The 122949-nt window shown below is 38.8% G+C and overlaps 14 protein-coding genes across 18 annotated transcripts; 6 read left to right on the forward strand and 8 right to left on the reverse strand.

Moving 5' to 3' along the window:
• The first annotated feature begins 1126 nt into the window (after positions 1 to 1126).
• Positions 1127 to 5266, forward strand: tm4sf4 (transmembrane 4 L six family member 4). Its single transcript, XM_004068043.4, has 5 exons — positions 1127 to 1531; positions 2631 to 2720; positions 3710 to 3858; positions 4205 to 4391; positions 4770 to 5266. The coding sequence occupies exons 1-5, from the start codon at positions 1361 to 1363 to the stop codon at positions 4785 to 4787; spliced, it is 615 nt and encodes a 204-aa protein (XP_004068091.1). The 5' UTR covers positions 1127 to 1360; the 3' UTR covers positions 4788 to 5266.
• A 1803-nt stretch (positions 5267 to 7069) lies between these two features.
• On the forward strand, positions 7070 to 8842 carry LOC101160229 (transmembrane protein 69). The gene is made up of 3 exons (XM_004068044.4): positions 7070 to 7403; positions 7730 to 7774; positions 7868 to 8842. Exons 2-3 carry the CDS (start codon positions 7730 to 7732, stop codon positions 8642 to 8644), a joined length of 822 nt encoding a protein of 273 aa, XP_004068092.1. The 5' UTR covers positions 7070 to 7403; the 3' UTR covers positions 8645 to 8842.
• Positions 8843 to 9314: 472 nt separating this feature from the next.
• On the reverse strand, positions 9315 to 18002 carry LOC101160474 (calcium-binding mitochondrial carrier protein SCaMC-1). Its single transcript, XM_004068045.4, has 11 exons — positions 17890 to 18002; positions 17383 to 17606; positions 15693 to 15819; positions 15535 to 15622; positions 14123 to 14234; positions 12283 to 12441; positions 12043 to 12195; positions 11804 to 11911; positions 11265 to 11432; positions 10884 to 11034; positions 9315 to 10334 (listed from the first exon to the last, which is right to left on the reverse strand). Exons 1-11 carry the CDS (start codon positions 17900 to 17902, stop codon positions 10153 to 10155), a joined length of 1485 nt encoding a protein of 494 aa, XP_004068093.2. The 5' UTR covers positions 17903 to 18002; the 3' UTR covers positions 9315 to 10152.
• A 768-nt stretch (positions 18003 to 18770) lies between these two features.
• Positions 18771 to 33836, forward strand: fam102b (family with sequence similarity 102 member B). Its single transcript, XM_011474181.3, has 11 exons — positions 18771 to 19053; positions 22825 to 22945; positions 23215 to 23244; positions 23622 to 23738; positions 24044 to 24090; positions 24279 to 24373; positions 25748 to 25849; positions 26235 to 26463; positions 29773 to 29909; positions 30326 to 30395; positions 31662 to 33836. The coding sequence occupies exons 1-11, from the start codon at positions 18908 to 18910 to the stop codon at positions 31702 to 31704; spliced, it is 1137 nt and encodes a 378-aa protein (XP_011472483.1). The 5' UTR covers positions 18771 to 18907; the 3' UTR covers positions 31705 to 33836.
• A 57-nt stretch (positions 33837 to 33893) lies between these two features.
• henmt1 (HEN methyltransferase 1) lies at positions 33894 to 37276 on the reverse strand. 2 transcript variants are annotated; one of them, XM_020702518.2, is made up of 9 exons: positions 37147 to 37276; positions 36507 to 36619; positions 36205 to 36339; positions 35906 to 36088; positions 35656 to 35836; positions 34665 to 34866; positions 34531 to 34591; positions 34241 to 34398; positions 33894 to 34109 (listed from the first exon to the last, which is right to left on the reverse strand). In XM_020702518.2, the coding sequence occupies exons 1-9, from the start codon at positions 37228 to 37230 to the stop codon at positions 34003 to 34005; spliced, it is 1224 nt and encodes a 407-aa protein (XP_020558177.2). In that variant the 5' UTR covers positions 37231 to 37276; the 3' UTR covers positions 33894 to 34002. The 2 variants fall into 2 exon arrangements, with proteins under 2 accessions (XP_020558177.2, XP_004068095.2); XM_004068047.4 differs by having other exon boundaries at positions 34531 to 34597.
• A 2345-nt stretch (positions 37277 to 39621) lies between these two features.
• On the reverse strand, positions 39622 to 51081 carry LOC105353960 (fibronectin-like). 2 transcript variants are annotated; one of them, XM_023954355.1, is made up of 24 exons: positions 50832 to 51081; positions 49882 to 50142; positions 48815 to 49680; positions 48193 to 48453; positions 47678 to 47938; positions 47350 to 47610; positions 47177 to 47226; positions 46880 to 47090; positions 46297 to 46557; positions 45842 to 46102; positions 45473 to 45733; positions 44882 to 45142; positions 44498 to 44758; positions 44146 to 44403; positions 43749 to 44012; positions 43379 to 43639; positions 42767 to 43027; positions 42426 to 42686; positions 42076 to 42333; positions 41695 to 41955; positions 41302 to 41589; positions 40883 to 41119; positions 40455 to 40520; positions 39622 to 40379 (listed from the first exon to the last, which is right to left on the reverse strand). In XM_023954355.1, exons 4-24 carry the CDS (start codon positions 48419 to 48421, stop codon positions 40093 to 40095), a joined length of 5019 nt encoding a protein of 1672 aa, XP_023810123.1. In that variant the 5' UTR covers positions 48422 to 48453; positions 48815 to 49680; positions 49882 to 50142; positions 50832 to 51081; the 3' UTR covers positions 39622 to 40092. The 2 variants fall into 2 exon arrangements, with proteins under 2 accessions (XP_023810123.1, XP_023810124.1); XM_023954356.1 differs by lacking the exons at positions 48815 to 49680; positions 49882 to 50142; positions 50832 to 51081 and having other exon boundaries at positions 48193 to 48803.
• On the reverse strand, positions 48704 to 58638 carry LOC111947322 (fibronectin type III domain-containing protein 7-like). Its single transcript, XM_023953862.1, has 16 exons — positions 57883 to 58638; positions 56881 to 57141; positions 55449 to 55715; positions 54818 to 55081; positions 54468 to 54728; positions 53530 to 53790; positions 53184 to 53444; positions 52541 to 52810; positions 52169 to 52432; positions 51797 to 52057; positions 51234 to 51497; positions 50832 to 51092; positions 49882 to 50142; positions 49420 to 49680; positions 48815 to 49075; positions 48704 to 48741 (listed from the first exon to the last, which is right to left on the reverse strand). Exons 1-16 carry the CDS (start codon positions 58172 to 58174, stop codon positions 48704 to 48706), a joined length of 4008 nt encoding a protein of 1335 aa, XP_023809630.1. The 5' UTR covers positions 58175 to 58638.
• Positions 58639 to 59271: 633 nt separating this feature from the next.
• On the reverse strand, positions 59272 to 62133 carry LOC111947319 (fibronectin type III domain-containing protein 7-like). Its single transcript, XM_023953852.1, has 5 exons — positions 61546 to 62133; positions 61195 to 61455; positions 60825 to 61085; positions 60336 to 60602; positions 59272 to 59641 (listed from the first exon to the last, which is right to left on the reverse strand). The coding sequence occupies exons 1-5, from the start codon at positions 61712 to 61714 to the stop codon at positions 59292 to 59294; spliced, it is 1308 nt and encodes a 435-aa protein (XP_023809620.1). The 5' UTR covers positions 61715 to 62133; the 3' UTR covers positions 59272 to 59291.
• Positions 62134 to 62349: 216 nt separating this feature from the next.
• LOC111947323 (fibronectin type III domain-containing protein 7-like) lies at positions 62350 to 65667 on the reverse strand. The gene is made up of 5 exons (XM_023953863.1): positions 64995 to 65667; positions 64664 to 64924; positions 63862 to 64122; positions 63530 to 63790; positions 62350 to 62636 (listed from the first exon to the last, which is right to left on the reverse strand). The coding sequence occupies exons 2-5, from the start codon at positions 64761 to 64763 to the stop codon at positions 62350 to 62352; spliced, it is 909 nt and encodes a 302-aa protein (XP_023809631.1). The 5' UTR covers positions 64764 to 64924; positions 64995 to 65667.
• A 145-nt stretch (positions 65668 to 65812) lies between these two features.
• On the reverse strand, positions 65813 to 74014 carry LOC110015006 (fibronectin type III domain-containing protein 7-like). Its single transcript, XM_020702820.2, has 10 exons — positions 73911 to 74014; positions 73804 to 73825; positions 73453 to 73713; positions 73014 to 73274; positions 72291 to 72560; positions 71682 to 71945; positions 68083 to 68346; positions 67262 to 67522; positions 66839 to 67099; positions 65813 to 65823 (listed from the first exon to the last, which is right to left on the reverse strand). Exons 1-10 carry the CDS (start codon positions 73962 to 73964, stop codon positions 65813 to 65815), a joined length of 1929 nt encoding a protein of 642 aa, XP_020558479.2. The 5' UTR covers positions 73965 to 74014.
• Positions 74015 to 80653: 6639 nt separating this feature from the next.
• LOC101172066 (fibronectin type III domain-containing protein 7-like) lies at positions 80654 to 91074 on the reverse strand. Its single transcript, XM_004068087.3, has 14 exons — positions 90014 to 91074; positions 89912 to 89927; positions 89548 to 89808; positions 88794 to 89054; positions 87277 to 87537; positions 86314 to 86574; positions 85456 to 85710; positions 85113 to 85370; positions 84644 to 84895; positions 83346 to 83600; positions 82337 to 82597; positions 82184 to 82213; positions 82004 to 82041; positions 80654 to 81231 (listed from the first exon to the last, which is right to left on the reverse strand). Exons 1-13 carry the CDS (start codon positions 90065 to 90067, stop codon positions 82010 to 82012), a joined length of 2457 nt encoding a protein of 818 aa, XP_004068135.2. The 5' UTR covers positions 90068 to 91074; the 3' UTR covers positions 80654 to 81231; positions 82004 to 82009.
• Positions 91075 to 91165: 91 nt separating this feature from the next.
• stxbp3 (syntaxin binding protein 3) lies at positions 91166 to 99885 on the forward strand. The gene is made up of 19 exons (XM_004068048.4): positions 91166 to 91276; positions 92814 to 92863; positions 93014 to 93095; positions 93196 to 93272; positions 93359 to 93431; positions 93554 to 93654; positions 93927 to 94072; positions 94781 to 94874; positions 95016 to 95140; positions 95219 to 95317; positions 95414 to 95471; positions 95574 to 95639; positions 95843 to 95923; positions 96688 to 96823; positions 97571 to 97677; positions 97803 to 97901; positions 98525 to 98610; positions 98836 to 98984; positions 99204 to 99885. Exons 1-19 carry the CDS (start codon positions 91231 to 91233, stop codon positions 99305 to 99307), a joined length of 1779 nt encoding a protein of 592 aa, XP_004068096.1. The 5' UTR covers positions 91166 to 91230; the 3' UTR covers positions 99308 to 99885.
• Positions 99886 to 100449: 564 nt separating this feature from the next.
• Positions 100450 to 112055, forward strand: ankmy1 (ankyrin repeat and MYND domain containing 1). 3 transcript variants are annotated; one of them, XM_023954358.1, is made up of 20 exons: positions 100450 to 101060; positions 101176 to 101322; positions 101416 to 101613; positions 101954 to 101998; positions 102078 to 102319; positions 102399 to 102615; positions 102746 to 102904; positions 103064 to 103185; positions 105051 to 105552; positions 105632 to 105810; positions 105920 to 106091; positions 108225 to 108365; positions 108473 to 108580; positions 109368 to 109475; positions 109554 to 109610; positions 110109 to 110210; positions 110306 to 110471; positions 110572 to 110635; positions 110733 to 110887; positions 111071 to 112055. In XM_023954358.1, the coding sequence occupies exons 1-20, from the start codon at positions 100836 to 100838 to the stop codon at positions 111247 to 111249; spliced, it is 3288 nt and encodes a 1095-aa protein (XP_023810126.1). In that variant the 5' UTR covers positions 100450 to 100835; the 3' UTR covers positions 111250 to 112055. The 3 variants fall into 3 exon arrangements, with proteins under 3 accessions (XP_023810126.1, XP_023810125.1, XP_023810127.1); XM_023954357.1 differs by having other exon boundaries at positions 100451 to 101060; positions 109554 to 109670; XM_023954359.1 differs by lacking the exon at positions 101954 to 101998 and having other exon boundaries at positions 100451 to 101060; positions 102183 to 102319; positions 109554 to 109670.
• Positions 112056 to 112975: 920 nt separating this feature from the next.
• On the forward strand, positions 112976 to 118202 carry LOC101172569 (E3 ubiquitin-protein ligase RNF14). The gene is made up of 7 exons (XM_011474182.3): positions 112976 to 113614; positions 113792 to 113922; positions 114002 to 114949; positions 115193 to 115271; positions 115372 to 115575; positions 116149 to 116318; positions 116413 to 118202. Exons 1-7 carry the CDS (start codon positions 113458 to 113460, stop codon positions 116479 to 116481), a joined length of 1758 nt encoding a protein of 585 aa, XP_011472484.1. The 5' UTR covers positions 112976 to 113457; the 3' UTR covers positions 116482 to 118202.
• Positions 118203 to 122949: the final 4747 nt, after the last annotated feature.

Genomic DNA, 122949 nt, shown 5'->3' on the forward strand with positions numbered 1-122949 from the left:
TTATAGACTTGTATTACATCTGAACCTCACTGTAATGATTATAACCATCCAGCAACTTGTTGCTTTATGTTGCTTCATGCTTTTACCCCCCCTTCTATAATCACCCTCATATCCCCCCCTCTCTAACATCAATCTCTCTTCTTCCCTTCTTTCCCTTTACGTCCGGTCCAACACCAAAGGTTTTCAAATATGATCAAAATGAATTAAGTTTGGCCTTGATTACAAAAGGTTCAGACATACCTCTAGTTTGTCAGAAGATTCATAACCCCAGTTGTTAAAGTAAAATATGTCCAACACAAGAGGCCTTCAGCTTTCATCTGTACGCCCAGCTGTTGGAAAGGAAAAGTTAAAATAATAATAATAATAATAGTTACACCCCTACTAAATAGTTTGAAAGCTTTTTAAGATTTTGAGTTTAAAATTTTTAACTTTAAAATAACACAACGATAAACATATTCAGAAACGTGCAGTGAGTGTCACAAAGAAAAAACGTTTTTAGAATACTTTGTAAAACCAGATGTTTTTGATGGACTCTTTAATTATCAGTCAAATTTTGATAAGCTAACTATTTACTTGGCTGATTACTTTCAAATGGAGATTGTGATAATTGGTTTTTGACTGTACAATGTGCTCACTTTTGCCACATTTTTCAGCACATTTTTGTGTTTTGTACATACAGTACCTGTCCAATTGAGTTTTTTTATTTTTCATTTTTTAGAGCTTTTCATTTTATCGTGACCTGGCTGACTGAGAATCTACACTGACATACCTGTCCAATAGTCTTTCCTCTGACATACAACATCTTTGGTCGGGGTACCCCAGCTACAAAGACCCTGCTTATCGACCAGCTGCCTGTCTCTTCCTTGTCTGTTGCCATTTGCACTAAATCCATGGTAGAACATTAACCTTTGTGGCCACTGTCCCTTCACTGTTGTGTCTTTGTGAGCACACAGCAATATATTCCTTCATTAATGGCTCTTTGTGTGTTTTACATGTAGTCATAAGAGCATGTCTGTGTGTTTGCACTTTGTGTGGATGTGGGAGATCTTGCCATATACAGCTGGCTGATGTAACAGAGGAACTATTAGCTCACTTAGAGCAAGGCGGAGGAAGTATAAAAGCTTGAATTGGGCAGTGTCCATCCTCAGATACAGTACAGGTGAACCACACACCATCCTTCAGATATATGGAAGTCTTTTAAAGTGGCGGTCAGAGGTAAAATCATAGGACTCAACCAACTTCACCTGGAATAGAAAACCGTGGACGTGCTCATATCTGAAAGTCCAGACTGCAAAAAGACCAGTTTTTTTTGAAGATCAGCAGCTGTTACTTCAGAGGCAGTCAAAAAATTAAATTTAGGATGTGTTCTGGAGGATTTGCCAAATGTCTAGGCATCAGCCTGCTCCCTTTGGCAATTGTGTGCGTGTTGTGCAACATTCTGCTTTTCTTCCCGGATGGAAAGATCGTTGAGAGTGAGCACATCTCCAAACAGGTCTGGTACTTTGGAGGGATTCTGGGATCAGGAGTACTGGTAAGTGCTTTAATAGTATGCATTTATTTTGTAAATATTCTAAAAAACCTTTTTGAAATTCTCAGTATTTCTTTTAAAATCTCAAAATCCTGGAAGTTAAGTCAAAATATTAATTTATAATCTCAAATATCTAACACAGCTCCATGAAAGAGATTCAGCCATCCGAAGATGGATGGATGGAAATATCTGACATGTTTTTCCTCTTAATCTTTTATTTTACAATATGAATTTTATCCTAACTTCAATTTTTTATTTTCTTAAATTTTCCATTTTTTCCATTTAAATTTCTCATTTAATTTCCTAGTCACAATTTATTTATAAAAAAAGAACTATTCAGGAAAATAACCAAAAAGTTCAGATTTTTATTTCACACCTAATTGCATCTAAATGTTTTTTTTTTCATCGTCAAAGTCAAACTTTGACCTACCATCTCATTTTGTTTTACCAATAGCCCAAACAGTAATTCATGAACTTACAACTAAAATTGATAATAAATATTTAAAATAAATAAATTAAATAATAACAATATAAATAAAAGAAAGGATATAAAATAAAATAAATGCATGATTTAAGATCCCTGCAAACTATCATTACATCATAAAAGCATTTTCGCAGGTTTTGTATATTATTGATGTGAAAAAACCTTAAAATGTCAAATTACAAGGTTATTAGATTTTTTTTAAATGGTATTTAGAAAAGCATCCATTCATCCATTTTCTTTGCCCGCTGTACCCTTTTTGGGGTCACGGGGCTGGCGGACTCTTTCCTGGCTAATGTTGGGCGAAGGCAGGTCACACCCTGAACAGGTCATTTAGAAAAACACTTTTCTAAAAATAAAAAAACATGTAAAAAAAATCTATATCTCTAGAACTTTTTTTTTTTTTTTACATTTGCAGTTTAAATATAGACAGGTATAAGAATTTTTAAATTATTGTGCGCTTTGGTGGTTTTACAGTATCTTTATTACATGCTGGGGTATGTTTGCATCTTTTAGCTAAAATATTTCACCAGTTTAAAAGTGGTAATTCACTTTTCTTAGAGACACCAAAGAAAACATACACAGCCACCTACTGACTTTTTATGTATGTGTGAATGCCAGATGATATTCCCAGCTCTGGTTTTCCTGGGTCTGAAGAACAATGACTGCTGCGGTTGCTGTGGAAACGAAAGCTGTGGGAGAAGATTTGCTGTGAGTTAGTTTTATATATTTCTCATAACAAAATGACATTTACAGGAAAACGACATTTACAGCTGATTGAAAGTAGCTTAAACCAACATCAGTGCAACAATATCACCATCTTTCTGCCTTGTTGAAATCATACTTTTTTGCACTTCTAACAAAAAGCAGCTGTGAAAATGTGTATCTTGAGAAAAATACCTACTATTGTATCCTCTGAGTAGAGAAAGATCTGTCAATACGTCTTCCCCTACAATAGTTCAGCCAACAGAATTTAAATGTAATTAATGCTCTGCCTATGTGTAGTCCTAGCTCAGGAATCTGTGAAAAGGGGAACAAGGAACTAAATTTAGAGTCTAATCTCTGCAGAGACATTGTTAACCAGATAAGAAAACTACATCCAAAACATTTATCATGTTAAGTTTAGGAAGCAGAGAAAAAAGCCAGTGGGACGGCATTATTTTTTACTGACTCCAACGCGCCTGATGATTGTCAACCTTAGGGTTTTTGAAAACTCTTACATTTGACTCTTAAAATAATGAATAAACACAGTATAATCTGTGATGACCCTTCTCTCATTTATGGATCAACACTGATTATTGGTGTTTTACTGTGAGCCATCTGCTTTCAGAAAAGCAGAAACTCCCAGAGGATGTAATGGAAAACAAACACAGTGGCGCTGGACACACACCTTCCCTAATTTACACACCCATAAATTAGAAGAAAAACACAAGATAAGAATTTGATCGCTGTCATGAGACAGTATTGACTCCGACGGGAGTTTCCATACAGAGCTGCCATTGTGTTGAGAGAAAGATACAACAGATACACACAATGATCGATAAGGAATGTGGGAGTGGGAGTTTGGGAATGACTTAACAAGCAGAGGTCTGTTAGACTGCACTTTTGCACCACCTCCCACTTTGGTCAACTTTCAACCTTTAAGCCTTTGCATTGCATTTAATGTTAGTATAACTTTTTTCTCTATTTTCTCTGTGTAGATGCTGAGCTCCATCCTGTTTGCAGCTGTTGGTGTTTTAGGAGCCGGTTACTCAGTTATAGTCTCTGCTGTGGCCATCAATCAAGGACCTCTGTGTCTCTTTAATAGCACAAGTAATGGAACCATATGGGGATACCCATTTTCCGATGGGTGAGAATCACAGAATGAAATTATAAAACACATACACGTTAATCATCTGTGTGCTTGCACAACTTGTATAACAGGTTAACTGACTTAACTGACTAAACAAAATCTATCTGTTAGAAAGAATTCTATCAAAACAACAGACTAATGTCAAGATTTTATAGTGAATTACTTGCTGCACCAATAAAATTAAATCATATAAAGCTTAATATGTAATCTTTTGCAGGGAAATATCAAAAAGTACTTCAAATAAACAAGTCATTTCCCTAAAAAGAAGTACATTTCTTTTTATGTTTTTCACTTTTCTATCTGTTCAAATATTAACCTGCTTTTCTTTCTCACCCTTCACCAGAGACTACTTGTCGAACAAATCTCTCTGGAATAACTGCCAAGAGCCAAAGAACGTTGTGCACTGGAATCTAGCTCTGTTCGCCGTGCTTCTGGCGATGGGGTTGATCCAGATTGCGCTGTGTGCTGTGCAGGTGGTGAACGGCCTGCTGGGAGCTTTGTGTGGAGACTGCTGTGGCTGCTGTGGAGGGGTCAGTAAAGGGCACGATGTCTGTTCACCTTCAGTGCTTCTGTTTGGGAGTTAAATGTGATCAAATATGGAGGGAAAATGACATTAACTCCCATCACTTTTATTATTTTATTGTGGATATTAAAGTGTAATATTTATTTCTGTATATTAAAAAATTTAACAGAAAAAAGGATTGTTAGAACATCCATGTTACCCCCTTCCATTTGCCAAAAGGCTTTTATTTAAAAAATTTGATTTTATTCATCAAGAAAAGAAAGTCAGAAAACAAACTTAAGATAAAAAACACGTTAATAAACACAAAGCAAACAGTTTTCTTTTCACAGCTGCATTAAAATCATATTTATTGTTTTAATTTTAAATTGTTTGTTTTTGTTTTCAGGATGATGGAGCCATGTGAGCATTGGTTGTGGTTGAAGAAGGCTCTTCTTTCTTCACGTGTTCATTTTCAGAGATGACTCATTTGAATCGGTGTTCCAGCTGTATAGATACTTTTCTGTATAAGAGTTTATTGATTACACTGTACTGGTAATCCTGAAACACTGGCAAAATGAGATCTTGTAAATTCAAACTGATGTTCATCACATACTTTCCAGTCTGCCTGTCTTTGTATTTTTCTAAATCTTCATAATTGTCACCTGAAAAAAAAAACATCCAGAACTGAGAAGCCAATGATTTTCCACTGCCCTATGTATTTAAAAACTCTAGTCTTTTCTTTTTATTTTCAAGCCTGTATGTTTAGATGTGCACATTTCCTTAAGTGCAGCCAAGCCTCGTGACTGCCCCCTACTGGTTTAATACGACCATGTCATGGTTACACTATTAAATCAATCTCACTCCTAAACTCTTGAATAAAAGTAATATATGTTTTACATGTTATCATTGTGAATACTGTACCTTATGGACATTTTCCTGACAATCAGGTTCTGCCTTTTGGGGGGGATTACAAGTTTACCATTCATAATTCATTCATTTTGTCTGTCATTCCGTTTTTCATCATGTGAGGCCCAACATACTTTGTGAGGCAATAAATACTTTTAAATCTAATTTTCTATCAATTTAAAAAAGAAAGATTTAACAGTCTAACAGACTAACAATAAAATAACTAAACATAAAATAAAATAAAATCGATTAAAATAAGTAAACAACAAACAAGTCAGCAACTCATTCAAAACCATGCAGGTCATGTACACAGGACTCGATCTTCTCCATAAATAATAAATGATGTGATAAAGAATCTCACAGAAATTTTTTTGGTACTTAGTTCTTTATTTTCAATTTGTCACTGCTGGTGTTGTTCCCCAAAAGACTTTATGTCTTGAATTTAGAATGGACTTTTATCTTGAAACCTTTTATTTCAAGACTATAATAGTCAATATGTATGTATTATTGGATCAAAAACGATTTAATGCAGCTGCATGCAGCTATACTAACAGCAGGGTGTGTACACCTTGCTCTTAATGTTGTTTTTTGTTTGTTTTTCCCCCAGAATACATTTAATGCTCAGTTGATTGAACCCTTTTGTATTCTTATTTTTATGTCACAAATTCACAATGATATTTTTAAACATGGCAAGTTGACTGCTTGGTGGTGTACTGGTTGGCACTCTCCCCTCCCTCCAATGAGGTCCCTAGTTCAAATCCCAGCTAGGTTCTTTCTGTGTGGAGTTTGCCTGTTCACCTGGTGCATGCACTTGGATTGGTTTTCTACATGCCTTCTGGCATTCTCCCATAGAAAAAATTCATTCTTAGATATGAATGAGTGTGTGTAGTATCTGTCCCTGCAATCGACTAGCAAACTGTCCACAGTGTACCCTACCTCCACCACCCCCCAACTCCCCTAAGCAATTAGGCTCCAGGAACCCCACAACCTCAAAGAGGAATAACCCTTGTGCTATCTTAGATGACCTCACCCCAATGTAAGCATTGACGTGTTCTCCCTACCATGACAAAGGTGGATAAAGGTGGAAAGATTTCATGTAATCCATGGACACCAGTGAAGATAAAAAATTATTGAAGAAAAAAGGTTCAGAGCACTGTCAAGTGGGTCTAGATGACCCAACTCCCAATGTAAAAGTGCCCAGGATAGCACAAGGGTTAAACAGGTAAAGAATATAGATGAATATAACAGGGGGCAAGGGATTTAAGAAGGGATATGGGTACTGAGTGCTTTCAGGGGGTGTTGTTTCCTTCATCCAATTTTTCTTGGTTTTACAGAGCCATGTATTTTGTGGGTTCCTTCCTAAAAAAAAAGGTTTGTTTTTGTCCTGCAAGCAGTATTATAATTCTACCTCTTTTTCCGTCAGACAGAAACTTCCTCATCAACTGGCTGTCCCATCTTATGAAACTTTTTTTTTTGCATAACATAATTCTTAATCTATTACGTGTTTTTTGGTTTTTTTTCATTTTGGTATGAAATCCTTTCTCTTTTCTGGTTTTGAAGGGTTTCATTCTTAGGTGTTCTTCTCTGTGGAATGCAAGCATGCGTCTGATTAAGAAAATGGGGAACCTTTAGTCCTTCTGTCATCTGTGCATCAACTTTACTTTAACATTTTTATGACTTTATCTGGAGGTAATGTGGTGACACTGCAACCCCTGATTTATGTTAAAGAACAACTCCCTCTGGTGGTTCTGCCTTTCCAGTTAAACTCTGGAATATAGTCTGCCAATTAATGTCCCAAACTGGATGTTATGGAAAAGTTGACATTTGCATTTTCTTCTGGCAATGCAGCTCTTTTTAGTTACCAATCTGATTTAATTGTTCTTTTTTGATGGCTTATAAGCTTCTGCAGTGTTAAAGTTTAACTTGCTTCATTATCTTTATTTCTTTTATTTTTTTACCCTTTTGACATTGAACGTATGCATCGTATTTTGATTTACGTTACAAGAATTATGTAGCGGAACTATAGTTCTAGAAACGGGATAACACGGAGAGAAATAACAGCGGACCAACGTGTTTCCTGCTGCAACGGGCAGAGATTCCATCGTAAAGTCAGAATATTTCCAACTGTACAAAGGTAAAAATACATTTTGAATGTCAGAGACACGTGTTTATGTTGTCAGGATTCTTAAATCAGTTCATTGTAACCGTGGTGTTAAGCTTATATGCGTGCCGAACGTATTTGTCCTTATTGATAATGTACAGTAAACATAATTAATCAGCAGGACTTACTTATGTTGAGAAAAATGTTGAATACTAAAAAAAACGTCTTACAATAATTTTAAAAACTCTCATCTTTTATTTTTCTTGTTTTTTTCATTTATGATTTTTAAATATACCCATTTATTATAAATGGGTGAACATTTTTTTGTTTAGCATAATTTAACTTTGATTTTTCTGCAGATGCTCTCAGTCATATTTGGAAGAAACTCCTTCACAGCCCACCGGGTAACACAAACTTGATACTCGCAGCTCATTGGCTCATGTTTTGTGTATTTAATACGAAATACTGTTACCCTCATGTTGTAAATGTTCTTTCAGGTGCTGCAGTGTACAGCCTCCCTACAACGATGCTGGTTTCCAAGTCTGAATGTATCCTCTGACAGATCTGTTCCCTTCAGCTGCCATTCTTTAAGCACATGTCCGTTTACAGAAATTCAATCCGGACGTGTCCAGAAACGTCTTCCAGTCACTGGTTTAAGGATGTCTCAGCTCTTTCAGAAGAACAACACTTTTCATGATTTTTTGCTGGCGAGGATCCAGTGCTTCCATTCTTCCTCTCAGAGGCTGAAAAAGCGAGCAAAGCCTGAACCTCCACCTCGAGAATTGGACTTGCTGCGCTATGACATGAAGCAATTGTGGAATAGTCCCAAACCCGCCCTTTACCTGGGGTTCGCAGGGCTGATCCCATTTGTATCACCCACTCTGTTCATGGCTGTGACTGAGAGCTTTTGTCCCCAGCTGGCTTATGCACAGCTAGCCTATGCTGCATCCATAGTTTCCTTCTTGGGTGGTGCCCGTTGGGGATTTGCACTTCCTGAGAGCAGCCCAGCCAAACCTGACTGGATAAATCTATCCAACAGTGTGGTCCCTTCCCTGCTTGCCTGGGTGACTATGCTGATGAGTGACAACATTGTTTCTGCAGTTACCATGATCATCATGGGACTTGGAATCTCACTGCATTATGATCTCGCTCTACTTCCAACGTATCCCAGCTGGTTCAAAGCCCTGCGTGCCATCTTGACCATTGTGGCATTTTTTTCTCTTCTTGGCACTCTGATAATGAACAGTTTATACCCAGAGAAAAACCTTTTCTGACTTTTTTTTTCTCATAGTCTTGGATTCTCAGATTCTACATATATTATTTTTTTATTTCTGTGTGAAAAAAAGAACTGCAGTGAATAAAGGTATCGTATACATGAAGAATTATTTTAAATAAAGCCACTAGAGACACCGAAGCCAAATTCCTTGTACATGAACTGTACTTGGCCAATAAAGCTGATTCTGATGGAGGTTTCCAGTTTTCACAGCTCATTGCTTATTTCCTTAAACTTCCTCAATCTGACACCAAGCAAGATGTAAATAGTTCCATCACGATAACCTTTGAGAACTTGATATTTTTAAATAAATAAAAACGTGTCATGATAAATTTGGTTCAGAAAATAATTTAGCTGGCTGCTAAATGTTTTACCAAGACATTTTGTTTTTACTCAAAACTGTCTAAACCTTAACTGACTTTGTAATTGTTTTGGGGTTTTTTTGCGAGTAGCTCCAGACTTAATTTATCCTTTCAAACGACAGTAAACAGTTTGCTAAAATAGGAAACTGCTAGTCGTCCCTAATAAGATTATTACATAACATGTAAAGCAGCGTAATCTCTTCTTAGAGCAACCTTACGCCACCATGGAAGCCCTCCTAGAAATAAAAATAAAGTAAAACAGTACGTATGTAATGATTGATAACAAATAAATACAGCCTGACAAGTTAATCTCATTATAAGAGGCTTTATTTATGTAAACAATGGCTTCTATAATTCAAATATTGGAAAGAAAGGCAAGAGAAAAAGATGGATGGAGCAATTAAGATGTCAAAGAGGCACATAAGGCACGTTTGTTTTTTCCCTAAACAGCCTCAGTTTAGAGGTTTGCTAATAACTGATAGACAAGATCTTCATGAAAGACTCAGAGGTCTTTCTGCAACCAAAGTGTTTTTTTACACAATTTGAAAAATACAGTATTGCACTTCAACGATGTCTCAGGTTTCTCCGTTTTATGCTTCCCTGCGGGGGTATGACATGTTGCATAGACTTCAAGGTGCTACTATTACAAAAAAAGGAAAAATGAGACGCTAGAGTTTGTGATCTGCTGTGATAGTGATAGCTTCCAATTGGAAGGAAAACTGGTCCAACAAGGTGCTTTTTTTTTTTTTGCTTCAGATTAGAAGTAAATGTGACAGATGTCTGTCACTTGACTGGATTCTAATGAAAAGAAATAAAATATACAATTTCTGCCAAAAACAACTATTAAACCCCACAGAAACTTCCCACTTTAAAGGTTTCGGACACTGAAAAAGCAGTTAACACAAAGTGTGTCAGTGCACTTAAAGCTGTCATCATATTGTAAACACAAGCGGATTGAAAACATGCATTCTGAAGTGCTGTTGTGAAACGTTTGCAGATTTCTTTCCAATCTTCGCTGAAGAGACTTTAAAATCCCCCCAGTGGTTCCAACTGCACACTTGGATGAGCACCAGGTAAACTATTTCTAAACGCCAGGTGTAAGAGGGGAATTTGGCCATCAACGATTAGAAGAGGACAGATTTGCCGCCTACTTCTGGATTCCTAGGCCTGACCGCATGTACTCGTACACCACATAGCTGATGCTGACTGCAGGAATGACTTTCATGAAGTTGGGCAGGATGCCACGATAGAGTCCAAAGAAGCCGTCCTTGGCCAGGATCTGTTTCACCATGGAGCCCATGGACAGCTGCTCCGAGCCCTCCAAGGACGCTGAAGGGGAAAAAGGAAATAAAGTGTCACATTTATGAAAAGCTGTGAATGACATTTAGATTAATATGGGTGAAAAAAATAAAAGATCAATGAACAACGACTTCCAAAACAAGTGCAGGTTACATGAATCTGTGACAAATACTTTAATCCTTTATTTTTTATATTAAAAAAAAAACAATACCGTACAAATGTTGGGCAACACTATGTTTAATTGACATTTAACTTTTTCACTTGTTCTTTTTGCCTAAATTAACAAATGAGGGTAAGAGTAAATACCTCCAGTTCAGTGACAGAAAACAAAGAGCTTAACATCGGATTTTTTTTTTATAAGCCCACACCTTAGATTGCTCAGCAAACGTCTAAGGAAATGATGTTGCCATGCAAGTTGCAACATGCAGCTGCACATCTAAGCAATATGGAAACCAAGACAACAACAGTGCAAGTGCAAGACCTTCTGAAGTGACTTTTTTTCTGCCTCTATTTTATGGCAGGAAATGTGTGCAACTTTAAAGTAAAGTACTTTTTTGAAATGATTTCTCTGTGGCTTACCTGCTGCCTGCATGCGGGTTCGGATCAGAGCCAGGGGGTAGCTGGCCAGCTGGCCACAGGTGCTGGAGATGGTACCACAGCCCAACAGCACCAGAACACCTGGGTTTGCTGTGTCTTTGGCATGTTTGGACAACCAGAAATTCTTCAAGCTCTGATCAAAAAGAAGAGTTAGGATTCTTTTTTTTATTTTTTTAGCAGCATAACTGCACTTTTTGTTGACTTGTTAGGGTTGATTGAGAAGTGTGTTTTTATTTGAATTTATTCTATATATTTTATTGTTTGAAAAGCAATTTGAGCTAATTCTAGTGTTCTGTATATTTTTCTCCTTTTTTTTCATAGAATTCCTAGAAACGTAGAGCCCTGAAAAGCATCTGAACAAACCTCATACACCGCCAGATCTATCCCAGCGTAAGGGATGATGCCCAGAATATTGGGAATATAGCCTTTGTAGAACGCTTTCACTCCCTCCTTTTTCAGGATTTTCTTGGCACAGTCAAACATTCCTGAATATTGTCCAGTTTTCCTCAGCGTCAGCCGGGTTTTCATCACCTGTGAAGACAACGGTGGCCAGTGATGCTGTTCTATAAGAGGAAACTCTACAACATTTGGAAAGTAAATTTAAACTATACATGCACGCCTTTTTTTTTATATCCTTACCAAAAAAAGACCATGTGTTTATACATGATGAAGCAAACAGGAATCTTTTTCAGTTTTAATATCAGACTTTGTTCTAGCAGTATTGTATTTTTCCTCTGCAACTACAGTATGAGAGGTGACGTTTAAAAAAAAAAAAAAGTACAAAAAATATTTTTGAGCACAACAAAAATCAAATAATTACAAACCGGACTTGCATGTTGATTTTTTTGTGCCATAAAGGTAAATAAAATGAGTTTCCTTTGTTATTTGTCAGCATTGCTCACCTCCATAGGGTAGATGGCTGTTTGTGCCGTGGCTCCAGCCAGCGATCCTGCTATGAACCTCTCGTGTGTCTGGACCTTCCCGGAGTTGCTGGACAGCAGCTTCTTATACTGGTGAGATACAGCAGCAGCAGCAGCAGTGCATGGGCACTCATTGAGACGCATGTCACGAGGAAAACTGAACGTTTGAAACACTGTTGAGTTGCAGGTTGCAGTCCGTTCTGATGCCTGGAAGTCTTTACCTGCTCATAAGCCATGAATTTAATGGCCGTCTCTGGGGCGATCTTTAAGACGTTTACACCGTTTCCTCTCCACAAAGACGTCACGCCTCCTTCCTTTAACATTTGCTTAAAACCGTTCACCATGCTAATTTTATTACTCTTTGAAGCATGGACCTACAAATAAGAATTGGAAAAAAAAAATGTTAATCTTTGTTAGTATAACATTAAATCTGATGACAGAAACTAAGACAGTAGACCAACCTGCATGAAGACCTTCATTCTGTCCAGAGGGGCGGTCCCTGTGCGGGACACGGCGCCTGCTGCAGCACCCGCCATCAGCTGCTTCCACCACATGCCTGTGATTTTCTCCTCTTCTGTGAACTCATCTGGGATGGAGAGGCTGTCGCCGATATCCAGAACCTACATTTAAGATGGTGCAGTCACAACTTATTGATGCATCGAAATGAAATCTTCTCACAAGCCTGCAGACCATTTGCATTTAAAGAACCGCATCATCACAGCCTCATTCTGGAGTTAAAGCTGAGCAGGACCAAAACATCTCTTTATCCACAGTATTGCATAAGTGCAGCTTCATGCTGGGAGATAAGTTAAAGCACCGCACAGCAACTTTGTTTTGAACAGACTCGGGTTACTACTACAGTCAACAGACATGAAGATAAATCCTGTAAAATACGATTTACAACAACATAGTTCTGTGGACTGACAGCTGCAGCTAAATGCTCCAGACTTTCATAATAAAAGCACAAATAATTAACAACATCAGCAAGAATTTTGTTGGCAGCAATAGTGCGGGAAATCGAGCAAGAGGAGTAAAGAAGCAACTAGATGACTATTTTGTCATAAAGCATATTTCATGTTCATCTTTCAAACATCAGATTTTTAGAAAAACCCTTTACAGTTCTTTTATTATTGTTTTGTTGCTTAAACTGTTCAAAAATATGACATCAAACATTAAAAGTAAAAAAAAAACAGATTCCACTTACTATATTTTTAGAAAGTAATTTTTTTAACACCTGCATATGGTTAATCTACAATTTTCTATTTTATTTATGAACTTACTTTAGCTAAATTGAAGTAAAAATAGAAATATAATACCTAAATGCCATATTTTTATTTTGGGATCTGATGCAATCAGCAGCTCCAGCCTAAGAACCTACCATGTCCACCTCCACCTCATAGTATCCCCCATTGTCTTCAAAGTCAAGGATAAACCATTTTGCCTGTTGCAGAGTCTGCTGAGGCTGCAGCAGAGCCATGCTCACCCGAAGCTTTCAATTTAAAAAAAAACAAAAGGGTCCCAATGGAATGAACTCTAAGACCGAGAAAGATCCTTCACACAATTCGAAGGCAGATCCTCGTTACGTGCGGAGGGTCTGTGGAACCAAACGCTGTATCCAGAAGGGCCGGCGAAGCACGGACTGAGAACTGCAGACGAGGTGAAGCTCTAATTGCCATAGATCTTTCCAGCGATTGCCCCAGCTTCACCGATACCTCCTTTCTGCTCCCTAACTTCCTCTCGAGGGCATGAACCAAGTCTCCTAGACTCCTATTGAATCATCCTCTCCAAATCCTGCTGATGAGCAGCTAATCATAGCCCGGGTCTTCTGGAATGAGCTTATCTCTGCCGTGTTTAGACACCAGGAGTTATCACCCACAGAGGCAAACGTCAGAGATTAAACAAAGACTTTCTACTATTAAGAATTCATGAAAGAAGCAGATTTTGTCTAGAAATAGATTACGTCTGTTTTTCACATCTCATTAACACATGACTGAACATAATCCACTGACACCTGATATTTCCGCCACATCAGCAATCACCGACGCGAGTTTATTCATATTTTAAACTTAAATGTCCAATATTTTTTTTTAATTAACAGAGTTGGAGTTTACCTGTTTTCACTGTGGAGTGCATTAAATGGTAAAAACAGATAAATCAGTCACTCCGTTTTTTTACTTACCACTCTTCAGGGAGGGACCCACACCGTGGACAAATTAGCATCCGTGTTTTATCTCTTTGTTTGCTCACTTTGCAATGTAACTGACCTGAAGCGAGCAAAGCTGATCCGGAAGGACATCTTACCGTGGAGTGCTTCCAGTAGCGGATAATCTCCTGCAGGTTGTTGACCGGGTTGAACAGGAAGTGGTCCCTCCATTCATTCCAGTCCACAGACATGGTGCCGTCCGCATCGATGCTGCATCAACAAGAACTTTCATTAAAATAAAATAAAAAACGCACTCAGGACATTGAAGTGCTCAGAAGTGGGTTATGATTTGCAAAGTTAATTTCTTAACTTTTAACCAAAAGTACTCCAGGTTGGTAAAGCACTTGAAAGTCTAGAGATGCTTTTAAGCCATATTTAGCAATTGAGTGTAGACAAAAGTTAGAAAAAAGTGTTAATTTAGGAAAGAAAATGCAACTTTATCGACTAAAATCTCTGATAGATGAATTAAAGAAAAGTCTGAGAGTTTTTGGTAGTAACTCATCAGGTACCTTTATTCTTATGTCCTGCACTGTTGTACTTTCCTTTTTGTATATGGTAATATGGGTTTGTGATAAAGCCACATAAAAAGTCATCTGAAGCCTGATAAACAAATATTACCAGTCTGCAAAGACATACCAGCCAACAGTCATGTTAATAACTTTAGATAACCTGCAAGACATTAGCTTCTTTTCAACAAAACCAAAGAAAAGACTTTTATTTTCTGCTCTGTTTGCATAAACGAATAATCCTAAAATTACAAATATACACTGAAAAGATGCCAAATCACTTCAATTAAAACCCGATATGTTCATTTATGAAAGCTCAACAAATAATAAATACATTTTAAAAACACATGTTAAAAAGTCTAACCAAACTTTCCTCTAAATAAATTGAAACCTTTTTTTTTTTTTATAATTATGGACTTTTAAAGAAGACAGCTGAATTAAAAAGATATTTGCCACCTTAGATGTCCCAAAACAATACAGGAAACCTGTCATCATCATCATTTCCTCTTCCTTTATTTTAATGACTAGTATTTAGTTAATAGAAAACCAGACAACAAGAAAGTTGCTAAGCAAAAACACAACCCATGTCCAAAGCAGTGTGATCTTTTTCTTCACTACAAAGAAGTTCAGCTGATGAGTTCAACTCTTGTGAACTTTTCACTCTTTATTTTTGGCTTGAAATCCTATTTTCACAGGTGCCAGCTGTTTTGTTTTTTTTCCAATGTAAGGTTCTTACACTCTGTTCTAATTCATTTAGAAACAACTTTTTTGCTTTTGTTTCAGTCCGTATCTGACTTGTCAGCAGCTCTTTATCACGTGCCATCCCTCCCTCCACCCGGTTATCGGTCCGTCACACTTCTCCACGCCTTCAGCTTCTGCTCTTTCAGGCTCCTTCCTTCAGTCCCGGTCAGCACGGACAACATCAAACCTTATTATTCTATTGGCCCTGTGTGGAAGCAGCCTTTATCGTTCTGGCTTCAGAGTGGGGAAATACGGTGACGTACCTCTGAAGGATGGTCTTTGCTTCCTCCGTGCTGATGTTCAATCCAAGGTCTGCCAGTGATTGCTTAATCTCTGCTAAGTTTATTTCACCTGTTGGGGGAAACTCACATTAAAGTAATTCAGCCTGTTGACCATCACAGGCATTTATTCTGGACTGTACCATCTTTGTTTTTGTCCAAGCTTTTGAAGACCAGCTTTATCTTCTTCTCGTGGTCCTTGAGGTACCTTGAAAACTCGCTGAAGTCGAGGAAGTCGTCTTTGTTTTTGTCCCCCGCAGAGATGATTTTCTGGACAAAAGAGAAGAAGAGTGTTGCCCGGTATGTTAGCGGTGGATATTCCTTCACATCCTCTCACGTCTGTTGCTTACATCCTCAAAAGATGAAGTTAGAGCTTTGGGTTCAGCTCTGACTAGAGGCGAGTCTGCCATCTCCTCTCTGAAAAAGCTGCTCTGCTGCACCAGTTGGTGGCGGAAAAACACACAAGATGATGCTCCTTGATTGTCACTTCCTGTAAGCGGACATCATCACTCCCCTACAAACCTGACAAATGTCCCTATTGTTTTATTAATGAGGTAGAAATTTTAAATATTGACCCTTTTTTTTTAATCAATCATGCAAAATTGATTCTTACTATTTTTTAATGGTTGTTGGTTTGGAAATCTCAGATTTAGAACTAATCTAAAGTTTTAATACTTTTCATCAAACCACTGCAAGCATAGGAGAAGAATTTTGCTTGACAGCAACGTGGACAAACATATCCTCTCCTCTCCTCTCCTCTCCTCTCCTCTCCTCACATCACATCACTAAAGTTATTAGTAGCCTCCCTGAACCCTAGGATACTGCATCAGCAAAGGGAAAACTTCCTCTTCAGTGTCTCAACTTTTAAGCACATTTTATTTCCTTCAAATAAAAAAAAGTGTGAATTTAGGGACCAAAAGAAGAAGGAACTCTGATTAAAGTTGTGGAAAAAAGAACTTCTATTGTTGTCATTATCTGCTAAAAAGAAAGTCACTATACATTAAGATTTTTTTTTTTTATTCATCATATGTTCTAAGAGTCTGCCCCATTGCACTTGTTTAAAAGTGAGAAAAAAATAGAAAGTCAAAAAGCTTCATCCAGAAGGTTTAATGGTGTGGTCAAAAGTGGTGGATCAGTCTGACAGTTCCTGTTTTGTTAGGAAAAGGTAAGATCATCAGATTTAGGCGTTTTCTGAGACCCAAATATGGAAAACATCTGAAGCTCCGTGTCCACCGGATACTCTCCATCTGCTGATGACGCCGTACGACTGACCCGTATCTATCTGCACGCATGTGGGATGAGAACATTTGCCTAACTCTGCTCAAAATGAACAAAATAAAGAAAAACTATCATTACTAGATGACAGTTTAGTTCTGTGATTCATTTTCTTGTGGTTTGCTGCATTGATTTCATGATTTTTTTATTTTTTCAATAAGAAATCTGAAACTATGGCTGGAGATCTTAAGGGGAAAACATGGTTCTAATCCATCAATTTGCAGAATAATTTTTACAGATGTCAAATTAGTGACACAACAGTCTAACTTGGAATTTGACCCTCTGACCCAAATTATTTGCTCTGCCCAAATAGTTTCTGTCACTCCCCTCCTTTATGATTCTACTCTCATTCTTTACATTGGAATTCAAACTGGGAAATCTAGATGGCTGATCAGGAAAGTCCTGCCTGGTTTAAAATTCTTGAACAAAAAGTTCTGTCTTGTCATCCCTGCAATTTGTAATTCAGAAATCTTGGATGCACAAACGGTCAATTCTTAAGAAATGTGCAGCTTTTAGATGCGTTCTGGCTGTATGGGGGGGGGGGGGGTTCTGCTGTACCTGGGCTGCTTGGTTCTCCGTCTTGATGCCCATGGCAGCCAGGCCTGCCTTCAGCTCCGCCACATCCACCTTCCCGTCATTGTTGGTGTCCAGCCTGGCGAACAGCTCCTCGTACGTTTTCGTCGCATCTCCTGCGCAGCGACAGTCCGTGAACAGCAGCTTCTTCACGATTGTGTACATGGTTCCACCGGTAATAATAGACAACTCTCCAAGCCCCACGGAGTCTGCGCAGACGCGAAACAAAAAAATAGTAGTAGTTCAACTGCCGTGAAAACGGTGGTTTGTGCGTTCAATTGAGCCAATAGGTTGGTTGTAGAGGGTCTGTCTGTGTGCGTCGGTGGAAGGTTTCGGGGGGGAAAGTTTCAAGAGACTAAATTAATGTGGAAGGAGCAGGCAGCAGGAAATGCGGAGGAGAAGAAGGGTGGAGGCCGGGTTCAGTAGGAGAGGACCTCCTACTTTTTTACAATCATCACAGACACACCCTTCCACAAAACCAACAATCCATACCTGCTTGACTCATCAATGAAATATAGATTTTGCCCTAGTCGTTGACTCTCGAGTGCAGTGCTACAAAGAACTATGAGTCACACTGGAAGTAAGTAGCAGCTGCTGTTGGCAAAAGCCGGAGTGTAACTATAAATATCTATTAAAATAGTCCTGTTCAATGAGCTACGAACGCTATTCTGTGGAGAGATAAAAATATGAGGAAGTTATTAAAACAGATATTTAACGCCGTAATCACATTTATACCACCAGACGGCGACAAAACACTACTGCAGAAAGCACTGCTGTTTTCAGGATAACCACAAGGGGGCAATAGAGTAACAAGTCATTTTTATTTGTTGGCGGCTTCTTCACATAACCTCTCAACCAAAACGCTTCAAAATAAAAGATCTTGGTTTTTTGTTTGTTTGTTTTGGGCAGGACAAACAAAAACTACAAGTTACAAATCTTGTACTTTATAATGACACAAGTTTTATCATAATTTAACAGGCCCCAGATTTTTGTTTTTACTCTGGCCAAATTTGTTAGAAGAAATATTTCAGACAAACAACAATATTTTGGGAATTCTTAGTGCCATCGAAGTCCCCTCAATGTTGTTGAAGAAATAAAACCAATGTTAAGAGGAATAAACTACACATAAAATACTTAAAAAAATGTGAAACAGAAGTAAAATAATATTCATACAAATTAAATGAATTAAAGCATTAAAATTAGTTTAGTTACTTTTATATACAAGCTTTCTAATTTTGTATAGCAAAAAAAATCATACAGTTAAGCAATTAGTGAAACTGTATTTATACCTTTATTAATGAAAATAAATGTTGCTGAGCTCATGCTTTTATTTCGAAGGCCTGCCGCAGGAAGTATGTCAGTTTCCGTAAATGTAGTTTTTAGGCTCTGTTGTCATCCGTGGGGTAACCATCCTCTCACAACACTGTAACCGCTCCATCTGGAGTGCACACAATGGGGCTGTAATGTCGCTTGCCATCGGAGCATCTTCTGAAGAGCACCGAGGCTGTGTATGGATCTAATGATGATGAAAAAGAAGAAATTCAAGTTCCGGGTGGATTTCGAGCTTGATGAGCTTTCGTCGGTGCCTTTTGTCAACGGGGTTCTCTTCTGTAAAGTCAGGCTGCTAGACGGCGGCTTCTCCGAGGAGTCTTCCCGGTAACGAGTCGACGTTCTGCTCATATGATAACTGGTGTACTGTTAAGTCCTAAACATCTAATACTAGCTTTTAACTTTTTAGGGGATTCATTTAGCAACCCTACTGTAAAACAAACAAAAATATAGCTTATCAGTCATTGTAACATTTTTTGCAAGATGCTTGCTAACAACTGTTTTCACTTCACAATCCAGTCCAATTTTCTGTCATGTTTCCCCACTTGCTGGTGTTTTTGGTGGTTCTGGTTAAAAGTGATAGAATTAGACATAAACAGTGAAAGCGTTATTTATACTTTACCCGTATTTGCTCAGAAAACACGACCCGGGTGCATTTCGGATTTTGTTCCGTTTCACCTCACGTTACTACTAGAAGGCAGCTAGCTTGTTTGTCATTAACGATCACAATGCTAACATTAATTTGGTCGTTGGTGGAGTTTTTCTGTCGTAAACGGATTTTTGTCACTTTAGCATTAATTCTTTAGAAGACGGTTCATAACAAAAAGTTAAAAAGATATATTTCTGTAATTGATTCTAAAATGTGTTATAACATAGCTATATTCATACATTAAAAAATCATATTTTTTTATAAATTAATTGTGTCTAACAGTGGAGCTGCTTAGTTAAGTTAGTACTTTAAAAGGGGTCATTTGCAGTTATCCATAATTTATTGATTTCTGCTGAATAAAATAACACACATTTGTTTTGCTGAGGAGATTATATTATTTAAGCATTGCAAAGGAGTGAAAAGAGGCACGTCTATATCAAAAGGTTTATTTTATTTAATAAACGTGTGTATTAGGTTTTGAGCTTAACCCATTTTCCCTAAAACGGACATGATGTGGGCTCTACCGCAGAGCCAGAGGACCACAGGACACATTTCTCATGTTTTTCTGCTAGACTGATGTCAGCATGGGTTCTTAAGGGTTAAGACCTTCTTTATTTTCATGTCTAATTGTCCTAACAACAGTTTTTCTCTGTGATGTGGACAGCTTGTTCTTATCAAAATCACAAACAACTTCAGTGACAAGCAGAAAATTCTGCTGCAACAAACAATCTGTGTTGATGTGAGGTCACTCTGAACACTAAAAAACAAATTATGCAGATTTTACTGGAAAGAACTTCTAAAAGCTAAAAAAAACAACAACAACCTTTTAATGTGAAAAACGTTCTTGTCAGCCGAGGAGACGGCACGGATGTCAACCAGCTCACATACGTGGTTCCTTCTGCTGCCAACATCAGTTTTCAGGCTGTCACAGCAGCCAGAATGGCTTCAGCTGCTTTTTTAAGCCTTGCATGCACAGTTTCTTTGGTAGATGAGCAAAGTATAGTGATTTCATATTTAAAAAGTACACATTTTAATCGGTTTAGACTTTTCCAACACATTAAAGCGTCAACCCGTCATCTCAGCTCTAGTTCGTACTTCTCAAATCTAGGTTGACGCAAAAATATTTAACTACATGCATTGGAAGTTGGAGCAACATGAAAACTTTATTTATTCATGGACATGCTAGAACTGAATAGAAGAAACTTAGGAGGCTGAGTAAGCAGAGCAGATGAAATGCATGTTGGTGGGAACTTGGGAGAGGTCTGTTGTAGACATCATTGCTTTTGTCAGGCTGCTATTTACCGCCATTGCTTTGTGTTCTTGACGATAACAAAAAAAGCCTGAAATAATAGAAGCTTGGATTTATACAGTACCGATTCCATTACAAAATATAGCTCATGATAAAAAAAGAAAGAAAGAAAACATTTTCACTCACAGAAATCAGTTCAACTCTTTCTACAAATTAGCACCTTAAATGAGGTAAAATAAACAGAGCAAATTACTTTTATTGTTTAAATTGCAAGTTTAAAACAAAGGTAAAAACAATAGTCATTGCAATTTCTGCTATGTTAATGTCCTGTTTCCTTTAGTGTTGCACATTTCCTTTAATGTTTGCCATGACACTGTGACTTCTGCTCAAAGCAGGGCGGCAAATTGTTTGATGAAAAAGATGAAGAATGTTTATTATTACAGACTCAAGGTGCATTTTCTACAATGCACACAAAACAAGTAAAAGACAAGTTTTTCCCCATGAAAAGATACTTAAAACGTTTGTCCTCACCCTAAAAACTGAACAATCAATGCCACAAAAAAGCTTTCAGGACTTCATGTGAGGAATACTTTAGGTGAAATGCTTGCATTCCCAAAAAAAAAAAATAGTCCCCCAATTTGAAAAGGAAATCTGTGATACATGGAAGTGTGAGATGAAATTCCAGTTGTTCCACCAGAGGAAATGACCTCCACCTTTTCCTCAGAGTGACCCTGCAACATCTGAGTCACGTTTCTGCTGTTATCGCTGACAGCATGACGTAGAAGCCAAGGCTGTGGTCTCCTCTGGAGCCAGTTTTGGGCTTTCAGCCAGAAGTTAACTTGTTTGTAACGTTACATAAAAGCGGCAGCAGCATTATTGTGCAACAAGGCTGTTGGAATCAATTAGCTTCACGCAGAATAAAAAAACAAGCTTTTTCTCTCTACCTTTACTAATTTTTCAAAGTTTTTTAGTGACCCAGAAGTTAAGATCTGAGCTTTTAATCAGTAGAATCTGTTCAGATTAGATGGGGGTTTTAGTTATTCTTTTATAGTCATGATCCTTTAACCTAAATGCCTTACAACCCGGCTTGCCCTCGCTGGCCGAAGCGTTTTCTGCGCGCTGAGAGGGGCTGTGAGCCGAAGCGCAGACCGCAACTCCCCAAAGCACTCAGTGTCCAGCTGGCTAGGAGTTCCCTCACTATAACTCCGGGAATTCACTGTTGGAAACGTGAAAACCTCCAGCTGAAGTCACTGTTTGTGAGACATTAGTCATGCATCTGCTGTGGATGTTTTTTACGTTGTGATCCAGTTGAGTGATGGAGAAAAGGCTTTCATCAGGCTTAACATGAATCTGTGCACACTTTCATTTAATGTCATGTCTACAACAGTCCTGTTTTTGTCACACGTTTAGTTACATTATTTTTTATTTATATCCTAGGATTTTTTTCCCCTTTAAAAAAATGCCGAGCGCGGCGGCGTGTAGGCCGTGAGCACAAATTGGAGGTGGTTAGGTGAGTGGGAGAGTTGAGGATGCCAAGTGAAAGAGAGGCCATCTGTGCCATCATGAGTCTTCTCACGTACACACCTCCTTCACCTCGCTCCTCGCATCCTTTCTCTGAGAGGAAGACTACAAGTCACTTTCATCTTCATCCCAAGATGAACGAGGATGCTGCGTCCTCCAGCTTAGCGCGCTGTTTGTGAATCAATAGAAAGATTCATTATCTGGTTTATGGAAAAGCGGGAGCAAGTGGGGGATCATCAAGTAGGCTTTTTGTTTGGAGCTGAGGTTAAGCAGGGAAGAAATGCAGAAAATCGTGATCCAGTCATCTGCTTTTACTGTTACCTGATTATCTAGATGGACTACCGTAAATGTGGAGCTCCCCAACAACTAAAAGAAACTAAAGAAGGCTGAACAGCAGAAGGAAAAAAGAGTTTAGGTTCTTGGCTTACAGCAAACTTATTGTAAAATGTTGCCTATAACTTGATTTTCAGTGTTGTTGTTTTTTCTTTTCTCTCTGTATATAAAGACACTTATCGTTCCAGTTTCTGATTTTCTTTTTATATTTACTATAATTGACCAATATGTGCCATATAACACATTACAAATACAATAGTTACACTAGTTTTCTAAAGACTTCTGCATGTGCAAATCAAATGAAACCTCCAAAGATAGTTTCATTCTTGGAAATATCTCCTTACAGAGAGCCTGTGCAGGCCAACTGTGTTCGATGGAGGAAACAGTTTTCTTTCCCCTGCAAGATGAGCGCCAACGCGGGGACCGGAGTCCTGGACCCCTGTGTTTGCCGCGTGTCTGTCAGAAAGGTAGGAACAGAAAAAAAAGAGACAGTCTCATCCAAAATGAAAGAAGTCGTCTAGATTCATAACTAAATTGAAGATTGTGGCAAAGAATGCCTAACTCTTGATTATTTTATGTCATTATTTCTCAAATTAAGTCCTAAATAAAAATGCTTCATCAAATGTAAAAACAAACGCCTAATTTATTTCTGTCTATGACTGCATGCTTTTTTTTAACATCTCTGCCTTCAACGTTTTTTATTTCAATAATAATTGCAATACAATTTTCTCTTCAGGAGTTGAAAGGCGGAAAGACCTATGCAAAGGTATTTTCTAAAATCTTTGATCATATTCAGTATTTTATCCCATTCCAGTTCCCCTAAAACAGCCTGGAGTTCTGTCCTGACATACTGGCATAGGGAGGTTGCAGGCTTTGTGTGCATCCACACAGATGGCTTTCAGAGCCTGCAGGTTGTTGCATGAAGTAATTATTCTCCAAGCAGACCAAACCTCTTTTAGCATGTTCTAAACTAGTCATGTGTTATTCACATTTTAGACAACAAACCTATTGTGAAAGAAAAAGAATCTAGCACCTTTCAGACAAAGCACTCTAAGAGCTGAAATCAGTCTTTGAATTTCTTTGTGTCAAAGATCCTTAAATTGTCTATAGACATTCGTCGGTCGGTCTTTCTGCTTCTTTCAGCTCGGTTTTGCAGATTTGAATTTAGCAGAGTTTGCGGGCTCAGGGAATACAACCCGCAGATGTTTGCTGGAAGGCTATGACACCAAAAACACTCGCCAGGATAACTCCATTCTTAAGGTAGTGTTCAAATATCTAAACCAGCATGGTCACCTTTTTGCCCTTTTTGATATTTTCCCACCTTTAGAGAGTGGACATCAAAAGTGTTGATTGCATGTCAGGTCACTGTTGTTAACAGGAAGCGTTGCCACGGGTGTCTTTTGTTCAGTATGTTGGTTTCTAAAGTAATTATTGTCTTTAAATAGGATATGAAAGGCATTTGGGTCCTCTCAAAACCATCATCTGCCCACTAAATGGCAAAGTTCTTCATCATTTTGTCTTTAATGTTATTTTTGGTGTTAAAAACAATGGCTTTGATTTTACAGGTTATCATCGGTACACAGCTCATGTCAGGTGATCCCTGTTTTAAAACGTAAGTTTAAAGAAATATCTTTTATTTTGTAGTTAATTCCCTTAACCCAAGTATTTTAATCATACAAACTTTAAACATACACTGAGTGCTCATTGCTTTTTAAAGTTCTTACTTCTCTTTGTGAGTGATATTACAAACTGAGACTCAGCGGATGAAATGAAGCCAGGTTGTGTTTCTTTTGTGGTCAGGCCTCCCTCCACTGCCACGGTGATTGGGATTCAAAGTGATGGAGAGAGCCTGCTGGAGGAGAGGAGGGGAGGAGACTCGCAGAAAGGCTGCTCTGGTGAGAACGCTCACCTCCCACCAGCTCTGCTTACTCATCTTTCCCAGAAGTCATAGAGACACGGTTCCGGTTTTGAGGTTTTCATTCATTTCTATGGCCGTCGTTTGTGTAAACCTCATGCTCCCCTTTGCTGTTGCTGATCCACGCTGCAGAAGAAGCTGCTAAATCAGGTCAATCGTTTGGCCGCTGCCGTTTTTGAAGTGTTGATATCCAAACCATCATTAGCAGCAACGTGTTTTATTGCAAGAGCCAAATAGATCTGCAGGATATCCAGTTAGGAAAATTAAATATTCAGGCTACAGTTAAAAATAACTGTAAAAGTCCAACATCTGAGCTTGTTTTTATCATATCTTGGTTTGTTCATTTTAGGAACATGTGCCAGCTTTCTGGACCAAATAAAATATTTAAAAAAAAAACCTGCACTAGTTTCCATCCCTGCAGAATCTCCACCTCTGCTGTGATCGTTTCCCTTTTCTGTTTAGCGGACCAAGTTAGTCTAGAAGCAAAACTTCATCGTTGTCAAAGGAGTTACCATCTTCTTCCTAAATCCTCATTTTAAAAGTGAACCTACGTCATCTTTTTAAATTCTTGTGCACGTGGCCCTCTTGTGTTTATGATTTATTGAATCATAATGATGCAGTTTGCTGCAACATTATGCTCCACATCCCAGGTAATTGCGTTACATGCACCTGCCATCCCCATTTCCATGAACTCCTCTGTTCCAGCTGACCCTCCCCGTTTCGGCCTTTCCCTTCCCTTCTGGAGCTGAGCTCCTGTTTTTGTCATGTGTGAACTCATCGCCGCGTCGACGGCTTGTTCTTCCTTAAGGCTTTGGAGGCTAAAAAGCGCTTTCATGTATAATTTAAACTATCTTATTTATTTTTTTAGATTAACTCCAATCTGTTCTGACCCGTGGGCTTTCATGTGGTTAAAAATAGGACCGTGTGCAAGTTTATTGGGGGGTATCCAGCAGTGCTCTTTTTGTTCTGAGCATCACTCTTTTCCATCCATGCACTGCTGTATGTTATGTGTAGAAAATGATGTTATTTCCCTGCAAAAGGATTTTTTTCAAATATGTTCTTATACTTGTGAAACTGCAGTCCCCAATGACACTCATTGTTAACACAACGGTCAGGTTTTTTGGCTAAATAGTAAAAATAGATATTTACATTTACAAAGTAAATGCACAACTTGGCTCAGTTATTGGTAAAGCAGGTTTTTTCTGAGTCTTTTAGGCGACAGATCGGGCGAGGCCACAAAAAACAAAACAGCTGTTTGGGTCAGCTGGACGGATCTCCTCACACAATAACGAGCCTCGTCTGGACTTTAATGTTTAGGGTGTTAGCTGTCTGCCTTTGTTCTGCTTGTTTTCAGGGGAGAGTCGAGAAGGGAAATGTCCCGTTGTGTCAGAAGAGCTGGGGGGCTGCGGCCACTCCCGAACATCCAGCTACGCCAGCCAGCAGTCCAAACTCTCAGGTAGAATATGATAAGAGAAATGTACCGATCAAATGATGCTAATAGAGATCAGAGGAAGTGGAGGAGCCGCTCTGAGCTCAGCTCTAATGGCTCTTTCATGTAGAAAGTGTATTTCTTGCTACAGACAAGTCTTCATAAGATTCGGTTAAGCAGCGATTAGTTTGTAGGAAGCTTGCTTCCTTGTTGAAACCTTGTACTGTTTCCCTTTGACATGTTAAATCCATTTCCTGGAGGCACAATGGCTGCAAATATTTCATGTCTGCTGTAGTAGTCTGCTGGTAACTTCTGAGAGCTCATTTTTAAATATATATTTAGTGCACATGTTGCTTAAATGTGTCAAAAAACAACCTTGCTGTCTTCTTCTTACACCTTCCTTCTCTGTCAGGCTACAGCACAAGTCACTCCCGCTCCTCCAGCATGTCAGAGTTCACCCACAGGAGGAACCACTCAGTGGGCAGCGCCTCCACAGGTATCGGCAGCCTCCCAGAGCCCAGCGAGGACAGGGAGGCCAGACCGTGTCCAGCTCTGCCGGAACATCCAGACCCGACGGGAGTCGCTAGCGATCCTCCCGGCACGCCGGTGCGAAGCGCCTTATCCTCTGAACCTCTTAGCAGGTAAGTGTTTGGGTTGTTTGCACAAATCGATTAGGGGGGGGAAATAAGTTGGGCTTCTTAGAGAGAAAAGCAAAGATGCAACAAATGTTAGGAGAGAAAAACAATTCAAATAGCAGTATTGAAGAAAAAAAATCTCGTCTATCACTTGTCACAGCTCAGGAAATAGACATCAAACAGAGGAAGCATGGTTGTGGTTTTGTTGTGATGTGACACTTGTGATCCTTTTCAGTCGTATGCAAAGCTTAGAACCTTTGACTAGACATGATACCAACTCAAACATCTGTCACCACCTCCTCGGCTTGCTGAATCGCACCCGGCCAAATTTTACTCTGCTGTGTTGGTTTTTAGACTTTTTGATAGTGACATGTTTTAAGACACTAAATATGCAAATTTAAAAACAGCTCTTTGCAACCACATCAGCAACAGTTAGACTAAACAAGGAATTGCACTAAGACAGGAAGTTCTGCATCAGCAGAGACTTGTCACCCTCTTGCAGATCTGCAACACATCTTTTTTTCTTTTTTAGAATTGGTTCCTAAGCAGGTTAACAAGAAATATACTGTTTATTGTATTTATTAGAAATCTTTCAAGGCTCCAAAATAATTTATTGAAATGTGAATCTTTAAACACTTGCTTTGTGATTCTTTCTCTGTATTTTGATACACAAAAATCTGAAATAAAGCTTAGCAAGCTGGCAGAAGTGAAAGCAGCATTCTTCAGCTACTGCAAGAATGATTTTTACCATCCACTCAACCCCTAAAGCAGGAGTGTCAAACTCATTTTGGTTCGTGGGCCACATTCAACTCGTCTGTCCCAAGTGGGTCGGACCAGTAACAAAAAAACAAAAAACAGCTTTGTTTTTTGTTTTTTTTTACTCACTTGGAAAAAATGCCTCAACCAACATGATAGCCTAATCACTTCTTATTGCACATTCATTCACAGAGGCCAATGGATCTCAAATAAAATTCATTTCACTTTTTCAAAAATTGGTTTATTCAATTTTATTCAGACTGAACATTTTATATCCAACCCTGAAGAAATCCCAAGAGTAAACTCAAGAGGGGCTACGGAAAAAATGAAACACCTGCTTAAAATGTAAATGTGCAAATCAATGAAATATTTAACAAAATTATTTGCAAACATTTGTGGACATAAGAATTTGGAGTTAAACTCCCTTTCTCTCCTGAAACTTCACCGGCCATCAATATCATGATTCAGATCCTGTACAGAAACACATTTACTGTCCTTCAAGTGTACAAAACACAATGATGTCCAAGAGTCTTTTCCTGGTTTGCCGGCCAGATTTTGTGGCAGCACCTGCCTTCTGAACGCATGAAACGCAGCTGTGACGGTCTCTCTTCAACACCACAAGTCTCCTCAGAGATGTTGCATCTGCAGTTGTAATCCTTGACAGACTTATGTTGGCAAAGTTCGACTGTTATTTGGAAACAACAGTTCTGCAGCCTTCAGCATTTTTTCATGTTCATCATCTGAAAATGGTTTGGATGTTTGCACCAACTATTTTTCAATAAGGTATACTGTCACTGCTCCATCAGTGACGTCACAGCTGGAGTAAATGCAGACGGTAGTTTTTCCGTCCAGATAATAGTTGGTAAATCTTCTCTTTTTTTAACTCCCCCTGCGAATGGTAAAACCTTTCTTTATGGTGAGTCTCATAGTGGTACAGAATGTTATATTAATTGAGCACTGCGACCTGTTGATTACATACCAAGTATGCCGGTTTGCATTTAACTCCGTGAACAAATAAAACTCTTTCCATTTTTCCTGGAAAGCTCAGCACTCCACTTCAACCTTTTTTTCTTTTTGACAAAAAAGGGTGTCAATACTGATCATTCTCATAGCAACGTAACAGTGGTGACGTTTGCGCGGAACCAAACTGCGTCTTACTCAGACACAGAGTTGTTAGGTTTTGCTTTAGGCCCATGTAGAGATATGCTGTTTAACCTGTTTTGCTTTTCCTTTGCTTCCCCCTAGTGGCAGAATTGCGCATTTCAGTAATTTCTTTAAAAAATCATAACTTGCCACAGGAATGGACTAGAAACTGACTTTTTTAAAAAAAAAACATGCTTATAATTTTTACTCTTCATGCCTTGGCTGGATTGAACCACCTGGCGGGCCGGACACGGCCCGCGGGCTGTATTTTTGACACCTCTGCCCCAAAGGATTTTTTATAGAGACTGTTAGTTTTGGTTTGGTGTTTTTTTTAAAAAAAAGCATAAATAAAAAATCTGATTTATAATTTCTGACAGCTATGAACTGGGATCTGTTTCAGCCATCAGGGTTTACTACCCAGTGAGAGGCTCCTCCTTTAAAATCAGTCTCCTGTCTTCATTCCCTGATAATTTGGACGTCTTTTCTGTGTCCAGCTTTAATCTTCACCACACAGTTTGGTGACAGACAAATGATTCAGCTTGTTTCTCTATCGTACTCTAAAGCCGGTTAAAATAGTGCTGTGCAATACGAATCATAAAACCCTTTTTGTATTTTTTGCAGATATTTTGCAAAATATCTGAGTACCTCTAGACAATCCTAAAATCATTTCTTAAGTGCATTATGTAAGAGAGTTTGCTATTAAAATAAAAGCTGAATGCTTTGCAGAAAAACTAAGAGTTCCTCTGGACTAAATAGGTTAAGGTGGAGGCTGGAGAACAAGGTGATTTTATTCTGAACTGGGTCGTCACCATTAAATATCCTCCTCCTCCTCCTCCTCCTCAAAGGAGGTGCAACAGCAGCAGAGCAGCAGCTGCTGTGCTTGGTCCAAAAAGATTGGAGAACACGGAACTTCCATCTTTTTCCACTCAGCTATCTTTGCTCATATTTATTTAAAAAAAAAATCTCATTTGAATTGTTGGCCCAATTAGTTTTTAACTTAAGTTCTGTTTTGAATTTGCTGCTCATATTAGCACCACAGCCCAATGGAAAGAGCTTTTCTTTTACTGCTGGCTCCTAAATGTATTGAGTTAGAAAGTGACTCACATCTTCTTTTTTAATACCTTTGATCCTTGAGTTTGTGTTAAACTTCTAAATTGTGCAGCACTTTGGTCAGCATTTTCTTCAGTTTTATTAAAAAGAGTCAATGATGGTGATGCTACTCTGTGTTCAAATTTTTTTAATGCTCAAGAACCAAAGTACAGCTCCAGTTAAAAGTGATGACTTGAGAGACCTTATTTCATTTTTCCAGAGGGAAACAAGCTACTAAACAAACAAAATAGAGCAGATAAGTTGCTTTTTCTCAAAGACGAAAATAAAAGCTAGATTCTAATAGAATCCTTTAAATGTTTACCACAGACACCCTGTCAAGCAGGACTCCATGGAATCCCAGCTAAAGCGGATGGACGACACGCGGGTGGACGCTGACGACGTTGTGGAAAAGATCCTACAGAGTCAGGACTTTACGCCCAACCTGCTGGACTCCAGCACTGAAGGCAAGAACACCACTCCCTTCATGTTTGTAGAGCTCTCAGCAAGGACCTTTAAGTTGAAGAAGATTCTCTAATGAGGCTAAGGAGAAAAGTGACCTATTTTAAAATCTAGAAATACCAAAAAACACGATAAATATCAGCAGTGTTCTGGAGCAGTGCCATCTGGGAAGAGTGCATCAAGTTCGCAAAAGACGACAATTAAAGTCGACACTCTTCTGTTGTCCCGCGAGGCAGTGGGTGTTTTTTTTATTTTTTTTGAAGGGGACGTTGTTTCTGTTCCACCAGGCTCAAAGCTCAGAAGAAAGCTGCTGTCAATACATGATTATTTTTAGATTGCCTAGCAACTGGCTTCTCTTCATGACAAGAAAGCTGTGTGAGCTTCATGTTCTGACCGTGTGCCACAACTGTGTCTGCTGCAGAAGAAGGCCTGCGTCTGTTCGTCGGCCCCGGAGGAAGTACGGCTCTCGGAAGCCACCGTCTTCCGACGCGGTGAGTGTCCCGCTACAAAGGCACACGTGTCAACTACATTGACCATTTTACAGAAAAAAGAACTGCTCTGACCCGTGTCGTTCTTCAATGTTTAAGGAAGCTTTGATCATTGTCACGACTCAATCATTTTTAGTCAACTAAATCGCCGTGTTGTCTGGTATTTTGAGCGTTTCCACTATAAAATGGGCCCATTAAGCCGAACTGAATCATATCATTCTTGTCCATAGAAAACTGGTTAGGCTGGAGCTATTGTTGAAACCCGTTGATTAGCTGATGGTCATTACGACAAAAGAAAGCGGCTGTATTCGCTCACAATCTTCTCTCAAACAACAATAAATGCCTGTATGTGCAAAGCACCAAAACTCAAGCAGAAAAAAATGAGCTGCCATTGAAAACGCTCTCCTGAATCACCTGGACCATTCCAAAGTGGACCAGACTGTACCACTCACTAGAAACGAGGCTTAATTTACCTCTGCACAACAGGATCTCTCCAGAGTTACTGTAGGTGAATCTTAGAGTTTCATTTTTGTGCTTTTTTTTTTTTTTATACTTTAGTTTTATTGTGCATTTTTTAAAGTAAGTTTGCTCGTTCGGTATACAGCTAATGACAACCTGTGATCAATGGACTCACTTTATGCCTCATGGAGAGAAGAAGCTTTCGCTTCTGAGGAGACACAAAAATCATGACTCATCTGATTTGAAATCAGCCGTAAATTCAATCTCTAGTAAAGCTGCAAATTCAGATCAGCTTTGCAGTGCCAATATTTCCGCTGACGCTCAGCTGGGATGTGTTTTGTTGCATAAAGAGGTTATTTTAACTACATCGTAAATGATCATTTTTAATATGTAGAATATATTTTAATAGTTCAATAGCCTAGTTTTATGCTGGTTTTGTACTAAATTGCTTAAAGATTTTGGAGTGACTAGCTAAGCAGTTAGGATCTTTAAATCTGTGTTCCAAAACGTTTTTTAGGTTTGTTTTTTGTTTACTCCATTGAATAGCTGATTTATCTTACAATTGAATATGTTTATTATTATTTATGTGCATGAATAATCAAGCTTTCAAATAAATAAAAAATGTTTAGGAACAGAAATGGTGTTCTCTATACCAGGCATGCTGATTGTTTTTTGACAAGAATTCCTTTTATTTAGGTCACAAAATGTCACTGAACGTGTTTGGCAACATTTGGCGCAGTGCAAAAACCATCTCCTCTGCAACTTTTTTCTCCAACATTGTGTAAATAATCTCCTTTTGTGTGCTCTCAGGGTTGGTGCAGGAGCCTATGAGCAAGTGGTAATCAAGCGTTAGGCCTCACATGACTGACAGCAAATACAGTTTTTGGACAAGAATATTGGAAATGAGCCCGTTTCCACTTTTCTGTCTTCATTCCTGGCACAGTAGCAGCCATGATCGCTTCAAACTGGAAACGTTACAATAGCGCCCTCCTGTGTTCACACCTGGAGCATGTAGCTGATCAACTGAGATCTTGACACATCATGGGGGACTTGGATTATATTCTTTATGAACATCCAGAAAGGCTTTTATATCCTTTGGCCTTTTTGTAACTGTCTGCTGTGTTCAGTTGTAAAAAGCGTCTTCTTTCGAACAGAAGCTGAACGTTAGTGAAAAGCATTTCTTTGTGTAGCTGTGCGGTGAGAAGCTCTGTGTCTATCATCAGAATGAACTGGTCTGCTCAAAGCAGCAGCTTTTAAAACATTCCTTTGTCCCTGAATTTTGGACTTCCTTTGTAAAGATGTCTGCTTTAAAATTCAGCTAATAAGCTGTAGTGGTTTAAATTTTTGACAGCTGTTTTCAAGGCGACAATATTTTATTACAAAACTCAAAGACTTTGGTTATTTGATGTGGAAGGTTGACTTGTGTCCTTTTATTTGCTTTTGCCGATCATTTTCATCCTTGTATCTTCAGTTAAGCTCCTACATTGGTACTAGCAAAGAAAGAAGAAGACTAATCAAATATATTCCCTATAGATGTCCTATTCTTATACTTCTAAAGAATTTAGTGTACCCGGCATTTAGTGCACAAATGAATATTAGAATAATATTGCTAACACAATATTTATTGTCAAACAGTCACAAAAATGAGACCAAAAGCTAAAAAATAAAATAATCCAAGTCATGGAAACAATTTTTTTGGACCATTTCTGCCAACTAGAAATCTGCAGTCATGCATGACCCATTTTTTTATTCCTTTTTTTTAACAACACAGTTAATCACCTGATATATTAGGGCACATATCTATTTTATTTGGCATTCTGTGTCTGTGTTTTGCAGCTGTTAGATGTCCCAGTGATCAAGGAGAGTGAACAAACGAAAAGCCTTTAGGATCCATCCACAGTTGAACTTTTGTGAACTGCACAAAAAAACTTCAACTGTACTCTCACAAATACTTTATTACATATGTATCATTAATCTTCACATCAAGTGAACAAAAATTCACCTTTTGTCAAGCTATCGTGTAGTTTTACTGCTGCAAGATAAGCGATGTTCACTAGGCAGGTTGGAAACTGTAATGCACAGTTTGCATTTTCAGCTACTTGAGATACATTTAAATGATCCATCGCAAAACAGCAGTTTCATCTGGTTAATAGTTCAGGAAAATGCATAAAGAGAATTAGAGACGCATAACTAGTGACAAACTGAAGCGCCAATTGAAGTTTTCCGCCTCTCGTCTTTAGTTATTGTAGAGGAAGTTCACAGCCTCGGCTAAGGAAACATCTTAAAGTGTCTGTGACTGTCAGCGTGTGGCGGTTTTTGTTCACATCTTCTGCATGATCGTCTTCTCTGTTCAAGTTATGTTGTTTTTGTCCTTCATTTTAACAAAGCTGGACAGATTTGACTGCTTTTTTCCTAATTCAATGTTATGCCATCTCTAAACTCATACCTGTGATTGTTTTTTTTTGCTTATTTCATTGTGAAAAAGTTAAAAATTGTTCTCTTGAAAAGTCGATTTGAATCCACATTTTTAGAATTTGTGCTTTCGGGGTCATGTCAAAGGATTTTTACCGTCATTTTTTTTTTTTTTTTTATTACTGACGCTGTGCCATATTTTACTGAAAGATTCTTTTGTTTCTTTTCATTAAAATGTATAATTTTGTTTTTGCAAGTAAATGACCATTTGACTTATATTTTTTTTTAATTTTGAGTTTTTTGAAAAAGGAAAAAAACGATTGTTTTACCTGTGAGGCACAGGTATGTTCATCCTAGTACTTAACATGTTGTTCCAAACATGGTTGTGTTATCTCTTCTGTGAAGCTGTTGTCTGAATAAAACTGTATTTCTGTGTAAAGTGACGTTGTGTGCTGTTGTGACACTCCCGAATTGTCTCTGTTACATGCTGGTTGTTTTGACCAACATTTGCTTACAGTGTTACTGGATGCCTAAACTGTCTCTGGCACTTAAAATAAAAACAGTTTCAAATGACTTCTCTGGATTCTCTGAAAGCAGACCCATAATGTGCAACAATAACAACCGAAACCCTTTTTGTTCAAGTCAGATTTACTTTGATGACATTTAACTGAAACAAATTGAAAGAACAAACTGATACTGGTGTCAACTTCAACAGAAATCCTGTCAACAAAGCTCCAGATTAAACATTTGCCTCCCAATCCTCCTCTTGCTCAAAACTGTTAGAGCAACAACTGACTTCTGTGAACCCGTCGTCCTCCGAAGGAAAATCTAAATCTCCTTCCTGATCTGTAAAAATCAAAGACATGCAAAAAGAATCACTTACGTATTCAAATGATTCTTGCAGACAGGGAAAAAAGGCGACAGATTGACCACTTTGATAATCACGTTTGATGAAAACAGATTTGATGAGAGAGTACCTTCTTCCTGATACTTTACAAGCACGGTTCTGCCATCTTCACTCAGTCTGACTTCAGGCTCATCCATCAGAAGATGTCTCAGATTAACCAGACTTCCACTCAGTTTTTTGATTTTGGGACAGTTGAGCCACAGTGCAGACAAAGGTACAGTCACATATCTGCCAGGAGACACAAGAGCTGATAGAATCAGAAACTACAAGAAGGTAAAAACATGACAACTGATGGAATTCACAGTCCAACCTGACATCATGGTGTGTAGCAGCCTCCTCATCATCCTTGAGGAAACGTACCTGTTCAATGGATCCTGTTGGTTTGGCCTGCTTGTTTGTAGAACTTGGTCCTCCTCTGCCCCTGCTCCTAAAAACCACTCCACTTAAAAACTAATCATCAAACACAAGTTGGCCTGTGGTTGATTAAAGCAAACCTTCTTGCTTTTCTTCCACCTCTGTATGCGGTTCTATCTGCAATTCCTTCATTCTTCCACAGGTCAGACAAAGACATCTCCCCCCAGAGTTCTCCTCTATCCATCTAACCTTCAGCTGTTCTGCCTGGTACAGCACTTCACTCACAAGGACTCTCCGGAGGGTGTTGTTATCACGCAGGCTGGGGTAGTTAATGTGGTACAGCTGAAAGACGCAAAGCCAGGTGTCAAAATCTGGAACGGCAAAGTGACGAGAAAGATGCGATTCTCCCACTCCAACTTTATTTCTAAATCTAAAGTCAAATCGTTCCCAGTGGTCTTAACTAAGATTATGTCGTTTTTAGCCAAAATCAAAAAAACCTGTGTTGAATTAGAAATTCGCCTCTGGCACGTTAGCGACCCGCTGCTGATTTCCCATGATTACTTTGTTTACACTCACTCCCACTAGCTTACAGCCCCTCACATTCCCAAGCCAACATTACCGGTGCAACACAGACGGCGAGAAATATCAGAGCTATGCAGTTTTCAGCCTGATATCAGCTCGGATGGGGAAATTGAAGACCTACATGGATCTGAGTGGCTCTTTAAGGCTGTGTATTTTGGTGGGGGGTAGATTAAGCTTTACTCTGGTCCACCCGATTGATCATTTTTGAAAATTTTCCGTCCCACTTCAGAACCTCAAATCTCAGAGATCATGTCCAGTGCTTACATTTCTATGGACAGAATAGAACCAAAGATCTAACCTCCCACCACACCCCAAAAAAGAGAAACCAATAGGATGACACTTACAGTAAACTGTTCTCTTGTCACATCCTAAAAGACATGATTTTCAACAGATACTCTCTAAATGTAAGTGTTGAAAAATAGCCCACTAAGAATCTCTTGAACATTTTACATAAGATTACATCAAATAAAAGAGTGGAAAGAAATTGTGGCATTAAAGAGGCGAGGTCACTTTCTCACTCAAGAAGCAAAGATCTATAGGTACACTCACCAGTGTGTATGAAAAAACATCCTCGTCATCACCTAACGTGTTGGGGGGATAGCTAGCCGTGAGCCGGTAAAACACACCGATCTGAGAGCAGAAGCCAACGCTGTCATGGTGGCCGTGCAGAGCTTCACCAACACCAGTGAACTCCACTTCATATCCGTACTCTGAACACACCCTCAGAGCCCTGAGGAAGGATGCAGGATCACCAAGCAGTCCGCCGTTTTAGGATGTAAAGAACGTGACGATACTGTACCAGGATCTAAACTCTGCTCTGCTCCACTCAAACTTGTGATCTCTGTCCCTGAAGCCTGACAGTCCAGGCAGAAGGGGGTTGAAGTCTGAGTTTGGGGTGCTGATCACAACTGCCCCGGGCCTCATGTAACCAAAAACTACAGCAGAGAAGTGCTCCACATCCGCGGGAGTGAGGTGTTCAATGCTACATACAGTCAGGAAAAGGAATCACAATGACATATAATGGAATGGAATATTTATATGCTATATATTTATTTATATATATATGGATCAGTGCTCATGAGTTAAAAAGTCCCTTACATCTCTATAGCAGTTGCCAGATCAAACCCTTTGAAGCGGGCGTCTCTTTGAGTGACTGAACCCTTGTATACCTCTATGCTCAGCCAATCGAAGCTGGGCTGCAGGTAGTCAGTCGATATGGGAGCTAATCCATGCCTGAAGAAACGGAGAACGATATCCAACAGGTTATTGTAACAACAAAGCAGCATGGAAACCAAACAAAAAATGAAAAAGCAATATGTACTGTACTTCTTGACAATTTCACTTATAGATTGGACAAAAAGTGGACAATGATGGAACAATGCTTTTTTTTTTTTACATACATGTATCTCTTGATTTTGGCTTCGTTGATGTCCACTCCTACCAACATCTCGATTTCGTGGTGAAACCTGAGCTTCTTGAGCAGCTTGCATTCTCCACAACCCAGATCTACCACCTAAAGGACAATGGAAAAAGGTAATCAAATCAAATCAAATCCAGCTTTATTTGTGATAAAGCATTGTTCATGCCAAGCAGCTCAAAATGCTTTACAGTTAAAAAAAAAAGACCAACAAAGTAAAAAAAATAAAAACACTCATCCTTTTGCCCTCCCCTTCCACTCTATTTACACAAACACCTGATGACCCCACACACAATGTGAACAGGCATGAAAACGTGACTGTAACTATAAGAGACTTATGGCTTTACAGTGAGGAAATGAAGAAGCCAGCTCAATCACAGGAGCATTGCCCTGTTTAACTAGAAAGCTGTTCTCCTTTAAAAGTATTTATACTGTCTAATAATTTATATCTTTTTTTTTAAAGAAAAAAGGCAATGACTATTCTATGCTAACTTCTTGAACTTCACAGGTAGACTTTCGAGTAAAATTAGCTAAAGTGATTAGCCTCTGCGTTACTAAACAACATGAGCAGACATTGTCTTTGGAGTCTTATTGTTGAAAAAAAAAGTGCGTTAAATTCGTACCTTCTTGGGTTTTTTGCCCCTCACAAAATCAACAACAAATTGGTGTCTTTGAATGTGTAGCGCAGGGCTGAACAGCGGCTCCATCTTTCAGAGCTGTCCGTTGGCCCTCCGAACGCCAGAGGGCGCTACAGTTGTGGTGGTCACTTTAAATGCGTTGATTTAATGATTTAAAAACGGTGATGTCTGGTAAAATATTTTCTGAAATTTTCCCTTGTATTATATGATACGTATATCATGTTTCCAAAAATGTTTAGAGGTAGCTAGTTATTAATATTAGTCAATTTGATTAACCACTGCGTTGTGTTGGAAGCAGGACCATACCATTTTTCAGAGAAAAAGCATTTTGTAGACAATGAGCTATTTAAAGTATTTTGTCTGTTTTTGTGGGATACACAGCAAATGTGAAATGATTGGAATAGTATAAATCAGGCTTATTACATCACAGTGTATTCTTTATTTTTATTTTCTTTATATTTTCAGCATTTAAAACCAGGATGGGGTAACAACATCCAAGAAAATGTCTTCAGAAAGTCCTCATGAGGTTGCATCTGGTGGTTCAGGAACAGTGTCTTCTTTTTCCTGTGATGGAAGGATCTTGGAGAAGTCAGTCTGAGCACCATCATCTAGACTGGTTTTGGACTACAAAACTTTATTAGCAAAGTACACGTAGGCCTATGGAGGAAATGAACAGCTCTGACCAGGTAGGAACACAAGTCCCACCATAGCCTTTTAGTATCTGCTAAAACCTTGTTGTTGCAATGAACTCCTTCATCCACCAATCTTGTGGGGCCGGTCTGCTGAAAAAGTCAAAGATGTGTAAGTGTAGGCTGTGAATTTTTGACTTGTTGGGAGGAGCTAACTGCAGATTTTCTGACATCCTAGATCAGGGGTCGGCAACCTTTTTTACTCAAAGAGCCATTTGGGACCGCCCCTAATAAAAAAGAAAGCACCCGGAGCCACAACCCGTTTTGACATCATTATATATATTATGCATGTATATATTATATCAAAGGTGCTCATTACGTCGATCGACCGGTCGATCTTCAATGACATGAGTGTAGATCGCGGGCCAGAAAAGATTTAAAAAAATAAATAAAAGTACTTCTTTAAAATCCACCAGCCAATCAAAATCCTCACTGAGAAGTACGGGACTTGATTGACATGTAGATTGGCCAATCGGACATCGTCTGAAGCATACGTCGCTGCAAATGCACATTATGTTCTTTAAAGGATGATATCGCGGCCGCGTGTGGGAGGAGCTACTGGTCCTGGTCTGATCGCTGCATGGAGCGATGTGTTTATCAATGCATGGTAGACACTGAGAATGTGGAGAGATCAGGTTTATTATTTTGAAGAGTTCTACTTGGTAATCATGTTTCCATGTTTGAATTCATAAAATCATCCCAGAGAAAGTCTCTGCTTCAACTCCCGCAGGGAAAGCTGCATCTCAATCTGACGCCCGTGTTTCAATCTCTCTGACAGAGTTTGAAGCCAAAGCCCCTCCTCCGCCTCTTTACCTGCTTTTCCTCTCTACCTGTTCACCTGTTCACATCCTCTGCAGCTGAGAGTTGGTTTCCCGCGCGCTCCTCAGTGTGTCCTACACAGAGAGCGCAAAATACGATAGTTGGGGCCTCCAGCGAAGCACAAGGATAAAAGAGCCGGACGCAGGTTATAGCGGGGATAGAGCGGGTTAAGCAAATGAATGGAAGAAGGCGCTCCGCTGAAGAAATATTCAATAGTGTACACATTTTATTATTAGTCTGAACTATCTTTTATTTAGAAAAATCTTTTATTTTGTTAAATCAGTCCAGTGCGGAAAAAAAACATCAACAAAAGTTATGTTGGGCGGTTTTTGGCTGGGTCTTGCAGTTTTCAGATGACTTTTGGGCTGGAAAACTATGACTCTATCTGGCAACACTGGCGCAAACTCTCTGTCATCAGCGAGTTGCTCTCTGCCCCGCGGCACGTCAAATTCCCGGCAGATGATCACTCCGCCCCGCGTGTGTCGTCCTGCTATCAGCTCTGCAGTTCTTGTCCGATAAATACGAGCTCATTACGAAGCTGTTTTTTACGTGGCACGCGCTTCGTGCGGCGCCAGCAGTGACTTTGAAATGCCATGAAAAATGAAAAAACTAAAATAAAATTTAATTAATACAAAATACTCATTATTTTCCAAAGTCACAGGGAGCCACATCAGATGGATGAAAGAGCCACATGTGGCTCCGGAGCCATGGGTTGCCGACCCCTGTCCTAGATGGAGGATGGACTTAAGAAGGCCTCAGAAAATTATCAGCTCAAACGAACAAGATCTAGAAAACTTTAAGATTGGGAACTGCAATCTTTGCAATAGAAATCCCCTGAAATGTCAAGAATGAGATGTAGCCCTGTGTCTTTTACCCATTAGACATACATATATACACAGACACAAGTGAAGGATGGTCATCTCAGCACAAATTTAACTCAAAGCATTCGCGGCAACAGCATTTTTTTATTATTTTATTTTAATCTTTGAATGTTCACAAAAAGAGAAGTCATCATTGTAGGGAAAATATAATGCACATTGAAAACATTGCTTGATAAATTATAATTTCATTTGTTTATGCTACATTTCTTTTAACAATCATTCATTGAGTCTAAAATTCTCTTTCAGCACAAAGTTACTTTAGATAAATACCATTTTAGCAAGACTTTGTTGAACTGCTACAATTAGTTACACTATAAAAGCTTAAATTCATTAATATTCTAATCTAAATTTTAGGTTTGATTCTAGTTTCTTTGGGATATGCAGGAGTCATGCCAAAGAATTGCACGGCTGTGATTACCTTTTTTTTGTTTGTTTTACATTTAGCCTTACAAAGACCTTAGAGTGTTAAATGTATCAGAAATGACCCAAATTATGATGTTTTGCTTGTTCCAGTGTCGGTTTAAACCAATCCTGAGGATGATTTATAACGAGGATCCGGTGTTTCTGCACTTTGGGCTGGAGTAGCTGCTTTGGGTGACAGCGTTCCTGGCTGCCACCCTGACACAGTAGGTGGTTGATGCCTTGAGGCCAGTCTCTTCGTAATGGTCTCCTTCCACAGTTTCCACTCTTGGAGGCTGACCCCCCAGCTCCTCGCCTTGCTCTTCCTCAGTCACGACTGTGTACTCTGTTGCGTTCTTCACTTTCCTCCATTTCACGTGCAGGGAACCTTTGCTTCCTGTTACTGACAGTACTTCTGGCACCTCCAAGTCTTACACATTGGATAAAGATAGATTAGAAAAAATAAATGGAATTACACCTTATTTATACAATCAATAATACTTACTTTCCCCTAGATCTGAGGACACCTGATCGTCCTGCACGTCTCTTCTTTTTCGCCCTCCTACTAAACCTGAGAAAGATAATAAATTGTGACTTACCGGTAATTTCAGCTTTGACTGAAACAATTTGCCTTTACAGCTCCTTCCCACCAAATTAACAATTTAAATTTAGTTTTTGTTTACTTAGTATCTCTACGGTTAATAACAAAGACTAAGCAGGAGGAATGTTATGGGGAATACATGTGTTTAAATGGAGGTGTGTGCAGCATTTTCTCCTATTTTTTAGTTATCAAGTCACTGAAAAAAGAAGATGTGTCTGAATGTCTTCATGCACCGCTTTCCAAAATTCTTAGAATTGAATAGATGAGTAAAAAAATGACACAAGAAAGTCAAATTTTTATTTTTTGTCCAGATGATAGTTGCTGCATCTTACCTGTAATATTTTGGCTGGGAATGCTCTCCCCCACTTCATTGACGGCAGTCACTTCAGTGAAACTGGGATCAAAGTTGGTAATCTGGCAGGAGAGCTTGGTAGTGTTGCAGAGGACTGAACGGTTTCCACCAGATTTGTTGTAGACCATATAGTTTGTGGCAAACACTGATGCGTTCCAGGAAAGCACAACTGACTGCATGTTACCAGTATATTGCACCATCTGGGGAGCGCACGGAGCTGCACAAACAGAATTTTCTTTTAAAAAAAACTGTGGAGTTATGAGCATTTAAGTATGATAAATGTAACCGTTTCAATATATTACAACAAAAATCTAAGGCTCCAGGATTTGACTTTTGCTAGAAATATTTGCCAAGCATTACAATGACAACTAACAGAAAATAAAAATCTTCAATTTGTACCTGTTATTCCAGAATAAATACTGGACGGCCTTCCAACTCCAGCAGAGTTTTTGGACTGTACTGTTATACTTAAAGTTGTGCTGCAGGGCATTGGCAGCTCAAAGTACGGCCTTTCCCACCAGTAAGAAGCGACATTCATCAGAGTTTGTGGGCTGTTTCCAATTTTACTAGTTATTTTTGCCAAGTACTCCACATTTGAACAGTTGACTCTATCCCATGATATCATTGCCCAGTCCATTTTCTTTATCCTTTGCATACGGACTCTCAAATAAGGTGGCGGGCACGGAACTGAAAAAGAAAAACAATTCATTACACTCCTAATTGATCTTTTTAAACCTTACATTATCTTAAGTCGATAAGCATGTGTCATTTTTTTGACACTTTATTAATTACCTGCTCCTGCCTGCACGGTCGGGCTAGAGGAGCTGTTGCAGAAGCCATCAAAGGATTTGACGGTGAAGTTGTAAACATCACCACACTCCAGGTTTTTAAATGTGCAGGAAGTGGAACCGCTGCCACAGAACAGAGTTTTTCCATTCATGGAAGTGGCGTGGCTGATATACTCCACTGCTCGCTCTGTGCTGTTCCATGACAGTTTGCCAGAGTTTGTCTGGCAGTCAATGTCCACAGTGAGATTGACGGGAGGACAAGGCACTGGTTAGGAGAGAGAGTCAAAGATGCGTTGAAGAAAATGGGAACAATCTACCGGTCTTTCAAGGTGGAATACATCCACGTAAAGTGTAATAAACTCCAACCGGTTGTGGTTGCCTTTACCTGTTTTGAAGGAGGACAGGCTTGGGAGGCTTCTGCATGTGGCTCCCTTGGCAGTGATGCTCAAGCTGTACGTTTGACCACAGTGAAGACCATCCAGAGAGCAGTTGTTCACTGAGGTGTTGCATTTGGCAACATGTCCATCTAGTCCTGTGGCTATCAGCTGGTAGGATTCGGCCACCATGGATTTTTTCCATGACACAGCAGCTCCACTTGTCTCACACAATGGTACCACAGACACATTGCGAGGGGCACACGGTGCTAAAGAATAAGCACAAATCTTGAAAATCCTTAAAAATATTTGTGTTGTTGTTTACCCGAGAGTTCAATCGTTTTTTTTTTTTTTTTTTTACCTGTTTCAACCTTCTTTGGAGGACTCCTGAGGCTGCTGCACTTATCAGAGGAGGTTGATACAATAATTCTGTAATAAGTGCCACAGCGAACATCCTGAAGGACGCACGAAACTGATGAGGTGTTACAGGAAAGGAAGGTATTATCATCAGCTTCTGCTGTAACTACATAGACAGGAGTGCCTGGTGTTTTCTCCCATTCAACCAATATGGTGTCATTGTTGCATTCCGTTGTTGCTTTGACAGACTCCAGAGCACAAGGACCTGAAAATAGACATAAAAAGCTCCTTGAAATGATCTTACAGTAATTTTCTTCTCCATTTTATTTGCTTCAAACTGAATACCTGTCTCAATCTGGAAAGTAGTGCTGTGATTGCTCCTGCAGTGTTGGTTTAGAGCAATAACATTAAAGGTGTACTGGGTCCCACACTTCAGATCTTGGACACTGCAGGTTGAGGAGGTGGTTGTGCAGTTGGAGTTGTGCCCATCGGCCGCTTCTGCATGCACAAAGTAGCTGGCTGCACCTTGAGAAGGATTCCAGCTCACCCAGACAGAATTTGAAACACAGTCCAGCCGCCCTTCAGGTTTCATGGGCACACATGGAGCTTTTGAGGGAAAAAGACAAGAAAATGAGGTGGGAGTTTAAAGTCCCTTCAGTCTTTTAACTAAAAAGAAAAAAGGCGGGGAAATGCTTAAATGGAAGAAAACAAAACAATCTTTACTTGTTCAACAATTGAAATGTAAACTTGCAATTTTTAAACATTTTTTTCTAGATAATCTCAACTTTTAAACACCCAGGCTGCTAACTCGAGCTTAAAAATCAAACTGGCTCTACTTTATATTCAAGCTTGGGTTACTTCAATTTTACAAAAACAAGATCCATCATAAAGAAAAGATGAACCCATTCCATACTTCTCTAGTGAGTCATTTGAACATAGTGTTTTTCCATTGTTTACCTGAAGAAGTGTGCAACATGGGGCTTGATTTACTCTCACAGGTATCTCGAACTGACAGCATAGTGACGTTGTAGTGTTGTCCGCAAGGGAGATTGCTAAGGGTGCAGGTGGTGCCACTGGAGTTACAGTAAAGCCTTGCCCCTGTGTTGCTCACAGCAGCTACATGGAAGTATTGAGCGTCTGCATTGGGGGACCAGGACACAACCATTTCTCCTTTGGCACACTGTGCATCAACAACTACATTCTGGGGTGGACAGGGAGCTGAGGGGTAAAACAGAGATGAAGCTGTTCAGGGAATCCACTATTACAAATTAAAACCACACTAGACTTAATGGTGAGTTTGGTTTTGCCCCAGATATGTTTACAGTACCTGTTTGCACATAAGCCGTGTCACTGTCTGTGCTGGAGCAGGACTCATCCTGCCCAAACACGCTCACATTATAGGTTTGTCCACATTGCAAGTCTCTCAGATCGCAGTAAGTCTCAGTGTTGTTACACTCAGTCCAGTGACTTCCATCTGCTGTGACACCTATGGCTACATAGGCGAGAGCCCCGCTGGCTTTCTCCCATGTTACTGCAGCTGAATTTGAGTGGCAGTGTAGCAAAGCTTTGGTGTTGGTTGGTCTACAAGGCACTGTGAAGAAACATTGTAAATAAACAGTTGCATCATTTAATTTAATCATGCATGTTATGCTAGTTAAAGGTGAGCATATGATGATGGTCATAGTCTAAACCTGTAGTGGATTATGTGGATTGCTGACATTTACCTGACATGAGGTTCAGGAAAGCATTGCTGTTATCACAGCGTCCGTCCTGAGCTGTGACTGTCAGGTTGTAAAGCTGGCCACAGTGCATGTTCGGCAGCTCACAGCTGCTTTCACTGCTGTGGCACTCAGTTCTGTGCCCATCGGGTCCATAAGCCTGCACCTTGTAGGAGGTCACCCCTTCCCCTTCTTCCCACGACACCACGCCTGTGTCATTACTGCACACCATTTCTGCAGTTACATGCTGTGGGATACATGGTACTGCATGGAAAGATTTGTATAAAGATATTAGTAAATATGTTCTCAAGAGATGAATCATGTTTTCGCATCTTGCATAGAGGAGACTTAAATTTACCAGTGCCGATCTCCACCACCGAGCTTTCAGTGCTGTTACACACATCATCTGAAGCAATGACAGTTATTGTGTAGTTCAGGCCACACAACAAATCATCCAGTAGACAAGTTGTCTCAGTGTTGCTGCATGTGGAATTGTATCCAGCGCTTCCTTGGGCAACGGTTGTGTACGACAAAGCTCCTTTACTCGGCTCCCAAGAAACCATCACTCCACCAGACTTACAATCCACCCGAGCCTCCACCTGCTCTGGCATGCATGGCGCTACAAGAAAACACAGGAACAAACACACCAGGTCTAAGGTTAATATCAAGCAATCGTGTACACATTTTCAATAAAAGAAAATTGTTATTTGATGAGTTAGCTTAGAATGTTCCTGATTCTTACCTGCCTGCAGCTGTTCCACATCACTCTGGGACACATTGCACACACTGTTGATAGCAATCACGCTGATGTTGTAAGTGAACCCACACATGAGGTCTGCGAGAACGCAGAACTGTGAGCTGCTCTCACAGCCAGTTTGATGTTCTTCCACACCGAAGGCTTGAACAATGTAAGACTCAGCGCCAGTGCTGGCTCGCCACTCCACATAAGCCGTGTTGCTGGAACAGTCCAGCACTGGAACAACATCCTCAGGAGGACAGGGGACTAAAGAAAGACAACAACAGAAGGGGTCAGTGTAGAGCATTTGTCCGTTTCTCACCTGAACTAGATGAAGTAGGTACAGCTAAGGGAATTTCACTGAAATCAATCCAAAATTCAATGAAATCCTCGTGGATGTGGTAGAAACAAAGAATTTTGAAGAGATGCATTGTTGGTAAAATAGAGGAATAATAGAGCAGAACACTGAAGTTGAAACTTTTGCATTGTTTTCTGGCAATTAAATGTTTTTGCAGATTAAAAACATTATCCTCTACAGTGCAGTTTATAATTACTCCAAAGCTTCAACATTTCTGTTTTATTAATCTTTGTGTTTACCTGATTCAACCTGCAAAGACGTGCTGGGCGGACTGTTGCACTGATCATTGGAGGCTAGTGTGACCACGTTATATACTTGGCCACATTGCAGGTTCTGCAGCTCACAGTTGGTGAAGTTAGAGTAACAGGTGGAAACATGGTCGCTCGAAGACTGAGCCGTTGCGGTGTAGTACAAAGCACCTTCTGCATACACCCAGTCCAAGAGAGCAGAGTTGGTGTAGCAGTCCAGAATTACGGAGCCCATCTTGGGTGTACAAGGAACTTTGAGGTAAAAAAGAAAACATACATTGCTTACACTAAATCTGGCAACCGTTAAGAGCAGTAGTTCACCCAATTATTTCAAAACTGAAGTGTATCCTTTTGTTCTACCTGGACTAAACTCTACGTCTTGGCTGGGCAGACTTGAGCAGGTTTCACCCTCTGCCACAACCTGGACAGAGTATAGGTATCCGCAGGTGAGGTTGGTCAGAGTGCATGTTAGTTCTGCTGTCTCACAGAAGGTCCTATCGTTCTGGGTGTTTTCAGCGACCACTTTGTAGGACAAAGCGCCAGTGCTGGCACTCCAGGACACAACAGCCTGACTTGTGGAGCAGTTAACCTTTACTTCCACATCAGCAGGGACACAAGGAACTGGAAAAAACAAAGAAACAAGAAGTTTGAAAAGTGAATATTCACAAGTACATTCAGACATTTATTTTAATTAGTATAATATACTATTATTGAAAAATAATCTTTAAAGAAAAGGATATAGAATATGCAATCAAAATAGTCAAAAAACTTTTTCTCTGCATTTGTATAAGAGATAAATAAATCTTTATTATTACCCGACTGCAGTGTGTCAGCTACACTGGGATCAGAGTCACATATCTTGTTTGAGGCAATGACTGTCACGGTGTAGTTCTGCCCACAGGGCACGTGAGGCATACTGCACTTCTCGCTGTCAGACCAGCAGCTCTTTGACTCGCCGTCCTTTGTTTTTACAGTGGTGGTGTAGAACTCTGCACCGGCTGAGCCGCTCCATGACACCATAGCAATGTCAGAAATACAGTTCATGTGACTGGAGACACTGGTGGGCGGACAAGGCTCTGGGAGAAGGTAGAATACAAAAAGTAAGGGGGGGGGGACAATTGCATGGAGCAAGTATCCTTTTAGAAATGTTTACTTTGTCAAAAAAAAGAAAAAAATGTTTTTTATTTGTGCAATTCTCAGAGGTTTTAGACTTAGTATCCTTATGATTTAAAGTTGTTCAAATTGTGGACCAAATATCATTATATTTTGTAATATATATATATATCAAATCACCTTTTTTTTAAATTACAAAAACACCTGTTTCCACAAAATGCCTTTGTGCTATGAAGTATGGATATCTTGTAATCAAATATTTTGTGGTGTGAAATAAGCATCTACCTGACGTGAGCTTTGATGCTGGACTGGGACGACTTGTGCATTCTGAGTCTGCAGCCTGCACCGACAGGAAGTACTCATGACCACAGAGAAACTCTGAGATGAATGTCCAGGTTTCATTTGTGCTGAGCTGGATTTTGTGGTCACTGTTGGTCTCTGCTGTTGCGATGTAGAACTCAGCAGCTTTGCTTTCGTTCCATGTCAGCGAGCCAACCTTATAAAAACAATTACCTATCAGTCATTTGAGTTCTAAAATCAGTGAATACTCTTTAAAACCTTAAGAAATAAAAAAGTGGTCACCTTAGTGGTGCAGTTAAAAGAGTATTCCAAATTCTGGGGAATACATGGGGCTGGAAAGAGGTCAAAAGTTCATCATTACTATTAATCAATCTTTACTTTATTGTTTGTCATAAAAAGTGCTTGTACGTTTTTTTTTTTTTTTTTTTTTTTTTTATATCAATAAACTTGCTCACCCATCTTAATTGTGGTGCTGTTGCTCGGCAAGCTGGTGCACTTGTAGTCAAGAGCTATGATGTTTACAATGTACACTTCACCACAGTGAAGGTCAGTCCATGTGCACGTAGTGGTGTTTGTGGTGCAATGATGAGTGTGGCCATCCTCCCCCATTGCAATGGCCAAGTAGGAGTCTGCTTGAGCACCCATGACCCAGCTGACTGAGCCCAGGCTGTCCTCACAGTGTGTGAAGCTATGCACATACTCAGGGATGCAAGGACCTGAGGAGAACAAGGGAATACTAAGGCTCAACTCATCACAGAGAGCAAGGTGTGAGGCAAAACATACCCGTCTTGAATTGTTCAGGTGCGCTTACAGTCCCATCACATCCTGAGTTATCCAGAGCCGTTATGGTGAAAGTAAAGATTTGTCCACAGGCCAGATCGACATCTATGGTTGTATCGTTGGTTTTTAAAGACTCGACATAGCCCAAATTTCCAATGGCGGTCACCACGTAAGCTATTGCCCCTTCAGCTTCAGACCAGTTCAAGACAACCGTTTCATTGTTGCACGATCCACTGACTGTCAGGCCAGTTGGCTGGCAGGGTTCTGGAAAGAGATAAAAAGTCCAAATTTATTTCCTAGTTTTAGAAAAAAAATTAAACATTTTAACAACTTATTAAAATTAATATTTGACAGTAAGTAGCAGAAATGTATGATGTTGCTTATGTCAGTAAAGCTGGATTGCTCTAGACAGCTCAGCTATACAACACACGCTCACCTGTGCGTGCTCACACCAAAAAACAAAACAAATATTCTGATGTATATTTATTGAGTAGATCAGTCATTGGCAGCATGCCTACCTGTCTGAGTTTCCACTGTGCTGCTGTTTCCACTGAAGCACATGTTGCTGTAGGCAGTCACAGAGAACTCATATATTTCACCACATTTCAAGCCAGAGAAGTGGCAGGTGGGTTTGGTGGATTTGCAGTGCACCGTCGTCCCCGTTCTGCTGGTAGCTGTGGCCAAGTAGAGCTCCACTCCGTCACTTTCCTCCCAGGTAAGGTTGGCTGTTTTCGTGCCACACTGCATATTTGCTTCGACCCGCAAGGGTACACAGGGACCTTTACAATGTGTTAAAAAAAAAAAAACGGTACTACTTGAAAAAATACCATCTTGAAATGATGCACTACTTTCTCTTATAATTGAAAGTTCAGAAGATGAACTATACGTTATCTAAGCATGGACTGTCTTCTATCACAAGACTAGACTATTAAAACTTTATCCTCCCAAATTCTTAAGTATTTCTAATACTCTTATCTTTGCTCCCTTCTCATCCATTCACTCATTAGTTAATCAGTGTACTATCCTTGGTTATCCCTCATTTCTGTCCGTCTCACTTTCCTCATCCACTATCCGTATCATGTTCACGTCTCAAAACATTTTAACTCTAGGTATGGTGAAATAAAATACTGTTTGACTCACGTGAGTCGAAGGAAACATTGGCATATGACTCAATCTGACATTGCTCGCTGACGGTTGTGAGAGTTACGTTGTACACCTGACCACACTGCAGCTCTGTCAGGTTACAGTGGAACTCATTGGTCACACAGGAAGCCACAAAGCCATCTGTTGCCACTGCAGTCACAATGTAAGAGCTGGCCCCGATGGCAGGGCTCCAGGAGACCTCAGCTGTGTTGTTGTAGCAGTCGAGGCTAGCTGCCACGTTTCCAGCTGTGCATGGACCTACAAGACAAAAAGAGATTACTACCACCAAATCTTTATCTCATTCAAAGTGTTTTACACCTACAACAGTGAAAAAGAAACCCATAACTTTGTGATGTGTATACAAAACAACTGAGCAGCCGTGTCACAAATGATTATGCAAGAATTTTGTGGTAGACAGATGACTGAAAAAGATTGCGGAATGGGCTGTTTTTAGGATGCATAACTTCTTGATTGTCAACTGATTTGTTAAAGGGCATTAAAAAATACCAGATGTGTCAAGTGAGACTTGAATTTTTTCAAGAAAGGGCAAGAAAAAATTAGATCTTTCTAAATAAAAATGAACACGTGTTAGGGAACAGCACCTGAAATCAGCAAGACAGTGGTAGACATGCTGCTGTTGAGTGTCTCCCCGATGGCAATGACAGTAGTGTAATAGATGACTCCACAGTGGAGGTTTTCTACACTGCAGAAAGTGTCGTTGGTAAGGCAGGTCAGTGAGTGTCCGTCACGTCCAGAGAGCTGAGCCTCGTAGCCTATGGCACCAAAGCTGGTCTCCCATGACACGGTTCCCTGGTTTGTTCGACAGTCCACGCTTGTCTGCACATTATTGGGTGGACACGGTTCTGAAAGAAGAAACTTAAATGCAGATGGAGCACGTACAGGAAAAAGCCCTAAATCTATTTTTGAGTGTAGGATTCCAAAACAAAAATCAAGAAAAAGCAATGACCAGTTAAAACTGACCAGTTATGTTAATGCTTTTCTTTATTTTTGCTTTAAATGAACCCTGTGAGTCAGGGTTCACCTTCTCACAGCTGTTTACCCACCTGTCATAATGGTAGCTGCTACAGTAGAGACAGACACATCGCTGCACGCTTCATTGTGCGCTCCAACTGTGATGTTGTAGATTTGTCCACAGCCCATGTTGTACAATGCACAATAGGTGTCGCTGGTAGTGCAAGAGACTACAAGTCCTTGGTCTGTTTCACCAATGACTGTGTAGTTTACAGCTCCACTGGCCAAATCCCACTGCACCTGACCAATCGTCAGGCTGTACTGAGCGGTGATGTGATCAGGGATGCAAGGCTCTGAGGGAGAGGACAGACAAGTGTGTGAATAACATACTTTCAGCAGCTTTAAAGCACTGTTGTATTGACAAGATTAAGAGTATTTTTTTCTATGGAGTCATTTCAAAACTGCAAATGGTTTTTTTATTTTGGAAAAAAATATGAATCTTGTATCACAAACAAATTGTTACGTTATTGTTTCAATGTGATCTTTAGTTATTTTGTTGACTGCACACATTGCTGTGTACTTTGCTGGATTTATACAGAAATGTTTAAATAAAGTTGGTACTTGTATTATTTTGTCTTATCTATTTCAAAGAGACTGTGGACATTACTTTATTGACATTGGTGTATCAACATCAATCAGCACCATCAATATCAAATTAAAATTCACTTAAAAAAATCAATATTAATTAATTGAACCCATTAACAAATTTTCCTTTGAAGTAATTCTTGGTTTGATTTGGCAAAAAAAATGCTTTTGTTAGGTTTAAATGTAAACTGTTTTATTTAATTATTAAAATTTCCATCATTTTTCAGTTTCTGTCACCAGTTTAGTGAAAAATTGTTTTCACAACAAAATAAAATTCAGTTTGAATTGAAATTTAAAAATAAATTGATATTGAATAAAATAGAAATATACATTTGGGAATCAGAACTGAATTAATTTAACTTTTGTGCAGAGATATTCAGGTCTTTACTGGACTCACCTGTGACCAGTAGTCCACTCGTGTCAGCGATGCTGTTGCAGGAGTCTCCAATAGCTTTGACAGACACAGAGTAGCTGTGACCACAAAGCAGCCCTTCTAGTGTGCAGGTGGTCATGTTGGTCTCACAAACTGCACTGCTTCCAGACGCAGACATGGCCAAGACCTCGTATGACAAAGCTCCAATACTTGGATACCAAGAAACCTCAGCCGTCCTTGTGTAACAGTCCATCATTGCTTTGATGTATCTTGGTTTACAGGGTGCTAAAAGGCAATTAATTAAAAAATATTACATGACAACCACTGCATAGTATGCAGCTTTGCATACTCATACCAAGGGCATGTTTGGTTTCAAAGAAAACGAAAATGTTTAAAAAAGAAATGGGTCTTGGTGCCAAGCCCTACCTGAGGGTGTCTCAACCACAACAGAGGGGGGACTGCTGCAGTATCCATCAGAGGAGACCACAGAGGCTTGATAAATTTGACTACAGCCAAGTCCTGTGACATTACAAGAGCCTGTTGTTGTGCCCTGACAGGAAGTGATCTGATTGTTGCTGTCCCGCAATGAGGCGATGTAGGAATCAGCTCCAGGGCTCTCAGACCAGGAAACAATCAATGCATTGGCTTCACAGTCCATCACAGAGGAGATGTTTGCAGGAGTACATGGCACTATGAATAAGAGACAGAGAGAAGAGTTAAAACGATGCCTACATGTATGCCGTCAATGAAGAGAGAGGGTCTAGTGTAGCAAAATCCCAATTAAAAACACAAGAACATTTTGGAATGTGCTATATGCACATTTTTTTCTGAAGCTGTCTGACTAAGTTACAGCAGAATAAATATTGTTTGTTGACCAACTGTCTTTTAAACAATTAAAGTAAAACTTTGGAGTCAATATTTCACAATCATTTTAAATCATGGATCTTTAGATCTGTTTTTTATTCTGCTTTATTTGTTAAGGATCTTACCAGTCTTGATGGTCACTCTCTCACTTGGTTTGCTCTTGCACTCTATGTCCTCAGCAGTCACAGTGGCTGTATAATGCTCTCCACAGTGGAGATTCAACAGATCACACTTGCTGTCAGGAGATCTGCATTGGTCAACGTGGCCATCTGTGCCCACTGCTGTCACTGTGTAAAGCTGTCCCCCATTGCTGAAGCCCCAAGACATGGAGGCCACATTGTTGCTGCACCTCAGATTAGCTTCCAGCCTTTCAGGAACACATGGCACTAAAAGGAAGGGAACATGTTGGCTTTTCTTTTCTTTTTCAACTTAAAGTAGCATTTTTCTCTTTGAATACTTTTGTTCTGGTAGAAATATGGATGAAGAGGCATGTGTACCTGTTCTGGTGATGAGTCCTTGACTCTCTGAGCTGTTGCACATTCTCCCTTCAGCTGTGACATGCAGGATGTACATTTCTCCACAAGGCAGACCGGAAATTTCACAGCCACTTTTCGATGTGGTGCAGCAGCTGGGTTTGCCTCCATTTATCTCTTCTATCATGGCCGTGTATGTAACTGCACCAGGAACAGCTGACCAGGTGATGGTCATGGTTCCATTCTCGCAGTTTACTAACTCCTTTATATTATCAGGGGGACAGGGAGCTGAGTGATGAGAAACAAAGTTTGGGATTTAGATTTAAAGACATCTTTTTTTTCCATTTTGAAATCAAAGTTTTTTTAATGACACTTTTGCTGTTAAGTTTAATTTACCAGTCTCAGTGACTACAATGTTACTGGGTGAACTTGTGCACTGCTGGTCTTGTGCCATCAGGGTAAAAGTGAGATTTTGGCTGCACGGCAGTGGTGGGAGAGAACACGTCCCATCTGTCCTGGAGTTACAGTCAAATGTCTGGACGGCGCCCAAACTGTCCGTAGCCATGACGATATAGTCTTCAGCTCCATCAGAGCTGTTAAACATCACCCAGGCTGAGTTTGCAAGGCAGTCGATCTCAACATCCGACAGATAAGGAACGCAGGGAACTATGGGCAAAAAATAAAGGGGAAAAAAAAGAATTTGACCATTCCATTAGATTTTCTGGTTTTGACATGTTTTATGCTCATTTTATAGTTTTTAGTACCTAATCCATTTTTGGGATTTCTAGCTTCATCAATCTGTAATCTTACCTAACTTGGTGCATGCAGGAAATGTAACATTTAGACAGTACTGGATTAATGATGCACAAATAGAAATACAAATATTTAAAACAGTAAATAAAAATTGTTGTTAAACAGTTTTAGCTTGAATTGTAATGTAATGAGAAAAAAATAATATCTAAAATATATAGTAGTCAGACAAACAGACAGTCAAAAATAAATTTACTCTTTAACAAAAGATAAATATTAGTGTCTTTACCAGTTTTAATCATCTCTGTAGGACTGCTTTTGCCCACACATTCATTCCTGGATGGTGTTATGGTAACGTTGTACTCTGTCCCACACTTCAGTGAGCTGAGATTGCATCCTGTGTCTGTGCCACTGCAGTTATGCTTTTGACCTGCAGCATCAACTGCAGTCACAGAGTGCACCAATCCTGTGATGCTGGTGTTCCAGGTGATAGATGCAACTCCCGTGGCACAATTTATTACAGGAAGGAAGGAGGAGAGTGGGCAGGGAGCTAGGAGAAAAGATAGAAAATAAAAATTGAAATGAAAAGTAAAACATATCTCTTTCCTATTTTTGGTAAAATAAATGTCATTCACCTGCAATGACTGTTTTTACTGGGCTCAGGGAACTGTTGCAGGCCTTATCTTGGGCTCTTACTGTCACCTCATAGGTCATGTCACAATTCATGTTGTGCACTACACAGTAAGGTTTAGCTGTTGTGCAGCCAGTGATGTGACCTGTCTTGCTCCTTAAAGAGGCATGGAACTGCAAAAAGTGACCTGTTGACTGCCAGGTTAGGTTGAGAACACCAGACGGACAATCGAGATGGTCCTGGATGTTCTCTGGCACACATGGTGCTGGTGAGAACAAAGAAAGTAATTAGAAGAAGATAAGATAAGGTACATTGAAGATAAGATCCTAAATTGATACTTGACAGCTTAGTTTCAGTGTTTTTCTAGTCAAACACGATCAATACTGCAGAAAAAAGGTAGGAATGAGCCTGTTGTAAAAAAGAAAAAAAAACAACATACTATAAATTGTATTTGTTAAAACCTAGAAAAATTGACAGCTGTTTGAATTGTGTATTGCAGGAATAAAATATTTCAATAAGTACTGACTTTAGCTAGATTGAACCAGGTAATTGCAAATTTGAACTTACAGAAAAATGCCCCAAATTGCATTTTAAATTGCATATTTTTTAAAGTGCAAAGGAATGGACATCACATAATAATTAGAAGTAGAAAAGTCAAAACCATGTGCAAAAAATCTGCACGTGTATAAAATAGATTCTTTAAATCAGTGTGAGCATCTAAACTTCAACTGTAACTGATTAAAGCTTTGATTCATATGCATTGGTTGTGCAGTTTGTTCTTGCCATTGAATTCTTAATTTAAGCACGTCCAGGAGAGTATAGTAGCTTCTAAGAGAAATACAGTGTGCTAGACCAGAATTTTTTTATGGTTATTTGTAATTGAGCTTCTACTCAAACTAAACTTAATATGTAAGCAAATATGGCTCAAATTAATAAATGTACCTGTGTGAATAGTTTTCATGCCACTCCTGGCTCCGAAGCAGTTCTCATCTATACCAGCAACAAAGACCTTGTACTCCTGGCCACACAGCAGATCAGGTATTTGGCAGGTGGTACTGCTGGTGTTACAGGACCACTGGTCGCCTTTTGTGTTTTCTGCCACTGCCATGTAGGAGACTGATCCTTGCGAAGCCTCCCATGAAACGGTGATGTTGTTGGATTCACAGGAAGAGTCTATCCTCATGTTGGTGGGAGGACACGGAGCTGGAGAAGAGCAGGAGAAACGTTAGGCAGATCACTTACTAACATCATCAAACAATGTAAAACCAGACCAAAAATAAAAAGGAACATACCTGTTATAATTCTGCGCCAAAAGTTTGAAGGGCTGGGACAATTTTCTCCCTGTCCGGTGACACTAACGCTGTATGTTTCTCCACATTGCAAAGAGCTAATGTTACACGAAGAACCATTGTTTGAGCACCCCTGTGTTTGAACACTGTTAAATGGTTTAGCTTTGGCATCATAATAAAGGATCCCTCTGCCAGGAGTCCAAGAAACCTCAACCGTGTTTGTGTTACAGTCTAGTGTGGCCTTCAAACCACTATAAGGACAAGGACCTGGATAGTAAAGAGAAAAATGAATTAATTTTAGGTATAGCTTTCTTTAAAGTTCTAATTAAATGCTGTTTATGTCATAACTAATGAACATTTCCATAAAAGTGAGCATAAAGCTCAATGTCTAACATCAACAAAGATGTACTTTTTCTGTGACGCAAAAAAATACTGACAGATAATTTAATTTCAAGCATGAATACAAACGTTTTCCCAAAGTTAATGTTTAACATTTGTGGATTTGCTTTTATTTTTACATCAAACTCTTCCAAATGTTGCCCAGCAAGCATATGACTCTTTTTTAGGCCATTGTTTTAACCCTATGGTGATGTCATTGGTGCAGTGTTTATTTTTGTGTGGTTCTGTTTTTTACCTGTGGTCACAGTGATGGTCTCACTAACCAAACTGGAACAGGTGTCATGAAAGGCCACCACGGTTATGTTGTAATCCTGCCCACACCCCAGGTCAAAGAAGTTGCACTCAGTGCTACTGCTGGTGCTGTTGCATTTAGAAGTGTGGCCAAGGCTACCCCGGGCATAGACGGTGTATGATGTGGCCCCAAGCGCTGAATCCCACGTAACCATGGTAATATTGACATCACAGTTTACGATTGCTACGACGTGGGTGGGAACGCACGGGGCTGGTGAGTGACAAAAAAAGAATAATGATGGTTACTTTGAAAGATCTCCTGCACACACACACACACGTACATATATATATATTTTTTTTCTAACTGTTAGAAACTTTATAAAACAGGTGTAAAAGGCACACGCGCTAATGTGGTGCTGCTCCTTAGCACTGCAAGACAAAGAGGAATAATGTTGAATTGATACTAAAATATAGCTTTTGGTATATATTAGACCATACCAGCAAATATTTTTTCACAAGAAAGAAAGAAGAGAGTCCAGACTGTAAGAAGGCAAAGACGATTGATATAGCAGAAAAATGCATTGGGGTTACTGGATCCTGATTAAACTTCCAGACACTCTGCACATCATGATCCTGAATCAGCATTGTCCTCAGACAGACTTGTTAAGATCAGATGCTCAACAAATATCTGCAGGTTTTGTCTGACAGTTGTAATAACTGTATTTTATACTTTTTACAACAAATTAATAAGAGAGCCGCTAACTAGATTTGCTTTTCTAATACCGGTAGTTTGTTTTAGTTCCAGTAGTTCGTAATACTTTATTTGAGTTTTGGATTTGAAGTGTATATCTCAAAAATATTCTGTAGCTGAAAGCAAATGAGTAGTGATACATTTGTTTGTAAATAATTCTCCAGCAGAAACACAGAAGCTAGTTTTTTTTTTACTATTTTCCATAAAGACCTAAGACTGGAATGACTAGAATCTCCGTAAACTGCCTGCTAAAAACTTTGATGATCAATGCAGTGTTTTTTTTAATTTTGAAATTGACATTTTTAAATAAATCAGCCGAATACTGCAGACGATTCACAGCAAAAGTATTTTTAAGTTATTTTAGTTTTGTTTTTAAGACAAGTTAAGCGGAAACTGTTAGGATAGGGATATTTGACCCATTGCTTACATTGTATAGAAAAATTAGGATAAAAGAAATACCTAATGACACTTTTTTGCCAAATACATGTTGGTTTGTGTACATTTCTAGATACTGTATACTTCTTGAAGGTCTGTTACAAGTTTTTGATACTAATCTGCATGCCAGCTATTTACATTACATGGTGATATTCAGGACATTTTTTAACATAAACTCACCAACTGTAATTGGAAAGGGTATTTGTACTTTTAGATGCAAAGAGAAATTCAGCCTGCTAGGTGTGAGTACCTGTTTGGAGCACCTGGGCGACAGCCGGCTCACTGCTGCATGAGTTGGTGCGGCCTACCACACTGATGGCATACGTCTTTCCACAGCTCAGCTGGTTGAAGGTGCAGTTGGAGCCGCTGGAGTAGCAGGTAGCTGTGAGTCCTCTACTGTCTGTCGCTGTGACCTCCTGAGTCTGGTCAGGGCCTGAGTGCTCCCAGGTGATCAATGCCACGTTAGTGCTGCACTGCAAACTCACAGACACTTGGTCTGGTTTACAAGGAGCTGGAAATGCAAAAAAAGGGGATAAAACATAGGAAAAAGGAATAAGTGAAGGCCATGAGACAGTTTTGGTGGTTCTACTGTTTTATATTTTTAATATTTTCCTAACACAAAACAATAATCAATCCATTTTACTTTAAAGCAAATTCTATATATTTTCTTACACAAAAAACTGCTTTTCCAGCATTTTTTTTTAATCAAAGAATTATTAATATAATTTTTTTAAGTGTACATGACAGCAGATTTTAAATAGTTATGTAAAAAGTAAATTGAAAAAAGTGTCTTTATAATATTACCACATTGCCTCAAACAAAGTGGTAAATATCTAACAAAGTGAAACTCAGACGAGACTTTTCCTCTTCACTTTCTTATAGTTGAAAAACCAATAGTTTTAGTGTTTACCCAACAACAATTTAAAAGTAACTCCAAAGAAAAAAAAATCCTTTAAAATAGTATGGTCGTTTTTTTAAGAAAGGGAAATAATAATGTCAGCAAATATTTGTTACACCTCAAATATCTAATAACTGTGCTCAAATTACGAGACAATATTAGAAAAATAGTATTAAACTCCTATTGGCTCAAATCCCGACGTATTTGTCTATTTGGAGCAAAAGAAAACTTTTATCAACAGTATTTAGTAATGAATTACATTATCTCAGCAATACTTGTACAAATCTTTTTTTTCCATAAACAATATTTTCTCTCTTTTAAATAATGCTAAATCTTCACACTATGTTCTTTTACCTGAATAGATCTGGTAGTCTGAGCCCTGGATGACGGCACAGTCAACAGATGAAATGGTGACAACGATGCTGTACAGGAGGCCACACTTCAGGTTGTGAATGGTGCATTCAGGACTGGTGGAATTACAGCTCACACGGGAGCCGTCACTGCCAATGGCGATGGCAGTGTACAAACCAACATTCCCGACGCTTCCTCTCCAGTGCACAAAAAAGCTGTTGGTGCTGCAGTTCAGCTCGGCTTGCAGGTGGTCAGGCAGACAGGGAGCTGTTTTGGAGGAAGAAAACGTTTCCATTCCACGATCTGGTCGGTGATTTTTCTGATCAAAGCAAATACAAAAGTTGAACTCTTACCTGAGTTAAAAGTTAAAGGTGAAGAACTGCTGCTGCATGATGCGGTGGAAGCAACCACAACTGCTGAGTACTGGTGTCCACAGTCGACTTTTACTGAGCAGGTTGTTGAATTAGTAGAACAGGAAACAGTGTGGTTATGGGTTCCAGTAAAGGTAGCTCTGTAGGAGATGGCGTATAAACTGGGAGTCCAGTTGAGAATCGCCAAGTTAGCACCACATTCAGTTTTGACTACCAGGTTAGTTGGAGCACATGGAGCTAAAAAAAAAAGGAACAAACATGTTAATTTGATTTTCCTGCAAATCCCTTTGAAAGAAAGTTAGAAGAAGCTTAGAGTATACAGGTATATAAAAGCAATGATATCCATACTATATAGAAAAATCATAAGGAATTTCAGTGATTTATTCATAAATATAAATCATATCCTTCCTCTTACTGCAAAAAACTATATTATTAGATTAAAATTGTATTTTAGCAAATACTTTGCAACAGGTTGTAAATGACATAAGTTAAAATAAGTTACTTTTGGTTTGTGTCAAAGATTAAATTGACTAATTCTATTAAAGATTCATTTAAAAAAATGTAAGTATCTAATTATTTGTAAAGTAACTTAAAAATACAGCTTATTCAATATATTGGACAGATACTTTTCTGATTAATAGGTCAGTCATTTAGCTGGCTATAGTCAGGGGCAGAGCTATGAGGGGGCAGCTGCCCCCACCAGTAAAAAGCTTTGCCTCCCCAATTTTTAAGTCAATATTTGCATCATTATTGACAAAGGTTAAGAAATCACAATACAAGTTTCTTTAGGCATTGCAAAAATAACAAAAGCAGTAATTTTCATAGCACCTCAGCTAAAAGAAGTGCTGTTTTTATTATTAACAATAATAAAGCTGTGTGAAATTGATATGTTTGATCTAGTCCCTTGTTTTGGCCTTCCACTTTGCTTTTTTTCCTTTGCCCCCCTTCTAAAATATTTTATCCCCTTCCCGCCTGTCTATAAAACTTTTAATAGAAAAATGTTCCTGTGTGCACTGAATATTAGGAATCAATTAATTTTCTTTAAGTATAACTTTTTTGCTCAGTCATGACAGTAGCTCTGGTGGACCTCGAAGGGATCAGAGCATTGCTGTAAGAAGATCTTCTACCTGTTGCACTATGTGTCTCTCTGCTAAAGACACTGCTGCACGCAGAGTTCTTGGCAGCAACTGCAAATGTGTGCAGATCCCCACAATGCAGCCCGGTGACAGTGTAAAACGTCTGAAAGGTGTTGTAGTTAGCAGGAGTGTTCTTGTCGTCCTGCGAGTGGATGATGTATTCCACTCCGCTCTCTGCACTCAAGTCCCAGCTCACTGTAATTTCATTGTTGTTGCAGCTTGTCACAGAGGTCACACCAGTAGGGGGACAGATAACTGAAAGTAGGAAAAGGGAAGCATGGTCATTTCAAAATCTATTGATGTCAGAAATCATAATCAATCAGCAACATTAATAACAAATGTTCAAATCAAATATCAATCATCCAGGTCTTTATGATGCTGTAAAGGAAGGAAACTGGACTTTATGTTTTGTCTCTGGAGGCGGTACTTTTAAAGGGATAATTCCTGAAACTCATTTAACATTTTGTTGATCTTAAAGAGGGGAATTTTTCCACATAAAAACAAAAACATCTGAGATCTTCTAATCACAAGTCAGTGGTTGAACAACCAACAGGTTTTTTTAAGCAGAGGTAAATATACAAAATTAGCAATGAATGACCAAAAAATAAAAAAGAATGTCTTGAATCAAATATTTAACATTTTGATTACTTTGAGACTCTTGTCACTGGACAGATTAAATGTTTTTCAAAATTTAAGCGTACAGTAATTTTATTTCTTTAATGGCAACAAAAAAAAAAAGTGCAAAAAATGAAGTGCAACCTTTCTTTATAATTTTTGGAAAAATAAAAAGTAGTGGACACCAAGCTTTTTTACAATTAGCTGTATTGTCAAATATTTTTCTTTTTTTGGGTGGGGGATCAGATTTGGAACAGTTAATTACAAAAATATGTCATTTAAATTCTTAATTGTGTAATTTTCACAATTGAATGTAAACAATCATTGCTCTGACCTGTTTTCAAAAATAATGGTGTGCTGGGTTTGCTCCAGCAGCCTCGCTCCTTGGTGGCGACAGTGATGGCGACTGTCTCACCGCAGTGCAGGTCTGTGAGGGAGCAGCTTGTTCCATTGGAGGAACAGTTATGGGCATGTTCATCCATGACGGATGGTAAAGTCTTCACTACGTACAGTTCTGCCCGCAGGGCAGCGTCCCAGGTGACATGGCCCACGTTACCATCACACTGTAGAGATGCTTGGATGTTGGTGGGGGGACAGGGCCCTGTAGAAAAGATGGCAGACAATGAAAGAGGAGAACAGTGGAAATGTTAGGAGACTAGACTGGGAGATTGCAAAGGTTGATTTTTAGCAACTATAAGTTTATTGACTTCATTTATTTTGAATGATCTAAAATGCAATTAAAGAAAATGCACAGGAAGTAACACAACATAATCTAGAAGGAACTGCATCAAAGGTTCCTGAGATGCTTTTCCTGCCTGGTTACCTGCAATATAGGGGTAGGGGTTGCTGTCGAGGCCAATGCACTGATTAGAGGAGGGAGTGACAGTGATGATGTAGAGCTGAGCACAGTGCATGTTTGGTAGCAGACAACTTGAGGCATTTGTGGTGCACTCTTTCATGTCGCCGTCTCTGCCAGCTGCAGCCACATGGTACGACGTGGCACCAAGGCTTGGTTGCCAGCTTACCTCAGCTGTGTTGTTCTCACACAGCAAGGAAGCACTGACATTTGTGGGGGCACAGGGGGCTGACAGGAAAGGGAAAAAAGGAGAAGGGTTTGTATGCTGGCAAACATCCTGAGCAATGTATGTACAGACACATATAAAACATCAGGCTATGGATCATTCAGGTCTTACCAGTCTGTATGCGCGTCACTCCAGAATAGCTGCTGTTGCAGTTCCCAGCCACAGAAATGACCTCAACATTATACGTGTGGCTGCACCGCAGGGAAAGCAGGTAGCAGTCAGTTCCTTGGCTGCTGCTGCAGGATGCTGTGTGGTCTCCTGAGTGAGCTTTTACATAGAAACTTTCCCTGCCCAATGTCTCATCCCAGCTCACAAAGGCAATGCCGGTTTCACAGGAATATTCGTATCCCACGTTTACAGGGGTGCAGGGTGCTAAATAAATAAGAGAGGGCAGTCAATCTTGAGTTACTAAAGACTAGAAAAATGTAAATAAAAAAAACTCAGTTAGTAGCACTGTCATACCAGTGACAATCTGAAAACTAGAGCTGGGCTTGCTTGAACACTGGACTCCCTGGGCAACAGCGTGGACAGTGTAGGTGTTTCCACACCGCAGCTGATCCAGCAAACAACTGCTGTTGGTGGATGAGTTGCAGGACAGGGAGTCTCCCATGTTGGACACTGCGCTCACCATAACACTGACCGCAAACTTGTCTTTAGCCCAGCTCACCAAGGTCCGGTTGGTAACACAAAAGTTAGAGTAGTTTTGAAGTATTGGTGGACACGGAGCTAAACATAAAACACAAAAGAGTTACTTTGAGTGAGTAAAATATTGCATTATCACAATAAAAAACCGAAGCTATTTTCCAAGGTGTGCATTTCTTGAAACTACTGTATTATTTCAAATAAGACATTAAATTAGTTTGGTCTTTGCCACCATGAAGCCCTGAGCTAACTAAAGCTGATGCTGGATGGTAAATGTATACTTTACGCACTTTTAAATCTACCACAAGGGATATCAAAGTGAAGGTCAAAAATTACTTCTATCCATTTGACTTTTGTTTAAAGTTTTTGGTTGTGTTTAAATATTTAAAAAATAAATACCGGTATTTAAAAATGTTAGAATTTCTTCTTCTAATTTAAAAAAAATAAAAAATTTAACAATTCAGAAGGAATGATCTGGGGAATATTTTATTTTTGGATTCTATCTCACATAAACAAACAATTACATAAATCCCTACCAATGATAAATCTGTATGAGCTGTCAGAGTTGTTTGATTAGAAAAAGTATATAAATATTTAACACTCACTTCTCATATTTTTTTAATTTTACAACCAAAGATAAAAGAAAAGTCCACCTGTTGTTATGTTGGTCCTTGCTAGAATGGAGCTGTTGCACTTGGTGTCTCCTGCCAGCACAGTGATAGTGTAGTCCTCTCCGCAGTGCAGGGCAGAGAACATACAGGATGTACCAGAGGATTGACAGGAGTCCACATGTCCACTGGCCTCAGCTACAACTGTGTAAGAATTTGCTCCAGCACTGGCATTCCAAGTCACCGTCACATGATCAGTGAGGCAGTTCAGGGAAGCTTTCACATTTGTGGGATCACATGGAGCTGAAAGTGCACAAAAGACAAACAAAGCAAGGATGAGTTATTAAAGCTTGAAATTCTTCGTCTGATATAAAAACCCACTTCAATGAAAATTGTGTTTTGGGTATTTTAACATGCTCTTGTTGCATTTGTTGATGGAAGGTAAACATCAAGAAACTTAAGGTTAAAACTGCATTTCTGAGTATTTTTTCAAATTGAATCAGCAGCAGATGAAAAAATGCTGCTGGAAAAAGCTTGTAGCTGTGACGTTTTTGCTACAATTGGTGGGCCACAAGCTCCCTATTCTGCTTCATCCTGATGTATTCACTTCCAGATGGCAAGATCCATGTACGTCTTTGTTTTCCTCGCCTGAGCTGGCATCTGACTCCAAACTGTGCGGCTAGACAGCTCCAAGATTGTTCACCATTTTTGTTGCACCAGTAATGTTAGGAGTAGGAGGGGCTGTGAGCTCAGAGGTGAATTTCTAATGAACTACTGCCGCTCTGCTGAAACTATGTGGAAAAAGATACAAGTTGTTTTTTAATTTTGTCTAAAAATGGCATAATCATAGTTAAAGGATCACTGGGAATGCTTAGACTTTAAAGCTCTTATTTTATTTCATCGTAAAAGCAGCCCTTTAAAACAAGGCTGTCTATGTAATCTCTCCTCACAGTATTGGAGATAAAGAAAGAGATCAAAGCTAAATTTACATTTCACAATTTATAGCAAAAATCACATTCACATGTTTTACATGTAAGTTCATCAGTGTTCATAACGAAATGAATAAATATGCAAAAAAAATAGTTTATTTATATTTTCTAGTCAACATTTAGATTTTAAAACAGTTTTTTATGGGTCCTTGTGGAAAAAAGGGGTTAAACATTGACTTACTTTTTATACACATGTACTTTAATTACCTGTTGTTGCTGACACTGTGGTGCTCCTTGAGCTGTTACACCAGTTGTTTAGAGCAACCACACTCAGGGAATAAGTCTGTGCGCACTTCAGGTCAGGGAAGAGGCAGCTTGCATTAGTGGAGGAGCAGGAAGAAGAGAAGCCTCCTGCTTTAGTCACTGTGGAGATGTATGATGCAGCACCGGCAGATGGACTCCAAGATGCTTGCAGGGTGTTAGTGGAGCACTCCACCACACCTTGGACGTTCTTAGGTACACAGGGAGCTAAAAACAAAGAGGTGTTAGGAAGTGAACAAGAAGGGAGAAGTTTCTTTTTGTAGTTCATAATCTTTCACCTGAATTAACGATTGTGGGAACACTGCTGGAGCTCTCACACGCGCTGCTCACGGCTTTGACTGTCACTGTGTATTGCTGTCCACATTGTAAAGTGCTAACTGAGCAACTGGAAGCCTCCGTCATGCAGTTGAGAGCAGTGCCATTTGGTGACAAAACTGTGGCGCTGTAGTTGACAGGCATGGATCCAGGCGACCAGCTCACGCTCAGCTTATTGGTGCTGCAGTTGAGTGTATTTGACACGCTCTGTACAGGACACAGGGCTGGGAGAGGAAACCATATCAACTTTAGTTTGACAATAACAAAAAGAAATCTAAAGTTGTTATAGAAACTTAATAAGTGGACATTTTCTCTCTGAAAATGGCTGTCTATGTATTCTCTCCTTACAGTATGAAGGATAATCATTTAATCATTAAAAACATACCTTTGAAACCCTTTTTTTTAAGAAACGCTTTAAAAAGTGCAAGAAATATTGCATTACTTCTTAATTCTCTTATTTTTACTCATGTTTGCATTCTGTGTTGATATATCAGAGCATTTTAGAGCAGCTGTTTACCAGATAATTGATCTGGTAAACAGATTGATGTAAAAGATTTTTTACATTAAAACCATAAGAACTGGGAAAAGCTTGTTTGACACAACAGATTCTTAGATCTGCACCAAAGCAAGAAAACTTAGTTTTGTTCTTCTCATAACTTGTTGACAAAACTGACAAAAAGCAGCAGTAATGGTAAACAAGGAGAAAAAAATTGTTACAGTTTGATCAAAACAATAAAGGAACATTGCTGTTTTTCTGCATCTCACCTGTTGTTTGGACGACAGATTTGCTGTCTAAGCTTTGACAGCCACCGTCTGTTGCTGACACAGTGAAGGTGTACTTAGTCCCACAGCGTAGACCTGCCATCTGACAGCCAAGCTCTCTTGTACTACAGCTAACGTTGTGACCATCAGCGCTCACTGCTTTGCCAGTGTAAGACACTGCATTCAAGCTGCTGCTCCATGATAACTTGGCAGAGTTGCTGGTGCAGTTGACTGAGGAAGTCAGCTCAGAGGGAGAGCACGGTTCTGCAGAGGAGAATGGGACTTAAACAAAACATGTCAAATGCACCAAACTGCACTTTTTGTTTGTCTTTACCTGACAAAAGTTGCACTGCAGAGCTCCGCTTGCTGGTGCACACGTCATCTACAGCAGCAACAGTGACGCTATAATTGCGTCCGCACACCACTCCATTCAGCCGGCATGAAGTACCATTGGAGACACATTCTAAGCGATGGCCATTTCCGTCAATGGCGGCTGCAGAGTAGTTTTTGGCTCCAGGACTTGCCTGCCAGCTCACTTCCACAATGTTTTGCCCACAATTCTTTGTTGCCGTCACGTTAATGGGCAGGCAAGGTGCTGGAGGAATAAAAAAAAAAAACCCTTATAGCATAAACAAAAAAAGCAACACTGCCACCACAAAAACATCAGTGTGTTTCTTTGCTTTGAAATGATCTGTATGGCTTCCCCATCTCTGTTACACAATAAATGTATAGGCTGAGAAACAAAGGCTAAAACTTCTACCTCCTTTGAAGTTTACTCGTGAAGGAAAGCTGATGCAGCTCTTATTGAAGGACCTCACTTCCACTGTGTACTCTTGACCACAGTTCCTTGAGGGTATGATCAGCTGGGGCTCTGTGGTGTTATAGTTAGTCATCTGCTGGTTGCTGTCTGAGATCATTGTGATGTATCCATCTGCATTTCTTTGAGCGTTCCAGCTCATGTTGACACCACCAGAAGCACAGTCCACAGAGGCGCTCACATTTGCTGGCCCACATGGAACTGGACAAAAAGAAGAAGGGTCGGTAAAGGCTTACTGTGTCTGCGTCTCTTCTTATTAATATGTTTGGAAAGTACATGAACAGTTTTCAGAAAGATGTAGCCTTTTCCTGTGGTTCATTTTTGTTAAAATAGAATCATGTCACAACTACAAAGGAAAAAACTACAAAGAAGCAGATTTTAGTAACAACTTTCTCATAGCAAAACTTTGATTAGGCTTTTACAAACATTTAAAATAATTATTTTACTAACAAAGCTGTATCCTATACCGCAATGTCTCTAAAATGAACATAGCGTATGGCTCAAGTAATATCATAAATTAAAAAATAAAAGTAGAATTTTTGTTTTATTGTTGTTAATGCCATTTTATGGGTGTGTGTTATTTTCATTTGTAGCATTTATTAACCTTTAACCCTTGTGCTATCCTAGGCACTTTAACATTGGGATTTGGGTCATCTAGACCCACTAGACAGTGTGCTGAACCTTTTTTCTTCAATGATTTGTGATCTTCACTGGTGTCCATGGATTACATGAAATCTTTCCACCTTTATCCACCTTTGTCATGGTAGGGAGAACACATCAATGTAAGGATGGGGTCATCTAAGATAGCACAAGGGTTAAAAGACCCGCTCAGATGAAAACGCATTTTTGTCATGAAAGAGGACAAATATAAAGAAACTTAAGCCTAAAAATGAATTTCTGAGTGTTTCGTTATGCAGATTGTTGTGAATCCGAATCAGATGAAAAAAATTTCGGTGGAAAAAGCTTGTAGTTGTGTTGTAGGTGCTACAATCGGTGGGCCACAAGCTCCCTGCTTGGCTCCATTCTGATGCATCCCCTTGCAGACAAACAGATCCAGGTTCGTCTTTGTTTTCCTCGTCTGAGCTGGCAACTAGTTTAAAACTATATGACCCGATGGCTCCAATATTGCTCGCAAATTTATTTTGTCACCAGTAATGTCATCATTTTGGGTTTTGAGGGGCTGCAAACTAGCTGTAGAATGCGTAAACAGATAGATGAGGGAAATGGGAGTGGGCTTACTCTGTGTCTAGGCTAGGCTTATAAAATAGATCAACAGATGATTGAAGTGGGGACTTTAAGGACCTACAGTATTTCTTGTAAGGATTTATTTAGACAACATTTGAAGCAACATGACTTCTTACCAGAGTGCATGTAGATGGGTTTGGACATCAAGCCTGGGCATGTGCCATCATGGTAACTGACAGTGATAGTGTAGAGTTGGCCACATTTCAGGCTGGGCACTCTGCAGCTCTGCTTAGTGGAGCTGCAACTGAGAAGGCCATTGCCTGTGTCCGTCATGGTGGCAGTGTAGGAGTTCAATGAAGGAGCTCCCTGCCATGAAATCTGAGCCTCGTTGGCAGCACAGTCCAGGGAGGCGGTCAGGTTTTCTGGTGGGCAGTAAGCTGAAATCACAAAATTCAACACATTTCTGAACTTGCTTTTTGAGCTTTTGTACAATATGGATGTTATGCTCTTTTGGGGGATGTTTGCACTTGGTATTTAAGGCTATCATTGCCTTTAAAGCATGAATAAGCAGCTTTAGAAAAAACCTAATGCCACTGTACCTGTTTCTATGGTGACCACTTCACTTTCAGAGCTGTTGCACATGAAGTTGGAGGAAATGACAGAGACCTTGTATTTGGTGCTGCACTTCAGGCCACTGATCATACAGGACATGTCTAAGGAGTTGCAGCTGTGCGTTTCACCATCATCATCCTTTGCCTTGGCGATGTAGAAAAGTGAACCACTGCTTAAACTCCAGCTCACCATGACCAAGTTATTTCCACACTGTTTCACAGCATTTACATTCTGAGGGGTGCATGGGGCTAGAGAAGAAGAAACAAATTCAGAAAAACTGCCTTCATGCATTAACCAAGTTTTAACATAACAGTAAAATGATTGTTCTGTAAATGTATTGTATTTTCCTTGTGGTAGGGTGAGAAAATTGCTAATTGCTGCCCTCTTATAGTTATTTGCACATTTTATACTACAACATGGATTCTATAGTAAGCTTTTCTGATCATGACAGTTAACTAGAAAATTACTGGAGGAAGAATCTGTGTTTGCAGCTTCTTCTTTTGTTTTTTTTAATGATACTTTATTCTAACTCAGCCCAAATGGAGTGACAATTTACACGTCCAAAGACAGCTATTTTAACAGTTACAGCAACATTTGTGCGTACCCATAGATCGAACATATGTATTTGTTCTGTAAAAATGCATAGTGCTTTTTTTTTGGGGGGGGGGGGGGGGGGGGGGGGGGTTGCCAAAAACTATTCTTTTATAATATAAAAATATTCTTTGTGTAAATTATGTTTTGTGGATTTTTTTACTGTACATGGCATTTCTTTCTGTTACCGCACATCTATCACCCAGGTCTTTTTTACCTGTCTCAGCAGGAAGCCCAAGCGTGGGTGGACTGTCACATTCATCGTCAGAGGACTTGATTGAGATGGTTAGGCTTTCCCCGCACTGCAGGCCGGCCATAGCACAGCTGTTGGACTGTGAGCTGCAGGAGTAAATGCTGTTTTGGAAGTTGCCCTGTGCCGTCACGTTGTAGCGCAGGGCTCCTTCAGCATGGTCCCATGTGCTGAGCAGAGTACCTGTGCTGCAGTTGGCGTACGTTTGCAGATTTCTGGGCATACAGGGTGCTACATGCAAGTAGGAAAGATATGTACACTTACTATTTAAAACCTAAAAGGTGTTTAATCTGCTGAAACTAGAAAAGCATAGATGTTACATGAAAAATGAATTGCTGTCTGTTGTTTTAAAGCTGTATCTATTAGGCTACGTTCACACCTGCCTCTGCAACGCACGTTCAAGCAATCACTTTCAATTAAGCGTTTTTGAAAATGCGCATTTATGCGCGTTTTGGACTTCTGTGTTCAAAACACTCGTGTTCGTGTGTCGCTACGCAAGTTTTCAAGTCAATTTTCAGGCACTACGTACAAAACACATTGCCAATGAAAGTTAAACCAGTTGAACTTTGACCAATCAGGGACTCTGTAGTAATGTATGAATAGCATTCTTTTTAATTCACGGAAGTGCCAACTACTTAAAAATTGGTGGAGAAAGTTATCATAGCGCTTTGTACCCGGCAGGAATTGTATGACACCAAGTCTTTCATATTTTGGAATAGATCGTGATTTGCCCTGCCTTTTTATTTCGCACCAAGCCGCTTCCAGGTACATGCACTAGTATCTGGTAGCGACGGTCCAGTGTGATCACCATATGCCGAAAGCACATTCAAGAAAGTGTTCTTGAACATGTGTCAGATATCCATTGTGAACGTAGCATTACATATAGAGGAACTTAAACATGTTACATTCTGGTGCAGAAAAAGCCAATTTAGAGAAGTTACACACTGAGTTTTGATGCATGAAATACTTTGTCCTACCTGTACGGACACCAACAGCTGTGCTAAAGTCGCTTTGGCAAGACCCAGAGGTTGTAGAGACAGTGAAAACATAGCGCATTCCACATTGTGTATTTGTGAAATAGCAGGAGTTTTCCCTAGTCAGGCAGTTTTGGACATTTCCCTGAAGAAGAAATTTTAAAAGATAATAAAAGCCGAGTAAAGAATTTGCACTTTTGCATTCTTCCTAAACTAAAATTGAAATCCAACTTAGTAGCTGCCAGAAGCAATTTAGAGCTGAAACACTAATTTGTACATCACAGACAAAGTTGTCACACGAACAGAATTATAGCTTGAATAAAAGTGAAGAAGTGTTTTGGCAGATTCTTGTCATATTTGAGCTGGCATGTTATCTTATCATATAAATAGCATTTTTTAATACTTCACAGGTAAACTTTGCAGCAGAAGAAAATTTAGATTTTTTGGATAATCAGTTGCTGAGTACCTTTGAGTCAACTGCCTTGGCCAGGTTGTAGTCTGCACCGTTTGTAAGGTTCCAGGAGAAGATGATGGCATTGCTCCAACATTCCCGCAACAATGTCAAGTTGTTTGGAGGGCAGGGCACTTGAGGAGAAATTACGTGTAAAAATATATATGTGTTACATACAGGTCTCAAATGTATTTCAGTATTATTTTTCAAAGAACTTAAACTTCATACAAATGCAAGCCTTTGACAACATGAACACTATATGAGACTGTCTCTAAGGGAGGCCCAGTTTTCAAAGTAGGCAGGGCGATACGGTTCTGAGAAGTGAAAAATCCTAAAATGTAATACAAGAAAAACAAGTCTCCCCTGTGACTCAAAGCTAATGTGGTCTCAGCAGCACACAGGTAGACTTAAAAAGACAACTGATGTTCCCAAACGTTATCGGATTTATCCTTTTTTAAAGTTATTTGTTGGTTTACACGCAAATCACGAGTGGAGAGGACAGTAGTGCCAACACTGCAAGAAGTCACTAGACAATGGAGGTTGCTTTTAGTTCCAGCAGCAGAAAAAGTGCTTATTATCTACTTGTAACTAAATCTTATTGAGCACTGTTAAAGTCACAAAAAGATCAGAAAGCCCCATGCGACCTGTGTGGGTGGAACTCGAAAGCAATTTCTCACCAAGTCTCCAAAGGAGAATAAAGCAATACGTGACAAGAAAGAAAGAACAAAGCAGAATTGAGGGTGGACAGGTATTTAAAAGAACATTAGCCAGGCATCAGAACACATTGAATTACATATTTCTGCTAAAAAACTGGCATGTTTATTCAGGTTGTGAATGTGGTCCTACTGTTTTCTTTGTTAATGTATTATGTAGATAAAAGTTTTACATCTAATTAGTTTGGAGCACTGTTACAGAAAAATAAATAAAGATTTCTTTAATTCCTATGTTGATTACAATATTCAATGTATGTTTAATCCTAGATTTGGCATGCTTTGCTCCAACACGTATCTATTTAACCACAGAATATTTTTCTTAAAGAATAATAGTAAACACTTAAAACTGTAATTATTAGATTTATATGCTTCTGTTTTTAACTAAAGTAATAGAAAATCTTTGTTTTAGGTCTTGTCTGTATGTTTTTTTTCTGTGATTGGTTAACTCCTTGATGTCTATTGATGCAAATATGCAACAAACCATATCTGCTTCAAACTCATCTCGATTTACAATCTATTAGAAGGCAAAAGCACAAGTGATTTTTTTTTCTTAGCTGAAAATAGATACAGGCGTCAAGGGGTTAAACATTTAATTAGAGAAGAAATAGCTCATTTTTACTTTGAAATATGTCAAATGATTAGACTTTGCCACTATGCCAATCACAAAGAAGCTCAAGTGGCAACCAAAACACACTGAAAATAATAAGAAAAAAACAATTTAACAAATGCACGTTCTACAAATACAAACTTTTGCAGCTTTATGAAATAATGCCTGGTGTCTATGATGCTTAGCGAGCTATTCAACCTCATCTTTCTTGTAAGACGTTTTTTTTCTATTAATTCTATAGCTTTGAGTCACACTTTAAAGTCCTCTGGGGCTGTTGTCCTGCTTCTGTTCACTTTACCACTGTCCCTGCTGCGTTTTGGTCAGACACACCTGTTCCAGTTAAACAGCAGCAGGTGGGGCAGGGATCTCTGGAAAACAAGTGGGGCGCCAATCCCAGAGGACAGAGTTTGGACATCCATCCTTTCTTTTCAAGTTCATAAAAATGTTGCAGAATTAAAACCAGAAGGTTCACAGAAAAAGATCATTTAGATTTAGCGAAGATGTGACAGGAATGCTTGATGACTGTTTGAAATCTTCGTATGTTATCTTTGAACCAATAAAAGAAGAGAAATTTGTAACAAGGTTAAGCAAGTAGTTGTGAGAAAATTCCAACTTTGAGCTTCAGACGTGGTTTTAAAGGAAAGGATAGAGAAACGTCTTCTGTCTAGAGTCTCTGAAATATAAATCCTCTCATTTATAGACCTGCATTTCATACCAATGGGTCAATGTAGACCCAACTCTAAGCAACCACACATGAACTTTATTCCAGATGTTTGGTCATTAAGCATTTGAAAAAGAAAGGAATTGTTTTTCTTTCTTACCTGTCTGAAAGAAGACAGAGCTGGTGTTGACTAAGTTCTTGCAGTTCCCTGACAGGGGCGTGACGTGAACCTCATAGAGCTGACCACAATCTAGCGCGCTCAGCTGACAGCTGGTGCTCCGGCTAGTGCACTCAATCTTTGTACCGTTTTTAGGAGTAACTGTGGCCACGTATGAGTCGGCTCCAAGAACAGCCGTCCAAGACACTGTGGCAGACTTGGTGGAACAATCGTAGTCCACATTGACTGATGACACCGGTGTCAGTTCTGCAAGGAAAAAACCAGTGTTGGATTTTTGTCTTAAAAAATATTCATTTAAACAAAAGTTATTCACGATCAAGAGTGAATGCCTGAAATTTTAGGAGATTTTTTGGTTTCTAAAGAATAAAATATTAGTTTACTGATCTCCATGTCTGATAGCATAAACTCTTTATCATTATGTTTTGAGATTATGTGGGAATAATAACAATTCGACATGTGAGTCAGGACATCTGAGTCTTTTTAAACCTGAGGATTAATTTCTACATGCCTGAAAGGGACGCCTCAGAGAGAATAGCTGCCCTAGATCCTAATCACCAAGTTATAGATATTGGTTTGACTCTGCCAACTTACTGTTAGTGGTGTACGTGTAGTCTGTGGGCTCGCTTATGGCCAAAAATGTGTTATATGAGTACACTGATATCAAATAGTTGGTACAGGGGTGGATGTTTCCAATGTCCAGCTGGGTGTTTGTGACATTGTAGACTGAGGGCTGGCTGGTGGGTTCATCCAGGTTCTGGATGGCGACTTTGTACAAGAGGACGTTGTCCACGGGCTGCCACGTCACTCTTGCCGTTACTGGGTTTGTTTGTACTGCTTTAACGCCTACTGGAGGGGGCGTCACTAAAAACACAGTTAAAAATGAAAGACTTAAGAATGGGTTATTCAAGAGAAGAGGTTCTTCCTAGTGTGTTTGTCTCTCCATAAAACTTTAACCTTTGTCATTTGTGAGAAGAGTTTCTGCAACTTTTTTTTCCCAGAAAATTAAGTTTTAGTTTTATAAGTCAGCAGATATTTTTCAAACAAAGCTGCAGAATATAGATTAGACTACAAAACAAAGTGACAAACTCTTCTGGTTAAACCTAAAGCAGCATATTCAAAATATGAACAATAAAATGCCAAATTTATGAAAAATAAAACCCAAACAAATCTAAAACCATGTATGTAACACATATAAAGGTTATTAGATTAAAAAAACAGCAAAGTAAATATTTAAAGAGCAGATTTAAAGCAACTTTTAGATTCAATTCAGATTTCTGAACTATAGACATAAATAACTTAAAGGTTGTCACTTACAAGTGGTGATGGTCCTAACTCGGCTTCTGTTCCCAAAGCCGGCCTGGTTAACTGCATAGACATAGCAGTCGTAGTTGGTAGAAGGCTGAAGGTTTCTTACTACAGTTGAGGTGTTGTAGAGGGTGAAGTTGATCATTTTCCCTGTGGTCTGAGAATAAACCTGCAGTACATAATACTGCCCAGAAGTCACATTAGTCCATCTTACAGAGATGGAAGAGCTGGATAATGGCCTTCCCTCCGATATGTGAGGCGTGTCAGGGACTGGGGAGACACAGCAGAGAAAAAGGAAAAGGTGTAATTTGACTGAACAGGAAGTGGATTTGGGGCAACTTATACAATGTATGCATTCTCTGTCATATAACTACGGTACATGATTTATCTCATGAATTGTGTTATTTTCAGCAATAAACTTGTTACACAGAAAAACAAATGATTGTACCTGTACGTGCCAACGTTGTGGTCATACAGTCTATTAAGTAGAACCTAAAGACTTTTAGGGTCACATTGTACTCGGTTCCAGGTAACAGACCCTGCACAATCCTTTCTGTCCTTTGGTCAAGCCCTAATATAATAATCGGAATAAAATCTACGGAGCTTGTCCTTCGGATGTCTAACATGTAGCTGGTTCCTGTCGGATATTTTTCCCATGTCAACTGGAGAGAAGAGCTACTTGGAGAACTTGCTGACAGGAAGTTGCAGCCTGAAATAAATGAATAAACACAAAGCCTGGTTTGAAACGGTGTCCTCTGCAGATAAATGTTACCAACTCGAATTTTAATTATTTTCTTACCGTTTGTACTACACTGGTTTATCTGTAATTGAAAAACAAATTAATTATACATTCTCTCAAAATACTGAAATTCAAAGTACATTTGTTTTAGTATTTTGTTTTTTTACCTGTGTGAGAAAAACCAAAACTGAAGAAAAGATTGTGGCTCTCAGAAATCCCATGCTTGTCTTCTTGTCATGGAATCAAATTTGTTGTAGCATTCAAGAGAGTCTAATACAAAAGGTACACAGGATTCTTTTGAGCTAAATATGAATGCATTTCAACCAATCAATGATGCTCGTATGGGGAAGCACCGCCCCCACCTGGGGCTTCAGGTGGGCAGCAAGAGCTGCAGGTGGGAGAGCTGGAGGGCAGGGCAGATGAGTCAGATGAGTTTACCTAACAGGCCTCTTTACGTTTTACATAAGACATTTTCTTCTTTTAGTTGATTGGTCTTCTATTATAACATCTCGAGTTTGCATCTTTGTTGAATTTTGTTAAGACGATGAATGAATTTACACATTTTCTGACAAATAACACTGCATCCTTTTGTTGAAGTTACATCTAAATCATTAAATAAAATATTTTAAATCCTCATACTGCATATTTAAAATAAACACCACATTAATGTTTAACTTGGTTTTACTAACAATGTCTTTACTTTATTGTGGATGTTATCATTTTAGTTACTTTAGCTTGGTAAATAAAAAAGCATTATGTTTCAATGTAGGCTGTATAGTGTAAATTTAACCCTTGTGCTATCCTAGGCACTTTAACATTGGGAGTTGGGTCATCTAGACCCACTAGACAGTGCTTTGAACCTTTTTTCTTCAATGATTTGTGAACCTCACTGGTGTCCATGGATTACATAGAATCTTTCCACCTTTATCCACCTTTGTCATGGTAGGGAGAACACGTAAATGTGAGGGTGGGGTCATTTAAGATAGCACAAGGGTTAAAGATGAACTCTTCCAGAGTTTTTCATACCAAAAACAGATTTCATATCTATCTGAACAGCACGTGTGTTTTTATTGATAGTTGATCATTTTCATGGATGGGGGTGGTATGTGAGATGGAGGGGGGGGGGGTCTACTGGAAGGACTGAGTTTGGTGTGTTTGTCTGATGCTTACTGAGAGACACTCATGGGTGGCTCTGGATGGTCGAATGCCTCGGTCTCCGACCAGAGCTTTGATAAAGCTGCTCAGTGGTGGTAGCGTCCCTCTGTTCATGGGAGGAGGGGAATCCCTGAGATTCTTAAGCCTAGGGGTGTACCTGTGGTGCTGGTTCTGATTCTTGCGTCTTCGTGTGCTGAGAATCTTCACGTTTGCCTTTTAATCAACATGACAAAGGAGTCTGATCAGTCCTCTTCCTGGACGTGGGGATTGGCCCCCTGCCTTTTTCTCTCTGTTGAACCCTTGGGTAGGCTGGTGGGTGTCTTCAGTCCAATATTGCCATTTCCTGGGGTCCCTGGGCGGGTTACTCAGGATTCCTGGGAGGTGGTAGCCCTTCATCTGAGGCTGGAGGGACTTTCAGGTGGAAGGGGCCGTGCACTCAACCCAGGGCACTGCAGGGGATGTTCTCTGGCTGGGAATGGGCTTGACACTGAGGTTCCTGTGGTGGTTCTTTTGATTCTGTCCTGGGTGGTGGAAAGTTGCTCATTAGGCAAACTCCCTTGATCTGATTCTTTGCACAAGTGTTCTGGGGACCCCTGCTACCACGGCCGCTCTGCCCTCTGCTGGCGGCTTGGTGTGGGGACATTGGGCCCTTCCTCTTTTTTTTCTACATCATTCTTCAGTGAAAAAGCAGGGAGCCGGTTTAGCTCGTGCTGGTTTGCGGCGCCTTCTGTCCGTGAAACCCAGGTTCAACTCCAGGCTGCTCCCTGTTCCCTTCTCTACTTGCTTTGAGAGGGTTGTGTCAGGAAGGGCATCCGGCGTAAAACATTGCCAAGTTTACCATGCGACTCGTTCGCTGTGGCGACCCCTGATGGGAAAAGCCGAAAGAGAAACAATTCTTCAGTGAAAAAGCAGTGAACACAGACTCATTTAAGCACTGGTATCTCATCAGTTTTACACAAACAGGATATTTGTATATGAACAGGATAATAAATGCTTGACATATGTTTGCTTGTACACATATAGGTATGTATGTGAGAGTTGATCTGTATCTGTTTTGTATATGTGCCCTTGTGCATGGGAAGATTTTTGCAGGCAATGGCTATATTTATTATTAACTGAATGTGTGTGGGTGAGTGTGTCTGTGGACAGACACCAACCCTTTTGATAAACGTTTAAATGTCAAAGCTAAATGACAAACCATGACCAATTTATTTGCTCTTTTTGTTTGTGATCCAGTCTTCAGTGTGTTCCATTAATGTAAGCTCTTCACCCTCCTTTCTCTTTTGTACCCTTGTTCCTCACCTCTCTCTCCTCACACAAATATCAATAAAAATAAAATGTAGTCTCAAATACAAAAGGGGTTTGTACAAGTATACTCCTCATGTTTCCAAAGCCACATAACTCATGAGGCCTTCAGGGTCTTATCTGTTTGCTTAGCTGCTGGAATGATGATAGCACAAACTTTAAGTCCTGCAAAACAATTCTGTTTTGGTTTTTTGCCTCAAAATAGCATAATCTTAATTAAAAGACCACTGAGATTGCTTTCATATTAGATTAAATGATTATTGAAGTGGAAATTAAAAAAAGTTATTTTTAATTTTAAATCGTTCAAACGTAAAAAAAAATCTTGCCAATGCCTATGTTACAGGTACAGATGTCGAAGAACAACCTTTCACTACTCTTCTACAGTTACTGGAAAAATCAGGACTCAATGATGGTCAACATCCAAAACTTTATCAGTTTTTGTAATCATATGACAAAACATGAGAAAACAGTGAATGGTTGAACTACAAAGATAACGCAGATAAAGCCGTGGGAGGGGTCACCCAGGCAAAGGAGATCAGCGCTTCTGAAACTATAGTTAACAATGCATTCTTGGGAATTGGGACTTCACCACAATGGGATGTACTGACAAACAAGCCATGCTGGAACTGCTTCCAACTTTTCTAGTTCTTAAGCTTTTGAAATTGTTTCATAAATACGACATTTGTTTCCTCATAACCAGAATGGTCCCAAAGCTGGCTTTATGTAGGCCACACGTTTGGCTAAAAAATACATTTTATCAAAAGAATAAAAGCCTTCTCACTTCCCAGTTCATTAAGAATGAGAAAAGAAGGAAGTCAACATGAAACCTGTGAGGATATTTGCTGCCCAGGATGAACAAAAGAAGGATTTTGAGGCATGTTAAATCAGGACAAGTGATGTTAACGCCTTTCTACCCCTTTGTATGTTCATGCAACTGTTATAATCTCCTGGTGTTTACTCTGTTACAGGTCATGCAACATCCCACTGAATCTTTAATGTATTTAAATAAACTTATGTCATTTGTTTCTAGCAATAAAATACATGTTTTGTGTCTTTTTTTAGACTAAATTAAAAAAAAAATCTAAGTTCTTGACAAGATAGCATAAAAACTTATTTGTTTCTAATGAACATGTTTTTTGTGGATTAAGCATCAGAGTTTAGATAATAAAGTTAGGATTTTTTTTAAGTGGACTTGTCCAGTACAAATGGTACAATTTTGCTAAGACTTTCATCTAGTTTCTATCTCAATTATCTTCAGGATCTCTGTAAAAAAGGGTCTTTAAGAAGTCAGTTAAAGGCTAAGATGAAAAAAAAGACTGAAGTGGTGCAGACTGGAACCAGGCAGCGATTGATAGAGAAGCCACAGAAATTGAGTTTATTCTAAAGATTCTGTTCTTTGCGTACCGTAAGCAAAATCTAGATTTTTACACAAACTTTTCCACAACTTTTCCGACAGTATGAAACCCACATATCAAAAAGAAAGCACTGTAATTTTTCCACAATATTTATTTTCTGTTTATCTGGGTGCAATTTATGTCCACATAACAACAATGCTGGTTCAATTCAATTCAATTCAATTCAATTCAATTCAATTCAATTCAATTCAATTCAATTTTATTCGTATAGCCCAAAATCACAACAACAGTTGTCTCGATGGGCTTCGAAGTAAAACATGAACTCAAAAGGATCATGAATACAAAGAGTTCAATAGGAAAATACTAAAATGAACTAAAAAACTGACTGAGCTATACAGGCATCCCTGCCCTTAGACCCCCCTTCGCGGTAAGGAAAAACTCCTAAAAAAAAACGGATTCCGGAAAAGACGAAGAAACTTCAGGGGTGCCCACATGAAGGAGGGATCCTCCCCCAGGACGGACAGGCGATTTACCAGAACTCTTAGAGAAGAATTAACTTATGTAACACTACAACTACATATATAAAGTCCAGCAGACGAGCTTCATCCAGCCGTGGTTGGGGGGACAGTCAGGGGCGCGAGTCGAGCCGGAGACAGGAACCACAGCCAGGTGTAGGAGCAGGAGCAAAGGAGGGGAGAGGGAAAGAGGGACAATACATGAATCGCACTGTACCAAACAGAGGCATGGAGAACTAAATGATAAATGATGATCAAAAATAGAGAAGAGAGGAAGGGTAGAAGTAGATGAGAAAAGAGGACAGAACCCCAGTGCACCATAGTTACCCCAGCTTCAACTTCTAGCAGCCTTTAAAACAAATAGTTATTGTTATTAAGTTTAATTTAAACACATTAACATTAAGTTAAATAATCTCTGAATACTAAGTAGTCTGATAATAAGCCTGCCCAAAGAGGAATATCTTCAGTCTAACTTTGAATGTAGAAACTGAGTCGGCCTCTCTTACATGAGCTGGGAGTTTATTCCATAAAACAGGGGCTTGGTGGCTAAACGCTCTACTTCCAACCGTACTTTTACTAATTCTAGGAACCACAAGCAGTCCTGCATTTTGCGAGTGTTCTTATTGGATGGTAAGGGACTATGAGGTCCTCAACATAGGTCGGGGCCATTCCATGTAAGGCCTTATAAGTAACTGGTGTTACTGTAATGTTAAATATTTTCACTCTTTAGATGACATAAGCAGAACAGCACAGATGAGCAGATTGTTAGTTTTTACTTCTATATTTAAGGCTGTTCAAACTCCTTTTGAAGGTACTGTTTTCCCTTTGGCTCAATATTTTAGTTTGGATTAGCCTGAAATAGAAGCTGTACTCAACAGTGTGCAACAGTTTTAGTATCACTAGGTTATTCTTTCTGTGACACAAGGCACATGAAATTAAGAATAAACAAAATCTGAATTTAGGTTTCAGAAGTGCTGTGATTTGTTCTACATTTAAATTTTTTGTTTAATTTTGAATGTGATGAGATAAATATGAAAGGTGGTGATACTGCCCTGTTTGTGTTTTACTTTTAATCCCAAATAAATCCTCATCAAACAAATAGGCTGCAGACTATAAACTATCTATATTCTCTTAAGTGAAAGATTCCTCTGGAAATTATTGCAATTTCTCCACTTTATAAAACCAAAACAGACCCTGGTGAGAGTATTCAGTAAAAAGTGATTCTGCTATTGTTTCCCATACAGACACTTCACCACTATTTGATTTGGTCTCAGTGATGTTTTGTGAAATTTTTAATGTTTTTATTTACATTTAAAAGTTTGAGCAAAGTTCGAGTTGATATTGTGAGATTTTTAAATAACTGTGTTTAAAAATATCAAAAGAAATCGCGTGATAACTGTGCCCCTCTGAAATTAGCACCCCCTACCCCCATCCCCACCAGCTAAACTCCTCTGGAGCTGGATCTGACCTTTACTCTTGAGTTGACTGAGAGAAGCTCCAACAACCTAAAAGACCCTGCAAAGGTCTAAGCGGCAATAGAAGATGGATGGATGGATGGATGGTTGGATGGATGGATGGATGGATGGATGTATGGATGGATGGATGGATGGGTGGGAAGGTGTATGCGTAATGAAAGTCAGTCATCCAAATTAATGTGAAAGGCTTCTGTCCAAACAATCGCTGTAACACCAAACAGATGCGTTCGTAAGTGAACAGGTTGTTGTTTCCCTTTCGGCTTTTCCCATCAGGGGTCGCCACAGCGAATGAGTTGCATGGTGAACTTGGCAATGTTTTTACGCCGGATGCCCTTCCTGACGCAACCCTCTCAAGGTAACCGGGCTTGGGACCGGCATAGAGGTAGAGGGAAATTCCTAAATAAATATTGACAGATAAAAAACAGATTTCTGAAAAAGCCAGTTCTGATTGAGCTGAGAAAACCTTTTTTCTTTTTAACATTTGACTGTTACCTTGAGGGCTTGCCACAGCAAATCATCCACCTCCATCTACTGGTAATTGTATCTTCAGTATCCTCCTCCTTAAGGCCAACCACCCCCATACACTTTACTGCATCCATGAACTTCCTGGTCTTCCTCTAGGTATCTTACCAGTAAGCTCCAAGCTTCAAATCCTTACAGTTCTTTTTCTAAAAAGCTTTTTAATACAAAGTTTAAAATTACGTTATTGTCCAGGTCTAAATAGCTGCATACGACATGCATTGAATAACACAGATACAAAATAAAAAATATCAATCTAGAAGAAATTATAATTGTTACAACTATCAAAATTCATTACAACAAAATCACAATATATTTACTGAATTTGGTCGTTTTTGGTCTTTTTATTTATTTTTATGCATATTTTCGCTTCAGGAGTTCAGATAGATTTCGTAAGTCTTATCAGGAACAAAGAAAAGGCTAGATGTGATGTAAAAATGTTGTAATTGACAACAACAAAAGAATAAAAAGATCAGTTCATATTGGACTCCAGATGGATTTTGCACTTATCAATTTTCACTTGAGTTCTGGTACATCCTTTTACAAGGAAAATTCAGACGAACAATAAAGACAGAAAGTACAGAAATGATGCTGAAATTCTTTAATAAATGACATATGGTACATATTGAAAAACTCATTTGAATACATCCTGAAAATGATAAACAGAAAACCAATACAATGAAGGCAAAATCTTCTTTGTTTTTGCTGCTTTATCACAGGAGGCTTTCAACTTGGGGCTGAATATAAAGACATTCTGTATTGGTTCTTTACAGTACAAGCATGTCCTCTGATTGCTGAAACACTTGCTTTTTAAAGAGTATTTTTGAAAATTGAAGTTTTAAATACATTTGTCTTAGTAAAATGCTTAAATATAAATTATCACAGTCATCATTAAGAAAACTTGAGCACTGGCAGTGCTGTTATGTTTTGGTGTTGTCTTCATGTTAAAATCATTTAATTCAATTCAGTAAATGTCACTAAAGGCATTTCAAGTATAATGACTGTTAATCCTTCATCATCAATTTCTTTTTGTTCTAAATGCTTATTATTTATATTGTTAATGTTTTCTTGGTCAATGTTTCACTATGACGTTTGTTCTAGTAGAGAAGAGTTGCTGGAGAAAGAAGATGAGGATGAAAATGTGTTGCATCTGGGAAAAGGAAGCTGTGGAAGCCAAACACAAAAACTGCTTTATTGAAGTAAGAGCATTTACCTTAGAGAAAAATATAATAATGTATTGCTCATTATATCCCAAGCAATATGCTTAGCCAAAACAGTTGTGAAAATCAAACATTTAAATATTTTAAGGCCTTCATATTTTAGAACTCTAGGCTCTTTTTTGAAAAAAATAAAAATAAAAATGAGATCTTCACAAAAACAAAAGAACTTAGAAATAATTAGAATGACTATCATTATGAAAATAATCGGCAATAGTGAAGAACTTTTTTATAACTATATATTTTCAAGTACTTGTGAAACAGGGAATATGCCGTACCATAAAACGTTGTACCATTCTTTTGGTGTAAGAAAAAGCGCACCATCTGGTGGACAAAGGTTAAACTGCAACTTGAACATAATCATTTCTCACAAAAATAAAAATATGGGAGTACATTATTTCAATGTGCAGCCAATAATAATTTCAATTAAATGAAAAATTCTTTAAGCAATTAATTAATTTACATGAAAAGGTCTCTATAAATCATGTTTGATGGTTCTAAGTCCTAAATTTACATTAAAATAAGTGTTGAAATTCTTGTTCTCTTGGAAAAATGAAAGAAAATAAAAAAAAAACTCCCTAATTTTAAACAGATAATAAAGATTTTAAGTTTATTCATCTCTTAAACCATACAAATATTTTTAGAACATTCACATTTGTTTGTTTGTAAAGAATTCTTTTAGGCCTAATTGGTATTCAAACATTAAATATTGAACTTACCATCTTTCAAGCCAGACTTCTTTTTCCTCTGTAAATCACTGAAGCACAATTAATATGATATTAGAAATATTATTCAGAATGTATTGGTATGTTGATTTAGATTGCAAGAACACTAACGTGGTTAAAAAAATATTTAAGTAAAGTTTATTTTTTTCTTAAGTTGAAAGGTTGAGCACCTACCTGTGCCAATGCTGGTCCCTAGACAAGTAACTAAACAAAAAAAGAAAAATCATGAGAGACAAAATCTCACACAAGACAAAAAGTTTGTTTGAAATAGCCTTTTTATAAAAAAATAAATATATTAATGATAATCTCATGATTGCTCCGCATTACCTGAATAAAGTCGTTGAGGGCAGAACAAGATTTTTTCGCCCTCCACTGTGAGCGGGGCTACAATTACATGAAAGACATCCCCACACTGGATGTTGTCAATGCTGCAACTGTTCTGCCCGGGCAAAGCAGTGCAGTTGTAACTGTTGTTGCTCCCCAGCAGCTCTGCTATGATGCTGTGTTGGCTGCCTGTGGAGCGCCAGTAAACCTGAAAGGAATTATCAGTTGTTCTGTACAGCTTGACGCCCGACGGGCAGCAAGGGCCTGCGTAAAAAAAACACACACAAATGAAATATAATGCTGAAAGGATCATCAACAGGTTGTGTTTCAGCATGCTGAGGCCTATGCTCCTACAAATAAATCCGAATTTCTTAGAGAAAGAAAAATGAAAAGGTTTCATTGACTACAACAGCAACTTTTAGCTTTTTTGAAAATTTTACCATTAAAATGATCCCAATAGAACATGCTAATAAAATGATTTCCCTTTTTTTTAAAGTCACAGCCATCTTTAGGCCATTTTAAGGTAAGGTATAAAAGAAAGGAACTTAAATTTCTCAAAAAATAATGAATAAATAAGATAAACAACAACATAAAAAAACATGAGGAAAAAAAACAAATAACACATTGGACCAAAGACTGGACTTTAAACTGTATTTTTCATTAGATAAAATGAAAATCATCTCTTAAGTTGTTTCTGTTTTGCATCTAAACAAATAAGATATGTTCACCCAAATTTTGATGAACTTTTTTTAAAATCTGTTTAAAAAGCATTGAACTCTACAGGTCTAAATGTATTTAAAACACTAAAAAATGTCATGTTTTTCAATAAATTAGTAAATAAAAATACAAATAATATGAAGATGTAAACTAATCTGTGCCAAAATAAATTAATCGTTAACCTAGTAATATTAGAAAATAAAATTGTATTTAAAATTATGCTAAAAATAGATTTGTTGCATAATACTGTTTGCGAATGACATTTTTTTGTTATATATAGAACATCACTACTCACTGGAAGAGAAGCCCTGGTATGTGCAGGTGGACATGTGCCCACTGGGGCTGTAGGTCTCCATGGTAACAGAGTAGTTGGTGCCACAGGTGATGCAGCCCATCAGGCAGTGTGAGTCCTGCGTGTGGCAGCGAGCGTGACCGCGGGGGGAGGTCAGAGAGGTGATGAAAGAGTGGGCTCCTTTAGCCTGGGACCATGTGACGTTTGTCATTGCCTCAGTGACCTGATCTACTGTGATGTTCATCGGGCAGCAGGGCTCTGTGGAACAAAAAAACATGATGGTTCTTCAGGCTGGTATTTATGACATTTAATTTCCACAAATATGAAAAACCCAGAATGTAAGATCGCTTTTGTTTTTCTTTTTTTTAAATACAGGGCAACATTAGTGATTTGGTTTAAGTACATCTGTTTGGGTGCTAAAGTTTTTTACAAGAAAAAATCATAGACATTAAGGTTCACAAGCTTTGTATTCTGTTGATAAATATTTTATCATAAAATAATATATTCAATTTTTAAAAAAGCATGATGCTAGGAAAATAGATTTGTGCTGAAATCAAAGGATAAAAAAACACAAAAAACCCAAAGCTGCAAAATTTAAAGAACGTATCTGTGAAAATGTACAAATCTCTACACTCAGGAGCTAATTCTGCCACATTGGCAGGACTTCTACATTATTTCAACTTTTAACAAAGATCATAAAATAACTGGAGGAAGTTTCAATGCATAAACAGACAGCAACACTGCAGCTCAAAAGCAAAAAACAAACTTGAAACAACATAGAAACAATGAGATCAAGACCCAATAAAAGTCAGTGGTACACAAAAAAACCCCACAAAGGCATTAATCTTCAAATTTGGCATATTTTTACACAACACCCTTACTTACCCCTCACTAATACAACAGTATTTATACCAAAAAGGGAAGCAACTACTGACACACCAAGATAGATCAGTTTTCTTTAATAATAAATTTAAAAAATGTTTTAATTTTGGAATGATGCCACACTGCCAATGAAATGGAAATCAACCCAGCATTTCCGAGTGAACCCATTTTAAATTAAACCAAGACCCACCTAAACTCAACAGAGATGAAAAACAACAAAATCAAATATTTTTCTTTTTGTTTTTGACCAGAAAATGAAATGAAAAGCGATCAGTTTAAAGAACTAAATCAGTTTAAATATGTCATAATTGTAAACATATCCTTATTTTCATGACTGGGAAAAACACAAAATGCTAAATTATATTTCTCGTTATGATCATCATGATTCGATTGATTGATCCAACCTTTTCGCATCCTACCTGTTTCATGTGATTTGGTGTAGCTGGATAGACTCGGGCCGGCAGCGCTGGCTGCTGACACACTGAATTCATAGATGGAGCCACAGGAAAGGTCAGTGACGTTGCAGCTGTTTCCACTGGTGGTGCAGATGTGCCTACCACCATCTCCGTCTGCTGTGACTGTGTAGTTAGCTTTTCTGTTGTTTGCTGTCCAGCTGACACTGACAGTGGAGTTCTGTAGAGTGAGCTGCAGATTGGATGGCGCACAGGGGGCTGGTGGAAGAGAGGTAGGACGTTTACAGAGAAGATAAGAAAAATAAATGAGACATCAATTTTTCTAAGTAGATAGCAGCCTTTATTTCCAAGCAGCCATATGCTCCTCATGAAACATGCAGAAAAAATTAGATTTAAATGTTTGTTAGATCAATCTTTGCCTGACATGGATGTTTTCCCACTGCAAATTCTAACTGTAATTTAAAAGAGACCTCACCTGTGTCTTTGGTGTGGGCTTTACAAGCACGGTTACACCCACTGATGTCATTACAGGGCGTCACCACCACGCTGTAGGCTCTGTCACAGCTAAGGTCAGAGAGAGCGCACACTGGAGCCGTGTCGTTGCAGAGGATGACCTCCAGGGCGTCTGCGGCTGTGGTCTCATACAGCTCTGCTCCCAGCGAGGCCGTCCACGTGATCTCCAATGTGTCAGTGCTCACTGCAGAGACGGCTACGTTTTCTGGACAGCAGGGCACTGAAACACAAAGGTCAATTAGGTGTGAACGGATGGACCATCATGAAATCTTTTGTTTTGAACCTTCTCCTGTGCCTGCACTCACCTGTGGTATAGTTGATAACCTTTCCATGAGGGCTGCTCCCAGCTTCATTGAACGCCAACACAGACATCAGGTACGTGTGGCCACACAGGCATTGGTAGGTGCAGTTGTTGCTGGTGGTGTTGCAGTTTTCCTCGCTACCATCACCTGTCTTAATGAAGGCTTCATATTTGTCTGCATAAGGTACTCTGTTCCACGTCAGAGTGCAGTTTCCATCTGAGGATGGTGCATGAGCCAAAAAGTCTGGAGGGCAGGGGACTGAAGGAACACAGAAGCACTTAACACTCAGGAACCAACATCACACAGGGAATTACTTAAAGGCAAATCAACAACTAAAAAAACAGTTATCTAAATCTATATTCTTAATAAGTAAGATTTTAAGTTTTAACCAATTGGAATCAGAATCAGGATTTTTATTTAGTTTCCTTTTGTGCAATTGTGTTTAAGTGGCTCTGTAAACACGCACATTTGTACAGTGACCTGTAGTCAACAACGTGAGGTCTTACAGCATCCATATTATACATTATAGTAAACATTTACTCGACTTCTTATGACTTTTTGGGCTTCCTAAAAATAAATCTTTCCAGCAAGAGATAAAAAGTAACCCTGGTTATGTTTTAAAATGCTGTTTTTATGAGCATTAGCTTAATTTCTATGACCAGGGCTCTTTGGAAGAGCCAAATAAGATGCATGACCTTTGTTAGTTTAGCTTTTTGTTTAATTAACTATTAATGAGCCATGTTAGGTTAAAAATATGTCTATTTTCCAATAGTGACCTTGTACGATCATCTTTAATTATGGTACAATTATGATGTCCCTAATTTAGAAAGAAAACATTTTTGATTGAGGCAGTCTCCTTACATGTGATGAAGACTACTGGGATGGATGGGTAGCTGGGCCCAGCCTCATTTGATGCAATGACTTGAAAGGTGTGCAGCTCTCCACACCCCACAGGCAGGGTGCAGGAGGTGGAGGTGGTGTTACAGGTGACGTTCTGTTCACTGATCACATGATACTCAACATATCCATAAACCTGTTTCTCAAGCTCCCAGGACACAGCAAGTCCAGCAAATGTATTATTCATCACCACTGACACGTTGACAGAAGATGGCGCTGGAGGTCCTGGTGAAAGACAAATCATAATTTAAATGATTAGTTCAACAAAACATAAAAGTGGAGGAAACAGATAGAAATTTGTTTGTAATTACTTATTATAAATACAATTCATAAATGTGAGTATTGATCGTATGGATTGTTAATAACTTACATGTCACATCTAAAATGTTTAACTTGTTTAACACCTGTTTTAACTCATGCTGCTTTTTACGTATTTATTAGTAGTATTCCAGTTTACTTTGGGGATTTCCTGCTACTATGGTGCGTTTGATTTGCGGTTTAAGAAATATTTAAGTTGTTCAAAATCAATCAGAATTCCTTTTTCGCTTTTCTACCCTTGTGAATCAGGATTTAAACGTTAAAACTGCTACGAACACTTTAGTCATGTTTTAGTGAACACACAGTTGGTCTTTCAACATCTAACAACAATCTTTATTATGCAATAATGTAAAAATGAATCTCTACCCAACTTTGCTCATAAATGAACAAAAGATTTTTTTGGATTTTTGACAGTGAATTTTACTGAAGACGCTGTCCTTTTGTCTAGATGGTATTATGTTAGTTTGGCAGTGAAGGTAAAACTGATATTGGTAAGCTTGACAAAGACATGATGTCTTACTAAATTAAAAAGGAATGCATACATATAATATTAAAGTTATGTCATTGAGCTGACAGAGTATCATATCAAAAATAAAAATGTGAACTCACGTGTTGTTTGGTTCTTATATAAGCTGTCCTCTCCGTTTCGACCAATGGGGTCCCAAGCAGAGCTCTTGATCATGTAGAGCAAACCGGCCTCCAAGCCTGAGACGGTCAGGTTGGTGTCACTTGTGTTATACTTTATTTCGGTATTGAAGCCAAACTTATGTATAGATACTGTGTACTGGACAGCATTATCCACAGGAGCCCAGGAGACAACAATGCTGTCATTGGTGGGAGAGGAAGTGAAGAACTGGGGAGGAGGCAAAACTGTGGAGAAGAACATTTCACAACATAGCATTACAGATTCTGCAGCCAGGAGTAAAAATCTATAGCACATACACTACATCATCAAAAGTATTGGCTCACCCATCCAAATGATCAGAATCGGTTGTTCTAATCACTCGGCCTGGTGGACTGACATCATATTGAACTCTATGGGTTCAGTTTATATGCCAGTCAAGGCAGGTGATTGAATACTTTTGCTAATATATCGTTTAGAAGTCTTTGTTATCCAAAGTATCAACTAAAGTTATATGTTAATTAAAAGCCTTGATAGGACATTCAAAAAAAGTAAAAAATTTTCCCTCAAATTAATCAGATTGTGGCCATAAATTATCTTTTTTTTTTTTTAGTATTTTGGGTGCATAAATTAGTATTTTGTGGGTAAAAATTTGCATTTTGTGCACACAAATTAGTGTTTTAGTTACATTGATTTCTACTACTAATTTGTGGCCATAAAATTCTAATTAGTGGCTAAAAAAAATTTAATTTGTGCCCACAACTGCTAGTTTGTGTCCACAAATGGCTAATGTGTGTTACGAAATGCTAATATGTACACCCAATTACTTAATTAGAGGGAATAATTTATTTATTTATTTTTTAAATGTCATGTCTAGGGCTCCATACCTCTACCAGGTGTTAGGAGAAAAACAAGTTTACCAATAAATAGATTAAAAAGAGGAAATTGTTTTCAATATTAAAATTAATTTTATTTGAGAATGAAAACTTGCATTGGCGTTTCTTAAAAGAAAATTAGGGTGATAGAGGCAGACTCTAAGTTAAGCCTTATGTCCTAAATGTGTCAAGTTAACACCGCAGGCCAGCAGTGAACAATGGAGTACCGGTAAAGGTCAAATAGTGAAATTAATATTATTGTTCTATGTTTTTTTTGTCTCTCTAGGATCAAATATTTGCCTGAGGTGAAGAAGCCATGGTTTATAAGAGCTGTGTTCTAAATATCAATATCAGCTTTGTGCGTGTTAAAGAGAGTCTGGTACACTCACTAATGATACAAGAGAAAACATTCAGGGGTGCTGATACATTACGTTTTATAAAACACCCTATATGGGCGTTGGTGATGCGTCCTCACAGAAAGGTGTATGGAGTTTCAATTATGGCAGATTAAGTTACTTCTTCAGGGTGATTAAGACTGATGAGAAAGTACTGGGTTTCTCACTGAATAAAGATACTTACCCATATGTGTTTTTTTAAGTAATAAAAAGACAAAAGTTTGACAGCATTACCTGTTTTTCCTGTTACAGTGGTTGATGGCTGACTGCGGCCGGCGCTGCTCACGGCCATGATGCTGAGCGTATACTCAGTGTATGGGCTGAGGTTAGTGATCTCTGCTGGGGAGGAAGACACTCTGTCTTCTCTGAAGAAGCCCTGCTTGTCCTCCACTCTTATGATATATTGAGAGACTCCGTTTTTCAAGTTGAACTCGGCAATCAAAGTCTTGCTGTTCTTGGGCTTGATGGTTTGGATGGGATCCATCCTATCGGGGGCTGAAAGAGTCACAAAAAATCCCATTTTCTTTAATTGTTGACTTTTTTTTCTTATTATTTAACAATGAAGACAAAGGCCAAACATGGTGACCCTTAGAAACTACACTATGGTAAATGGTGTATACTTATATAGCTACTTTCTTCCTACAAGGACAAAGCGCTTTACAGTCACAGACCCATTCACCCAGTCACACACTGGTGGCGGCACTGCTGCCAAACACAGGCGCCCGCCACCAGAGGCAAGGTGGGGTTCAGTGTCTTGCCCAAGGACACTTCGACTCATGGACATGCAAGGCGGGAATCGAACCTGCAATCTTACGATCATGGGTTGACCGCCCTACCGCTGCACCACGGCCGCCCCACTATAAACTTAAATGTTTAAAGAAACACTTTACCATTCAAAGAAATCAAATAAAAACAAGGAAACTACAATTTTCATGGACAGAACTAAGATGGCTGATGTTATCATGTATGGTTTGAAGATTATAGTCACCTGTTGACGCATTGATAGATGCCGAACTTAGTACCCTCTGTGATCCATCCAAAGCCTCAACTGTGAAGATGTAATCAACTCCTTGTGACAAGTAGCTGATGGAGCCCAACAGTGTGTTTGGACCAAACAAAACAAAACCAATGGTGTCGTTTGGTGAGCTTTTAAGGGCAGTGCTTATCCTGTATGATTCTGCTCCCATATATCTGGTCCATTTGAGAAAAACAGTCTTGGATGTTGCAGAGAACTGGGATAATTCGAAACCTAATAATAGTAAAGGAAAAAGAAAAATGCCCATCAGTTAAGCTTTCATACAGAGAAATCTGTAACACTTGAAAATCTGTGGAGAGTTGTGTTCATACAGTACCTGATTGAGCTGCAACCTGAAATTTAAATCATAAATTATTTTAAAATATGTATTCTTTACTTATGTGGTTTGAGAATAAATGTAGCATAAATGTTAATATACCTGTGAGGAAATGCAGAGAAAGACAGAAGTTACCAGCCACTTCATGACACCCATTCTACCTGTTTGCCTTTGTAAAACAATCCTGTATAACTCCAGACTCTTGAGATCTCCACTTAATCAAAACCCCTTCTCTCTGATGATTTGATCTTATCTTTACCCTTATGGGATCTCAGCTTTGTAAAGTACCCATATGTAGCTCCTCCTACTGTGAGATAAATCCTAACCAATCCTAACAACACTTACCTTTAGACAAATGGAGGTTGAAAAGACAGAGAATGAAACACTTTTATAGCTAAAAGGCATGAAATTTTAGAATAGAAAATGTGCCTGTTGTGAAATGTACAGTGGTCTGGCAAATGAGTTGGGCTTTCCCTAGCTAGAGGGTTATGGATCAGTTTCTTTTATAATAAAAAGCAAAAATTGAGCAATGGAGGTTATTTAAGAAGTTCAGAAGAAAAGGCCAACAGAGGCTTCTATTAAACTCTAATTCATACAGAATGCAAAATGGTAGAATATTTAAAAACGGAAAAAAGATTTTCATCGTTCCTTACTTCAATGTGGAACATAACTTAAGAAATGATCACTTTTGTAAAAAAAACAAACAAACATGTTTTTATGGTAAAGTTACAGACATAAGTTTATAAAATCTGCATAAAATTAGAAAACTTGCTACTGAAATGTAGACAACATATTTTTAAAACTATATTTATGGAAGTCAAACAAAGTGTTTTTCGTTAAGGCACCTACTGAAATTCTTAGAAATGCAATCTTGTGTAATACTACTATAAAAACTTTTTGTTAATTGGAACCATGGTCATTACTTCATGAGGGGCAAAAATTGTGTCACTTTTCAGTACTGTCAGAGTAAAAGTTTCAGACGTCCGTTTTAGGGATCACAAAAGCCACCTGATTTTTAGCCCCTACATGGATTTTATTAAAAATATATAAATAATTTGGCCCCTTTTTTCTTTGCTTCTTTCTTTGTTTCTTTCTTCTTTATTTTTACTGTCTCAAGCACAGGGAATTCTGAAATAGTTCAAAAAAATACTCCTGTGTAGGTGTAGGTCAAATATATTTTGATTAAGTTAGTTTACTTTGTTTTCATTAGTGCCTTTATTGAACTACAGCAACGCCACGGCGCACACTTGTTGACGCAGACGACGTCAGACCCACGTGACCAGCAGGAAGGAAGAGGTCGAAAGAAAACAGAAAACAAAATGGCAGCGGGATCGGATCACGGGCTGAAAAAAATTGTTTGGAAAAGTAAGTTTATGGCTTAGGTCCGCAAATATTAGTCGTTTTTAAAAACTGCAATGCTAATAGTTTAATCTTTATTTATTAATATAAGTTGTGACTTTGAACCTTGGAATGAGTGTAAAAAGTTGAACTTTCCCTATTAGACAACTAAACAAGTTAACCAATTTTGGACCGCTAATCGATGGAGCAGACAGAAAAAATGAGCAAAGTTTGATCCATAGAGACCATAGAAACCAAATTCTTGCCAGAACATGGAGTGAGGTCATTTTGTGTCGCAGCCCCACCTCATGAATGCTTTCTGTCAGAATAAGAGCACAGACCTGCTCAACTCTTTGGAAGTGTGAGGTTAACGTGTTGTTCTTCTGGGAAAAAATAAATAAATGTCGCATATCAACAATATTTTCTAAATTATACTCAAAAGCACTAACAATCATTTAAATATACACTATTAGAGCTTAAAGGGTTACAACAACGCGTATTATTCTTGAAAGAAACCAAGGATCAAAGTTTTTCTATTAACAAATGAATATAAATATAACATAATCTGATGTTTTTCTCTTTTTTTAAAGAATATTTGCTGGATTGGAATACAATTTTGTTTTAATAATTTTACAAATACAAGTGTGCAGTAAAATTAAAGGGGAGTATGTATTTAAACAGAGTTGTAAAAAAGATGTGGTGAGGTGGGTGAAGCAGGTTGGAACAGCTGGAGGAAGGTTTCAGGTGTGATGTGTAGTAAAAGAATGAAAGCAAAGGTGTAGACGACGGTGGGGAGATCAGCCATGTTGGTTTAGAAACAGTAATGGCTCTTAGACAGAGCTGAAGAGGGATAGGATCGTGACTGAAAACATCAGAAAAGAACAGCTCATGTTAGATGTTTTGGAAAAAATGCAGGGGAGCAGATTGAGACGGTTTGGACATGTTGAAAAGATATGTTGATAAAAGGATACTGAGGTTGGTGCCACCAGGAACGAGGACTAATATGAAAACAAGAAAGGGCACTTTATCTTGAAAGGCAAATCATAATAACGGAATAGATAACAATAATAGACTGAATAAATGCATGCTTCACTACTAGAACACTGATACTTATTAAGCTTCATAAAATGTTGGAGGAATCTAGTATATGAACGCAACATATGAACCACTATTTAGATAAAGCATAAAGAAAATGCAAACAAGTAAAAAACTCATATCGCTTCAAATCAGTAAATTCCTTGAATTCTTCATCCTCATCCTGCTTTGAAGCAATTCTGGCGGGGCCGCTGTTCAGTGAGCGGCACTTCTTCTATGTCGCCTTCAGTAGCAAACACTGATAAATGCACCTACAGTGCCCCCTAGTGCTTGTTGCTATTTATATTTTATATAGTATAAATCACACCCCAAGCAAAACTTTGCAAAAACAACAAAAAAGCCTTACATATAAGCAAAGAGGAAGAACTTTTCACCACAATGGACTTGAACACTGCTGTTTTTTTTTTTAATATTTTGGAAACCAAGCCCGGTTTTATTTGTAGCTCATTTTCTGTGTTTGTTCTCAAAGGAATAAAAGATACAATAATCACAGACTGCCGGAAATCGGAAGTATGGAAGGTAAGGCTGATTCAGTTTTACTAAAGAAATCTTACTTTGCTTGATTTACTTCTAAAAACCTCCAATCAAAACTTGCACAGTTTCACCCACTTTGAGTCTCTTTTGGTAAAATATGTTTCTCTAACCACCATTTTTTTTATTTTTTTTAAGATTTTGATTTTGGATCCTTTCACCACAAAGCTTCTCTCATCATGTTGCAAAATGTCTGATCTGATGGCAGAGAAAATAACAAGTAGGTTACAAAATCATTACAAGGTCTTAACCTCTGCCAACCAAGTATAATTTTTTTATCACATTCATGTCATTTTAATAATAATCTCCAATGTCTTCAGTTGTGGAGGACCTGTTTAAAAAGAGAGAGCCTGTTCTTGAAATGAAAGCCATCTATTTTATGACCCCAACTGCCAAGGTTTGGTTTCATAACCTTGTATTAGATGACGACGTCTTTCAACTTCATCAACCTTTTTGATGAATTTTTTTGTCTTCCTTTTGCAGTGTGTGGAAGCCTTTTTAGGTGACTTTGAAAAGAAGCCAAAGTACAAAGCTGCATATGTTTATTTTACCGACTGTAAGTAAATAATACATCGGTGATCCAATCTATCCTAACAGCAAAACATCTCACACAATATTTTTGAAGCTTGGCATTAGGAAGACAAACTAAAAATCCTTTTTTTGTTTTTGCTCCTGTAGACTGCCCCGATGACCTATTCAACAAGATGAAGTCCCGCTGTGGAAAGTTCATTCGTGTCTTCAAGGAAATTAATATGTCATTCCTGCCACAAGAGGCACAAGTGAGTAGCTCCTGTTCAAATGATATGTAAACGCAGAAAACAGACTAATTTTTTCACGAGTCAATCGGTCAAAACGTCGGAAACTTCAAGCCTCAATGAGTAACTGACGAGTGATTTAAAAGGGTTAGCTTGAGAACTAGTTCTTCTTCTATATGAAAATAAAGAAATAATGGACATTCCTGTTCTTTTTTTTTAAACTTAGTTTTATTTCTTAAAGTGTATCATTTAGGATGAAGCTAATTTATTTTTGTTACATTTCCACCATTTTTAAGGTGTTCACATGTAACAATCCTGAAGCTTTCCGGAGCATCTACAGTCCTCACAGTCAGGACAAGATGAGCACTCTGGAAACACTCGCAGACCAAATCGTTACTCTCTGTGCAACTCTGGACGAGTACCCAGGAGTCCGATACAAGAAGTAAGCCTGTGAAGATTCACATCAGCCTCCCAAACATCACGTGGAAAGCTACCACAACTAGAATACAATATTTCACTATTGCAGGAGATGATGAGTGGAAATAAGGTTGTTGTCTCCAGTTACATGACCATGGTGAAAATGAGAAATTAACTTATTAGCTACTAAATGTTCCAAAGACTGAAAGATGGAGAACATCTGAATACAAGTCAATCATTTCTGACATTGTTTAGAGCAAAGCTATTAAAAACAAAAACACAAAAAAAGCTGAAACAAGAGCAATAGAAAACAGAAATTATTTCTTCTCTGGACAGCGGAAATAAAAGGAGGACAAGAAAACTGAGCTGAATTTTGACAATTTTTAAGACTTTTCAACCCTTTAATACTGAGATGTCACTAGGGACACCTAAATAGCACACACTCTTTAACCTGTTGACCTACTCTTCTCCTATTTACTATTTTCCTATTTTCTCGATACAGAATCCCTTGATTATGTTTATTGCAGAAGCACTTCACTACAGTAAAGGGTTGCATATCAGGGCATGGCTGCTTTTCTCTGTTTAAGAATCCACTGGAAATACATTAACTCCATTGATTGAAGAGCTTCGGTAGTAGAAAAAGAAAATCAAACGCCGGAGCTAAAGTTCTGGTGTTTACGTGTTATGTTCATTGTTTCACTCCAAGTAATCAAACAATCCCTGTCAATGTCAGAGAGAGCAACATGGAGAACGCCAAAACTCTTGCCGAGCTGGTGGACAACAAATTGGCCAAGCACTATGAGCTGGATGACAGCGACAAGAAGAAGGTGAGACATGTACTGAGCAGAGACAATGGACAGAAGAAACAAACTGGAATGGAGGCCTAATGCTACAGTGTTGCTTCTTTACTGAGTAAATGTGAATGCGGGGCTGTTCTCTTTAATTTCTTTATTTTCTTCCTCTTACAGGGAAAAACCCAGGCCCAGCTGTTGATAGTGGAGAGAGGTTTTGATCCTGTCAGCCCAATTCTGCATGAACTCTCCTACCAAGCTATGGCCTATGATCTCATTGATATTCAGGATGACACCTTCAGGTAAACTCATACTGAAGTGCAGAAAGAATCTATTTGACTTTCCCTGTGACCCAAACCTCCAAATAACAACACGACCAGGTACAAGTTGAAAGATGGCTCAGAGAAGCAGGCCCTGCTGACTGAGGATGACATGCTGTGGGTGAAGCTCAGGCACAAACACATTGCTGAGGTCTCTGCGTAAGTATGCAATATTCAGATGAGGAATGGCAGTGTGCTGCTGCTGCTGTCGTTGTTTCCTCACTTACAAACACATTTCATCCCACCTTCCAACAGAGAAATCCCCAAGATGGTGAAAGAGATATCGGCAAGCAAACAGCAGCCAGATGAAAAGGTACAGCGCTTGTGTGCATCACCAGTACCGTTAAATGTCCACTTCATGTTTTGTTGGTGGTTCTAAGGTTTAGATGAATTGTTTCCTCTTTTTTTCCGTCAGATAACGATAAGTAAGTTGGCCCAAATGATGAAGAAGATGCCGTCATTCCGCAAACAGCTGAATGAGGTATGAAGCAGCGTAATGATGGTTTTAAACTAGTTATTAGAGATGGAAATGATGGGATAAACACAGAGTGGAAAAGAATGACTGTCATGGAAATAAACATTTTAGGTGAAACGTTGTTAAACTAACAACATGTTGCATCAGTTTGTCACAAAGATGAATACATTTTATTAATTTTTGGTCTGGTCCTTTGGTTTTATTCTCAGAAAACTACTCACCTCCAGCTGGCTGAGGAATGCATGCAACATTTCTCAAACAATGTTGAGAAACTCTGCAAAGCAGAACAGGTTTGCCAGAGCTCCTTTTTTTCGTTTTTTATTCAGCCTTGTGTGTTCGTCGTTCTAGTTGTACTGTATGTGACCACCCTGAAATTCTTTCTAGACGGTACACAAACAAACAGTAAGTGTTCCATCACTAAATCGCCGTACGCCCTTAGCAGTCTCGCAGTTACACACATTTTCTTCAGTGCAATTTTGCATGCTTTTTAAAATTATTTTTAGTCTTGATTTTTCTAACAGTGCACTGTGTTCTGCTTCCTGATTGGCTGTAAAGCATTGTTGCTAAATGTCCTCCGTGCTGTATCTGCTGGACAGAAGTGACAAACATTTACATAAACCTTTAATTGCGAGCAGAGATTTGGTTTGATTCTGTAAAACTAGACTTATTTTTCTATGAAGAATTTAACTTTGAGAGTTTAACCATTAGAGAAAAATGTGAAAAACGATTATGTCTGTCTGAGGAACGTGTTTTAAGTGTGTAGAGAGGGGTTTTAAAACCTTAAAACATCCGTTTTTGAAGATTTCACCTTTTGCAAGTTATTTCTAGAACTTAAGTCCTACGATAAACGAGGGAACGCTGTACATTCTTCTGTATGCTTGATAAATGCATCTTGATTCAACATGTGTAAGCTCCTCCCATTTACGGCTTCTACTTAGTTTTGTTTTCTTTTTTACATTTTCAAACCTTTAAACAAAAATGATAACCTTGCATTAGGAAGAGCTTCATTGACCAGAGGATCAGAGTGTGAATTCTGCTGTAATGTTTTGAGTAGGACCTCGCTGTTGGTTCAGATGCGGATGGAGCGAAAGTGAAGGACTCAATGAGGACTCTGCTGCCGGTGCTGCTCCATCCGTACAGCACCTACGACAAGATCCGAGCTGTGCTGCTCTACATCTTCAGTGTCAATGGTAAAAATACAAAGAATAAACTGTTCCTGTCCCACCTGGAGCTTTGCGTGAGCTGCACATGAGGTAGTTTTTGGTCGAATCTGAATTCTCCCCCTACGGTTTGTTCCTATCCGTCCAATTGCCCCTACATTTTAAAGAATTGGGGTGTCCGAAATAGTTTTTTGAATGGGGAAACCCTTGTGGAAGAACGCTCTTACCCCTTCGCTGTGAGCGTGATCCGCGCCGTGCTGTGCCATGGCGGAGAAGCTCTTTTCTTCACGTGGGTGTGCTCTGAAGCACAGCACACGTGAAAGTGCGTAATGACTTTTTGTTTTAGCAGCACTTTTTAAAGTTATAAAACTGATGTGCATTTCCGATTGTGGCAGCTCCGCACTAACGTGGATGACTGGCGACAATGGATAATGTCATCGAGTGAGAGTGACCTCCCAAATGGAAGACATTTTTAGACAGACTATTTTTCCATAACTCTTCGTTTATCAACTACGTTAGCGTTCTGAAATGTATAAAAGCATTGGTTTTAACTTTAAAAAGGTCATCGAAAAACAAAAAGCACCCCAGCACGACACAGAACACCCTCGTAAAGGGTTAGCCCTTAAAGGACTATTTTGGACCACCCTACCCCTCCAAATGCCCCTACTGCTAAAATTGGAGCAATTATAGTGCTTCATATTTTGACACATTGTTTAACTGAAAGTTTGCCGCTAAAATAAAGTCTTGAACTATTACAATAATTTATTGACTCAACAGGAACAACAGACGAGAACTTGAACAAACTTATCCAGCATGTAAAGATTGAAGACGAACGAGAGTTTATACTAAACTGGAAAGAACTGGGTGTCCCCATCATCACGTCGGTAAGAAAACTATTTTGACTCTGTGCTTTTTCTGCTGAAGCTACTTATAGTGAGAGTGTTGTTGTTCCAAACCACGCCCCCTTTTTTGATTCTCTGTATGATCTTTTTTTATATTTCCGACTCAGTCGAGTTTCTTCTCCCGCAAACCAACACGACGTGATCGGTCCCAAGAGGAGAAGTACAACCTTTCGAGATGGACTCCAGTCATAAAGGATGTGATGGAGGTGAAGCCATTTCCTCTGTGGACACTGGTTCCTGTCTAAATGTTTCTTTCCTTTTTTATGTAACTTATAGTGAAATTTCATCAATGTTTTGGTCTTTAAAAGAAAAGCACAGTTTAAAATTGCAGTTGTCTCATTATTTCTTTTAACTCCTATTACTGCTTATTTAAGCACTGATAAGGTTTTTATTTGTATTTATTGTCCATAAAATGAGTCCCACAATAAATTAGTCTGAACTTTTCAAAGGGAAAGGAAGAAGAACTTAAAAAAAAATGCCAATAAAACATATTAGCAGTAAACTTTTGTGCTAAATCTCTGCTCTCTAACTTTTTAAGTTTACAAGATAAACTGACTTTTGGAAAGTTTAACTGAAAATCCTCTTGAATGGATCTTGATTGTTGTTTTATTTCACCTAACTGCAATCACCTCTAAATCAATGTTTACCTCCCAAGCGCCTTGAATTCTGTTAAAATGCTTTTGTCACATCCCAATAATATTACTCTTGATGTTTTTCAAAGTTGGATACCCTAGACAAAACACAGAAAATAATCTATCATGTGGTCTCATCGGATCTTTTAGTTTTTGTTATTTTACTGAGTGATGAATTGAAAACCTTTCTCCTTTAGGATGCGGTAGAAAACAAATTGGACACCAAAGAATGGCCGCACCTTTCTGAGTCTCCTGCTGCCTGGAACGGTTCCGGGGCTGTCAGGTTGGTTTGTCTGACCTCTTCATTTTATTTGTGTCACTTAACCTCAACACAGTTATAAAGGAAACTCCACCCTCTACTGGTAATTTGTGGTACTGTCACAACCCTAACCCTCCCAGGATGTTCATTTAGATTTATTTATATTAAGGATGTTTTAGCAATAGAAATCCCTTGTAAAATTTAAATTTCCTTTAATTGCATTTCTTGTTTCTCACCTGTGGCCCACAGCGCCCGTCAGAAACACAAGCCCAGTGCTCAAGACGAACGCCGGACTGGCTCTCGCCTCATCATCTTTGTTATCGGTGGAATAACTTACTCTGAGATGCGGTGTGCTTATGAGGTCACCCAAGCAGTGAAATCCTGTGAGGTTATTGTAGGCAAGTATCAGTCCAGTATGTCATTTCAAGCTGCTTTTTTTATACTTAAGCATGAGCTAACCACAGTTAATAACCTTTTTTTTTTAATTGCCTTTGAACTAAATGTTAAAATCACACAAAACAATGTTTCAAATTCTGGTTGTCATGAATGCTGTTCTATTTTCTGAAGCAATCCTTCGATCACATGAAGGTTTTATTCAACACTTTGCCCGTTTACAGGGTCTTCTCACATTCTGACCCCCACCAGTCTTCTGGACGACATCAAGGCTCTGAGTAAAACCTCGATGGAAAGCTTTACAATAGAAGAAAGGAGCACTGCCTGAGGAATCTGTCCCCAACTTTCCAACTCATCCTCACATATTTAATCACTTAACACAGTGCTCAAAGACCTGAGTGAAATACTGAAGGGAATTTACTTTTTTCTCATCTTTGCCTTTTCCTACTCCGTGCCCATTTATGTTTGTGGACATTGGCAGCACTTTCCTTTTTGATTTAGTCATTTCACTAAACAGATTTTCTTATAAGAAGACAAACTTTAAGGAACTTGTTTATGAGGTCCACTGCTTCCCAATGAGATTTACTGGTAAATTAAAACCTATTTGACTTAATTACCTGAAGTGCATTTTGAGTTTAAAAAAAGACTAACCTTTTTAAGTACATTTGCCTTAATCCTTTAATAATGATGCTTTTGAGGTTTTAGGCTGAATAACCTCTGAGAAATACTAATACGAAAATGTTGAAGGAAAATGAGCCCAACGTTGATGTATATACTGTACCTATGTTCTTTCTTCACTCTTTCACTTTCTGTTGAACAAAACTGTTTAGTTTGAGTTTTGTAACTAAGTATTTGCTATTTTCTGAAACTGAACAACTGACTAATAAATGGATGAAGTGGTTCTAATCCTTTTCTTTTTAATGAAGAGGTATAAGGGGATCAGTACAAACTTGGATACTTCATGAAACAAACTATCAAGTTGATTTGAACAAAAGCTAGGAGCATGTTCAAGCTTTAAAAGACACATGCGTTCATTTTTACGGTGATTGGCTGAAAATTTAGTAAAACGACAAGTTTGTGTTGTTTTTATATAATCTGGAGTCAAGTGTAGATATAACCAAACAAGAGAGCAGAATAAAACGTTTGATTTCAAATCTTTATAATGAACGATTGATAAGAGAAATGGTTGGTTTTCCCCTCATCTTGATTAATATACTCCACAGATTGAAACTCAGTGCTGCAGTGTCCATTGCAAAGTGTGTTAAAATATTAACAAACACACAAAGGTGGTTTTACTTCCCTGATCCTTTTATAAAGACAATGATGAATAATGAGAACCCTGACCTGTAGCATTGACCTACTCTCACTTTCCACCACACGTGATCACCTTGTTTGTTAAAATGTGGGCCCTTTGTAGCCTCTGGCCTGACACACGATACAAATGTTCTTATTTTTTTTTTTTAGCAGATATTAAAGTGAGCGTTGTACACTTGAATTACTACAAGGAGTGATTCGACTTTAAAAAGATAAATTTGAAACGTTCCTATTAATTACCGGGAAATTTCAATCAAATGGGTGCGTAAAAGTGAAACGCAAATGCATTGTGGGTAAAAAAAATGTTTTGAAGTACATTTTTACCTTTTTCTTTGCGCATGCGTACGTGAACCCCTCGCACCAGCGACGAGACCTCGCATTGTGTTTTCCATGGCAACCGGGTCCTGACAGTTCCGACCTAAATCTTACAGCTAACATTTAAGGTTTCCTGCTATATTAGATATATAGGCGACAGTTGTTTCCGCGTGTAAAATTCCAAAATCTGTATATCTCACACAGAGAAGTACATTTTTAGTCTTTTTATGAAGGATACGCTGGTTAACATCATGCTGTCGACCACCTGTAAAGGTGGAGCGGAAAGCGAGGCATTATTTCACATGATTGGGGACAAAGGAGGCGCTCAGGTGGATGAAGAAAGACGTCCAGAGGTCGATGTCCAGGAGTGGTCCGACGAATCTAAATACGAGGGCCAATTTGTGAACGCCTTAAAGCACGGCAAGGGAAAGTACATTTGGGGAAATGGAGAGGTAATTTGATTCACCTGAGTCACGAATTTACCCCCCAAATACCGTGTATTTGCAGTTTTATCATTACGTTTTGTAATGTAATTCCATGTATTTGCCTTTTTTTTCTCATTTGGAGTGTTATGAAGGATTTTTCTACAAAGACTGCAGGCATGGCAGTGGGGAGTACTTTTGGCCCTCAGGTCACAAGTTCACAGGCAAATTCTACCTTAACAGAAAAGAAGGCTATGCTGTCCAGGCGTTTCCTGATGGGGCCACTTTTCAGGTCTGAAGGATACCTGAATGTAATTGTATGGGCACATGACTATGCAGGGGAAAAGACAGCTCATGGCACTGAACTCCCCTCCCATCCACTCAGGGTTTGTACCACACCGATCAGAGGTTTGGTCCTGGTGTCCTCACCTATCCAGATGGACGGCAGGATGTGGGTCTGTGGCTCGGAAAGCACCTGTTCAGATTCTGCACCAGTGTGGGGAAAGTATTTAGTCTGAGCGACTTCCCTGAATATGTTGCTTATATGGAACCATCCATCATCCACACAGGTCATCAAACCCAAGTATGTTTTGATCACATTTTTAATCTGTCAAAGTCACCGATCATCTTTTGTACCTGTTGATTTTTTTCGTCTACTCCTGATCTACAACAATTTGAAAAAAGAAATACTCAGAAATGCAATTTCATCTACTTTTCTCTCCATATATGTCCATCATGAGAAAAACACCACAAGAAAATGTTAAAAACTCCAAAAATACCATTTTCATTGGAGTGGTTTTTAAATATATAAAGAGTCTTTGTATTTTTCACCGAGTATTAAAACCATCTCATTTGTTAAATCTATTGTCACTAAGGACATCATCTTTGCACTGTTTGAATAACTAGTCTGTTTCTTATTCCAGCCTCCCTTTTGTGGTAATCAAACTAAAGCTAAGACAGATTTAAAGGTAACTGCTCTTTTAACAGTGTTTTAACATAATTTGGACTAAACCTAATACCATTCTTTTGAATTGTTTCCTATGTCAGGCGGTTTTCCATGAGGATATTTTTTCCAATGAATGCTTCGTTTTTCCCCCTGGCATTGAGTGTTACTTTGCTGATGATGACCACTTGCCCCTCCCTCCAAACCAGAGAAGAGAATTGAACCAACACTTCTTTGGAGAGCTCTGGGACCCTAAAGCTCATCCATGTCAGAGCGATTACAACAGGGATTTGCTGGCTTCTCTGTCTTTACAGGCTAACATGCAGGCTCACACACACAAACATAGGTAAAAAAAAATGTTGGTTTTACAAACATTAATTAAAAAATAAAATCTTCTCGATTGAATGTTTGTGTTTACCTGTCAGGCTGCAGGCTGAAACAGTGGGCTGGGACGTGGCAGCTGTTCTCTCTTCCAATAGAAAATGCTTTGGCCTTCGAGGGCCTTTGGAAGTCAGTTCAGAACTCATGATCCAGCACAGCTTCCGAGGAGAGCTCCAGGCTGTGCTACAGATCCTGCAGACGGGTTCGGTCCATCCAGATGTGGCAGATTCACAGGGACAGACGGCACTGATCGCTGCCACAGTAACATTTAAGCAATTGGATTTATTTTAAAGATCACTGATTTTAATGTAGCAATGAGATTTTCCTGTATGAACAAATCCATAAATCTCTGTTTTCATGTTTTTTCTGTTTTTTAACTTTGACTTGGCAGGTAAATTGTCACGATGATGTGATCCATTTGTTGCTGGATCAAGGCGCTGATATTGATAAACTGAATGATGAGGGAATGTCTGCTCTGGCTGTGTGCCTCCTTCTCTACTACCCCTATCGATGTTTGCACACAGCTTTGGTTGAACGCACCAAAACTCCAGTAAGAAACCAAAGAATAGAGTTTATTATTTCATGTAGAATGAAAACATCTGAAACCAGAAGTATTTTACATAGCAGAGTCAAAGACTGTCAAGAGTTCCTTTGTGGATTTTAAAGGAAAATATCATGTTTGTTTACACCCTTTTCTCTGTGTTATTAGGTTTTAATGCCATCATCTTCATGCGGAAGCGATAACCCTGCCACACCTGCTGTTCACAGCAAACCCCTGACCCCTGGGACACCTGAGGGAGATATTTCCAATTTAATCCACCTGGCTGACCAGTAAGAACGCATAAGACATCACACCACACTATGCAAGCTGAGAGCCTCGGACATTGGACTGATTTTACTTTTACAAAAGAGGCTGAAAAGTCCACTCCTCAAGGGCTGTAACGGTTCAGTTACATAAATTCCGCTCTAATATTTAAGACAAACTTTATTTTATTTTGTGCTCCACTAGATGGAAAAAAAAGAGATGTATATAGATAGGGATATAGACAGTTGAGAGCATGAGGAAAGCATATGAAAAAATGGATGACAGAAAGAAAATAAAAAATAAAAAAAAAGAAGCAACAAAATAAATAACTAAAGAACGACGGAGTTCTAGGGTACTAAAGTTAAGATGTGACATCTGGGTGTGGGGGGGTTCATATTACACCTGAGCCGGGGGTGTTCGTGTCCCTGGGGGGTGGCTCCTGGTCCTTGCCCCTGAGCGCTGGGCCCCGCCAAACTTCCAACATGGCCGAGCCTGGTCGGGCCATATTTATAACACCCCTTGTGGGCCACCCTTTTTTCCCCGGGGTTCCCCCCTCCTGGGCGGGGGCGGCGGGCCCCTGCCTTGCTCCTCCCTGGACCAACCGTGGGCCGGGTGGGTGGCTGCCTGGAGTGCGGAGCGGGTCTCCCTTGGGGGGTCCTGGCTCGTACCTGGGGTTGGGGCGGGGGGATGCCCGGAACCCCTGGGTGGTGGTGGGGTGCTCGTCTGGGGCTGTGGGCGTCCTTCTCCGGTGGGGCCCTGCGTTGGGCTCTTCCGGCGCGGCGGGGGGGCTGCTTTCCTGGCTTGGCTGGAGCGGCGCTCTCTTTCCCTCCGCGCCTCCCTGCTCTCTGGCTCTGGGGGCCTCGAGGCGGTCCTGCTGGCCCTGGCCTGGGTGGCGGGCTTGGTCGCCCGGGGGGCGGTTGTTCCCTGCCTGTTCCCGTGTGGCGTTGGGGGAATTCCGGCTGCCGCTGCTGCTGCGGCGGGGGTCTGGGTGTGGGGGTGGCTGGGCGCTCCTCCTCCTTCTTTTCACATTCCACCATCCATTTTAGAAGAACATAAACACTCACCTGAGCACAGGTGTTAGCTCACCTTTGCACTAATAGTTTGCATGATTGAATGAATGAAAGATTTCACACTAGTTGGTTTAAAAGCATAGGTATGCGTTCGTGAACAGTATCTGTTTTGTGTACATGTTGACATGTACACAAACCAGTAAACCTGTCTGCTCTATGCTGCTTCAAGGTCTTACCCCCCCCTCTTACTATCACCCCCCCCCCCCCCGACATCCCTCCCTCTTCTTCCCTTCTTTCCTTTTCCGTCCGGTCCAACACCAAAGATTTTCAAACATGATTGAAATGAATAAAGTTTGGCCTCAATTACAAAAGGGGTTTATTCAGTCATACCTTTGGTTTGTCTGAAGATTAATAACCCCTCTTGTTAAAGTAAAATATGTCCAACACAAGAGGCCCTCAGCTCTCATCTGCCTGCCTAGCTGTTGGACAGGACAAGTAAAAAAAAAAAAAAAAAAGATGTGACAACAAAGAAATGGTGGTCTGCTTGTATCCATACATTCCCATCCACTGATCCCAAATATCTACAAAAATACAAATAAGCACATACACAGCGGAACAACCGTACTCCCCCTAATAATGAAAGACTAATTCACAGTGATTCCTGATAGATCTTGAAACGGTGAATAGAGGGTGTAGATATAAAAATGTAAAGAATTTTAGCCAATAAATGTTACAGACTTTGCTTTTGAATTTTAAGCAAACACACACACCCTCCTTAGGCGGGAGTGTGTATATTCCGTGACAGTGGTGGGTGTTTAAGGAATAACTACTTAACTTTATGATGATATGATTGTCACATTGATTTAAGATGTATCTTTCAGGACATCTGACAGGCATACGGAGCATCTGTCATGTACCCGTCCAATCAGCAGTGAGAGCTTGATTCCCCTTCATGAGACTGAGAACTTTGAAACCCCTGAACACCCACAGGAAAGAAAAGAGAGCAATAGATGGGATGAGTACTGTAAAGATTCAGAAAGACTGGAAAAAGAAGAACATGACATAATCAAAGAGGAGAAAGAGAACAAAGCAGAAAAAAGACAAATAGAGACCAATTGTCATCCACCAAGGGAAAATCCAGACATTGATTTAACAGGTGTGGAGGAAGACAAAGAGACGGAATATTCAGATGATGATGTCCAGCTTGAAGATGAAACGACTAAAGAAACTTCCAACGAAGAGATTAAGATTGAAGAAGATATAGATTGCTTCAAGAAAATAAAAAATAGTGGAGGTGTGGAAGTGGAAATCGTGAAAAAACCTATTGAAGTCATGGATGGTCACATATTACTGGGAAAAATGTGGTGGAAGACTCCAGTTAAGGTAGCACGACTGACACACTCATTGCCTTAGGCATACTTGTTTGGAACCCTGGCTTGATCCGTTCATCTCTCTTTTATAGAAAATAGAGGAAGAGTTGACCTCAGTCGAGACCTTTGACTCCAACTCTTCAGTCAGCAGCTATGAAATTGAGGTGACAGAAGAAATGATGCAACTCTCAGCAGAAGCACTGAGTCGCTCAGGAGTTCTTCAGCACAACCCAGAGGAGACTGTACGGAAAATGGCAGCCATGAAAGTAGAGTCAGTTCTTTTTTTTTTTTTTCTGTATCGTCTGCCCTCTCCATAGGTGTTTGATACAATTCATGCGTCCTTCCACTATGAGTGATTAATGGATGTTGTGTTTGACCAGACATCGCAGACGTTTGAAAACCGTCAACCTGTTGCTGCAAAGAGGAGCTGACCCCAACATGGCCAGGGTCCCCATGCCTGTCATCTTTTTAGCCGTGATGGCAGCTGACCCAGAAGTTGTCAGGACATTGATTTTGTCAGGAGCGCGTTGTGACACTCCCCTTCCAAAAGCAGTAAGAATCTGCATTTGACTCTTTAATCCTTATCAGGATTCTTTATTTTTTAGGGCAACTGGTCCATAAAAGGTTGATCTAAGATAACTTGCACCTCATCCAAGTAGTTATTTCAATTCTAAAGAATTAAAACACCTACTTTTAAATTTCAACTGCTCTGAGAAACAGGATAATACAGGATGACTGAGAATCTTCCCAGACCTTTTATAAAATTGTGTTTGCTATTTAAGGCTGTACAGTCAGTAAAAAGAAAATATTACAGGTTTTCTAACCTTGACCCCTCCATGCCGTAGGGAGATAATTTGCAACGTGCCATTAAATCAATGACTTCACTTAATTTAGCATCCCCTTGAACAGAGGTCGTTAGTCGTTTAGATTATTGTAATGCCCTGCTCTCTGGTTTACCGAAAAAGTCAATCTCAAATCTGCAACTATTACAGAACTCTGCTGCACGAGTTCTGACGAGGACCAGAGGGCGGGAACACATTACACCTATTTTAAAATCGCTGCATTGGCTCCCTGTGCGTTTCAGGATTGATTTTAAAGTTCTTTTAATGGTTTATAAATGTTTTAATGGTCTTGGGCCTTCTTATTTAAATGATGTTATTTTAAAATACGAACCCTCGCGGACATTGAGGTCCTCTGGCACTGGCCTCTTGGTTGTCCCTAAAGTGAGGACCAAGACACACGGTGGGGCTTCGTTCTGCCATTACGGCCCTCGCCTGTGGAACGGCCTGCCAGAGAGCCTCAGGGCCGCAGAGACTGTAGAGGTTTTTAAGAAGAGGCTCAAGACCCACCTTTTTAGTCTGGCTTTTACATGACTTTGATCATTTCCTATGTCTTTTTTATTTTTTATCTATCTATTTATTAATTTATTTATTTATTTACGTATTTATTCATTGATTTATTTGTAAGGACTATTATTATCTCTGTTTTTAATATACTATTCTTTTTATTGTTATTTTACCAATGATACGTAGGTTATGTTTTAATCAGTTTTACGTATTTCATTTTTTAAAATACTAAAATATTTAAATCTTATTTTGTTTTTTATCTTTTTTTCTATTTTTAGTGTTGTTATTTTATGATAATTTTTATTCTGATGTTTTTAACTCCAGTGTTTCCTCTTGGGGATCCATTTTTCTGGGGCACCACCGGCTTGACCTGTAGGGGGTGCTATTGCTGCGGTGCCCATTCTGGTTGGGCGGGCTGGGGTCCCGCTCTGTGGTCTAAGAGCCATGGAGTGGGCCCTGGGCTGCTCTGTGCTGGGCGGGCGCTGTGGTGGTGACCCCTGTGGTCGGGCTGGGCCTTGGAATAAATGGATCCCCATCATATCACATCGTTTCCTCACAGCAGTACCAAGCCAGACCTTCTTTTAGCTGCAGTTCTTTGTTTCTGTTCAGGGTTCTACTGGGGGAACTGGGTGGGTGGGTGGGGTGTGGGTGTGGGTGGCGTGGCGGGTGGTGAGGGAGGGGTCCCATCTTTGTGTGATTGTCCTTTGTTTGCTGTTTTTAACAATTTTCGGGTTTTTTGACTGTTTTATCTGCTTTTATGTTAAGCGCTTTGTGTTTTTAACTAAAATGAAAGGCGCTATATAAATAAATAAAGTTTGAGTTTGAGTTTGAGAAAAAGCATTAACAACATTTTTTATACAATTGGAAACAAAGCCTGGGATGAAGGGGTTAAACTGTCTTTAAATTACCTTTCTCTCTCTCTCTCTCTTTCTCTTTCTACCGACTGACCGACCGACCGTATATATGGAATTAACACTCCAATTTCTGTCAGCTTTTAGCACTTCAAAATTCTTTAGTTACATTGAGCATCCCACCTGCCATTATGTTATATTATGCTAATTTGAATCTCTCGCAGAAGTAATGTTCAGTCCCCATCCTTGAGGAATGCTGTTTTACTTTTTTTCACCACTATCCTTCTGTTGATCACATAGATTAGGTTTTTGCCAGAAATTTTGCAATCATTAAAATGGGACCTTTTCAATTTTTAAAGAATTCTATATATTAAAAAAAAAAACTTCAGTTTTTTTCTTCTTGACCAAATCCTCTTTTTTTCTTTCCCAAAACTTACTTTTTTAATCTTATGTCATAAAAATACTTTTAAAAACTGTATTTTTTGCAGAAGAAAGGCCTTTATCCACTACATATTGCTGCAGCACTTCCAGGACCTGCAGGTCCCAGAATCACAGAGATGCTCCTGCACGCCATCGTTGACCCAGATGCTCAAGCATGTGACCAGGATGATGTCTATGAACCAGATGAGGTGTTTATTTTTTAATATTTTTAATTTGCTTCATTTTTTTTGTTAGTGTGGCTCTGGCATCCTGTTTAGAGGAAATGGTATTTAAAAAGTGCTGGTCTTTTCCATAGATGTCCAGGAAAACTAACTTAGCTTTGAGAACCACTGAGGGTCCATGTCTAAAAGAGGGCGGGCAAACTGCCTTGCATGTCGCCTGTCAGAGGGAAAGTGACCATGCGGTTCGTAAAACTATCTTTGATCAAACAACACATGGCGATTCTTACGACAAACTGTTTTATGTCACACACACATCACAGATAGTCAGCCAGCAAATTCTCTCATAACTACTCTGTAGTTGTGAGAATATGAGATAAAGAAATTCTGGTCATTGAAAAAAATTGCATAGTTGCATAAAAATTGCATAATTTGAAATTATCTATTTTTTGGAGTTTTTAACATTTTCTTGTGGTATTTTTCTCGTGATGGACATATATAGAGAGAAAAGTAGATGGAAATTGCATTTCTGAGTATTTCTTTATTCAAATTGTTGTAGATTAGGAGTTAGTTAATTATCTAAAAAAGGTGAGTCTGCCTGATTTTATCAAAGCATGCATTTCTGCTTTGGCACACTAGGTGGCAGTCATTCTGTCGGTCCAGACTTTCACAGCGGGTTTTATGTGGTTTCTAAATGTAATCTACAAATAGTAAAAAATAAAAGAATACTAATAAATAAAAAGATTTATGTCATGTTTGCTTAATTTGTAAAGTTGAGGAGATGTGTTAGTAGTGTTAGTGTTATTTTTCCTAAAACATAAAAAAAAGTTTTAAAAAAAACATGCAAATAATAAAGGATATTTAAAAAAAACACTGCATTTTTTTGTTTCGTAAGGGAGATAATATTCATTGAGGTGATACTAAATATAGCATCTTATTGCAGTTTACACAGACACAAATGCTAATTTTCTGTAATTCATATTCTTTTTAACCTTTGAAAGTGTAAACAAACTTTATTCTTTCTTTTTCCAGAATGCCAGTGAGGTGGTGGCCCTCCTGCTCTCCCACAGAGCAAGCACAGACATGCTCTGGAGGGGACACTCGCCACTCTCCCTGGCTATAGCAAGTGGAAATGACCTGGTACAGCTCTTCCTTCCACACGCAACTGTTTCAAATGACCTCTACCTTCTTCTCAGAACTCTCCTCTTTTCTTCCCAGGCTGTGGAGGAGTTGTTGAAGGGAGGCGCAGATCCAAACTTACCCCTGGGCTGTGGGGTGGGCAGTGCCCTCTGCGCAAACATTACCTACCCTATAGATGGCAACAGAGTTCAAATTGTACAAACATCCCTTCATATGTTGATACTGAGTTAAAAAAAACAACGTTTTTCTGCTTTGTAACAGCTGCTTTCATCCAGGACCTTTAAAACATATCCATCTATTATATTAAATGGTGGTAATGTGAAGCCAATATTGAGCAGAGATCCCTTCCTTTGGGGTATATTATTTGGAATATTTCCCAACAATTAAAATGTTCATAGGCAAAAAAGAAAAAATATATATATTTTATTTTTCAATTTGGCTTAATTTTTATTGTTTGGTTATTTACAAGCCTTCCAGCTGTTGCACAGATTTTTTTTAATTTACTAAATCCCCTTAAAAGAGGTTTCTATAGCTCATTATTGCAAATAAAAGATGATATTAATTACTTTTATTAAAATAATAATAATTCTTTCATTCAAATGCATGAGCTTCATGTGTGCTTCTTTGATTCAGTTGGAGATGCTCATTCAGGCAGGAGCCGACATGTTGATGCCGGTCGCAGTGGACGGTGCAGTGGGAACTGTCGTTGACTACGCATACTCCTCCTTCAGTCGGGTACTGCACTTTGCTGCTGAGAGGTGTTTCCTATTTAACTCCATCTACGTTTTTACACCTCCTTGTAAATTTTTGCCGCCATTTCCCCCCCCCAGGACGTTCATATTTCCAGGACCCCATTCCATGCTCTGAACACTGAGGAGAGGAAAATCCTTAAAGCACGGCAGCAGCTACTGGGAATGATGGTGGATTTGCTGAGGACAGCATTTTACCAGAAAGAAACAGAACATGTAGAGAGACATCAGGATTTAGATTTAAGAAGTAAACAATTGTTTTATTGTTTTTGAAAATAAAAATGATGTCTAAAAAAAACAACCACAGCACATAATTTAAATTCACTAACCCAGGTTTGGTCATACAGGTGCAAAGGCTGTTCCTTCAAATGTGTTACATTCCAACAGTGAGGAAAGAACAAGAAAGACCAGGTATTTATGATCTTTTCTGTCATTAAAACTATTGTATTTTGTCTAAACAGGAAGTCAAATTCAAATTTCCACTGCCTATACTTTGTTATTTCTTTAGCGAACCCGTGTTGAAGTTCTGCTATCAGTGTGGCCGCTCCTTGTCTGTGAAGCTAATGGCATGTAGCCACTGTCACAGAGTTTCCTTCTGCTCCCGGACCTGCAAACTCAAAGCGTGGGACGAAAGACACAAACTTGAGTGCACATCTGGATGGGGTAAGGACTAGGTCTTATTACAACCCAATAAATCCAAACAACTCCAGATGAACCAAGACACCAGTAAATGCCTTTTAATAATTGTATCATTACTTTGTCAAGAATACCTTAAAACTTAAAGGTGAACATTTGTGAGCAGAAATATATGATTTATGAATTGGTTTTTCTTTTTTATCAACGCAGAAGCTGCAAAGTCCTCCCACAAGGCAACAACACTTCATAAAACTCAGAGACCTCTGAAATCTTTCGCTAAAACCATCTCACCAAAAGTGAATATCACAGCCAAAGCTCAAAGGGGACCCGAGCCGTTTCTCATGGCAGAGAATCCAGTCACCCTAAAGGAAAACTACAGCAGCAATTAATGAAACCTTAACCTTTTAGTGCTTACATATAAGCACTTACCTGAGATTTGCACTGTATATTATTGATTATTTGAAATATTCTGTTGTGCCATAGATGTTTTTATGTTTTCATTCACTCTAACTTTTACAATGATAAATTAGTGACGTGGTCCTTTACAGAATGACAGAAATGCTGTGAGTAAAGTCTCACAGATAGTATCAGAACTTTTCCCATACAGTTTACTGCTTAGATTTGTCAAACTGTTACTGCAGAAAGTAAAACAAAACCCTGCTGTACCTACATTTCTAAAATACACCTGAGAAAATGCCTTTTTTCTTTTGAGCAATGTCAGGATTTGTGCTTTTCATGTTTTCCTTTTCTTGGTTTTAATATACTTTATGTTCTAGTTTTGTGTTTTCCCTTCAGTCCCAGTCAAACTAGGTTCCCACACACCGAGAGCCAATATTCACAACTGGTTTCTAGTTCAAATAATCCATTTAGTTCTTTTATAGAATCCAGTCAATCCAGTATTCCAGGAATGAGCTGCTCCTCCTACAGCAGACATTCATAACCTTGTACAAGAATGCCCCGAATAAACATAGATTTCATCCTAGCACACCTAAAAGCAAAGATTTCTCTTTTTTTAAATTCGGTATTGTTTGTTTTTTCGGAGATCATTTTTAATTTTGTTTTTATTACAGAAAACACAACTTTTGTAAACACGATTAGATGCCAACAGCTGGTGTTCAGCTTGAAAACTTTTATTTAGTTTGAAAATTGTAGCCGATGTATACCTTTTGAAAAAATAAAGATGAAATAAATTGAACGAACCCTTTTTTGACCGTATAAAAATGACGGAAACTGTGTACCAGCCACATCAAAATTTAAGTTGTGGATAATAAAATAAATCATTGACTTTGAAAAGGAGGTTTAGATTTTTATGAAGAGTGTAACAAGGTCTTTGTGCATCTCTTCTGCAATATGATCTCTTAATGCCAACTAATATATTGAGATACCTAAAAAGTAATGTTTCTGTTTTGATGCTGATACTCTAAACGTCTACCACAATGTCTTCACAATTCATTTAATTTTTTTTCTGTTTCTAATGAAAAGAAAATAGTATCATACATCAGCGATTTTTAAATATTTGTATGTCATTAATTATAAAAGAAATAAAACAGTAGAAAGGCATGATTTTATATGCACAGTTGTACTATATCTTGAGAAGTGAGAATGAATGAAACGCAAAAAATATGATTATGCAATAACACATCTTCCTGTCTCACAACACTTTATTACATTTTTAGCATTCTATCTAATTTTTATTCTTTTTGGATTCATCAATCCATAATGTTAGATTTACTTAATGTTTTAATAAAAGAGAAACTCTAATTAACTGTAAATTATTTCGACATGGTGAAAACCTGGTGCATCCCAGGAGAGTCAAACGTGGGATGGCCATACACAAACCAGGAAGTCAAAAGCAAAGATTTAACACACCTTTTTAGTTTTTTAATATATGTCCCAATTATTCAAAGTGTTAAATAGCCAATATTCTGTTTATTAAACAGTTCACATATTGATCTGCTGATTGGTAGAGGGTTATGGCTGTTATAACTGAAACTGAAACAGTGATTTGTAGGACTTTGTGTTGGAGGAGTTTTTCCTGAATAAGTCATTCATTCATCTTCTTCCGTTTATTCCCTTTCGGGGTCACGGGGCTGGTCATAGGTCAATATTACTGTCATAAATCAGACCGTTCAAATAACATTAGCTGTATCTTTTTTTTTTTTTTTTTTTTTGCCATTTCCTTGAAATCTTTATATGGCAGTCTGTTTTGAACTTTGACCCTGTGATTCTTGGTAATGAAATCTATAAAATAAATATAAATAGTAATAAAATGGTAAAAGCCAAATCTTTTTGCGCGTGTAGACTTAATGTACCGGTACATGTTTTTAAGCCTGAATGTTTGCATCATCTGCGTCCAGTGATTGCTCTCCAAGCCGCGTGTTTGCATCATCCTGCAGTCTGCATTGTTATAAAGGGTCAACAGAGGGACGGGCAGGCGTGGACCAGGAAGCGGCTGCGGCGCCTCCTCTGGCTCTTTAACACAAGTTTCCGGGATAACTACCCGTTTAAGAGGGCAGAAAAAGAGACGAACTAGATACATAAATCGTTAGTTTTTGGAGGGTGTCGCTTGTCAGTCTGTCGTTCATCAGTTCGCTGACATGAACGCGGATTCGGAGGAACAGGAAGATGAACTGCTCGCCCTGCAAAGTATCTATTATGAGTCGGAGGAGTTCGTCCGGAATGAGTCGAAGTCTGCCGGAGAAATCCGAGTGTCCGTGGAGCTTCCTGCTGATTTCACCGTAGTTCTCAAACACGGTAAACATTAAAATGACAGAGAATATTACTTTAACTAGAAGTTTTGATTCGATGCATGATTATAATAGATGATTTTTCAATAATTTCCTTATTTTTATCATCTCTCAACTGCACACAACCATAGCTCACTACATTTTTTTCTATATTTGATGACATCTGTGCTTTTTTTTCTTTAAGATGGAGCTCTGAGAAAGTATGAAATATCATTTCTGCCACCCCTGCTTCTGACCTTTGAACTTCCTGAAGATTACCCATCCTCCTCCCCTCCCCTGTTCACCCTCACCTGCAGCTGGTTGACTCGCACACAGGTAGAAACAGAAACACAGTAATTAAAGGGGACTTCTTCAGTTTAGTAAAAGCAACATATTTCTGCTCTACCTCCTTCAGCTTGATTCTCTAAGTGTCCAGCTGATTGGTCTCTACAGGGCCACAGGGGGCGCTGTGGTGCTGTTCTCCTGGATTCAGTTTCTGAAAGAGGATGCCCTGAAGTTTCTGGACATCCACAGCGTGTTTGAGGTTCCTTCTGATGAAGACAGTACTCTGTTCCGTAACAAAAGCAAGCAAAAAACAGAGCTCTCAGAAACCAAGATTGATGCTCATGCTTCGGATTTAGGATCCACAACTAACCAACAACAAACCGGATCAGATCTTTGGGGATTAGAGCTGCAGGGAGCATCTGGGGATAGTCAACAGAACCCTGCAATTTCACAGGAGATAAACCCAGACTTTCAGGGAGCTTCATCACTGGGCTCTGACAAGAATGACCAAAAGCATTTCACTTCTGTCCTCAATCTGAATTCAGGATCTAAACCAGATTATCCAAAGGCTCTTTCTTCTAGGACTGATCAACAGAATGACCCAATATCTGAACCTGAGCTGCTGTCCGCCCCAAAGCCCGATGAAGTCCCTGAAGATGAGCTGAACGAAAGATACGCTTCAGGCTCGGCGCTGCCTTCCTCCAGCTCCTCAGAACAAGCTCCAACTGAACAAGACCACCACGTTCCAGCTCACCTGCCAGTCCGAACCACAGGTTCTCCTGCACACGAATCCCAACTTTACGCTGGTCTCTCTTTGACTTCATCTCAAATTCTTCTGTCCCAGATTTTAATCCATAATGCATCACAGAAAGAGAAAGTATTCAGGACCACTGTGTTTGATTGTGGCATTTGTTTTACGGCCTTGTTGGGGTCGGACTGCGTGCAAATACATGGATGTGGCCATGTTTTCTGCCAGACATGTCTCAGGGAATTCTGTAAGGTCCAAATAACTGAGGGAAATGTCCAGGGAGTCACCTGTCCACAGGCCGGTTGCCCTGCAGCCCCAACACCTGCTCAGGTACAGTCAGCTTCCAAGCTGTAAAATCCCTTTCATCTACAAAGAGTTTAGAGTGCATAGTACTTTAACAGTGGTGCTTTTTAAAATTTCAAAATGGTACATTAGACTGTGACTTGAGTATTTCTTTCTGCATGTAGATTTCTAAAAGAAAAAAGCATCATTATTTTATTTGGGAGGCTAACGTTATTATATTTTTATCCAATAAATATTATCATTCCGTCCTTTCTGGTATTTTCTTAACAGGTGAAGACTGTTGTAGGTGAGGAGCTCTTCAGTCATTATGATCGCCTCCTCCTGCAGTTTACTCTGGATAGGATGTCCGGTATGTCCTCTTAGCTTTTACAATCTTCTTTAACTGCGTTTGGAATAAACAGTTCATCCTTTTTAATATGCACATTTTGGTTTTGATTTCATTTCCATAGATGTGATCTACTGTCCTCGGCCTTCGTGTAGTTCAGTCATCCTCCTGGAAAAATCCAGCAATGTAGCCTTGTGCTCTGAGTGCCACTTTGCTTTCTGCACCACCTGCAAAAAGAACTACCATGGAGCAAGCAAGTGCTATGAAGAGAAAAAAATTCAAGAAGAATCAGGGACAACACCAGAGTTGAGCATGCCACAGTCTGAAGGTACGCAAAAAAACAACAGTTTTGAGTTTACCACTTCAGTTTTCTGCTCCAGATTCACAAAGAAATACTCAGAAATGCAATTTTAAGCTTAATTTTCTTTTTATATTTACTCGATCATCAGCCAAATGCAAGAACATGTTAGAAAACACCAAAAACAGGATTTTCATCAGAGTGGCATTTTAAACATTTCCAAAACATGTGAAACCTTATTCCATGTCTTACTTTATGTAAAAGAAACACATTTCTTAATGTGTTTGTAACTTTATAACTAATACAACTAATACGACTGTTGATCTGATAATTGGGAGCAAATTTCCATGCACTGAAAAGACCAAATGACTGACATTTTGTTAAAAAAAAGACTTAAAGTTTTTAAAGATTTAAAAATTATTAAAGTGATAAACAGCTTATGATTTTTTAATGGTGAATGGCCTGTACTTATGTAGCACTTTTCTACCTTCTTCCAAGGCCCAAAGCGCTTTGCAGTCACAGTCTCATTCACACATACACACACAATTACAACTCTGATGAATTTCTGAAAAATAATGGTCTGTATTGCTGTGTATCTCACAGAGGGGATAAAGGCTCTTTTGGAGGACTATAAATCAGGCAGCAAAGAGAGACGCCGCCTTCTGGATAGAAGATATGGCAGTGCTATATTGGCCTCGCTAGAAGACAATTTGAATGAGATGTGGAAGATTGACAACACCCAACCCTGTCCTCACTGCTACATTCCAATAGAGGTGGTTTATTACATAAATAAAATCATTACAATTATCTTTGTTCTTTTTTAATCTGTATTTTATTTTAACTCTGCCATTTGCTTTTGTGTTGCAGAAAAATGGAGGATGTTCCCACATGTGGTGCACTCATTGCAATAATTTTTTTGTCTGGGGTCTAAGCTGATATTTATGACTGTCAGACTTGCTGTAGACATTAGAAGAGGTTTAGGGTTTAAGTTCTCTGCAATTGCTGCATCATTATAAGCTGATTTAGTCAACATAAAAAAAAAAAAAAAAACTTTTAAGAGATTGCACTGTACTTACAAAAAAAGGCCAGGGGGGAATTTTAAATCAATGTTCAATTTAAAAAGATCAACACATACTAACAGAATTTTATGCAATACAATGCCTCCAACAGTAGATGGCACAAATCAACAAAAAAAACAAAAAAACAATCTTTGTGTGCGGTTAAATCTAACAGTGAGGGAAAAAACCTGTCTAATATCAGGGTGACTTTCTGACCCCTTTTGATTGACTTGATGAAAGAAATCAAATATATAATTTTCTTCTTTTCTCACTTCGTATTTTGCAATGGAATTGCAATTCATAAATTAAAGCCTGAAGTTCGTGATACGTACACAACGCGTTCTGGGAACGTTTTTTATCTACTCACAGTCTGACTTCCTGTTTTGAAAAGATAGTCCTTCCTTTCTCCATCGTTTAGTCAAAAGAGTGGAACAGAGTTCTCTGCAGCATGTTCCCAGGAGACACGCCTGAGACATGCTCGGAAGTCTACAGCTGTCTGTCACGTGAAGCCGGAGCGTTTAATGTCCCTGTGCCTCTTCCAGGAAAGATCCGGTTTTCCACACGGGGGTCATCGCTTCCCTTAAAAACGTCCAAACAATTTTCAGCCTACTGCCCTTCTGGGACCTGGAGAGCTGGGACTTGTGTTTGTCTGTCCTTTCAGATATACATATAAAGAAATAAACAAAATAAAATAACATTAATAGGATTCCAGATGTATTTTAATATTAAATTTAGTTTAAACACACCTGGGATACTTATCCTTTGCATTACACCCATTCGGATTCATCGGGAACTATTCGGTGGTTTGGTTTAAGCTTCAAATCTAACTTTTTTTAAATCATTAGTATGACCCAATCGTAAATTTGAACCCACAACTTCTCAGTTTCACAAACTCAATTAGAGGTATAGGAAAGTTTCCTCCAAAAACAGGAACTAGTTAACACCACTTTTAACCTTCTGTGGAACCTCTCAGTTCCACATCCACATCCTTTTTTCACCTTTCAGCCAGAAACTAAATCAGCTAAATCAGGCAGGATCAGTTAAGAGGCAGAGAGAATCTATTCTTTAACATGAAAGCATCAATGTGAAATTTAGAAATTGAAGTGAATTCAAATCTGCTGACAGTGAGAGCTCACAGTCATTCAACTATTAGGGTCCCCTGGGTCAGGTAGACGGAGACGTTGTCATCCTGGACCATCAGAACAGGCATGTACTGCTATACGTTGGTATTTAATTACAGTGAATTGTATTTTTAAAGAGAAATTACTTTTGGATTTACTTAGAATTATTGATTTATTATGTTATGTTGAGACTCATTTAACTTTAAATACATAGTGATTTTAATCCAGCTCTAATGTAGCGTGTGAAAACACAAAAGTCATGTTTCTTATTTAAAATGCAAGTTAATAAAACCTTGATTTTTCACTCAAAAAGAGCTAAGCTATTAGAAGTGAACTGCTAAATTGAAATGGCTAAATAGTGGCCTAACTAAATGATGATAATAAACTAATGGTACGGCTAGAGGCTGGTTTCAGACAGTGATTTTGCCATGAATTTTTTATGTTACCAATAATAAAAATATTTATTGCTTAATTCAATTTTTTTTTAATGTTTGCTATCCTATTTCATAGTCATTTTTATTTTTTTAGAGCTGAATTTTAGGGGCTTGATTTCTTGATTTGGAGTAGAACAAAACTTCAAGCTTTACTTTGTCCCGCCCAGTTGTCAATGTGGTTGACCGTTACACCTGTCCCACTTTAAGCTTCATTTTTGCTGTGCAGAATCCAATAGGTGAGGTCAGAGATAATCTGTCCCGTGAAAATATGTCTATGATTAAGAATAATTTAGTAATCAGAAGAGGCAATGAAAAAATCCTCCCCATTTGAAACAATAAGAGCATCAGCTTATTTCCCCTGGAACAAGATAAGCTACTCTGTGAAGAACAGATGAGATATTTGTTCATTGTAATAAACATCAAGACTGCTCTTTCATTTTCATCTGCATGTTTATTCATCTATCAGAAAACACACATAGGCATCCTCAGAAAGGAGTTTTCCTGGCATCCATTCAGACAGTGGTGTATTAGCAACATTGTTCAGAGGCACTGAAAGTGTGCTGAGGTTTTCACAGGAGTTTATTCTGTCCTGCAGCGCTGCTGGCTGGTTCAGGGCCCCTGACAGTAAAATAAGTGAAACCTCTTTTACTGCATCAGGGAACATGAACCGGTCTGTAGATCGGGATACATGGACTCATACATGACGCAAGAATATGTCAGTTTCCTTTATATTTTGCTTCCAAAACACTATAAACTACTCTAAAATGTGCGAAACATGCGGGTAAACCGATATTATTCTAAGTAAGAATATTGCAACAATGCTATGCCTCACATTTTTGCAATCAAAAGTGTATTAACTCCTGAAGCGTAATATTGAAAACAAACAGCAACAGCTGTTTTCATTAGAATTGGAAAACACAGATAACAGATAAACCTATATTGCAAGGAAATTGGTACTTTTTATAGCTAAAAAGCTGTCAATCTGACTAAAATCCCCCCAAATCATGTTTGTTTTCAAATCAAACCAAAGACAAAGATTTCTCTGACTAAAAATAGGTCCATGCATTTTGCAAGCATTCAGAGTTTCTGTGCAAAACCAGCACAGATAGTTTGCAAAATGCGAGTATAAAGTGTACATACCTGAAAATACTGTCACATTTTTTAAATGTTGGCAACACTTGTTGCTTTACTAGTATTTGTTTAAAAAAACATCTTAAAAACACAATTATAATGTGTTGAGCCACACTTGCAAGCTAAAAAAGAACATAGTACAGCTTACTGTAGCAAAAGTAAATCCTTAATTTTATTTTATATATATATTGAACAAATACAAAAATAGCTCTCTGATTAAATTGTAGTTGAGCTGTAGTTGAACCTCAAAATAAAACTTTTCCTCTGTATGAACCGTTCTACAGCAAGCCACAGAGCCCAAATATCACAATTTGTTTCTTCTTGAAAAAATTAAATAACTTTTCATTGTTTAACACTGTTTAACAACAAATGCAGATTTATGAGAGTTAACAAAAAAGACCCTCTTTGGTTTTTGATGTTATTATTATTTTAAAAAGACAGCATTTTAATAAGCAAATAATGACCAGCACCAATCAGTGCTATAACCATACGGAGACACATAACGCTGTCTTGGATTGCTAAAGTCAAAGGAATGGGATTTATTACAAACTGAGCATTTTCTTATCTTTTTTTTTTTTATTCAGCTGCATGATAGAGAAATTGATTTTCTTTAAGCTCACTTCACGGTGTTGCCCAAATATCCTGATCTTCTCAGCCCAACCATGCAGCAGGTGAATAAACTCACAAAATCATGACTGTAATACAAATCTGACAGAGTTTCTACTTCTAGCCTTGTAAACATTTAATTTGAAATTATTGAGAGGTAAATAATGATCATAAAAGCAAAACTTGAACAACATTCTATAAAATACTTTTTCTTATAAACACCATAAAAACATTTTTCTTTCGTGCAGTTTGTTAGATTCATTGCTGTATTCCCAGCCATCCATTCAAAAAAAAAAAAAATCTAGAAGAACTTCCTTCAGTTTTCACGCCGCAACATATTTAGCAGCTTTTATGTACTCATGCTCAGACTAAACCAGACCACTGAAGTGGTTCATAACAAATCTGTCATTTACAGCAAAACAGGTTAAACAATAGTAACTTAAGGTGCTGGAAAACTCCAACAGTTAGCTTTCAGTAATGAGAATTATACCAGTAATCAAGAATCATAAATTCATAAATATCTAATCTATCATCGAAGGCAAATTTGAAGCTTTTTAACTAAATAACATGGGAAATCACAAAAACATAATTCGTTGGTGCTTTTCCAATTCGGCTAATACTAGATAAATAGCATCATTTCTCAATGTATGGCTTTTACCTGCCTAAAATGCTTGTGGGAGTGTTATATATCATATCATTTTACAACAAAATAAAACATTTGCAGATAGTTCCATTTTTAGGTCTTTGAACACTTCCAATTTCCTAATTCTTGGAATATTTTTTTCTCTAAACGAAAGAACAGCGGAGGATCAAAGGGTTTACCAAAAACATCATTTACAATGTACATTTAGGCAAATTAAACGTATTTCAGCATAATCTGGTTGTAGAGAGATTTGACTAGCACAAAAAAGTGTTAAAAATATAATTTAAACTCAAAATACGTCTTAACTTTTCTTCATTACAGCTGTTCAAAACGTCAGTTTATCAAAATGCATTAGAGATATGTAAAAACTAACTAATAATGTAATTTAGATCCAGTTTGCAAACTATCTTTCTTGTTCATTCTTTTGTTGTTGTTGTTTTTTACTTAGACCTCTGGGTGCAATGTGGATTATGCAGAAACAGATGTGCACATGCAACGTGTTTGTCCTTTTGAAACTAAGCCAGTATAAAAGAACTCTTCTCTCAACACTGGAGCAGCTGCACATGATTATCTGCCCAACAGCAAACCAGTGCAGCGCTGGGACTGAGATTTTGACGTAGAGCAATCTGGTTAATACTGCAGCTGAGACTTTTTTATTCCGTTGTACAAAGACAGATTACTTTTTAGCTTCAGCAATGTTCCTATTAAAGGAAATTAGAGGTCACGTTTACATTAAGATGCTGTGTAAAAGCTTTCTATTTTTTATTTTGCTATCAACATCCCAGACTTTCCTGCAAACTTGATTTAAAAGGGTTTATCATGGTCCTCCAGATTCTATTAAAATCATTCCCCAATTTTCATTCCTCGCAGATTTTTCAACCATTTGCCTTCCAGAGGCTTATTTTTGTTGCTATTGATTGCTTGCTCAACTTCTGAGCACTAATTTTTAAAGAAATTGTGTGCAAAAAGGCATCTAACCATAAAATATATGGGGAAAACTGTTATTAGGCTTTCTGAAGTTGGTCAGTTACAAAGTCTGGACTGAGTGAAACAGCAACTAATGTCCATAAAGATCCTTTAAGAGTCCATCAGAAAGCTTTGATAGTAATTGATAGGCTTCTTTAAAAGATTCCAATAGTTCCATGAAAGCAAACTATAAGAAATGAAAAAAGAAATGTTTATGGAACATATATTACTGTTTTACCAGTAAGGTTCAAAGGAGCATCAGTCTTTGGTTGAACTGCACATTTCTCATGGCAACATTGGTGTGATATGACGGCTGTCATTTCAATAATGCCTCATTTTTACAATAAAGATTGATCATATACATATACTTAGTCCAACATATAACAATGTTGGACTAAGCCAAGAGGGATTTCCCAGTACTGGCTTGTGGGCAGCTCATTAGCTTGCTATGATCCCCCTGTTCCCTCCGTTCCTCAACAGTTCATTATTTACTGCTCTCGCTGCAGTCGAGCATGACTCTCATCTTCAATCCAAGAAAATGTTATGCTAGGAGCACTTTCATGAAAAACAACACTGTTATTTGTAGGACTGTTAACAGTCAGTGACAATAACATGGTAAATTCTTTGTGTTTCACCTACAGCTCTTTGTTGTTCATTCCTAAACTAAACCGTACTTCCAATAGCCCCATGATCACTAGAGTACCGTATATCTTTTTTTTTGCTGTCTTTTGCTTTATCTCTTTACAGTGAGTCCTAAAATGCTACTGTGTTGTGTCCTTACAGTTCTCCTGAGCCCATTTGTGTCTTGTCAAGTGTGAGTGTGTGCATGAAACGCGCACCAAAATGATGTGAACAGCTGCCTCTTCCCACAGAGACTTAACCGAGCAAAGAGCAAAGCTTAGATGCTGCTTCCATTCAACTGTGCATCAGATAACAGCGACTGTAACCAATGACGACCGTGTAAATTGCTTTTTAAAACTCTGCAGAAAGGAGTAAATCACTACATATCTGTAAACTACTTGAATAAAGAACTGTATTTTCTAATTTATATTGTCTAAATTATTAGAATGATGGGATTTTAAATAGTTAAAAAAAAACAAATATCAACAGTCTTGTTTTTGTTTACCTCAGCGTTTCTTTCTTATTATGTAGAGGTTGTATCATTCCAGACACAAGAGCAAACCTCCACAAACCTCCAGTCTGCAGTTTCTTCAGCTTAACATAATAAACTAGAATAAAAGCTTATTGAGATTTATTTTAGCTGATTTATTTGGGATAAATGTGATGTGGATCAAAGCAAAAGCACTGAAAAAAAATCTGCCTTCAAATCCAGACAGCCCATTCACTTCTCTGCAACTGCTTCACAGTGGTTTAAATCCTGACTGTGCTCCTTAGAGAGATCTACAACGATATACATGTAGTGATCCAATAGATATACAGGAGCT

This window comes from Oryzias latipes, chromosome 4 (genome assembly GCF_002234675.1).
Source record: "Oryzias latipes chromosome 4, ASM223467v1".
In the NCBI taxonomy this organism is placed as follows: domain Eukaryota; kingdom Metazoa; phylum Chordata; class Actinopteri; order Beloniformes; family Adrianichthyidae; genus Oryzias; species Oryzias latipes.

Coding starts and splice junctions, on each gene's coding strand:
- tm4sf4 (XM_004068043.4), top strand. CDS start 1,361: ATGTGTTCTGGAGGATTTGCCAAATGTCTAGGCATCAGCCTGCTCCCT. Junction 2,721..3,709: donor GCTGTGGGAGAAGATTTGCT/GTGAGTTAGTTT, acceptor TTCTCTGTGTAG/ATGCTGAGCTCCATCCTGTT. Junction 3,859..4,204: donor GGATACCCATTTTCCGATGG/GTGAGAATCACA, acceptor ACCCTTCACCAG/AGACTACTTGTCGAACAAAT.
- LOC101160229 (XM_004068044.4), top strand. CDS start 7,730: ATGCTCTCAGTCATATTTGGAAGAAACTCCTTCACAGCCCACCGG. Junction 7,775..7,867: donor ACTCCTTCACAGCCCACCGG/GTAACACAAACT, acceptor ATGTTCTTTCAG/GTGCTGCAGTGTACAGCCTC.
- LOC101160474 (XM_004068045.4), bottom strand. Junction 15,820..17,382: donor CGGAGAACCAAGCAGCCCAG/GTACAGCAGAAC, acceptor TCTTTTGTCCAG/AAAATCATCTCTGCGGGGGA. Junction 10,335..10,883: donor AACCCGCATGCAGGCAGCAG/GTAAGCCACAGA, acceptor TTTCCCCTTCAG/CGTCCTTGGAGGGCTCGGAG.
- fam102b (XM_011474181.3), top strand. CDS start 18,908: ATGGATCTAATGATGATGAAAAAGAAGAAATTCAAGTTCCGGGTGGAT. Junction 22,946..23,214: donor GCCGCGTGTCTGTCAGAAAG/GTAGGAACAGAA, acceptor TTTTCTCTTCAG/GAGTTGAAAGGCGGAAAGAC. Junction 23,245..23,621: donor GCGGAAAGACCTATGCAAAG/GTATTTTCTAAA, acceptor TGCTTCTTTCAG/CTCGGTTTTGCAGATTTGAA.
- henmt1 (XM_004068047.4), bottom strand. CDS start 37,230: ATGGAGCCGCTGTTCAGCCCTGCGCTACACATTCAAAGACACCAATTT. Junction 34,399..34,530: donor CAACAGGATCCATTGAACAG/GTACGTTTCCTC, acceptor GTCTCCTGGCAG/ATATGTGACTGTACCTTTGT. Junction 34,110..34,240: donor TGTAAAGTATCAGGAAGAAG/GTACTCTCTCAT, acceptor TGATTTTTACAG/ATCAGGAAGGAGATTTAGAT.
- LOC105353960 (XM_023954355.1), bottom strand. CDS start 48,421: ATGCAGTGTGGCACGAAAACAGCCAACCTTACCTGGGAGGAAAGTGAC. Junction 46,103..46,296: donor AGCTGACACACTGCAGTCGG/GTAATAATAAAG, acceptor TGTTTTTTCCAG/TTCCTTGTGTCCCTGCTGAT. Junction 44,013..44,145: donor TTTCCTGAACCTCATGTCAG/GTAAATGTCAGC, acceptor GTTTCTTCACAG/TGCCTTGTAGACCAACCAAC.
- LOC111947322 (XM_023953862.1), bottom strand. CDS start 58,174: ATGGAAACGTTTTCTTCCTCCAAAACAGCTCCCTGTCTGCCTGACCAC. Junction 52,811..53,183: donor TACAGAGATGATTAAAACTG/GTAAAGACACTA, acceptor TTTTGCCCATAG/TTCCCTGCGTTCCTTATCTG. Junction 48,742..48,814: donor CAATGTTTCCTTCGACTCAC/GTGAGTCAAACA, acceptor TGATACGGATAG/TGGATGAGGAAAGTGAGACG.
- LOC111947319 (XM_023953852.1), bottom strand. CDS start 61,714: ATGGTGAGCGCAGTGTCCAACATGGGAGACTCCCTGTCCTGCAACTCA. Junction 60,603..60,824: donor CCCCTACCCCTATATTGCAG/GTAACCAGGCAG, acceptor TCTTTTCTACAG/GGCCCTGTCCCCCCACCAAC. Junction 59,642..60,335: donor ACCATTATTTTTGAAAACAG/GTCAGAGCAATG, acceptor TCCTACTTTCAG/TTATCTGTCCCCCTACTGGT.
- LOC111947323 (XM_023953863.1), bottom strand. CDS start 64,763: ATGGCAGGTCTACGCTGTGGGACTAAGTACACCTTCACTGTGTCAGCA. Junction 64,123..64,663: donor ATCTGTCGTCCAAACAACAG/GTGAGATGCAGA, acceptor TTCCTCTCCCAG/CCCTGTGTCCTGTACAGAGC. Junction 62,637..63,529: donor CACAGTGTCAGCAACAACAG/GTAATTAAAGTA, acceptor GTGCACTTTCAG/CTCCATGTGATCCCACAAAT.
- LOC110015006 (XM_020702820.2), bottom strand. CDS start 73,964: ATGGGATTTCTGAGAGCCACAATCTTTTCTTCAGTTTTGGTTTTTCTC. Junction 73,826..73,910: donor TTTTGGTTTTTCTCACACAG/GTAAAAAAACAA, acceptor TTTCAATTACAG/ATAAACCAGTGTAGTACAAA. Junction 73,714..73,803: donor AAACCAGTGTAGTACAAACG/GTAAGAAAATAA, acceptor CATTTATTTCAG/GCTGCAACTTCCTGTCAGCA.
- LOC101172066 (XM_004068087.3), bottom strand. CDS start 90,067: ATGGGTGTCATGAAGTGGCTGGTAACTTCTGTCTTTCTCTGCATTTCC. Junction 83,601..84,643: donor CACCAAATCACATGAAACAG/GTAGGATGCGAA, acceptor TTTGTTCCACAG/AGCCCTGCTGCCCGATGAAC. Junction 82,042..82,183: donor AGGGACCAGCATTGGCACAG/GTAGGTGCTCAA, acceptor ATTGTGCTTCAG/TGATTTACAGAGGAAAAAGA.
- stxbp3 (XM_004068048.4), top strand. CDS start 91,231: ATGGCAGCGGGATCGGATCACGGGCTGAAAAAAATTGTTTGGAAAA. Junction 93,655..93,926: donor TCCTGCCACAAGAGGCACAA/GTGAGTAGCTCC, acceptor ACCATTTTTAAG/GTGTTCACATGTAACAATCC. Junction 95,924..96,687: donor AACTCTGCAAAGCAGAACAG/GTTTGCCAGAGC, acceptor TGTTTTGAGTAG/GACCTCGCTGTTGGTTCAGA.
- ankmy1 (XM_023954357.1), top strand. CDS start 100,836: ATGAAGGATACGCTGGTTAACATCATGCTGTCGACCACCTGTAAAGGT. Junction 109,476..109,553: donor TAGCAAGTGGAAATGACCTG/GTACAGCTCTTC, acceptor TTTTCTTCCCAG/GCTGTGGAGGAGTTGTTGAA. Junction 110,636..110,732: donor GAAAGAACAAGAAAGACCAG/GTATTTATGATC, acceptor TTATTTCTTTAG/CGAACCCGTGTTGAAGTTCT.
- LOC101172569 (XM_011474182.3), top strand. CDS start 113,458: ATGAACGCGGATTCGGAGGAACAGGAAGATGAACTGCTCGCCCTGCAA. Junction 113,615..113,791: donor CACCGTAGTTCTCAAACACG/GTAAACATTAAA, acceptor TTTTTCTTTAAG/ATGGAGCTCTGAGAAAGTAT. Junction 115,272..115,371: donor TACTCTGGATAGGATGTCCG/GTATGTCCTCTT, acceptor TCATTTCCATAG/ATGTGATCTACTGTCCTCGG.